The sequence below is a fragment of the Peromyscus maniculatus genome, chromosome 4 (genome assembly GCF_049852395.1).
Source record: "Peromyscus maniculatus bairdii isolate BWxNUB_F1_BW_parent chromosome 4, HU_Pman_BW_mat_3.1, whole genome shotgun sequence".
NCBI classification, from domain to species: domain Eukaryota; kingdom Metazoa; phylum Chordata; class Mammalia; order Rodentia; family Cricetidae; genus Peromyscus; species Peromyscus maniculatus.
This window is the reverse complement of record NC_134855.1, coordinates 51668518-51812696: the sequence shown is the minus strand read 5'-3', so window position 1 is coordinate 51812696 and position 144179 is coordinate 51668518. Positions and strand designations below refer to the sequence as shown.

Here is a 144179-nt window from a genome sequence, read left to right as displayed (position 1 = left end):
TGATGCCCCAACACTGTGGAGAAACCTCAGGTGACTGTCCAGGCAGCTGGCTGTTTCTGTCAACTCACAAAATTTTTGGAAGTTGCTTTTGTGCACTTCCTGTTTTTATTTTTGTTAGCTAATATTATTTCCTTCTTGGGTCTCTGAGGGAGTTGAAGATTAGTTAGTTATAGTTGAAGATTAATTAGGATAGAAAGTGAATTAGATACATTTTGGACTTACTAAAATAGGATAGATAAGGGAATTATTTTCTCTGATTTGTCAAATACAAATGGACTAGACATCGTTTAGGTATTTGTTACTTGTATATATTGTATATAGTTATTGTACTTTTGTATATAGTTTTTCTTTTGTTAGTTATAACCTTTTGCCTTTTTTCTTTTTATTAAAATAGAAAAGGGGAAATGTGGTGATATTTTATTTGTACTGAAATGCAATTTTAATTTTATGTTAATAAATAAAGTTGCCCTGGGGTCAGAGCTATTAGAGCCATAGTAAGAGCGTGGTGGTTAGAAGAGCTAGGTAGATTTCTGTGTGTTCAGGGATACAGCCAGTATTGGAGACATACGCCTTTAAGACCTGGAGGGCGGTACTTACAGGCAGTGATGAGGCAGTCATGTGGTTGGGTTTACAACCAATGAGAAGGCAGAACAGAAAGATTATTTAAACAGGGACACAGGAAGTACCTCCCTCTCTCGGGGAAGCTAGGAGCACTGCAGGAGGTAAGATTTTATCTCTGAGCTCTGACCTCTCGGCTTTTCTCTTTTACCTTGGCTCTGTGTTTCTTATTTTAATAATACAATTGGTTACATCTACAAGTATTATTCATTTTTTATGAAGCCATTTTCTAAAGATTATATATATATATATATATATATATATGGCCAGTCCTGAAAACATACAAACAAGCACCTTCTTTCCAGTAGTCTCTTTCAGTCCTCTCCGCCTCTTTCCCCCAACCTGATCACTCATGTTCCCATCCCCACCCACCCTCAGTCCACTCACAAAATCTCTTCTATTTCCCCTTCCCAGGGAGATCTGGGTGTCTGCTCCCCCCATCCCTTGAAATCTCCTTGTTACCTAGATTGTAGCATAATTATCTTTTATTTTACAGCTAATATTCACTTATAAGTGAGAACATACTATGTCTTTCTGGGTCTGGATCACCTCAATCAGGATGATTTTTTTTTCTAGTTCCATCCATTTGCCTTCAAATTTCATGATGTCCTTGTTTTGAACAGCTGAGTAATACTCCATTGTGTAAATGTACCACATTTTTTTATTCCATTCCTCAGTTGAGACACATCTAGGTTGTTTTCAGGTTCTGACTATTAAAATAGAGCTGCTATGAACATAGTTGAGCAAGTGTCTGTGGTATGGTGATTTTTTTTAATCTTAAATATTAGATAAACATTATATCTCTTGCTAAACAGCAGGTTTTCTTTTAAGTCTCATTTGGAAATCTTCAAGCATTTTTATTTCTTTTTATATATTTATTTTTATAATAAGTACAAAATTGAGATAATTCTCAATTCATAATAAAAATGAATTCTAATTTAATTTGCCTGTCATTCAGTTCACAGTTAACCCTATTTCATCCACTCCATCATTCTATACCTTTCCACATTGTGTCATTTAGAGATTCTGAGACATGATTAATTTCCTATGTACATATTTCAGTATAAATCTCTGAAGATAACTCCTAAAACCAGGACCATAATTCCATTATCAAGTTAATAATATGCTTTGAAAGAAATTAATGCCTGGATAAAATTATCCAGTCATTTTTCAAATTTCCCACTTGTTTTAATGAGTGTTTTTATAGCTTGATTCAAAAATCAAATCAATATTCAATAATAAATATCAATAGCCACAACAACTGGCTGTGTGTCTTCCATATACATTTTAATCTAGGTTTTCTCTAATCTTCCACTGTATTTCCCACCACTTTCGGTTTTGGGAAATGTTTTCATTGTTGTTGATAAACACAAGTTTGTTTGTTTGTTTTTTCTTGTAGCATTCATAAAGCCAGAATTTTACTGGTTGAATCTGTGTTGTGTAGTATTGTATGTTTTTTCTGTCCTCTATGTTTTCTATAAACTAATACTTGAGTTGAAACACTTCAACAGACTCAATATAAAGTATATTGGCAAATTATATTATATTATCAATGGTATAGTCTAATGGCATTAAAGGGTCTCTTTTTATGAATTGCTATACGGTTTTGATGACTGTTTCTTGGCTCCATGTATTTAGTTCTTTGAAGTTACAAAATGGTGAATTTTTAAAAATATTTCCTACATTTCTTAATTATTGTCTCTCTAGACATGCATGCATGTGTATATTTGTATGCCACAGCACACATGTGGAGGTCAAGAGTCCATTCTTCCATCCTACCATGTGGGTCTTAGGGATGGAACTCAGGCCACTAGACCTGGTAGCAAGCACCTTTACCCCCTCCCACTGGGCCAGCTTGCCAGCCCCGCAAAAGTGATAACCTAATGCTAGGAACCCACTTTCATCTGTCAGCTGGAATACTGCTAGGGAAAGCACATTCTAAAAAGGCTCCCTCTAGTGAGCTATTGGTACCCCCAAGGCATTTAAGATAGCAAGATGAACGCTATTTTCCCTTAACAGTTTTCAGAATAATACATTGGTTCCTTACAATACTACAAAGGGGAACCATTGTGGGCTCCAAATAGTATTTTTGATTAGACAAACTAAGGATACTGAATAATGTCTATGTCCTGCTCTGTAACAGGAAATGAATAGGATGAGTCTACGTTGTCATAACTGGAAACAAGGAAACTATAAGTATTGGGAGAATAGCATATGCAGTGTTCAAGAACCAACTTCCAAAATTTGCACAGGCCAGATACAGGGGAATTCAAACATCAAGTAGGAAGAGGATGAGAACAAGGAATTGAGGCTAGAGAGAATGCTCAGGAGTTAAGAACACTTTTTGCTCTTCCAGAGGACCCAAATTCAATTCCCAGTACCCATGTTGGTTGATTCACAACCGCATATAAGTCCAGCTCCAGGGGATCCAGCACCCTCTTCTGGCCTCTGAAGGAACCTGCACTCATATGCACATGCCTACATAGAGACACATACAGATGTAATTACAAAAAGTAAATTAAAATATTTTTAAAAGAAGAATTAAGCTGAAATGCAGCTTATATATTTGAATTTAAGATTCATGTTGACACCAAACAAAAGCTGATTTATAAATCTAAGTCTAATCATCTAGCTGTCTTAGCCTCAATATAATCAGATTCATTAATATTTTCCCTTAAGTTTGTGCTTCATTATGTTTGGTTCAAGAAATCCCTCCTTACCCCTATATCATAAAAATAGTCTCCTAAATTTTTTAATTGCCTTTCATATTCAAATCTGACTTCACACTATTTTTCGATATCATATAAGATATGGTTTGGTGTTTAATTGAAGTCTCAGAAGGAAAGATTAAAGAAAGTCAAAGAAGACATTTTATAAAAACCGTAGCTAGGATTTTTATGGAATTAAAGTATAAATAAAAAGGACTCTATGTTCTGATACATGCAAAACAGCTGACAAGAAGCTTAAAATCAGTAAAAAGAAGAAATGAGGATGTTCTCACAGATGAATAACCAAACGGCATTTTTTTTAAACATTTGTTTATTTGGGAGCAGGGGGCATGCACATGCCATGGTGCATGTGTGGAGATGACAAGACACTTGCAGAAGTTGGCTCTCTCCTTCGACCCTGTGCATTCCAGGGACCAAATCCATGTTGTCTAAGCACCTCTTAGCAGCTTAGTTATTTCACTGGCCCTATGTTTTTCATTATCAATAATGAAAGCCAGACAATTTTACTGCTCCCAAATACACAGAGAGAAAAAAGTCTCAATTAAAAACCTGTACCACTCTCTGCCTGGAACTCTGCTGTACCCTGATGGTCACTCTGGCCAGGGAATCAGATTAGTGTCTTCCTCAGCCATCATCAGAGAAGCTTCCTCCTGCAGTAGATGGGAACAAAAAGAGAGACCCACAACCGGACGATGTGCACAGAGCAAGAGAACTTGAAATACTCAGTCCTAAATGTGATGGCTCCATCAAATCCCTCCCCTCAGGGCTCAGAGAATCCTGCGGAAGAGGAGGCAGCAAGAATGTAAAAACCACGACTGGAGAGATGACTTGGAGGTTAAGAGCACTGGCAGCCCTTCCAGAGGATCCGGGTTCAATTCCCAGTACCCATATGGCAGTTCACAACTGCCTGACTCCTGTCTAATGGAATCTGATGCCTTCTTCTGGACCCTTTGGGCACCAGGCATGAATGTGGTGCACAGACATACATGCAGGCAAGAATGTAAACGCCAGAAGAGATGGAGGACACCAAGGAAACAAGGCATTTCAAAAACAGCCAGACTGAAATACGTATGTACTCATAAGGACTGTGGCAATGTGCAGCAGCACCTGCACAGGTCTGCGGCGGATGGGGTCCCAGCACTGAGAGGGGACATGGACACAAGTCCCCATTCCTAACCTAGAAGCTATCTCTAATCAACAACCACTCACAAATGAAAACTTAGTTTTCTCCAACAGAGTTGTGGTGGTTTGAAAGAAACCACCTTAGGCCTTAGGAAGTGGCACTATTAGGGGGTGTGGCCTTGCTGGAGTAGGTGTGGCCTTGTTGGAGGAAGTATGTCACTGCGGGGGTGACTATGAAGTTTCAAATGCTCAAGCCAGGTCCAGTGTCTTTCTCTTCCTGCTGCCTGCAGATCCAGATGTAGAACTCTCAGCTACGTCTCCAGCACCACATCTGCCTGCATGCTGCCATGCTTCCTGCCATGATGATAATGGACTGAACCTCTTAACTGTAACACACCTCAATTGAATGTTTTCCTTTATAAGAGTTGCTATGGTCATGGTGTCTCTTCACAGCCATAAAACCTAAGACAAGGGTTTCACTGGGTGTACAAACCACTCTTAATGATAGATCTCATGCCCATCAGTAAATAGCCAGCCCAAAACAAATTCAATGGCATTTTTTCATGCCCAGCAGTAAATGGCCAGCCCAAAATGAATTCAATGGCATTTTTGGAGGTTCTTTGTTTCATAATGCTTTGTCTGAGCATTGCTTTTACTTTTATTTTATTTTATTCCTTTACAAGTCTGTTGCATATATATTATGGTTTCCCAGCACTGGATTTTTATGGGACTTCTGTGTGTGTGAACGGTTGTGTCTGCATCCGTGTATGTTTCTTATATCCTCCCCTCCCCCGCTTGGCTCTTTCTCTTCTGCTTGGTTGCTTCACTCTATTCTGGTTTGTTTCTTTTTATTTATTTTATCTTATTATTTCACTATTGTTTTTTAGGTGCCTATTTGCATTCTAATGAGAGAGAGAAATAAGGGTGTGGATTTGGGTGGGTAGGGAGCTGGGGGAGGGGAAATCGTAATCAGCATATATTGTATGAAAAAATCTATTTTCAATTAAAAAAACTGTGTACCCTTCAAGATTATATTTTATGAATGAGAATGCAGGGCTGGGAGTGTGGTTCACTGGCAGGGCACTTGCCTAGCATGCCCAGGGCCCTAGATTTGATTCCCAGCGCTGGAAAACAAATAGTGAGATACCTCACGAACAATAAAAATGATTCCAAAATGACTATCTGAGACTCGGAAGAAATGGTGAGGAAATGAAGTGGAAACGGTGTCTGAAGTTGCCCTCTGCTTGGGCAGTAAGGACAGCAGCGCCAGATGTCCGATGTTAGGAAGAGAAAGGACAAGAACTAAGACATTTGACAACTGCATGTAAGTCAGAGCAGAGAGGTAGGATCCAGCCTGAGGCATTCTTGCTTCATTCAAACAGGGAGTAAAATACTGTCACTTACAGCAATTTTTTTTGCTCAGTTAAATATGTATAATAAAAATCCTTTAATAACCAGTAGGAGCACATGATATAAATTCCAAACCAACAGAAGGGAAAAATGGTGGGCAAAGGGACATACACTGAAATATACGTATATTGATAAAAAACATAATTAAATTGAGGGCCTAGCTATTAGTGATATGGCTATTTGAATTTCTTTGGAGACAGTTTCCCATGTATCCCAGGCTAGCTGAAGATAGGCTTGATTTTCTGACCTTCCTGCCTCCACCTCTCCTGTGAGTACAGGTGTGTACCACCATGTCTTATGTGGTGCTGGGGATCCAACCCAAGGTCTTGGGTGTGGCAGGCAAGCACTCTACTACCTGAGTTATATGCCCAGATCTGGTCACTTAGCTTTTTATAAGAGTGCCAAGATGATTCCATGGGAAGGAGCTGGTTTTTAACAAACAATGCTGAAACAACCAGATAACTGCATGTCAAAAAAATGTTCCATTTCAGCCGGGTGGTGGTGGCACACGCCTTTAATTCCAGCACTCAGGAGGCAGAGCCAGGCAGATCTCTGTGAGTTCAAGGCCAGCCTGGGCTATCAAGTGAGTTCCAGGAAAAGGCGCAAAGCTACACAGAGAAACCCTGTCTCGAAAAACCAAACAAAAAAAAAAATGTCCCATTTCTTCTGATGTGCACAAAAATTAACTTTAAACAAAAGCTGAAGCTACAAATTTCCTAGAAGAAAATATAGAATTAAATCTTTGTGACTTTGGGCTATACACAAGCAAAAGTAACCATGAGAAATGCAGACAAACTAAACATGAGCATATAAAAAAAAAACTAATGCTTGCAGGGCGATCATGAAAAAAGTGAATGTAGGGGCTGGAGAGATAGTCAGCAGCTGGAGCACAGGCTGCTCCTCCAGAGGCCTGGGTTCAATTCCCGGCACCCACATGGCAGCTCACAGCTGTATTTCCAGGGGATCTGACACTCTCACAAGGGCATGAATGCAGACAAAACACCAATGCACATAAAATAAAATTAAATTTTAAAAAGTGAATGTAACCTACAAAATGGGAAGGAAGATTTCTCAATCATATATCATAAGTGACATATCTAGACTCTGTAAAGTATTACTACAACTCAATAAAATAACAGAAAACTCAGTTTCCGATAAACCTAAAACTGTTCATTTATTTGAAAAAGACAAAACTAATTTTAAAAAGAACAAATGTCTGAATGGATACCTTTCTAAACAAGACACACAGATGGCCAGTTAGCACCGAAAAGATGGTTAGTAGCATCACCTGTTAAAGATACACAAACCCAACCACAATGAGGAGCCAGGCAGAAAGTGCCTCCCTCCTATAATCCCAGTTTGGGTGAAGCTGAGGCTAGTACAGGAGGCTAGCCTGGACTATACTGGGAGGCCCTGTCTAAAGACAGGAGAGGGAGAGAGGGAGAGAAACACAGAATAAAATAGCCATACTCACTAGGACAGTTTTGTGGTTTTTTTTTTAAGTCTTTGTTGGAGAAACATAATTGGTGGAAACGTAAAATGGTGTATTCACTTTGGAGAAGTTGGACAGTTCCTCAAATGTAAACATTGGCTTGTTCTACATGATCCAGAAATTCCACTACAAGGTCTCTCCAAGCAATTCAAACATGTCTGTACAAATGTTCACAACAGTACACTCAGAATAGCTCAAACCAATAAAATTGTCCTTCCTGATATAAAATTTTAACTCATAACAAAAATGCAGTACTGATATATGGCACAAGGTAGAAGGATTTTGAAAACATTATGCTAAGCAAAAGAAACCAAGTCACAAAAGACTGGATGTAGCTGGGCATGAGGGAGCAAATGTCTTTAATTCCAGCACTCAGGAAACAGAGGCAAGCAAATTTCTGTGAGTTCAAGGCCAGCCTTATCTATATAGCAAGTTCCAGGCCAGCCATGACTACAATGTGGTGATTTTGTGTCCCCCAATATATTTGTGTACCCTAATAAACTTACCTGAGGTCAGAGAACAGAACAACCACGAGATAGACATAGAGGCCAGAAAATGGTGGCACACACACCTTCAATCCTAGCATTCTGGAGGCAGAGATCCATCCGGATCTCTGTGAGTTCAAAGCCACATTGGAAACAGCCAAGCATGGTGACACATACCTTTAATCCCAAGAAGTGATGGCAGGAAGCAGAAAGGTATATAAGGCATGAGGACCAGGAACTAAAGTCTGGTTTTAGGCTTTTAGGCTTTCAGCAGCAGTTCAGCTGAGATCCATTCTGATGAGGACATAGAGGCTTCCAGTTTGAGGAAACAAGATCAGCTGAGGAATTGGCAAAGTGAGGTTGGCTGTGGCTTGTTCTGTTTCTCTGGTCTTCCAGCGTTTACCCCAGTACCTGGATCCAGGTTTGTTTTTATTAATACAACCTTTTAAGAGTCATCTTACACATAGTTAGACCTGTTTCAAAATAAAATAAGGACTGAATAGTATATGATCTTATTTATATTCAATGCCAGTTCAAAGACAGGCAAATCTATATAGAGACAGAAAATAGATCCCCTAGAACTGCTGAAATTAGGAAGGGATGAGACTACTCATTGATAGGAATTTCCTCTACGGTTGTAAAAATATTTTATTTATGTCGATGGCAACACTGAACTCAGCTCTAGCCTCCCTCCGCTCCTTGGCTGTTGTGATTGCGATTTTATGGCTGGGGGGTTATTAGCTGTGAAGGCAGCCGGTCACCTTGCACCCACAACCAGGAACAAAGAGCAAAGAACACGTGCTGGTATTCATCTGGCTTTCTTCTTTTCCTTTCTGCCTTTCTCATTTTTAAACAGCCCATGACCTAGCCCAGGGAATGGTGCCACCCACAGTGGCCCAGTCTTCCCTCTCCAATGAAGGGGGAATCAAGACAACCTTCCATAACATACCCAGAGGACCACCTCTCAAGTGATTCTAGATTCTGTCAAGGTGACAATTAACACTAACCTTGCTAGTTATGAAGGAGGGTGTCCATCCTCCATGACCTTCAAGCCATGTAATTAGCTACCTAGCATGGTTAACGTATTGGGAAATCCTTACTTGTGCTTGCTTCATAAGTGGATTGCATATCCAGCAAAGCTGCTGGAAATAAAGAAAACAAAAAGGAAGATGTTGTTTCTGCTTGTCTGCCGTGCCCGCTGAGGCTCGTTTTCAGTGAGTGGAGATGCACTGCTAGCTGATTTACAGACTCTAACCAATGTACCCTTACTAGGAACAGGGTCTTGTCTTCCCAGATCTAGTTTGAAACATCCCAGAAGAATGTCTCCAGCTAGCCCTACTGAAGACTTGCCTTGATCCTTCAAGCCAGTCACAGAGGCAAAAAGCATAAAGGATTATGATCTATCAAGTTTTGGGCAGGTGGGGTAGGCCAGGCTGTTACCAGAAGTCAAACAGAGAACAAAGGATTGAAGGAAGAAAAAGAGAAGGGAGAGAAGAAAGAGGAGAAAGAAAGAAAAAGAAACTATCAAGCTGGGATGTACAGTTTACCACAGTCCCACTTCAAATAACTTATTTATAAACCACAGTCAAGAACCTTAATCAGAAGCCAGGTGGTGGTGGTGGCACATTTAATCCCAGCACTCCAGGAGGCAGGCAGCGCTCTGAATTCAAGGCCAGCCTGGTCTACAGAGTGAGTTCCAGGACAGCCAGGGCTGCACAGAGAAACCCTGTCTCAGAAAAATAAAGAACAACAACAAAAAAAGAACCTTAAAAACGTTGTATCTGGTCAATGGAGACATCCAGTTCATGGATCAACCTGCAGGCGGCCATCTTTACTTGGGTCTGGCTAGCTACCTATTGAAGGGGCTCTTAACAGGCCCAAGCATTGCAGACAGGTTTTGTTGTCCTTTCCCTCTCTTCCCCACTTCCCCTCTCCCGAGAGCTAGCCCCAAAGTTTATTCCCTTATTTAGCCACTGACCCATTCCTGAGACAAAACACCAAGGTCCGGCAATCAAAATTCATTATTTGGCTAACATGTGCAATCAGGATTTACCAACTCACCCTAACACAGATGCCCCCTTTTTCTCCTTAAAAACTCACTCTTTGCAAAAAACAAACAAACAAACAAAACAACAACAACAACAAAAAACACCTGCTTGCTGCTGCTGCTGCTGCTGCTGCTAGCTGTCTGCTTCTGCCCCATCAAGAGGTAGCCCCCACCCCAACCCCTGCTTGCCCCTCCAGGGTAGTGGATCTCCTCTGTGCTGAGAATGTGGTGTCTGGGTGTGTCCTGCACTGACTCCAGGGGGCTGCCCCTCCCTACACATATTATGCAAGCCTTTGTCTAAAGATCTATTCTAGTTGGATATTACACAGTACAAAAGGTTACATAATTGAATGATTTTTGTCTAACTTTATGATGACATTTATGTGATTGCTTTTTGGCAATGACCAAGGCCAGAGTCCCTCTGACAAATTAATTTCCTTTAATACCACCCTTAATCATTTCCCTCAGAGGCTCATGTGCTTTAGAATTTACTAGTATTAATTCCCCTCAATAAAAAAATAATTCTTTTTTTTCTTTCTTAGCTTCACATCTATTGTGCTTCCTTAAAGTCAATTTTATCAACAGAACTTCCGAAATTGCCAAAGTACAAGGATGAATGTCAGAATGCCAAGGGTTTTCAGATGAATTCTGACAAGACAGAAAAGGTCAAAGCAGATTTCTTCAACATGTTTAAATGTGGTCCTGATTATAAAGATTTTTACAAGGAGTATTTAGGTTATTTCTTAAAATGACTGTGGTAGTCCACTCTACTTGATGGATTAAATTCTGCTTGGAATGTTCTCTCTAGTGCTCCCGCCTCCTGCCTGGTTTCCGGTTAGCCTCTCCTCATGCTGGCTTAGGTCATCTCTTCAAGTCTTTCCATGCAGGACATTGCCCCTTCAGACATCTCTGGACTTAGAGTTTGCCTCTAGGGTAGTACACAGGGCAGTGTGCTGTACATACCCGCTATCCCATGTACCTCTTCCTCTGAATGATAAAACCAAGTGTCCGGGAGCAAAGTCTGAACGCCAGCTGGACCGCCCCGTCGAACAGTGACTGCTGACAGGAAGTGGTAAGTGTTCGTTACAAACATGGCTTGAGGAACATCATTCAAAACAAATGTTTTACATTCCAAAAAAAGTTCCATAGTCATAGAAAGCCCAAGAAAGTGTACCAATAAATGGTTATAAAGGAGTTTGAGAAGGCATGCCACCCATCCAATGTAGAATCCTGAACCAAAACATGAAAAATAAATGAAAGCTCAATGGGACAATTTACTTGAGTCAACTAGGTCAAATAATAATATTGTACAAATGTTAATTTTTTTGGCTGCATCAGATGTTAACATTTAGGGATCTGGGAGGACAGAAGAGAAATTTTTTTATCTTCATAGTTTTTAATCAACCTAAACTTATTCCAACAGGGAAAGCTATTTTCTTTTAAACAGAATCTGTTGACTTAATATAAAAAGGAGGGAAGTGCTGGGCAGTGGTGGAGCACGCCTTTAATCCCAGCACTTGGGAGGCAGAGACAGGTGGATCTCTGTGAGTTCGAGGCCAACCTGGGCTACCAAGTGAGTTCCAGGAAAGGCGCAAAGCTACACAAGAGAAACCCTGTCTCGAAAAACCAAAAAAAAAAAAAAAAAAAGGAGGGAAGTGATGGAGAGAGACAGAGAAGACGGCAAGAAGGGATGAAAGCTAGAAGCTAGTTGGCTTTGGGAAGTTGAACTAGACTAATAGACTTGAGAACTTTTATAAACATGGTATCTGAAGGGCCATGATATAACCTCATTCTCAGCACCTAATGGGAGAAGTCTGCTCGCCGCCACCACCTCAGGTCACCCTCTGCTGCTTACTCTTGAGTTTTGTTCCATGTGCTTTCAAATTGTTTGATTCTATTTAGCAAGTACTTGCCAAGTGCTTACTGTGTGCCAGGAACTAGGGTGAACACTAGATGGATGCAAAGGTAGAAAGATTTGAACCTTGTCTGGGGTGGGGAGCAGGGCACGGTCCAAAGGGGAGACTGAAGGAAAAGAAATCAAAAAGTGTCCACACAGTGAGAAGCATGAGCTGTAGACTCTAGATCCAAGTAAAGAAACAATGTGGAAAAGTGGGTGCTTTTCTCAGGTGACAGAAGCCTCGCAAAAGGGGTGACGTGCAAGCTGAATTTTGAAGATCAGTAAAGAATTTTTTAGGTAGAGAAGTTGGAAAGAAACTTCCAGGCACAGCGAGTATAAAACCTCAGTCATGGGAAACAGTATAGTTTATTCAGCAGAGCTAAAAAGAGAAGTAGACATAAGAAAAATAACCCTTCTTTTTAGTAGCTTTATTGGGACATAATACACCCATCATAGAGTCGACCTACTTAAAGTCTATCCTCCAGTGGTTTCTTGGATATTCATGGGTTGTGCAAGCATCATTACTACCTATTTCAAAACATGTTCCTGGGGCTGCAGAGATGGCTGAGAGGTCAAGAACACGTGTTGCTCTTCTGTCTAGAGAACCCTGGTTCAGTTCCCAGCACCCACATGGGAGTTAACAATCATCTATAACTCCAGTTCCAGAGCATCTGATGCCCTCTTCTGGCCTCCATGCACACCAAGCATGCAAGTGGTTCACAGACATACATGCAGGCAAAGCACCCACACATATAAAACAAAACAAATAAGCCTTTTTTTAAAAAAAATCATTTTCTGAGGCTGGAGAAATGGCTCAGCAGTTTGGAGCAGGTAGTACTCATCCAGAGGACCTATGTTCAGTTCCCAGCACCCATGTAATCTGCTCATAACCATCTGTAACTCCAGCTCCAGTCATATTAAATTATGGCCCATCTTAATCTAGTATGACCTTATTTTGACTTGATTGTGTCTGCAAAAATCCCTATTTCCAAATAAGGTCATTGTCATGAATACAGAGGACTTCAACATATATACTAGAGAGACACAAATGAACTCATAACAAGAAGTAATTTTCACTTTTCTATAGTAACATTTAGAACATTTTTTTATTTTGATGAAATATAGCATCTAGTTTCTGCTACCTATATTTTGATTGCTGTTTTGTGTTTATAATTTAAATTAATTTTGAGCTGATACATAGTATCCTGGTTTTTATTCTCAACCTGAAGCAACCCAGAATCACCTGCCTCAACTGGCCTTTGGAATTATCCAGAATAGATTGTCTTGATTGATGGCTGATGTGGGAGGTCCCAGCCCACTGTGGGCAGCACCATCCCTAGATAGGTGGGCCCAAGCTGTATAAGAAAGCTAACTGATGGAGATACCACAAGATTGAGGCATAGAACATGGAGAACTCAAGCTGGTACCAGCCTAAGATCTTCATCCCTCTGGCTAACTGCAGTAGTGCTAAACAGGTCTATGCATGCTTCCAGGGGAGAAAAATAATAATCAGTCTTACCCAGCTGTGAACCCTGAGAGCTACAATAGTAACTGCTCTAATAAGACATGCCCACTAGTAGGATAGAGGCACAAATGTTATGGGAGTAACCAACCACCTTCTTCTTGGATTTAAGACCATTCCACAAAACAGAACTCATGCTTGACCCCATTAATAGGGACAAGACCCTTCCTTTCCTGTATGTGTTAAATCATCTGTAGGTGAATTGTAGTACCTAACACAGGATGAGTGCTATGTAAATAATTCTTACACTGTATCGTTTGGGGGAAACAAGGACAAAGGGTCTGTACATGTTCAGCAGAGGTGAATTTGGTTTCTAATGAGTTTTCAACCACGGTGAATCCTCTGTGTAGACTCCACAGATACAGACAGCCAACTAAGATTAACAACTGTTCCAAGGGAACGCTTCTCTAACTTAGAGTGGGATGGAAATAGTCTGTGAACTGCATGCTACCCCAACTGGCAAGTCCACGACAAGAGAACCCGGAGCACAGCACTCTCCAGTCCTTTCCTAAGCATGAAACTCCTGCACGATGGTCCCCGACTTTTCAGTACGTTGTCTTCCAAGTTCTTCGTCCATTTCCAAACCACGTGTTCTGCTTTGGGGTCGTAGTTTATGAAAGAGATTACATAATACTGCTTGAATCCATAGGCTGGTCTCCCAAATCCCGTTTTAGTAGAGCCACAAATCCAAACTTGAGATAAAAAGGAATGAAAAAAATTAAGATACATCATTTTTACTAATAAAAATCTAATTACTTAAGGTTTATTTTTAAATTAACTACAAACCTTGCTCTTCACAAAAAGTATTTATACATAGAGGTTGGGGAGATGGTCAGTGGAGACATCTGTGGAAATTCTAAAGGAAACGTCCAGTCACTTTCAAGGGATTCAGAGGCTAACAAAGACTCTTGGCTGATTCTCTCTATATCCTTTCTAAATCCATTTTTAAATATAATTGTTCTCAAGCAGCCAAGAGAGGGTACTTTTAAAAAATGATTTTAAGTTATAATTTATTTTTTGGCTTTATGCAGGCATTCCAGCAAGGGCACTCTTTCTAGGATCTGGAGTGTATAGTGCGTTAGACCTCCAGTCCTCCTCCTAATCCCACCTAACCCGGTCTAAATCCACCCATTGCTAAGGAAACTGTCTGTCTCCTGGCTTTCCCATTCTCCCGACTCCTGCAGCAATGTTGTTCCAGCACTATCTGTCCACTTTTTAAAAATTATTTCCTTTTCAAATCTTATAATTCAACGCTTTCTTTCTTTTAAACAGTGGGGTGTGTTTATTGTATGCTTTGCTTTTGTTTATTTATTTTAGTATGTGCAAAGGGCCAGGCATGGTTGGAGCACACCTTTAACCTCAGCACTCAGAAGGCAGAAGCAAATGGATCTCTGTGAATCTGAGCCCAGCCTGGTCTACAGAGTGAGTTCCAGGATAGCCTAGGCTACACAGGGAGAGAGTCTCAAGAAAAAAAAATATTAAGATGCACTAAGAATTTTTAAGCCTAAAAACTGAATGTTTTGATGTCAAAATAGACCAAAGATCTCATATGCCAATGTTGATGATGAGATAGATAAAATAATATGTATCCTTTGATTTAGAATCAATGTAATTGATTTATAATAGAACTGGTATTCTGTAGCAGAAATCTGACCCTGTGTCTTAACTGTATTTTAAAAGTAAACTTAGCCGGAGAGTGGTGGTGCAAGCCTTTAATCTCAGCACTTAGGAGGCAGAGCCAGGCGGATCTCTGTGAGTTCGAGGCCAGCCTGGTCTACAGAGCGAGATCCAAGACAGGCACCAAAACTACACAAAGAAACCCTGTCTTGATAAAAAAAAAAAAAGCAAACTCAGACTTCCAGGTTCCAGTCTAGAATTCAAGGGGCTTAAGTGTTGCACATCTGTAGCAATGAATATGATTGTGCTGGGTGATATTGCATTTTTTTGGATAAGCAAATGAGAAGAAATTCCATATCATATGTTCTCAGTAAAATGTAAGTTAAAACAATGAGGTAACCATTACACACCTGACCCAAATCCAGACCACAGCAAATGCCAAGTCCTAGTGAGGTTACAGGCCACACTAGTGAGGTTGTGGGCAACACAACTCTCCCCCATTGCTGGCAGGGTTGTGAAAAGCCACAGCCATTTAGAATGACAGTTTTACAAAACTAAACCACCCAGCAACTGTGTCCCTTGGTATTCACCCAAAGCAGTTAGAAAATCATGTCCACACAAATCCCTTTATAGGCGTGCTGAGCACCTTCATTCATTATTGCTAAGGCTTGGAACAACCAAGTCATTTAAGAGATGAATGAATATATAATCCGTAATGCATTCTGATACAACCAAATAACCAAATGGCAGAATATTATTTATCACTAAAAAGAAATGTCAAACCATGAAAAGATGTGGAAGAGGGTGGGTGGTGGTGGCGGCGGCGGCGGCGGCGGCGGCGGCGGCGGCGGCGGCGGCGGCGGCGGCGGCGGCGGCGGCGGCGGCGGCGCACGCCTTTAATCCCAACACTCAGGAGGCAGAAGCAGGTGGATCTCTTTGAGTTCGAGGCCAGCCTGGTCTACAGAACAAGTTCCAGGGCAGCCAGGGCTACACAGAGAAACTCTGTCTCCGGTGGAGTAGGGGCAGGGAGGGCGGGGAGCAGGGAAGACAGGGAAGAAATGAAATGCGTGCTACCAAATGAAAGCCACCCCAAAATCTACCTGCTACGACCCAATCATACAGCACTGGGGGAAAGGCACAGTCCTGGAGACAGTGGGCTCCTGGTTGCAGGAGATTAGAAAGGAGAACTGACTGGATGAAGCAAGAGAGGACCTGTGAAACTATTCTGCATGAGACAGTCAGGGTGAATATATGTTACTATACATTTGTCTAAACTCATAGGGTCGTGACAGCAGACGTATAGAATGTAAACTGTGGGCTTTGGATGGTAAGGATTTGTCAATGTAGGGCCATCAATTGTGACAAATGTGCCACAGCAGCGGGGAACGCTCACAGCACTCATGGGGGTGAGGGCATGTATGAGAAAACGCTGCACCTTCTCTTGGTACAGAGAACCTAGAGCTGACCTAAACATTTAAATCTATTCAAAACATATAAACCAATTTTGCATAAGAGCACAAACTAGAGAAGGTTTTCAGGTACTGATCATAAACGAGCAGGGGAGAAAAATCTAGAACAGAACCAGAGTCAAAACTTAAGTTTAAAAAAAAAAAAGACAAAACAAAGAGCTAACAGCATCTTCAAAGGAGAAATGCAGCCGCTCAAGCCTCAGCTTTCCAGCATTACATGTGTGCAGGCCTTGAGAGTGCCTTCCAGCTCGCTGAAGAGGGAATGCTTCTCCACAGGCCAAATTATGGCGCTGAGGCAGTTTGGGGGAGAGATATAATCAACCATTTGTTGATTATTTATTCTTTAATCATGTCCTCAAGCACCTACAGATGTAAGGAGGCATGTGGCCTCGGACTGGAGCTGTTTGCAAACAGCAGGATTGCCTGGCCCAGGAACTGGCACTCGCTGTGTGATGGAAGCCGCGCCTTCCAAACCGTGTTTGGTTAGCACCTATGCCCTGCTGAAGCTGGCAGAGCACGTCCTCTGTGGGCATGCTGCCAGCCTAACAGATGGGCCTGAATGCAAGCCTGCCAGAGAATCAGTGTGTGCCATGAGTTCACAACTGCGGTTAGATTCGTTTCCAAGGATGTTGCATCCACTTAGGCTGCCTAGCAAAAATGGGCAACTTCCGTGTCTTCAAATGGCATTAATAAATATGAAAATCATTCTTCATGGTGGTGGTTCTTAGAATGTGGCTCCCTGGAACAGCAGCAGCAGCAGCATCAAGGAAATTGGTAGAAATGTGAATTCTTGGGCTCTACCCTAACTTAATTAACCAGATACTCTGGAAGAGCCCCAGCCATGTGTGGTATATGGAGCCCACCAGGTAACTCTGATGCAGCTGTAATGTGAGCCACTGCTCCAACCACTAAGGTTCCCAGTGCACAAAATACTAATGTGTGGCTGGAAAGATGGCTCAGTAGTTAAGAACACTTGCTGCTCTTGCAGAAGACTAGAGTTTGGTTCCCAGTGCCCACATTATGCAGCTCACAACTGCTTATAACTCCAGTTCCAAGGGAGCTGAAGCCTCCTTCTAGATGCCATGGGCACTTACATACATGCGTACACACACATACATAAAATAAAATACAGTTTTATAAAGAAAAGAAAAGCATTTACTTAATGTTGCCAAATGCCCTGAAATACACAAGATGGCTTTCATCAAAGTGACGGTCCCACCATAGTGAGAGCTGGTATCTCTCTCTAATGATGGAAAGTTGCATCTTTTCAGGTTACTGCTCACTAGTGTGTGTGTGTGTGTGTGTGTGTGTGTGTGTGTGTGTGTGTGTGTGTTGTTGTATGTGCACATGTGTGATCATATGTGTGTGTGCATATGCACATGTGTGCATGTAGAGGCCAGAGGACAGCCTCAAATGTCATTCCTCGGAAGCCATCTACATTATTTTTTGAGACAGAGTCGCTCATTGGCCTGGAGCTCAGCAAGCAGACAGTCTGACTGGCCAGCAAGCCCCTGTCTCCAGTCCCTTGAGTTGGGATTATAAGCACATGCTCCTGGGTCCAGCTTTTTATGTGTGTCCTGGGGAATCAAACTCAGGTTTTGGAATCGAACTGAGCTATCTCTCCAGCCCCCCACCCCCACCCCAGCTATATTTACTTAGTTAGAATGGTCTGAAAAGTGGAATTGGCCAGTGATGCCATGGAACTTCCCCCCAAACCAACAGCTAGACACTGCCTCACTGCCTGTTCCTCCCACCCCATCCACGCAGCTGGTGTCCTATCCAAGCATGGCTATGCTTCAGGTACTGCCTCTCTGTCCTTTGATTAGCCATGTCTGGGACAAACACTGGCTTCTGCCTTAGCAATTTAGCCAGTGCGGCCTTTTGATAACAGTTCCAGCTTATTCAATAGTCCATGCTGGCTGAATGTAAGGATGTTTCCCTCAAACTCTGTTAAGCCATCTAGTCCTGGCCCGGCTATTTTCTCAGAATCTGGACTATGCTGATTCCACCACGTGCTATCTGGGATCCTGCTTTGACCTAAACCAAACTTATCACTCCCTGGGCATCACCAACATAGCCACTGCTCAGAAAAACTAAGAGCAGCATTCTCAGCTCATCCTAATTTGAGTTTTGTGATTTGGTTCAGAGCCTTTGGCCACCGGTTAGGTCAATCCCCTGGACTTTTGTCCCATAAAGCTTCAGTTTGCTGTCATATCTTTTGTCTAAGTTAGGGTTTCTATTGCTGTGATAAAACAGCACGATCAAGTGCACTGTGAGGAGGAAAGGGCTTATTTCACCTCACAGCCAGGGCAGGAACTCGGGGAAGGAACCTGCAGGCAGGAAGGAGAGCAGGAGCCATGGAGGTGTGCTGGAGGTCAGAGGACGGCGTCGTGGAGTCAGTTCTCTATATCCGTCTTTTCATGGATTCTGGAGAGTGAACTCGGGTTGCCAGGTTTGTAGCAAGTGTCTATCCACGGGGTCCATCTCACTGGCCCTGGTGTCGCATCCTCACACATCTGCTACCAAAGGCCCCGGAGAACCTCTGCCAAGTCATAAGTCGTCTGTGACATGTCAAAGGCCGCTATATCACTCTCTTAGCAAATTACTTTGCTCATAAGAAGAAAGGTATTGGCCGGGTGGTGATGGCACACACCTTTAATCTCAGCACTCAGGAGGCAGAGGCAGGTGGATCTCTGAGTTCGAGGCCAGCCTGGTCTACAAAGTGAGTTCCAGGACAGCAAGGACTCAACAGAGAAACCCTGTCTTTAAAAAAAAACACCACCACCACCCCCAAAAAAGAGAAAAGATCTTCACCGTAGTTTCTCCAAGTCATTTCTTTCTAGGACTTGGGGTGAAAACTGGGGTCTCAGGGTAGTCAGAGAGTAGGGTCCAGAGCAAAACCAGAAACGGACCCTGAGGGGTGAGAGCTGGATCTTCTGCAAAGTGCTCATCCGGAACCCAGCTCAGCCTCTTCCACGGCCCCTCTTCACCTGTCCTGTTGGCATCCCCCTAAAACTAGATCCCTCTTTCTCATCTGCTCTCTTCTCACAGCTGTCTTAATTAGCATCTTACTTTCTTCAAAATGTGGCTTCCTCATAACCTGGCTTTGCTCTTGGCGTCTCGCCAATATACAGCCTGTTTATATGTCCTTCCATATTAATCCCTACTACTACTCACCACGTATTCTATTTCCCAAACCATAGTCTCATGAATGAGCAGATCATTGGTCCAACTTGTTCCTCTTTTAATAGTCCTTTGAGTCATGCTACCTCATCAGCTGCACTCTGGTCTATATGTTGGCGGCCCCTGCTCCAGTTAGTCATATGAAAGGCAGATTTACATGGCACCAAAAATGGTTATCATCAGATGCCTCTTCAGTCGGGGCAGTGTGCAACGACATTCATTCTACATACCTTCTCACTTTATGCTCTAGAATAAGAGCCCCTTCCTAGGCATAGTCACAGAAACTACATCTGAGCTGGGAGCATCTTAGGTATCAGTTTATCCCAGCAGAACTTCAACTATTGGTGGCGCTGAACACGGAACGACTGACCAGCAGATGACAGCCGCAGCAATAGCTCCAAGAAGCCTCCCTTGCTCTGGTGCCCAGCAGTCTACAGCCTCAGTGGAGAACCAATAAGGTGAGATTTCAATGCTGAAGCGACTTAAAACACCTAGCTTGGAGGCTGGGCTATAGTAGTCAGGACAGTGCTTTCCCAGCCGAGCTCAATCACTCTCTCTCCATTCTCTTCCTAAGGCCCTCAGTGCCATCCCTGGAACCATATAGACTGTGTGTGGTGATGTAAGCTGTCATCCCAGCACGCACTCATCCGAGATTACATGGCTAGATTGAGGCCAACCTGGGCTACATAAAACCTTATCTCAAAAAAAAAAAAATGTTAGTAACATTATATAACATATATAAGCCATATGATATTATATAATGGCATATATATTTAGCTTGACATTTCTTATTCTTGCTGGTAAATTATTATGTTCTTAATTTTGGCATAACGTAAATTTTAAAAATATTGCACAAATATATCTTTTTATCGGCAAATTATTTTTAGTCTTTGGTCTTAAATCCTAACATTATATATAGCACATTTGGCCTGTAGCAAATGCACTAATTATTAATGTTTTAAGCAGCACATAATAGTTTATGTGTGGGTAACAAAGTATAATACTCCCTGGACTTGAAGAGAAAGGAAGTTGTTCTGAGAGACATCAGATCTGGCTATCTGAGTCTTCTAGAACAGACTGAGCTTGTCAGCTGGCTGCATTCCAGTTCTGCAGGGCTGGATGCTTCTAGGCAAGAGAACAGACAGAAAAGCTGCATTGTGGGTGCCCCCAAGTGGGTACTCTCTGAGGTGCACACTGCAGAATCTCTGGCCAGTTCCACTAGCATAAGCTCATGTGTGTAAAGTGTTTTCTTAGACAAGGGAAAAGCTGAACATGTATGTGTTTTTTAGCATACATCTCTCATTGTTCTATAATAAAAACTGAACCAATATTTAATATAATATTCCAGGTTATCACAGATCATTTATTTCCTATAAAATATCTTAAAGGAAGGTTTACAAATTATGTCTTATAAAAACATGGAATAGAATAATGATAGACTTTAGTACCAGATAAAACATGACTTTGAAAATAACTTACTATGTGAACTTGGGCAACCACTTAACTTCCATAATCTACAGTTGCCTCATTTTTAAAATGAATATTAGGAGTGCCTGAAAATAAATTCACCTCATAAGATTATATGTGATATAAGACAATACATATAATAGGACAGAGCCCAGCACATTATAAGTGCTTAAGAAATACCATTTGTATTTTATTAATACTAATGTTATTAACAATATTGTTATACTTAATATACACGGTAATAAAATATATGAATTGAGATGTATCTATATACTGATGTTATAGGAGCTCCTACATACCTTTTTAATAAACTCCTTTATTATTTTAATCATCCAAAGGCAATTCTATTGTTTACAACAAAGAATTGAACAATTAATATGATGATCGTAGTGAAAAAGGGTGAAGTTGAATTATATTCTTCAAAATGGTAAATAGCATGAGAGATTATAAAAAGGAGAAAAAAAACAGGCAGTGGTAGTACACACCTTTAATCCCAGCACTCGGGAGGCAAGGCAGAGGCAAGTGGATCTCTGTGAGTTCAAGGCCAACCTAATCTACAGAGTGAGTTCCAGGACAGCCAGGTCTACACATGAAATCCTGTCTCAGAAAAAAAAATAAGAAAAGGTGAAGAAATGTTACAATTTACAATAGAATAAAGAGATACCACAGCTAAACATAATTTTGTACTAGACCTTGCATTAGAGGTGGATAATTCCATAAAGGGTTTGGCTAAGATAACTGAAATATGCATTGTAGAGTGGATAAAAGTAATGTAATATTTCTTGAATTTGACACAATACTCTGATTACATGAGAGAATCTTCTGGTTCTTAGGAAACATATGCAGAAATATCAATAGGCCCAATGCTTATTTTCATATGGATTTGGAAGTAAGCATTGATTTGAAAAATAATAAGAGACTCTTCTTACAGTTACAATAAAAAAAAGTCTATACATGCCAGTAAGTAGTCTAGAGGCAGAAACAGAATAATCACCACAAGTTGAGGCCAGCCTGATCTACATGGTGTGTGTGTGTGTGTGTGTGTGTGTGTGTGTGTGTGTGTGTGTGTGTGTGAGAGAGAGAGAGAGAGAGAGAGAGAGAGAGAGAGAGAGATACAGAGAGAGAGAGAGAAAGACAGAGACAGAGACAGACACAGAGACAGAGACATGTTGTGGAATAATTTTTTGTACACTGTGAAGATGTGTCATTCAGATTGGTTTAATAAAAAGGTGAACAGCCAATAGCTAGGCAGGATTTTGGGGCAGAGAGGACACTGGGAAGAAGAAGGGTGGAGTATAAGGAGACATGGAGGAAGCATGACATGTAGAAGATGAGGTAAAAAGCTACAAGCCAAATGGCAGCAAGTAAATTCATAGAAATTAGTTTTTTTTTTTTTAAATTCTAAGAGCTAGTTAGAAACAAGCTTAAGCTATGGGCTGAGCTTTCATAATTAATAAGAAGTATCACCGGGCGGTGGTGGCGCATGCCTTTAATCAGCACTCAGGAGGCAGAGGAAGGCAGATCTCTGTGAGTTTGAGGCCAGCCTGGTCTACAAAGCGAGATCCAGGACAGCTAGGGCTGTTGTACAAAGAAACCCTGTCTCAAAAAACCAAAAGAAAAAAAAAAAAAAAGAAGAAGAAGAAGTCTCCATGTGGTTATTTGGGAGCTGACAGAAGGGACAGAGAAAGACTCACTACATATGGTGTCCAATAGCCAGGCATATATTTCCACATAAGACCTGAGAAAGCTTTAGAAAAAGGTTTCAACCACACAAAACGGAGCAAATGTGTCTCCCTAGGCCCACAGTCTCTCATGCAGGCCACAGTACAGAGACATCTCCCAGCCGCAGCTGAGCTGGAGGCCTGCGCTGCCAGTTCACCATGAGCTAAGCTGAAAGGTGCTTAAGATTTGGTCTTGAAAAAACAACAACAAAAAGATTTTGCTTATGCAGACAGAAAAGGTTACAGATACACAGTAAAGCAGGTTCAGACAGAAAAAAACTCCAAACAGGTTACAAGTGTGTTTAACAATGTACATAGGCTTAAGGGGGGGGGGGGAAGGATAGACAGTCATAAAAAATAAATAAGTAAACAGTTTTAAAATAATAAAGTCTTTAAAGAAAGAGTAGAGCAGTAACTTTAAAAAAAAAAAGAATAAGCCACGCAGAGGTGGAAGTACACAGGGAGTTTGGATCCTGTATGCTACTGTGTCCCCTTTAAATTTTTTGATTGCTGATGAACAAACAATAGCTGCTGAGAGACAGTGGATTATGAAAAATGCTAAATTAAACCAAACTATATATTTTTAAATGCTAATGAAAAGGGAAAAATAGGCTGCTAAGAAACATTTGATTCTAAAAGCTGCTAGACTAAGCCGACCTATATATTTTGAAAATATCTTGACTTCAAAATGGAAGCCAAAAGGTATATTGCTTTAGGGGAGAGGTTATGCTTTTATTTCCAAGGAAATGATAGGCTGTAGATTCATTCCAGGTTGATATGCATCAGGCTTGATTAGGGAAGACCTCCTGAAAATCTTGGCTACAGACTTAAAAAATGAACCTAGAAAAACTACAAAACATGCTCAAACATAAAACAAAAAATCATCTTTGGCTAACTTGTGTACAACACACAGTCTATACTTGTATTAATACAGACATACATGTTACCTATAAAGTTTATGTATTTTCAGAGCAAGGGGATCAGACACCAAGAAAAATGATGGCCCAGGTGATCCAGCATCCAGAACAGCTTCAAGGCTGCTGGCTGAGATGGTCCACCCTCACAAAATACTCCAGCCAAGACATAATTATCCTGATTTTTTTAAGGTTTCCCCTAAAGATGCCAATGCCCCAAGACAACCGGAAGCAGTCTAGAAAAAATAACACCCACATTCCCAAAAGATAGGTTATGGATGTTTGATATCATTTAAGAGACATTGGTTACATTGGTAATGGTCAGAAGAAAAGCTGAACAGAGGAGATTAGATTCAGGGATCTCATTCTGAAAAGAAAAAGGGGGAATATAGAAACGATAGGATAAAAAGGTAGATTATTGAATCTTCTTTTAAACTAAAACAGCAACTACTAGTCTTAAATTTTTTACAGTGGTATGGATTTTTGTATATTGATATAAATTTAAGGTTATTTTTATTATACTGTATATATGTTTCTACTCTTGTTTATGATATTTTTAATATTGATACTAATTTAAGGGGGTTTTGTTATACTGTATATATGTTTCTGCTCCTATTTAAGATATTTTGTATGTTGATACAAATTTAAGGTTATTTTTGTTAGAACATACTGTACCTACATTTCTATTCTTGTTTAAGGTATTGTACATATGCAGCTTATTTAACAATGTAATGTAAATTTCTAGTCCTTGAAAGTTATTATTACAAACTATTTAGGATAATAAAGAAATGCAGGTTAGTAGTTAGTCACCTATTATAACCAAACTTGTAGTCATGTCAGATATGTTTTCAAGGTCAAACAGAAATATATTTTAGATAGACAGGTGGTCTTCAAAAATTTCAGAAATCTACATAATATGGCATTTAAGATGTTTTAATAACATAATGCTTTTCATGATAATGAGACACATCTGCTCTTGGCAGCACCAATCTACTTCAGAGAAGATGATGGGCATCAAAGAACTTCCATATGGAGTTTGTTTCCTTTAAGCAAAAGCCAGGCATTTGGGCAAAGAAACTGCCCTTGCCTCAATTGCTGACAGTATATTGTCCAAACTTGACCAGCAGGATGCAAAAAACTAAAAATAAAAAAAAAAACTGCCCAACTTTGCCAAGACAAGGTAGGACAGTCCTTCAAAATTCAAAATTTCCTGCTTCTCCAAAATGTTTGTCAGCTGTTCTAGGCCTGTAGGCCAAAGTTGGATTCCCCCAGAGTTACAGAAGAACTTTGGATGACTGTCCAGGCAGCCAGCTATTTCTGTCATCTCTTAATTTTGGAAGTCATTTGCTCTACACTTTCTGTTTACTCAGGTAATATTATATCCTTCTCAGGTCTTTGATGAGGTTGAAGACTAGATAGTTACAGTTACAGTTCTCCCTAGTCATGATAGAAAGTAAATTAGGTACAAAACTCTGGACTCTTCAGGAGAGGGCAGCTGATAGAGTATTTTCTCTATTTTGCCAAATATAAATGGACTGGATATTGTAACTGTAATTCTTACGTGATAACTGTTTTTGTTGTATATGGTTTTAGTATGTTAAAGTTAAAACCTTCCTTTTTTGACAAAAAGGAGGAAATTACATGGAATAAACCTTCTGTACACTGTGAAGACATGTTGCTCTCGTTATTAATAAAAAACTAATTGGCCAATGGCTAGGCAGGATTTTTGGGGCAGAGAGAATGCTGGGGAGAAAAAGGGTAGAGATGCCAGGAGGTGCAGAGTGAGCAGGATGGGAAATACGTACATGAAGGAAATGAGTCTCGGGACAGCACATAGATTAACAAAAATGGGCTAATTTAAGTTGTAAGAGTTAGTAACAAGTCTAAGCTATCAATTGAGCATTTATTAATTAATATTAAGTCTCCTTGTGGCTATCTGGGGAGTGGCTGGCAGGACAGAACAGTCTGCCAACAGATCTGATGTCCAATTAGAGAGCTGTTATTACTGCCAAGATATGCCTATCACTACTGCAGCCTTAAGGTTAGTTTGCCATGCTGGTCATTGTTGTGGTTCATAGGTGCCATAGCTGGGTAGGACTGTTGGTTACTTCCCTTCTTTGGAAGCTGGCATGGTGCCTTCTGGTACCATGGAAGTTAGTCCTCAGGAAGGAGGCCTTCAGGTCACTTCCACTTCAGGGGCCTGCTGGGCCCTGTGTCTGAAGTGCATGGTATCTTCAGCAGTAAGGTCTTACCTTCCACCTCTGCAGGCACCTGAAGGCAATGACAAAAGGCTACAATGTTTTGGGAGTCTCTTGGACAACCCTGACCAACAACTCAAAAGAGGCCATCTCAAGACAAATGTCACATGTTCTCTCTATTCTGAGGCTCCTGGCTCAAAATCTTTTTATGCGTATATATCCCAGAGCAATTGCAGAAACCTGGAAAGTAAAAGGAGACCATTGCTGGGGTGGGGGGGGGTGGGGCAACAGAGAAGGGAAGAGCAGGGTACAAGTGATCTGAATGGACAAGCCAAGTTCTAATTAGGAAAGCAGAGAGACAAATACAGAAGAAGAGAGGAGGGTAAAAAATTAACACAGGTAAGTCTTGTGTGAATATATGGATGGACGGACGGACGGACGGATGGATGGACGGACAGACAGACAGAATTTAAATGAATTTTTCCCATTTGGGCTGGCAATGCTACCACCAAGAGCCAAAGACAATCAACAGGAACCTCAACATCAGGCATGAGTTACATATAATTTTTAAAAGATTACTTTACTTTTTTTTTTTTTTTTAAGAAAAAAGAAGTTGGTCAGATATCAAAGCATGTGCCAACGAGGCCGGGAGTCAGTCTTTTGGCAGGCTAAAGATGCAAATTAAATAAAAATGCTGAGGCAAGAGATCTCTAGAAGGAATTAGAAAATCTCAGGGGTAAGGCTGTTTGTCTAGATAACCTGGCAAGAGCAAAGAGAGACGTGAGGGCGTCTGGTCTGATTTGAACCTTTCTCTGCGGTCACCCACACACACACCCGGGTTCTGGTGATTTGGGTTTTTACCCTCTCTCTGCATTTTGGCAGTGTGTGTTCAGATTGTATCCACACGAGGTAACTGAAGACACTGCGTTCTCTGGGAATTTAACCCAAGCAAAGCAGACACAGTTACAAGGTTCCTCTCAAAACCCAAAGTGCCCTGACTAAGCCTGGTCTCACTGTCCCCTTGGAGTTCACGTCATCACTTGTCTACCACTGTGGCTCATAGCTGGGGCACTGTACAAATGTAAGGCCCATAACGAATGGCCCATCTCACATGACGGCGGCTAACTCAACAGCCTGAACTCCAAATCAAGGCCCCACCCCCACCCCTTGATTTGTGCTTTCATAGTAATATTAATGGACCATATATGGGATCAGACAAGAGCATAATATCTTTTTTTGTTTCAAAATGCTGCTGTAACAAATTGTCCCACTTGGTCACTTACAACAGCACACATTTGCTAGCTCCGTTTTGGAGTTCAGAGGTCTGACAGGGATCTCAGCACACTAAACTCCATGTGTTGGGAGCACTATGCTTCTAAAGACTGTACAGGAAAATCTATCCTGAGCCCTTTCTAGATCCTGGAAACTACCCACAATTCTTGGCTAGTGGCCACTTCCTAATTTTCCTTGTAACGATTAGTGGAGTCTTCCTCATGCTGTGTCCCTCTAACTCTGCGTCCATCCCCACATCCCAACTCCCCTCTGCATTGCTTATAAAGATTACACTGTGCTAATCCAGATACAAGAGCATTTCCTCATCTCAGTGTCTGTAACTTATTCTCCTCTGTGAGGACCCTTTAATCGTGTGAGGTAACACAGTCACAGGCTCTGAGGATTGGGACATAAACATATTATGGAGGAGGGAGAACTGAAGGGACATTCTACCTACCAAAAGGACCCTCCATGCCAGCTGTGGTGGCTCTTCCTGTAATCCCAGTGTAGGGGAGATGGAGGCAAGAGATTCGGGAGTTCAAAGTCAACTTTGACTACACAGTGAGTTCTAGGCCAGCATCAACAATATGAGATTATGTCTTTACAAAAGACCTTCCAAAAATTGATCTAAAGAAGTTGTAGAGGGAAAAAAAAAAAGCCAGGGGTGGTTGCACACGCCTTTAATCCCAGCAGTCAGGAGGCAGAGGCAGGTGGGTCTTTGTGAGTTTGTGACCAGCCTGGTCTATAGAGCAAGATCCAAGACAGCCAGTGAGAGGACCAAGCAGATGCCATAACAGACTACTCAGTCTTCTCTCAGAGATCAGGCCTCAATTTCAGTTTCCTGAGACTGAGCAAGCAGTTTCTAAGAGGGCCATGAACAAAAGACAATTAATCACTGATGTCTCTGTCAGCAGGGACAGGAAGATAGGACACATCAAGCCTGGGCCACTGAGCCAGCCCCCACAGTCAGTTCATCATGCTAGACCAACCAGCCTCTACATCAGCTCAAGGACAAAGCCTAGGACTTGTTCAGGCCTGCCCCAAAATTAATTAACTGTAGCCCTGACAAACCCCCAACTAACCCTAGCCAATTACAAGTTACGAACATGATCACCACTTGCATAAACCAATTTTGAGTCTGTTCCTATATACTCTATAGACCCCAAGACCCTCCCCTTGCTTTATCCCCTATAAAACCCTGCCCCATGGCTACTCAGGGTCTCCCCTGCTCTGCTGCTGCATCAGATGGATGGAGAGGCCCAAGATAACTCAAAATAAAAAAGACTCTTTGCTTTTGCATCTGATTTGGTCTCTTGGTAGACTTTGGGGGTCAGGACTCTGGGCACAACAGCCAGGACTATTATATAGATAAACCTTGTCTCAGGGGGAAAAAAGGCAATAAATCCCTTTATCTACCCTAGAGCTACAACCTCATACTGTTGATGTTGGCAATGGTGGTGGAAAAGGTGAAGAAAGGTAAGGAAAGCATGGTATGCCTCTGGGTGAATAAAATGGGAAAGGACTTAAGTAATTTAATTGGTCGTTTAATTTAGGGGTTGGAGAGATGGCTCACCAATTAAGAGCTGCTCTTGTAGAGGACTGATTTCTGCTCCCAGCACCACATAGCAGCTTACAACAATCTGTAACTCCAGGGGATATGGTGCCCTCTTCCGGCCTCCTCAAGCACCAGGCATATATGCAAGGAAAAACACTCATACATGTAAAATAAAAAACAAATAAATCTTAAAAAAAACATTTAAATTAAATTAAAACAAGTCTAAAACAGCAGTTTTCAACCTGTGGGTCTCAACCCCTTTGGGATTCAAATGAACCTTTCATAGGGGTCACCCAAGACCATCCTGCATGTCAGGTATTTACATTATGAGTCATAACAGTAGTAAAATTACAGTTATAAAGTAGCAATGAGAATTTTATGGTTGAGGGTCACCACAACGTGGGGAACTGTATTAAAAGGTGGAAGCATTAGAAAAGTTGAGAACCACCGGTCTAAAATATAAACATTGTCAGATTTTTTTTTTTTTTTTTTTTTTTTTTTGGTTTTTCGAGACAGGGTTTCTCTGTGTAGCTTTGCGCCTTTCCTGGAACTCACTTGGTAGTCCAGGCTGGCCTCGAACTCACAGAGATCCGCCTGGCTCTGCCTCCCGAGTGCTGGGATTAAAGGCGTGCGCCACCACCGCCCGGCAGATTTTTTTTTTTTTTTTTTTTAAATCTTTTTTTTTTTTTTAATTTTTTATTTATTTACTCTATGTATGAGTGCTTTGTCTGCATGTACACCTTTATGCCAGAAGAGAATATCAGATCCCCCTAGAGATGGCTGTGAGCCACCATGTGGTTGCTGGGAATTGAACTCAGGACCTCTGGAAGAGCAATCAGTGCTCTTAACCTCTGAGCCATCTCTCCAGCCCCAGATTTTTTTTTTAATGACTTGAAGAAATTTTGTTATTGGAGTTGTTTAGGGGGCAGGGTAGAGGGAGTTGTTTTGGTTTAGTTTGGTTCTTTTTTTTGGGGAGCGGGGGAGACAGAGTTTCATTGTGTTACCTAGGATGGCTTCAAAATGATGAACTCAACTGATGCTCCCGTCTCCATCTCTCAACAGCCGAGACTATAGATGCACAACACTGCACACTGTTATGAAGTTTCACCGATCCTTTCAGCATACACTCCCACTGGGATATGTCTGTGTTCCTTTGCTGACATGAGTTCTGGTCGATGAAGTTGAAAAGACTCCCTTAAATGGGCAAGAAAGACAGAATCTGGCCAAAGAACAATGGGGAACAACTGATAATATTTGCAATTATGTAACATGTGGTCACCATGAACCCACACACAGACACATGAACACCAGCCATTCTCTTGAAATGACTGATTTGCTATGTAAGCAAAAAGAGGACAAAAAGTGTTTTTCCCAAATTATAATGTCCTCACCCAGACCTTCTCAAATCAAAGTCTTTAGTTATTTAAACACTTGGCTTGCTGTATTTATTGATCGTAAGGGTTCATCTGACAGTTTTCTACTTCAAGCTTTTTTCTTTTTTTTTTTTCAAACATTTAAAATGTGCATGTGAGGTAGAGTCCTCGCCTAGGCTTGATCTCCAGTACTGGTAAAAGTTAAAAATCTTGATCTTGCCTATTTCAAATCAAGGAAGCAATTTAGGCAAAGCTCTAATGTAACATAATAAATGAATCCAATTTATTATGAATAATAATAAATAATAAATGATGATTCCACTTACACATCCTATTTTGCAGAATATATTTTCTTAATGCTTTGTTTCTGAAAAATATACTTTGGAATTATATATGCATAACTACTTTGAGCTCAGTTACCTGACTTGAAGATGTGCCATAAGAAACAAAGGTAATTATCAAAGTGCTCAGATTAGAAAGTCTTAGAGAGATGAGATGGGCAGTGTAAAGTTTGATATTATCTATAGAATGGATAACTTTATTTAAATTAGTAATGGGAAAAGGGGCCAGGAAAAACATGGTTACTTGGACACCTACATTCACATGCTGCGCGCGCGCACGCACACACACACACACACACACACACACACAGTTAAAAAACATTTTAAACTAAAAAAAAAAAGAACGCTCTCAGATGTTTTGATTGTTATAAAAATTTTCATCTCATGGGGCTGGAGAGATGGTCCAGTGGTTAGAGCACTGACTGTTCTTCCAGAGAAACCGGGTTCCATTCCTAACACCACATGGCAGCTCACAACTGTCTGTAACTCCAAGATCCGACACCCTCACACAGACAAACATGCAGGCAAAGCACCAATGCAAATAAAACAAACAAATAAATTATTAAAAAGTTTTTCATCTCTGAAGCATATGTTAAATATTCAAGTCTTCTAAAAAAAATAGATGGTTTTGATTTCTTGAGGGAGAATGGGGACTTACAATAACAGTTGATTTTTCAAAACAAAACAAACCCACTGAAATTCATGTAAAACCTCCCTGTATAGAAAATAATTCTAGCCAACACAGAGATAAGAAGCCATATGTACAGACACATGATATTTTCAAACAAGGATAGCCTATCCTTACATATATTAAGAGTTTGAATGTAAGTTGAAGAATATTAAATAGGGCTACTGCCTAAAGTATATCCAAGTGCATCACCAAGACCTGAACTTTAGGATTCATTTAGTCATGTTAACCTTTTTTTCATTAATGCAAGCACAATAAAGTATTATGTTATTGATCACTGTGAATTATTAAAATATCCCTAATGTACTGGTTTTTACATTTTTAAATAATCCATTTTTACTATAACATATCAAATAACAGATAGATGGAAACAAAAGATTAACAATTTCTGTATTCTTTCTCAACTTTATTGTTCAATACTCTACTGACTGCCCAAATTAATTAACTGATTAGTAAGCCAAGCATTTTCTAAACTGTGGATACAGCAATAAGCACAACAAAATCTCTGTCTTTGGGGACAAATATTCTGTAAGAACCAAAAGAGTAAGCAATAAATAAAAAATGAAGAAAGGGAGGTGCTGGAGAGATGACTCAGGTTTAGAGTACTTCCAGCTCTTCTAGAAGACCAGAATCTGGTTCCCAGCACATGTCAAGTGGCTCATATAACTCCAGCTCCAGGGGATCCAATACCCTCCTATGGCCTCCATGGGCACCCTCACACATATGGCATTACAAGCATACACACAGACACATTAATAAAAATAAAAAAATAGGAAGCTGGAGTGATGGCTCAGTGGTTAAGCAAGTACATTTCTTGTTCTTGCAGAAGACCCAAGTTTGGCTCCAGGTACCTACATGATGGCTCACTACCATCTGTAACTCCAATGCCAGGGGATCTGATATTCTTCTCTGACCTCCTTTGCTACCAGGCATACAACACACACATATATCTAGGCAAAACATTTATACATATAAAAGAAAAGTAAGTATTTTAAAAATAAATAAAAATAACTTTTTTTAAAGATGAAAAGACAGCCAGGTAATAGTGGCACAGACCTTTAATCCCAGCACTCAGGAGGCAGAGGCAGCCAGATCTCTGAATTCAAGGCCAGCCTGGTCTACAGAGTGAGTTCCACGACAGCAGGGCTACATAGAGAGACCCTGTCTCAAGAAAAAAAAAAAAGGCAGATAAGTAAAGGATCCAGGAAGTCCTAAGAGGTAACATTTGAGCAAAGACATGAATAAAGTGGGAAAAAGAGCTAAGCAGAAGAAAGGTATTCTAAACATAAGAAACAACAACAAAAATTCAGAAGCCAGTACATAAGAAGCAAAGTGAACAAGGAGCCATCTTCTTATCCCTTTATTAAAACTCTGCATTTACCCTGTGTAGTTGGAACTACCCACTAGATACAGTTAAATTCATTCATTCTATTTATTTTAGATTTCTAGGGATTTTCAAAGCATTAACTTTTGAAAGTGATTTCCATGGTTCCAAATTCAAGAATGCAGAGCAGGTATTCGAAAAGTCTTTTTTCTGGAGCTGGACATAGTGAGTTTCAAGATAGCCAGAGCTATGCAGAGAAAATCCATCTCAACAACAAAGTTCGGTTTCTGTTCTTGTTTCCTCCAACCTACTATTTCCTTCATAGATAACTATGAATCTCCTAGCAGTTCATTGTAATCCTTGGCTACACAGTAAGTTCAAGGCCAGGATACATGAGACCTTGTCAAGAAGGGAGGGAGGGAGGGAGGAAAAGAAATAAGAGAGAGAATGAGAAGAAGGGGGACAGACAGAGGAAGAAAGGGAAGGAGAGCGGAAAGAAGGAAAGAGGAGAGAAAGTGAGAGTGGGTGTGTAAGAGAGTGTGCACACTGGTAAGAATGTGGAGAGACTGGAAACCTTGTAATTTACTGTAGAAATATAAAATGGTACAGCCACTATGAAAAACAGTGTATCACTTTTAAGTACAATTATTATATGATCCAGCAGTATTTTGTGGTATTTGTCCAAAGGAATTCAAGGTGGAGACTCAAATGGGTAGTCATACACCTGTGATCACAGCAGCATTATTCACAAAGGCCAAGAGGTAGAAGCAACCCAAATGTCCGCCCCCAAGGAATGGTTAAACAAGTGTGATACATACATGCATATATACATGGATATTATCCAGCCCTACAAAAGAAGACCATTCTTACACATGCCCCAACCTGGATGAACTATAAAGACATCTGCTATGGGAAAGAAATCGGTTATTAACCAGGTGCTGTGGTGCACACTTGGGATCACAGCACTCTCAAGGCTGAGGCAGGAGGATACAAAGTTCTATGCCAGTATGAACTATAGGACTAGATCCAGTCTCAAAAGCACAAAACATGAACTTAAAAAAAAAAAAAAAAGGGTATGCTGTGAGATGGCTCAGTGAGACAAGCTGCTTGCTCACCTGTTGGTGTTTTTTTTCTCTTTTATTTGAGGGACCCGCCACCCAGCTTCCAAATAAATTCACACACGGAGGCTTATTATTACTTATGAATGCACAGCCTTAGCTTGGCTTAAGTTTCTAGCCGATTTTTCTTAATTTATCTCATCTACCTTTTGCCTCTTGGCTTTTCCCATTCTCTTACTTCTGTATATCTTACTCACTCTTTTTTCTTTTTCTTTTTCTTTTTTTTTTTTTTTTTTTTTTTTTTTTTTTTTTTTTTTTTTTTTTTTGGTTTTTTTGAGACAGGGTTTCTCTGTGTAGCTTTGAGCCTTACCTGGAACTCACTCTGTAGCCCAGGCTGGCCTCGAACTCACAGAGATCCGCCTGCCTCCCGAGTGCTGGGATTAAAGGCATGCGCCACCACTGCCCAGCTATTACTTTTATTTACTCTTACTTTCATTAAAAGAAACAGCAGCTAGTTACAAAAAGACAAATAGTGTATGACTTGTATGAAGGACCTAAAGTAGTCAAGTTCACAAAAACAGAAAGAATGGTGATTGTCTGGGGCTGGAGAGAGGGCCACGGGAAACACCATGACTTAACCGTTATTCAGACAGAGGAAATTATATTTTTATATTTAGGAATACATCATATACATACATGAATTTGAAAAGGGGAGTATGTAGGAGGGTTTGGAGGAAGGAAATGGGAAAGGAAAACTATGTAATTATAATCTCAAAAAAATTTTTTAAATCTGTAACAGCCATTTATCTGAGACATTCATCTGATTTGTTCAAAGTTACCAAAAATAGGTGCTGAATGGATTTTAAAGAATATTCAGACACTTCTTAGTCCAAAATTATGGTACATTATAATCTCTTAATTCTTCCAATTGTAAAAGTGGAAGAAAGCCAAGCGCAGTGGCAAATGCCTTTAATCCCAGCACTTGGAAGGCAGAGGCAGGAGATCTCAGTGAGTTGGAGGCCAGCCTGGGCTACATAATTGCAAAGCACTGGAATGCTTATTTGGTAATCCCAGTCTTTCCAATCAGGCCTTCTTTCTAAAGAAGGATTAACTGTCTTTAAACATCCTTTTCTGGGTCCTTTTAAAGAAATAATCTCGCTGGATGGACTGGTGGCGCAGACCTGTGATCCCAGCTACTTGGAAGGCTGAAACAGGATCACGGGTTCGAGGCCTGCCTGGGCAACTCACCCTGTCTGTAATAAAAGTGAAAAGAGGGTTGGCTCGTAGCTCTGTGCCCTGTCTGGCGCGTTCAAGGTGCAAGGCTCGGTCCGCAGTGGCGGAAAAAAGATGAAACATTATCTTCACCGCTAGTGACACTAACAACGCCGGGGGGCGGGGAGAGGGTGCGGGTCGTCTTCTGCGAGCCCTCTTTTCATTTCCCTGCCCGCCAGCCGGCGACCCGAGCGCCTGTCACTGTCTTCCGCTACCGGTTACCAATAAAGTTATTACAAAGTGACCTTGAGCGGCTTTCCCCCGCCTTCTCCATCCGGGTGCTGCGGCGGGGATAAGAGCCGTAGCGCGCCTGCGCGCCCAGCCCCACTGCTTCGACCTCTGCCGCCGCTGTTGTCCCCGCCGCCGCCGCCTCGGGAGGTAAGCGGAGGTAAGCGGAGGGCGCAGGGCCGGGGCGGAGCGGGCCGCTGGGCCCCATCCACCGGGCTTGCACCTCCCGGGCACGCGGCCACGCCGACGGCCTTGCGCGGGGGCCCTCGGGGCCCGGGGTGGGAAGGGCAGGCCCCTGGGGGGACGCTTGACCTTAAGCCGCGTTTTTTCACTCCGCAGAGAGGAAGCGGGAGAGGAGCCCACGTCGCCTGTCACCCACATCCGCGCCGCCGCCGGGAGGAAAGATGTTCGCCTGCGCCAAGCTCGCCCGCACCCCCGCTCTGGTGCGTAACCCAGGCCTCGGCCCGGCGGACACGCCGAGGGACCGGCTCTCCTTCACCCTTGCCCCGATGTCCTCCCCTCCCTCCCTCCCTCCCTCCCTCCCAACCCTGGGGCCCCGCAGACCGGCCCCCGCCATGCGTCCCCCGAGGCCCGCCAGGCCCGCCCGGCCTAGGTCACTGCCTCCCTCTTCCTCCTGGAGCGCGCCCCTCCCCCACCTCCGGGGCCCTGGGGAGTTGGGGTCGACGCGAAGGTCGGGGTACTGGGAGTTCCGAGGGTGCCGCCGAGGCCTAGTTGCCTCTGCAGCGCTCGCCATGCGTGTCTGTCTGTAGGTCAAACTTGGCCGCTGCAGAGGGAGGGACTTTGCTTCCCTGTGTGGGCGGAGGAAGGTGGTGGTGGGGAGCCCTGACGCTTTCTTTTGAGAGACTTTTAAGTGAAAGCCAGAATCTGTAAAGGATTTGTCCTAGGGAATCAGGGCCTGGTTCTGAAGGGATTTTTTCCGTGACCTTAGTGTCCGTGGACAGACACTCAAGGGCAGAGAGGCTAGAATGCAAGATGTCCTTATAGTGAGAGCATGTCACCGATTGTTACAGCTGCCATCGAACTGCTTAAACTCTAGTAAATTTCTGATTAATAGGCATTTAGGAATATTTTGGAAATAGTGGGAGCTCTATTAACTGCTGAACTATTTTAAATGACAGCATTCAGAGTGACACTCCTAATATTGTTGGCCCACGTAAACTGACTTGACTTACAGCATTACACTTACTGAAACTTCCACAGCACCGCCAGTCACTTTTTAACTAATTGTTCTTAGGATTTTAATTCACAAATAGATTAGGTAGCAGGTTTTACAATTCATTAGCATGAAGTCGTGTTGGGTTGGCTTTGTGTATTCAAAAGGACCAAACAGCCAAGATAATTGTGCAGATAAATAAAAAGCTCTGCTCGTTTTCCCTTCTGCTTTCTCCTTTAGAATTTATGGTTGCAAGAAGACTCCTCTGTATTCTTTATACTTGAATTTTTTCCTTTCCTTCCACTAATAGATCCGAGCTGGATCCAGAGTTGCATATAGACCAATTTCTGCATCAGTGTTATCTCGGCCCGAGACTAGGACCGGAGAGGTAAGTACTGACAATAGAAATGTACAAGTTTGTTAGAGTGGAGGGTGAATATAATGAATGAACGGCTCCAGGGTAGTCTCTTTCCACCTCTATTAAACAATATGTAGAATGAGAGCCACTGAGAGGAACTCTGGTGGCCAAGACAGCCTCCTGAATTAGCAAATAGATATTTTAGTCGGCATTTATATTTAAGTCTGTAGTTTTGAGTTATCTGTATTTAAGATTAAAATAGTCATGACTATCAAAAAGAGCCTGCTCTGTTGAAAAATATACTCATATATTCTGTTTTATAATTGTTAACAACCTAGAAGGTGTAGATTGTTAATTATCTTATACAAGATAAGCATTATTCCAAGTTCTTGGTTTTCTTTTTCATTGTGCCATGCAATTATTCATTCACACCAAGCTACAATATAAAGAACTTACTGTTTTGGCAGTATAGTAGTTAATAGATGTGATTATTGATTGACCTTTGCCTTATTTCCTGTTCCCAGGGTTCTACGGTATTTAATGGGGCCCAGAATGGTATGTGTCAGCTGATCCGAAGGGAGTTTCAGACCAGTGTAATCAGCAGAGACATTGACACTGCTGCCAAGTTCATTGGTGCGGGTGCTGCAACAGTAGGAGTTGCTGGGTCTGGTGCTGGTATTGGAACAGTCTTTGGCAGCCTTATCATTGGTTATGCCAGGTAATCACTTCTGCCCCAGAGTACGTTAAAGAAACCAAGGCAAGCTGGAATTGGAAATAGGAAAGTAGTGGAATAATAGTAACTCCTTTGAGGTGCCTGTTGTGTGTCTTGCATTATATTTTGTGACGTGTGCAGTAGTCACTTAAAGAGGTGAGAAGGTTGGGGCACAAGCCTGTAACCCCAACCAGCCAGGAGAGGCAAAGGGATCACAAGTTTGAGGCCAGCCTCAAGAATCCAGGACCCCTCACAATGGGTGTAAACTAAGCACTTATATTTGCATGCAAAGATGGCTCCCTAACTTTATGCCACATGATCAGGGGTGGGTTAAAAAAAAAAAAAAGATTTTGAGAGACAGAAGCAAAGTAGTGGAGGGCGATAGCACCTCCATAGAACTTTGTAGTTTTCGAAGATCATACTGGTTATCTGATTCTTTATCATTTACCAAATGCTGATGTTAAGATTTAAAAGTGACAGTCACCTTGTTGTGTTGTGTCTCTTCTAGAAACCCTTCACTGAAGCAGCAGCTCTTCTCATACGCTATCCTGGGATTTGCCTTGTCTGAAGCTATGGGTCTCTTTTGTTTGATGGTTGCTTTCTTGATCTTGTTTGCCATGTAACAGAAATTACTGCCTGAAATGTTGGCATTCATAGTAATTACGGATGTAATTCTGTGTATCTGACTGTGACTCCAAAAACTGTAGTGCTGGTGTCATGGAAATGTACGTTATTTCCAAAGTCATTTCATTAAAGATGAAAACTTTAATTTTTGCTGTGATTTATCTAATTTTGGGTCATCATAAAGATGATACATTGAGGCAGATGGTTGTCCAGGTCAGAAGAAGGTAAAGCAGTTGCCCTGGTTTTGAAAAAGTGCTGCATGTGATTTTTATGGGAATTTTGTTATGTAGTGTTTTGCAGAATGTAATTTATGGGGTTTTTGTTTCTTAATGTAAAAGAGAAATATTTTAGTTCTTTGAGCTTCTTTGAAATATGATTAATACTACATCTATATAGTTTTGTGTTTTTAAAGGTAACCATGAATTAGAAGACTTAGAAACAGAATCACGGGGTTGGGGATTTAGCTCAGTGGTAGAGCACTTGCCTAGCAAGCACAAGGCCCTGGGTTCGGTCCTCAACTCCGGAAAATAAAAAATAAATAAAGAAACAGAATCACCTTCTAAGTGGGTGTGGCCACCCTTCCATTGCTAGATCTAAAAAGAAGTCATGTCAGCTTGGAAGCCGTTAGTTACTGGGAGGGAATGTGACTTTTTTTTCTCAATGCCCCACATTGAGCAGTTCCGTGTCCACAGTAAATAACTACGTGTCTTCTGAGAAGAGACCCAATCATACTGGCAGCTAGTTTCTTATTTAAACAAGCTCTTTTAAAAAGTAGTCCCAAAGTTGCTGAAACATTCCTGCTGCATTGTAGTGGAATTCTTAGGGATGATGGTTGAGCAAGGGTCTGCCCTGGTACTTCGTGTTGCTTCTTGCTCAGCCTTTTCCTAGGGAAAGGAAGAAAGTGGTGTCACCATGGGAAGACTGTTCTTGGCCCAGCAGATAAACTACTGTCGGACTGACATCCAGGTTTCTGGGTTGGGTAGAAGATAGTGGAATATGGGTGAAAGGGACAAACCAGAGTGATACATAGGTAATGAACCCCACTGCTTTGTATGCTAACTAAACAAAAACATTTTAAAAATAAGTTTTAGGATTTTTTTAAGATGTGGAGAATTAGGACAAATGGGCTCTTTCACTTTAGTGCCCTCTGCCTGGGTTGGTTTCAGCTGAGAAAAGGAATCCTGAAGCACAGTGGGAAGCTTTCCCTCAGCATCACAGAGGTGCTCATTTAAATTAACCAGTAATCTCTGGCCCTGAGACCTAGCAGTCTGCACTGGGAAATAGTTTTCTTGGGTAGCTTTGTACATACTGTTGGAGAACCACTATTGAGACATAGCCTTGCTTATAAAAACAACAAACAAATTCCAACGAGCAGGAGTGGGATTGCTTTTAGTTCATTATTCATCCGGCCTATCACATACAACATTTTTGGGAAAACAACTTTTCGATCACTAAAAGGATGAGGGCAGCACTGTAGATAATACCAGCAATCCCTGGCGGGTGGGAGGCTGTGGCAAATTACCACGGGAATTGATAAACATTGAAAAAAATGCTAAGTGAGCCAGATGGTGGTGCTCTTCTTTAATCCCAGCACTCAGGAGGCAGAGGCAGACAGATCTCTGAGTTTGAGGCCAGCCTGGGCTACAGAGCCAGTTACAGGACAGCCAGGGCTACACACAGAAATCCTGTCTTGAAAAGTGCCCCCCAAAAAGAAAAATGCCAAATGAAGCAAGCCAGACACAGAAGACCACAAGTATATGATTCTGTTTTTATAAAATAGGTAAGTTTGTAGAGACTAAGCTAATTTAGAAGTTACTGGGAACTTGGGACAAGGGAAGGTAGGTGACTGCCTAATGGTTGTAGAGTTTTATTTTGGGTAAATGGAAATGTTCTGGCACCAAATGGTTGAACAAGACTATAAATGTACTAAGTCATCAAATTGTACCCTTTTTAATGGTTGACATGGTAAATTTAATGTATTTTACAATTAAGTTCCTTTACAATGTAACAAAGTAGTAAAGTAACAAAATGTTTAAATCATAGGGAAATACTTAGAAGAATTCATCTGTTCCAAGTTCAATTTAAATAAAGTCAGTCTTGGCAAGACTTATCATCCATGGTGGATGGTCAAAGAAGTATGGAAACATTGGTGCTGGAAGAAGAGTTGCCTCTGCTGGGGGAATCCCAAGAATAAAAGGTCCCTGTACATGAGTGCACAGCTTCAGTTGACTGAGCAAAAGGAGTTCTTTACAAATGGACTTGGAACTATAGGCTGTTTTACCTAGATGGGAAAAATATTACATCAAATACTGGAGAAATAGTTATTGTGTACTATTTTGCTGTTTTTTGAGACAAAGTCTCACTAGGTAACCCAAAGCTCCTGCCTCAGCTTCCCAAGTGCTGCGGTTACAGGTGTGTGCCACCACTGCAGTTAGCCCTTCTGTGGTCCTGGAGGTTGAACATTTCATGCCAGGCAAGCATTTGAAAAAGCTACATCCTTAACTGTGCACCACTTTTGTAACAAGTACCGCCTCTCTTAGTTTATGAGTTTTGAAACAAATACTGAAGGGAAATACTTTTTAATAACTTAATTTCAGAATGGAGGCTAATAGAGGTGTTATTTTCATACCAACCAAACATGAAATGAAGCATTTTCTCTATTGAGAATACTAGGTTTACTTTAAAATTCCCAACAGGCAAGAGTACCCCAGAGCACTAGAATACCAGTTCAACTCAGAATGTTGTTCCTTGGTGTATTGCAGATTTTAATCTTGCTTTTTATTTGGTATTGTGTAATGTATATTTCTATAATAGAGATATTTGGGGAGGAGAGTGATTTTCAGAACTGGGAACCAAACCTGGTGTATGTTAGGCAGGCACTCCGCTGAGTTGCACCATTGCCTTGAAATACAGTTTTTTAATGTGTTGCTGATTAACTCAATATTAATTTGAGTATTAAATTAACTGAAATAATAGGAAACTTGTGTAGCAGTAAACTCTAGATATGTATTTGATTAAAATTAAAACAGGTGAATCTCATGTAAGTAGCATCAGAGGTGAGACCTTTAAAAGGAATAGGAATCATTTTCTAATGAAGAGATCACTTGAAAAACACTGCTTGTCTACATCTGATGCTAAACCTTGAATACTATGAGAACAGTCCAGAAGAAGAAAGCATATCTTCTAGTGAACAGCATAAGGGAGGACAAAACAGCCAAACACTGATGAAAGAAAAAAGTTTCCTGGAAACAGTGTAAGCTAGAGCTAAAAGGTAGGCTGGGACCAAATTATGTAAACTGGCAGGCATGTGAGTTTTTATCATGTGATCACAAACAGCCATTCAAAATTTGGAGCTGTGTTTTAGAGTTGTTAAAGAGACCAGTGTGGAATGGCTTGAAGTCAGTACCAATGATTACCAGTAGATTCCCTAGTGATAAATAGGATGTTGTGTGACAAGACTTTTCCAGGAGAGATGTAACAAATCTACACCCCAGATCGGGAGCCCACTACAGACCAAGGTATGGGTACCACCAAAACAGACCAAGGTATGGATACCACCAAAACAGACCAAGGTATGGATACCACCAAAACAGACCAAGGTATGGATACCACCAAAACTCCAATTTGGTAAATGAGTTGTATTGGGACTACTTAGAGGAATATGGGTCACTTACAGTGGCAGAAATGACTCACAGACAGCCGCATCACCAAAGCCCACCCCATCACCTGTGACAGCTCACAGAGCTGGGAACCTGGTGCACACTGCAGAGTTTCCACTTGTTTACCTTCCTGTTTAAGGAGCTCCCCTTCAGGATGGATGTTTCAATCTCCGAGGAAGCTGTTACGCAACAGAGGGCTTACTTAGTCTAGGATGGTGGTCGTGATAATTTTAAAGAATCTTCAAAGGACTCAAGAGATGGCTTAGTGGTTGAAAGCATTTATTACAACAGTGAACTGTTGTAGAGGACCAGGGTTCTACTCCCAGCCCCTATGTGAATCCACGGAGGTTCACAACCATCTATAACTCCAGTTCCAGGGGGATTTGAAGACCTCTTCTGACTTTCGCAGACACAAGGGACACATGCAGTGCACATACACACATAGGCAAAAAAAAAATTCATACATCTAAGGTCTTTTTTTTTTAATTTTTAAGATTCTTAAAAAATTCCAAAATAGCACTGGGACTTGGCCTAGGTCTCTGGAGCCAGTCAGGGAAGGTGAGGATGTCCATTCCCCATCTACTGAGTGCTACTCCTTATGAGAGAGCCTTCATGTGTACACTGCCATCACTCAGAACAAGCTACAAATAAAAATCAACTAATTTCCCAAATTGTATAGCCGTTGTTTAGCAGTAGTACCCGGATCTAAACTCATACCTTCCTTGATTTCAGAGCCCATGCTTTAATTTGCAATGTGACTATTTTAGGGATGCTAAGAAAATTTGATTTGGGGAAATAAAGAATTTTGATTTTTGTATAATTTAAAATGAGATAGAATCTTACAAGTGAACTTGGTCTTGTACAGAGAATGATTGTACTAAAAGCTGTAAATAGAACTTCAGAGCAGAGCACAGGGTCTGAGTAATGGTTCAGTTAAGAATGCATTTCTCTTGCAGAGGACCCAAGTTCAATTCCCAGTACCTGCAAGAGGCTGCACACAACTTCCTCTAACCCCACCTCGGAGGATCCAGTGTCTTCTGGTCCCGATACGAACTGTGCTCACATGTACAAACACACACACACACACACACACACACACACACACACACACACAATTTCTTTCTTTTTAGGACAGGGTCTCGTTATGTAGCTCCTGGCAGGCCTGGAGCTCACTGTGTAGACCAGGCTGGCCACGAACTCACAGAGAACTAGCTGCCTTCACCTCCTAAGTGCTTGGATTAAGACATGCCACCACTATACCTGGTATAGTTTTTTTTTTTTTTTTTTTTTTTTTAATGTGCAGAGCGGCAGAACCTACCCCAGATAGGTAAGAAATTTGTAGCAAACCTAATTACCCTAGTTTTGTGAATTGCAACAGTGTTGGGAGTCGTGTTAATCGATATCAAGAGCAGAGAAGGTGGTCACTGGCAAAAGAAATGACAAAAACTCAAAGAAGTAGACAGAAAATGAGCACACACATTATTTAACAAAAGGACCTGGCCAGGCAATGGTGGTGCACACCTTTAATCCCAGTGCTCAGGAGGCGGAGGCAGGTGGATCTCTGAGTTCAAGGCCAGCCTGGTCTATAAAGTGAGTTCCAGGACAGCCAGGGCTACACAGAGAAACCCTGTCTCAACAAACAAAAGCCAGAATGACCTGTAAACCGAACAAGTGAAAATGAGGGGGACAAATCGCAATAGCTCAAAAGCCCGCGGCCTCAGCAAGACTGAACCATTTTAGCAAGAGCTACAAGCTGGCCGAGGAATTTAAAAGAGTTTCAGATCTTAAGAGTTGACAGATGTGAGGAATGATCAAAAGTTGTGATTACAGGCTATGCAGATAGTTGAGTGGACAGAATGCTTGCTGTGTCAGCGTGAGGACCTGTCCTAGTCCACTGTCCACTGCTGTGATAAAACCCAGGACCAAAAGCAACTCGAGAGGAAAGGGTTTATTTCAGCTTACAAGTGTGGTCCATCATAAATATACTGGGTATTTTAATCACACTTCAGGGTAGACCCAGTGCTCAAGCCAACACAACAATAACTCAGTGGTGTTTTCATACACTATTTGTCTCATACTGCTTTTGGGGGCATTTTTAACTTTATTCATCTTTGACTTAATAGATGTCCACTTTTGTGTTTTTGTGTGGACTTTTTGGTGTGTGTTTGTTTGTTTGTTTGTTAAAGAAAGGGTATGTAGTTGAGTGGATGGGGATGTAGGGAGAATCCAAGACTTCTGGCAGGAATCTGGATACAGGAACTGAAGCAGAGGCAGTGGGAGAATGATGCTTACTGGCTTGCTCTTCACAGCTTGTCCAGCTAGTTTTTTGATACTGCCCAGAGCTGATATAACCACAGTGAGACAGACCCTCCCACATCAATCTATCAACAAGAAAATGCCCTACAGACATGCTCTCAGGCCAATCTGAGGGAGGCAATGCCTTAACTGGCATTCTGTCTTCCTAGATGACTCTAGGATGTGTAAAGTTGACACAAACACATAAACACACCAAAAAACCAAACCAAAGAAATTAAAAAACTAACCAAACAAACAACAAACAAAAAAACCTAACCAGCACAGGACCAGAATTCAGACCTCAAGCATCCACAGAAAAAGCCTGGCATGGTTGACAGGAAGTGGGGGCACAGACACAGGAAGATGCCCAGGGCTTCCTGGTTACCCAGTCTAGCTATAACAGTTAACTCCCAAGTTCACTGAGAGATGCTGTCTCAAAAAAGAATGAGATGGAGAATGATAGAGAAAAACACCTGACACCAACCTCTGAACACACACACACACACATACATACACACACACACACACACACACACACACACACACACACACACACACACTCTAGTGAGTGCACACAGAAGAGGTGCATAGACTAGGCATACATCACACACAGACACACACGAGAAAAGTACCTCCAAAATCTGTAGTCAGGTTGTTGAGTGGCTAAATTAGGTTATAAATACATCTCATTGAAGTTAATTTTAAGGAATGATCATAAACATTTGGAAATATCACTTGAGAAGAAACTCGTGCTTTTGCTTGAGTTTTACATGTTGTTAAATATGATTTGGTTTAGGTCTTAGATTGTTTGATAGAGGAAACAATGTTGTTATGCTATTAGCATTTACAAAGCCTTTAAAAATGTGATTTCTATAACAAATTATGACATTGAATCTCTGACATAATGAGCAGCACATCAGCTTAGTAATATATTATTAATCTACTGATTATATTATGGTCTTAAGACCAACCACATGGCCCTCTGCCTAATCAAACATGGTGGTTGGATTAATCTTTGCCAACAGCAACATTATGCTCTGGCTTTCTTTGATGTAGAAATAGTTATAAAAGCCCTACCTTGCCTGAGCATGGGATTTTAAAAATATATCATTTTCATGAACTTTTAAAGAGCCAACAGCATGAATATATTTGTATTCTTGTCTCACCCAGCTCTCCCCATGTCCCAGGCTTACCATGATAGCCCTTCTGCTGATGTGTTTTTCATAATATACTAGAGTTTGCTAGCTAAGGTGAGATGCAGGAATGAGGAACACCAACGTTCCTATAACCAGAGGCTTTTCTCTGTCCCACTGTGTCCCACAGCCACTTGAAATTGATCATTCAGAGGCTTAATATTACTTATAAATGCTTGGCTGATGGCTCAGGCTTATTACTAGCTAGTTCTTACATTTAAATGAACCCATTTCTATTAATCTAAGTATTACCACGTGGCTGTGGTGTTACCAGTCTACTGGCATGTTGATCCTTGAGTCGCTGGCATCTCCCAGACTCCACCCTTCTTCTCCTGTATCTCTGCTTGGATTTCCTGTCTGGCTCTATCCTGCTTTGCCATAGGACAAAGCAGCTTTATTTATCTACCAATGAGAGCAACACATATTCACAGTGTACAAAAAGACATCCCACAGCACACCCCCCAACTGCTTGCTAGAAATGCCAGTTCTCAAACCTCACTCCAGATCAGCTGAATCAGAATTGCATTTAAACAAGGGACACAGAGGAGTTTTAGACATGTTCAACTTCAGGTAGCACTATACTGCAGTATTGCAGTCCATCCCATGCCAGGACTCAGACCACAGCTTTCAACACTGTTAGCTCATTAGTGGAGATTTTTTCTCCCTGCACTGAAATTATTCCTAACTCAGTTGATGCTCAGGGTGTAGTCTGATCTGATGACATCTGGGGCTCAAGGGCCTTTTAGAAAATCCAATCCATGAGTTACGTCCCTTTTCACCTACCCTGTGAGACCAAGTTTTCATTATATACTTCAAAATACGTCACAACTGACATCATAAAAGCAGATATAAGAACCCCACTGACTCTTATTAAGCATAACATAATAACTTTCAAACATGAAAATGTACCAGGTGTGGTGACCCATGGGCAGACAGAACTCTGAGTTCCAGGCCAATTTGGTCTACTACAGAGTTCTAGGCCAGCCTTGAATATATAATGAAACCATTTCAAACAAACAAGACGGAGAAGTGGGGGTGGGGTGGGGGGAGAGAAAGAAAAAAAATTCCATTTTTGTTTCTGGAAAATATAGGCTTTTTCAGAACTGTTATTTATGTTGTATATTATTAGATGTTCAAAGACCCCAAACCAGAAACCCAGAGAACCACTGATTTAATGTCAGTGAGAAAGAGATTCTGCTATTTCACTTTCAACTTTATAAACACTTCACTCAGAACTCTGTAGAGAGAGCTCCATAAGGCTGGCTGGGTCTCTTACAGGCTGGACAACTCACTTTTGTAAATGTTGTAACTCTATCTTTTCTTGTCACAGTCTTTCAACTATCAATCTGTTTATACTCCCTAAAACTTGGTCCTGCTGCCTGGCAGGAATTTACATCTTTTTTCCAACCAAATGTCATAAATGATGTATCTTCTCTGGGATACTTAGTAACTTAGTTTTTTTTTTTTTTTCTCTCCAGAAGGTTTCAATATTGAAGAGAAGAACTGGCCTAAGATCAAGAGGGACCCATAACCTAAAGGCTCTTGGTTATTCTTCCTGTTAGCATGAGGTAGCATTCTGCTGCTATTGGCAAAGACTCCCTATGGGCCCTTGGCAACAGCTGATTTTCAATGGTAACATTTAGTCAGCACTTTCTAGCCATGGTGATTCCATTTCTTACATTTAAGTCACAAGAATTGCTTCCTCCAACAGCTACACAAGGTTGGCTGGGTCTCTTGGCTTCTGGACAACTCAATATTATTCCCTCAAGTCTTGTATTTAGCAGAGAATTGGCAGATTTCCCCATCTCTCAAGATATACCTAAAGATCTGCTACTCTCAAGCTTTCTGAAATTGTATAAAAATAGCATTTGTAACATTGCATGTTTTCACATCTCTCCTCTATTTGCACCAGAGATGACAGTAACTCCATAACTCCATTTAAGTTACTGGGAAAAAGAATCTTACTTAAAATGGGTCTGGTGGTACATGCCTTTAATCCCAACACTTGGGAGGCAGAGGCAGCAAGATCTCTAAGTTTGTGGCTAGCCTGGTCTACATAGTGAGTTCCAGAACAGCCAGTACTGTTTTTTGACCTTGTCTCAAAAACACACACACACACAAAAACAACAGAACTTATTTAGCATACTCCACACCAGAGTCTTATTAAGGAAGTTTCAGCCAGGAGCAGTGTCTGGAATGTTTGTGCTTGATAAGTACAGATGCATTACAAGTAAAGACCTAGAGCATTTGGTTGACAGTTGACCTAACAGGTTGCGTCCAGGGTAAGAAGGCCCCTGGGACGAACAGTGTATTAGTCAAAGGATCTAGATGGCTCAGATGGGCCTTAGATTAGCAGACAGACTTGTTGGGGAACCAAAAACGAAGGGTAAGTAATGCAATTTCCCTCTAACAGCTACACAAAGCTGGCTGGGTCTCTTAGTTCTTGGACAACTCATTATTCTTTTTCAGTATTTAAACTTCCCAAAGACAAAAGATCTAAGTTACTAAGTATCTCAGATGAGATACATTATGTCATTCAGGAGAACAAAATAAACATACTTGCCAGGAAGCAGGGCCAAATTTTAGAGAGAAACTATGCTGGAAATAGTTCCATATGCTTTTTTTTTTTTTTTTTTTTTTTTTTTTTTTTGATTTTCGAGACAGGGTTTCTCTGTGTAGCTTTGCGCCTTTCCTGGAACTCGCTTTGGAGACCAGGCTGGCCTCAAACTCACAGAGATCCGCCTGCCTCTGCCTCCCGAGTGCTGGGATTAAAGGCGTGCGCCACCAACGCCCAGCTAGTTCCATATGCTTTTATTGATAACTACAATATGATGGCAATCCCTCCATCTAGCAAGTCAGATTGGAGATAAGAGGAAACACTGGTTATCAGGGAGGGAAACGAAGCCTGGAAAATCCATTTTCTCCTGAGCTCATCTCATAAGCCAACTGGTACAATTTGAAGATGAAGCATAACCTTTTAATTTCCTCCACGTTGTCACACAGCACTAGTTACCATTCTTTTAAGAAACCAAGGATTTGGTTTCACTTGGACAACTGTGTTCTTAAAATGTTCTGAATAGAAACTGCCATGTGAGGGCACGTGCCAAGAGGTGATAAAAAAAACATTTCAGCAATGTGCAGGAACCCCCTGGGCTGCCAGAGGATGGGAAAGAGAACCTGCCGTGATATGGAAGAGAGGCATGCTGTCTTTGCATCATTGGACATTGGCCTAGCAGTCATGCTCCACTTTCTCTACACCTTTTACACGTGACCCCACTGGCAAAGTCCATGCTAATCCACTCCACGAGGATGTATGTTGATACCATGAAAATATGGAAACTTTTTCCATGGGCTTGAAGCTAGTCATGTAAGACAGACACAAGAGGCCCTGGAGTACTGTGTTTTGCATTTTGCTAGACACACAAAAGGTGTTTCATCAGTTAAATACCCCCTCCCAAGTATGTACATACACACATCTTTTAACAGACTTTTAATAAGCAATAACAGACTAATGGATTAAAATAGCCCTACCACAAGGCCAAAATACCACATCCCCTGACATCTGGAAAGTTTCTGAGCATTAAAGACAATTCTTGTAGCATTTAGTACGTGAGCACTTTCATGATAGAAGTGCGTTTTTTTCCCAGACAATTTCTTCTTGTACCTAAGGGATTCTTGTTTTGCTCAGCAGCTGATGCCTGTTTTCATTGTTGGTTATGTACTTAGGGACAAGTATAAATTGATATCTGGAATTTTCATTAGAGAACATGCTCCTAAGGAATTTACATAAAAGGATACAAAGACATTTCAAGCAGATAGTGCCTACATATCAAGACACCAAATAAGAAAAAATGTAAAAAACACATGAAATAAAGTGAAATGCAAATGTTCAGACTGACTGCATTCCACATCAAATTCTTAATTTTTAATTTTTTATTTACCTGTCTATCCGTGTGTGTGTGTGTGTGTGTGTGTGTGTGTGTGTGTGTGTGTGTGTGTGTGTGTGTGTGCAGGATCTCTCAAAGACTAGAAAGGAGTGTCAGATCTCCTGAAGCTGAAGTTACTAACTTCAGTTCTTTGTGAGTCACCTGACAAACTGGGAGCTCGTGTTCCTGGTCTTCATGATACAGCAGCAATGGCTCTTAACCATAGAACCATCTCTCCAGCCTTTGTGCCAGGTTCTTAAAGGAGACTCACTCTCCTTAGAGATAAATGAGGCAGAGACATTTATGCAACAATAAAAACATGAAAATAAGGGGCCCAAAGGATATTTTCTGCATTTGTAAGCCAAAGATTGCAGAGAACTGTGTGGTAGCTGGGAATACTCAGGATGAGAATCCAAATGGGAAAATGGGGAAACACAACATCTTATCAGTCTGGAGATCGTGGGAGTTGCAGATGGATGGGATCAGAACTGAAAATAGTACTTACGCTCAGTTAGCTTGTTCCATTTGTAGAAAAGCTAGATAAAAGGGTTGCTAATAGATCAAGAGGTAAAGGGAGCTTTTTTGTTTATTATTAGCCAATATACCCAAGTAAGAACTACATCGTTTGCACTGGATTTGTCTCTTACTTAGATTTGCTTTGTTTTTTTCTCACCTTAGGCATCTTTAAAAAATTAGCTAAAACTGGGCAGTGGTGGCACATGTCTTTAATCCTAGCACTCAGGAGACAGAGGCAGGTGGATCTCTGTAAATCTGAAGCCAGCCTAGTCTACAGGGCAAGTTTCAGGACAGCCAAGGATACACAGAGAAACCCTGTCTTAAAAAAAAAAAGCTAACATTGAAATTTCAAAACAAAACAAAAACCACATTCCTTGCTTATATAAAAGAATCTGAAAAGATTTTCTTTAAAATAACATGCTCCTCTAGTACAGTGTATAGATAATTAACTACTTGAAAGCAGAGAATTTAATACCAAAACTACTGACACTTGAGATGTATCAATCTGGAGACAAGAATTTAAATTTTTTAATATACATGGTGGAAAAGCAATTTAAAAACTCAATTCTAATTGACTTAAGTTCTTTTGAAATGCTTTAACATTTTAGGGTCCCCCCCCCACATTAGATATTTTATCAGATCGAGGAAAGCACCATTTTAGTGAAAGTTTCCTAGATCTAGCTAGCAATTTATGATCTGGCAGTCCTACACTTTTGTCTATCATCATTTCAACCAGTAATCTGAGCAAGTGAGATTTTGCTGATACAATTAGTGTTAAAATATACTAACATTACTGCAGTGTTACTAACATTTCTGGATGGTACTTTCATTTCAACTTAAGAACCAACACTGTTAATAATTTGATTTCTTTCAGGTTTCTTGAGTAATTAAAATAGTTTTAAAGGAAGATTGAGTTGGCTCACATACATGTATACAGGCCAGGAACCTATTAAAAGGTCCAGTGACATTACAATTTCACTTTCATGCTGGGCATCATTATTCGACTGCAGGTTCATTAACCCTCAAACACTATTCCGACAAACTTACAACAATTTTAGTTCTATTTGGTGTTGAGAAACTGAATGTATTTTATGTAAATACTTAAATTGTACTCATAAATCTAGATTAAAATAAGCATTTAATAAATGGAAAAGCGTGACACCAAAAAAAAGCTTGCTTTTAAAATAATTAATGCAAAACTTCTCAGGACTCTTAATCACATTTTTCAATTTATGCATATTTGCTGGACAACCAACATCTCTAAAACTAGCATCGATAACTTCAGTTTATACAGAGAATAATAAAGCAACATTAGGAATAAGTATTTTTGCACCTTATTTTGTTTTTAGGTGTGTACCTGGACAAGCTGTAGAGATGTAAAGGTCTGTCTCTTTCGTCCTCGTTAAACTATTCAAATAATCTTTCTTCGTGCCTTCAGTTTGAAGGACTTATTACTTTATGTGTATGAGTGTTTGCTTGAATGAACCCATATGCACCACATGTTCACCTAGGCCAGCAGAGGTTGTCAGATCCTGGTGTTTGTGAGTAGCCCTGCGGATGCTGGCAAACTGAACCTGGGTCCTCTGCATGAGCAGCAAGAGCTCCTAAACCACCGCACCCCTCTCTCCAGGTTTTCACCCCCGTTTTTTAGAAGCTACCTCCAAACATTAACAGGCATTTCTTTGGCACTACAATTTACAAAGCAAAAGAAAAATATTGTGGGAAGAGTGCCACTTCTATGCTCTGCTCTCACTGGTGTCTTTCAGTCCTCTTTAAAACGTTAGTATCAAATCCATAAGCTTCAAAATATTGAAGCGATCCTATTAATTAATCATTTTTACCTGTAACCAAGTAAAGGAAATGTAATAAAAGAGAATACACCATAACTTCCAAGGGCATGTCTTCAGGAAAAAGATCGTTGCATTGTTTTAAAATATGGTGACATGGTAGTATTTCCTTTTGATTATTCCTTAGAACATATTCATATGTAATAGACAATGTACTTGATGCGGGGTGGGGGTCAAGAATCAGCTCCAGTTCTAGCTTAGTAAAATCTGAACAAAGACCTATCTGAGAAATGGCTTCTCTTTTCTGCGCCGGGCTGACTTATTTTGCTTCTGTCCGCACATGGGGGTCGGGGTAAGGACTGTCAAACCTCGACTCTCCCAGACCTTAGGCGCAGTTCCCCAGCTCCGGCTTCCGGGTAACCGGAGGGTGGTCCAGGAGCCAATCTCCCTTCGTGCTCCTACATCCCTAACGAGGCCGGAAACGGACACGTCGGAGACGTCCAGCGCTCGGGGCTGGGCTCCTTCAACCTCTCCCTAGACCTCACCTTTCTTCTCTCTCACCGCCCACGCCCTCCCCGCTCCCTCCACCAGCACCTGCGCGCGCGCCCCAGGTCCCGGGCCCGCCTCCCGCTGGCTGCCAATCACAGCGTTCCGCAGTTCCCTGGTTACCGAAACAACGGTCCTTGGGCTTTGGTCACGCCCCCTTGGAACCTTCGCTTCCCGCCTTTCGTGCTCCTTGTCCAATCAATAGCGTCCGAGTGTGCTTTGGTTCCCGCCTCCTCGTCCCCGCCCTCCCGAAGACCCGCCCTCTTTCTTAAGCACGACGGCGTCACCTGACCTGCCCCCTGGCTAGAAAGCAGGAAGGGGCGTGTGCGTGAAGGGGCGGGGCGGGGCGCGAGAAGAAAGCGGCGGGGATGCCGGGAGCGGGGCGGGGAATAGGCTTGTCAGTCGGGTCTCGCGAGAGAGGACGGAAGCCTGTGGGAGCCCGTGGCCTTTAAAGTGCGATCCAGCCCTTTCCTCCGGGGCCGGTTTGTAAACACGGCTGGGCTCCGGGCTCCCGGGCGGTTGAAAGGACCATGAATTAGAGACCTGGAAAGGTGAGTCGTGGTGGAAAGGGCCGCAGTCTTGCAGGCTGTTAGGGATGCGGAGGAAGAAGGCGCTAACATGGCGACGTCTCTGCCGCTAGTCCCCACCCCCCGCCTCCCACCCCCCTGGCGCCCCTGCTGTGGACCCCAGCCCTCCGGGCCGCTGTGGCCGCGCCGCCGCCTCCGGCCTGGCGGACCGACCGGACCGTTAGGTAACGCGGCTGCAGCGCCGGCCCCTCCCTCGCGCGCTTTCCCAAGCCGGAGCGAAAAGGCATAACGGCTCCTCTCAGACCCCTCCCTCCGGTCTACCATCCTCTTGTGTGGTCACTTGAGCGGTCCCCGGGGCGCTCTTCGGATCCGCCCAGCCGACGGGGAGACCCCCGCCTCAAGTCCTTGATCGGGCCGCAAGAGGGCCCACGCTGGGCTCCCCACCCAGGACTCAGGCAGTCGAGGACCGCGGCGTTTGGGATGGTGCGGTGGAGAAGGATGGGAACGCGTGGCTAAAAAAATCTAGCGGGGGGGGTCCCGGGCTTCGGTGGAACGTGATGGAGCCAATGGTATGGAGAACCTGGGAGCTGGAGGTCTCAGCCTTTTCTGTCCTTTCTGCCACCCTCACACTCCCGCCACCCCCCACTTTTTCCAGGTGGGGCGGGGCTGAGGTGTGGGTGCATTGATTCTGCTATTTCCCCCCATATTTTTTTTTTTTAAACCTCGATGGGTGTTGTGCAGAGCTTCTGTAGGGAAATAATCTGTTCCTTTTATCAATACCCTAGGGACAAGGGAGAGAAAATAGTGTGTTTGGGGGGTTTTGTGTATGTGTGTCCGTCCGTCTGTCTGCCTGCCTGCCTGTGCCTGTCTTTATTTGTGTTTCTACCCAGTGCTGGTTCATTGAGCCAGACCTAGGAGGAGCTAGGGACTGTTTTTATGCGTCTAGGTAATATACAATTGTCTCTTCTTAGTGGGGAGTCTTAAAACTGAGGAGGTCGAGTCAATATAATGGAGTAAAAGGGATTATTCATAGTAGACCCTTAGGCCTGTTGACTGATACCTAGATTCCTTGTTGAAGTCAGTTTCTTAGGGATTATACATTATGGAGATATTCACACCTCATGCATGTAAAGCTATATTTGAAATCAGACCAAACACTGACTGTTCTCTGAGCCCTCTTTTTCCTATTTGAAGAAATTCTTAGCCCCTGGAATTGCCATTGTCAGTAACAGCCATTTCAGGAATACTTCGGAGCCAAATGGCCTTGGTCTATTGCACCAAAATTGGAAAGTAAGACTTTATAAAAGCCTGAAATAGAGACACAGTAGGAATCTTGTATTTAAATTTGCTAAACCTACTTGAAGAATCCCCTGCAATAAACTTTTCCCAAACGTACAGGAATATTTTGTAGAGTATGGTAGAAATGTATCCTGTATAAGTCAAGAAAACAAATTCATGGATCCCCACCCCCCCAACACACACTTTACTTTTCGAGACAGGGTTTCTCTGTGTGTAGCCTTGGTTGTCCTGGAACTCCCTCTGTAGACCAGGCTGGCCTGTAACTCACAGAGATCCACCTGCCTGCCTCTGGAATGCTGGGATTAAAGGTGTGCGCCTCCACAGCCCGGCCAGTTTGTGGATCTTCAGTTGAGTTATAATTAAGCTTCTATATCTTAAAAATAATTTTTAAAAATCTTTCAAATTCACAGTGTGTATGCTGCTCTCCTAAGCTGTTTCTCAGTCTCACTTTTAACTTACCATTAAGTTTTGAAAAACTGTTTAAAATGTAATATTGTGCTCCTTTAGAACTTAATTCTTTGGTATCTTTGTCGGGGAGAAGAGGGGGGTGCAGTTAGCCCTTGGCTGTTCTGGAACTCACTTTGTAGATCAGAACTCTGAAGTCTTCCTGTCTCTGCCTCCCAAATGCTGAGATTAAATTTATGAGCCACCACACCCGGCAGTTCTTTGGTATCTATAATTTCTAGAGAGACCTTTCAGGGGCCTTGTCTTTTATTTTTGATATAAGGTACTAAAACTTCCTATAGGTTACCTGGAAATCCCTTTAACATTACTAGGCTCTTTATTTTGTAGTTGGAGCACTATATTATCAAATGTGTTACCTAGAAATTTCTACATTTATTTTTTATTTGGAAAAGCACTGTTAAACTAAGGTAGTGGTAGAACTGGTTATCATGTCAGCTCTTTAACAAATAATTGGAGGGGTGCTTTGATGGGTATTTAAAATTTTAAAGCTGTATTGTTTTGAAATTAGATCATCAATTAAATATCTCATGACTAACATTAAATCAAGACATCTAGTTTTTTTTTCCCCCACTTTAAAAATATCTTGAAGACTTGAGTTATTATTATTTATCTGTACTCTCCTAATCAATTATCTGGCTAAATCTGTTAAACAGCTCTACCATACATGCTGTTTCCACTCATTTTTGCCTTTGGGCTCTTTCTTCCTATATGATATGTGTGTCTGGGAACTGGTATTACTTTCTTTTGTTACTCTTGTTGAAATGCCCTTAGAAAGGTAATTAAGTCTTTCATATTTAAAACAATTTTTTTACTGGAACTCTCCTTGATTAGAATTCAATGAAACTAATTGGATAATTCAACTGACCCCTATGAAAATTAGTACAGATAGTACTTGTACTACTCCTTGTATTAACTTGTAGCCTAGAAAAACCACCTACCATTGTTACATAGTCAATAGTTTAACATTTTTGTGTTTATCTTATATTCACAACTATTTCTTCATACTAAAAATTTGCTTGAGATGCTATATGTTCTGTGTATTTTTTAAAGTTTTACTTATTTTTATTCTGTGTTTTGCTTGTATATATGTATGTGCACCATTTGTGTGCAGTGCTCTTAGAGGACATCTGAAGTCCTGCCTCTCTGAAACTAGAGTTACAGATTGTCGTGAGCCATCATGTGGGTGCTGGGAACCTGTCCCAGGTCCTCGGCAATAACAGCAGGTACTCCCAACTGCCCAGCCACCTCTCAGCCCTTGTTTGCTTTTCTCCCCTTGCTAGGAACGCTCTTTGCTGTTGAGCTGTACATCCCCAGTCCCTCTGTATGTAGTGTGTATGTCTGTCTGCCTGTCTGCCTTCTGTCAGTGTGGGTGATGACATGTATGGAGGTCAAAGGACAACTTTGAGGAATAAGTGTTCTCTTTCCACCTCCTGGGTTCTAAGGATGGAGCCCCGTCATCAGACTTGATGGCAAGTACTTGACCCACTGAACCATCTCATTAGCCCTATATGGAACTCTAGTGTTGAAGCAGTAGTGATCATCATCGCTATTTCTGTCTGTGGGGGAAAAATCCTAGAAAACACTTCCTTTGTTCTGTTTCTCAAAGGTAAAATAAGGTATCATTTCATAGAAAATGGAGGAATGTCATGAGACTTTAAGACCATGGTAATTGTAAATTTGTGTTTTGTATTACATAACTGAAATACACAAATTATAAATATTTGTGTGATGTATATGTCTTCTCATTGACTTTTATTGACAAACCTAAAACTGGTATATTTTCAATTTAAGGTAGATTCTACGATGCTTGCTTTGTTCTTTTTGGTAATCATTGTAAAGGGTTTTAAATTCTCATTTTATTTATTATTGGATATATGTATAATGTGTTTATATTGGTGCGTACATGCCATGCCTTGGGTGTGGCAATCAGAACAACTTTATGGAGGCAGTTCTTTCTTTCCACATTAGATGAGTTATAGGTATTGAACTCAGGTTATCAGGTTTGTACAACAAGAGCTTTGCTGGCTGAACCAACTCACTCCTCTAAAATAATTATTATTTCTATTTCTTGTCTTCTTCCTCCTGCTCCTTTTGGGGATGGGGCAAAAGGGTTGTGAATATATTTTGGGGGTGTAGGCGACTTACTGAGATCTGAAGCACAACCCTAATTAGTCTTAACAATAAAAACACATAGTCATATATTGAGGGCAAAAGCAGAGCAGCCAGCCACCAGAGATTTCTTTCCTCTATGAAATCTCAGATCGTATGGGGCAGGATCCTGTCTCTGTGAATCCTCAGTCTGAATGGTAGTGGGGGCCCAGATCTTTTCTCCACCTGCATTATATTTCTGTTTCCACCTCCCAAGTGCTGGGATCAATGGTGTGAGCCACCACAGCCTGGCTCTGTTTCTCTTTTAGACTGGTTCAATCTCATGTAGCATAATGTGGCCTTAAACTCCTGACCTTCCTGCTTCTTCCTTCCAAGTACTGGGATTAAAGGAGTGTGCCACCACTGCCTGGCCTCTATGGTTAACTAGTTGCTAGCTCTACCCTCTGATCTCCAGGCAAGCTTCATTTGTCAGAACACAAACAAAATATCATACAACACAGGTCCATATCTTAACCAGTAATTCTCAACCGTTCCCCCATTCATATCCAAGAAATAAAAAACTGCAATATAGTAGTGAATGACCTGTTACTGTGAGATCCTTGACAAGGTTCTTAGAGAAACAGAATATTTGTAAATGGCAAATGGATATTCAGACTTGACTTATTTTAGTAGTATATAGTTAACTTCACCTGTACCATTTACTTTTTTTTTTTTTTTATTGGAGACAGGTTCTCTGTGTAGCCCTGGTTGTCCTGGAACTCACTCTGTAGACCAGGCTGGCCTCAGACTCAGATCTGCCTGCCTCGGCCTCCTGAGTGCTGGGATTTAAGGTGTGGGCCACCTTCAATGTGTAAGTATGTTCTCTAAAATGTTTTCATTTTTGTAATTGGTTCTAAACTTTTGCATCCCAGTTTTCTACCTTTACCCATTTAGTTTTATCTTTCCTAACACTGTAGTTTTCTATTACATAGATTTTCTGATATTTGATGATTATGTACAGTTAACATGTCACTTAAGCCACTTGTAAATTTCTTGATATTAAATGCCTAAATGGAAAAAAAATGCTTTTTATTTTTTTGATTTATTTGAGATAGGATGTCACTCTGTAGTCCAGGCTGACCTGGAACTCATGATGGCCTCAGACTCATGACAGTCCTTCTGTATCAGCCTCCCAAGTCGTGGGATTACAGGCATCAGCCACCTTGCCCAGCCAATATCTATCTATCTATCTGTCTGTCTGTCTGTCTGTCTATCTATATATCTATCGATTTTTTTTTTTTATGTTTTCTCAGGACAGGGTTTCTCTGTGTAGTCATGGCTGTCCTGTAATCGCTCTGTAGACCAGGCTTACCTTGAACTCAGAGATCTGCCTGCCTCTGCCTCTTGAGTGCTGGGATTAAAGGTGTGCACCACCACTACCTGGAAGTCCATCTAAATTTTAATAAGTTTGTTTATTTAATTTTGAAGACAGAGTCTCACTGTGTAGCACTAACTATCCTGGAACTTGCTGTTTAAACTGGGCTGGATTCTGACTCAGAAATCTGCGTGCCTCTGCCTCATGGGTGTTGCTGAAGGTGGCTATGCTCTGCTGCTTTTTTTTTTCCTTCCCTTATTTTAACATTGAATTAATGAGCATATTTTTCTGTTGTATAGTATAAACTTTGCAGTATTTGATACCTTTTTCTTCCTTTGAGTTGGTTCCATAAGATAATAAACTCAGTGGAATTGCTTATCAGAGGATATAAGTATTTGTGGAGTTGCAAAGACTTTTGCTTTTTCCCAGAAAAGAGTTAAGCAGGCTCACACTGGCATTTTAGTGTGAATGTACTAGCTTTGCCATCATTTTGCTAACTTTGTGGTTATAATTGATAATTATGATGTGGTTACTTGATTGGGAGTTATTAATGGAAATAAGTTGTATTGTTTAGTCGTTTCAAAGTCATATAGTTGACCATAATTTTATAGTTACTGAACAATGCCTTATGTACTGGAACAAGTATCTATATACAAATATCTATTTCATATTTTCTGCCACTTCCTTGTTTGTTTCTCTTAAAGTTTACTGAAACTTATGACAGCCTAATAACATCAGTGCTTAGATTTTGTGCACTTTTCACATTGATTAGCTTTAATTTATGAGCTACTTTCTGAATTATGATTTCAAGGAATTACTTAATTTTCCATATATTCTTCTGCACAGTGAATATAGTTTTAGAGTGGTTATTAGGACCCAAATTGTCATGAATCTATTTGTGAGCCATGATTTGCTTAGGCAGATTATTTATTTTCTGTAAGGAGAACAACCCTTATCCTTGTAAGCATTTGAAGAGTATCAGTACTCTGTCAGGGACTTTCGAGTACTCAATGAATGGTAAAGTGATTACTGTTGAAGTTCATTCAGAAATTCTCATCTCCTACAGTCCTTTCAGGCATGCTTATGATATGACTTGGCAGAAAATACAATAGGCATTTCTTTGGTAGCTTTAGCAACAAATTTGGATTTTTCTTAGGAATTTATAATTTGTGGTAGAAATTACTACCTTAGAATTTCCATAAGCCTATTTCAGAGAACTTCATTTTGTTCCATATGCACCCTTTTCCCTAGGTCAGACTTTCCTTTTCATGTAGTAGTGTAGCATATACATATTTTGAGATTGTAAAAATTGATGCTATAATTTTCACTAATCTCACCATCAACATTCTAATGAGACCTTTTGTATCATTTTCTGATGAAATTAAAATACCACAGTATACCAGGTGGTGGTGGCATGCCTTTAATCCCAGCACTCAGGCAGCAGAGGTAGATGGCTCTCTGAATTCTAGACTAGCCTGGTCTTCCTAGTGAGTTCCTGGACAGCCAGAGCTACACAAAGAAGCTCTGTCTTGAAAAAACAAAAAAACCCAAAACCAACCAACCAACCAAACAAAAGACACAGTTCTAATTATTTGTTCTTTTGAAGTTTTTACCAAGAATTCAGCTAACATAGTTATACCATCAATTCTCAGTTACCATGTTGCAAGTTGCTGGTGTCTTTGTGCCATTTGTCAGGTGTGTTTTAATGGTGAAATACAGATATTGGGCTGGGGATTTTCCTTTCACTTTCTTAAACTTCAACATGCTTTGAGAGGAAGAGAAAGAAGTAAACTTACTGTTATTGTAATAGGAGTTATATGTAACCTGTATTTTTCCTCTTTGTAATGAAAAGTTATTAGTGAGTTCTCACTGCTGATGATGATTGACGAAGTGTAATTTTTAAAAATGTGTGTGTGGTGTACCTGCACATCCATGAGGGTGTGTGCGTGTCTGTATGGTTGTACATTCACATGTGTGCGCATGTGTGGAGGCCTGGCATAATTTCGAGTGTTTGCCTGAATTAGTCTCTACCTTATTTTCTAAAGTTTTTATTTGTTGTTGTTGTTGTTGTTATGTGTATGTGCTTGTGCTTGTGCATGATGTATATTTGTGGGCATACATGGGTGTAGAGATTGGAGGACAATTCTGTGGAATCAGTTCTCTCTCCATCTTTGCATGGGTTCCAAGGTTCACACTAAGGTCGACATGCTTGGACAGCGAATACCTTTATCCATTTAGTTATCTACATTGGTTTTGGAATGGAGTCTCACTATGAATGGAGCTCATGCATTCAGCAAGGCTAGCTGGCGAATGGATTCTAGAGACCCACCTGACTCCTCTGACCCAGCACTGTGGTTACAAATTCACACCTCTCTCCTTGGCCCAGCTTGTATGTGGGAACTAGGGATCAAACTCAGGTTTTCATACTTGTGTGTCAAGTACTATGCTGACAGCCATTTCTCCAGCTCATAAGTAATTTTAATTTTCTTTTTTTGGTGTGTTTACACGTATGTGGTATATGTTTGTGTGCATGGGTACATACCAGTATACTTCCTTCAACCTTTTCTCTACCTTGTTTTTTGATGCAAGGTCTCTTTCTGAACTTAAAGTTCACTCTTTTGACTAGAATGATTATTTAGTGAGCTCCCAGGATCCGCTTGTCTCTGGTGCTAGGGTCATGATGAGTGCTGCCATCTTGGCTTTTTACAGGAGTGCTGGGGATCCGAACTCAGGTCCGCATGCTTGCACAGCGAATACTTTACCACTGAGCCATCTTCCCAGCTCCCAAATCATACTTCTTCAAGTGTGAATTTCTAGTTCTCATACATAAAGGTCAAGGTTTAATCTCTGGCACTGCATAAACCAGACATTGTAGCACAGGTATGTGATCTCAGTAGTGGGAAAACAGAGGCAGGAAGAGCCGAAGTTTAAGCTTATTCTTGGCTATATACCAGCCTAGGTCATGAGATTTTAACTTCAAAACAAAAAGCAGCCTTAGCTGGTCTACAGCTCATTATTAGAGAGAGCCTTTCCTCTGCCTCCCAAGTGCTGAGACAAAAGGTGTATGCCACCACTCCTGGCCCCTAAGCATTTTATGTTAAAAAAGAAAATTTTAGTGAAGAGAAGGCAACAAGTATATTTTATTCATATGTTTTGAGCAAAAGTAATATTGTAAACATTATATCATATAACTTACTCTGTTACCAAATCTAAAACCATGTTTTTAGTAAAACTTAATCTACTTTGTATATTTGTCACTTTTAGTCTATGAGTTCTGAGAAACATCAGCTTGCCTACTTAACCTAGGCATCAGTGGTCTGGGAATAATTGAAAATAAAATTTAACTTTAAAAGTAAATTAATTTGCCAGGTGGTAGTGGTGCAAGCCTTTAATCTCAGCACTTGGGAGGCAGAGGCCAGCCTGGTACAAAGAGCAAGTTCCAGGATAGCCAGAGCTACACAGAGAAACTCTGTTTTGAAAAACAAAACCAAACAAAGCCCAAAAGAGTAAGCTGTTTTGTTTTTGGATTTTTTTTTTTTCTTTTGAGATACATAGCTCTGGCTAACATGGAATTCACTATGTAGGCCAGGCTAGCTTTGCCTTCATAGAGATCTGCCTTTCTCTGCCTCCTGATTGTTGGGATTAAAGGCATTGTGTCCAGTATTACTTTTTTTTTTAATTAAAGAATATTTTTGTGGTATTGAACTGATTTTACTATTTACATATTTATTGTGTGCTTTATGCATCTCATCATCTTTGAGATCAAAGCTTCAGATGCTATTGATAATGATATGCCTGGAAAACGTGTTGTATGCTGTGAGTAGAGAAAAAATTAAAAACTGCTGCTTCCCTCGCTGAGGTTGGGAATACATTTCTCACTTTTGAAGAGTTTCATTTCCCTCCATTGATGAGCTAAGCATTCCATAATCAGTATACACAAGGAAGATATCAAATCCACAGACTAAAGATCAGTTTTAACTCTCAGGAGATTTTGGCATTAAATGTGTAGTGTTCAGTTTCTAGGCACAAACATAAAGTACGATTTAGTATTAAGTATGATTTAGTATTTAATATTAAGTATTTAGTATTGGTATAAAGTATGATTTAGTATTAAGCATTAGGAAAATACATTTAAAGTCAAAGTAAAATGCAGTATAACTTACATAAACTTAATACTGTTTGAGTTCATGCTCTAGTCTGTATTTTACACATTATTTTCTTAATTCTTTTTGGTATCCATCAAGTACATGTGAAAGATTGTAGTGAAATCATAGTATATAAAAGAACTCAGATACTTTATGTTTTCAGACTCATGGATTTAAGTTTGTTATGAACATATTGCTGTTTCCATAGTTCTAAGGTCATCTTGTACTTTGTAGTACTTGTAAAGTTATAAGGATATTGTGCCACAGAAAACTCCCTGCCTCTATATGGTTCTGCTATCCTTGAATGACCTTGTGTTAGAACACAAGTCCATGCTCCTGGTACCCTAACATTTTTGTTCACTATAAAGGTTTTCCATTACTGACTTACAAGTTACCATACACTTAGCGTCTTAAGACAATAAAAATTATTTTTGTACGTCAGGAAGTCTAGGTTGGCTCATCTGGCTCATCTGGGTCCTCTGGGATTCCCCCCACTTTAACTAAATCATAAAAATATGAAAAGTCTATTTAGTAATAAAAGTGATGCTTCAATATATGTATAGATTATGTAGTGTTTTAAAATAGGTTAAAAGTTTCTTCTCAGTCATCTCTCATTTCTGTATGGTGAAACATTCAAAATCTAGCTTTTATAGAGCAATAGTACATATTTGTTCATCTGTAAGAGCATCTTGCTTCTATCCACATGTGGCTTAGAACCCAGCGATCAGCCTTTCTTCACCTTCCTACTGTTTTCAGGCTGGTAATCACCATTGCATTCACTCTCTGTTTTTTCTGTGTGAGAGAGAGAGGGAGAGGGAGGGAGAGAGAGTATTAGTTTTATAAAATGTGTGTTTTGTTGTTTATACGTGGATAAGAGAATGTAGTGCTTGTCTTTCTTTGTTGGCTTATTTCACATAACATAAATGTAAAAATCTATAATTCTATTCATGTTGTTACAAGTGACCAGATAGCATTGTATGCTTGGGGCCCTAAAGCCAAAACCAATGTGTTGACACTGTTATGTGCGTGCAGTTTGGAGACTCTGGGGAAGAATCCACTTGCAAAATCACTCAAGTTGTTGGCTGTACAATTGTAGAACAGCCCTCCCTCTTCCCTTCTCTGCTCTTAGCTTGAAGAGGCTGAAATGCTTCCCTTGTGGCCATCTCTGGCAGTGGCAGATCAGTTCCTCTATTTTTAACCCATCTGACTTTCTTTTCTGGCTAAATCTTTTACTCCAGATGGGGAAAGGTCTCTGTTCTAGAGCTTACCATGATGGATACAGGGTATTCTGGTTTTGGTATCTGTAATCTCTGTATACCTGCAGAGTTCCCTTTTCTTTTACTATAACCTAGTCGTGAGTTCCAGGGATTAGAGCATAGACATTTTTTTAAATACATATATTTTTCATTGTGAAAGCTAGTCTGTTTTATTTTCTTAATTTTATGTTGTGTTTTGTCTGCATGCATGTTGGTGTGAGGATGTTGAATCCCCTGGAGTTGGAGTTAAAGACAGTTGTGAGCTGCCATGTGGTGCTGGAATTGAACTGGGGTCTTGAAGAGCAGCCAGTGCTTTTAACTGATGAGTCATCTTTCCACCTCCTTTGAGCATGGACATTTTTGAGGGACCATTCTATTACAAATTGACTCCTTAAAATTTCTTATCGTAAGTTTAAATCACTGAAAAATATAATTTCTGTGTTTTTTAGATATGGTCAGCACTCTTAAAAGTATCTAATAACATACTTAATACTATTACTGGTTTTAAAATCAAGCTAAGCTTAGTAGTTGGATTTTTCATTGTTCCTTTTCACTAAACTCTTGTTTCTTTTTCATTCCTCCAACATAATTTATTTGGATCCAGTATATCTTAGTGTTTAAGAATACTTTATTGGTCATTTTCTACTTCGTAATAACTATAAACCTAACTTCTCAATTTTCATATTTATTTCTTCTTTTCTTCATTCTCGTGGAACTCCCTCTCAGGACAGTGTGTTTTCAGATAGTATTTCAAAAATGAAAGAAGTAGTCATTAAATGAAAATTGTTTTTATTATCAACTACAGAGCATGTGAAGAATTCAGAACATTATTGAACACAGGACAAGATACAGTTGATGAAACCAAGATACAATTGATAAAACCATGCTTTGAGTTTAGCAGAAATACAGTATAGAAAAAGAGGATTAATTATACCTTTATTAATGGATGCTTTGTGATGGTCTTATTTAAAATTATCCATATTTTAAACTGCAAAGCCAGAGCAGTGTGTCCAAATAAGATTTAGGATAAGTGAGGAGTACAGGGGCATTTCTGTTTTTGAAAGCATGAAAATGAGGACTTGGGGGAAAAAGACAAGTTGAAGACTTAGAAACCAAGTATCATTTGGGAGGCTTTCATGGGACATCATTAATAAACAACCATTAAGGTTGTAACTTTGTAAATTTGCCCCATGCCTGCTTACATACAGTCTTACTACATACCACCCAGGACTTCTCTTGGACATATAAGACTCTTGAGTTTGTGACCAAGAAAAGATTGGTTCCTCTTTAACACGGATGCCTATCCCCCAGGCTCTGTGTTGTTAGTGTTTGGCTCTCTATTAGAGTGTTTACTGTTTGCAGTCCTGGTACCTTTGTGTGGAGACACTGCCTCTTGCCCACAGGTTAATTATGTCCAAATATACAGAAAGTGGGTAGGGTGATAGATACTGGTGAAGGAGAGAGTCCTTACATCTGTGCCTTCGGAGGTTCAACAAGTGTTACTTTTAATGCTTACCAAAGTCTAGATGATTATGGGTAAGTCAAGCTGGTAGGACAGGTATGTATGGCTGGTTAGTTTAACCTTGTTGCCTTTTGATTGAAGGGATGATAATTGCCTTGCTGTGTTTCAAGATGCTAGTTCCAGATCTTTGTGAACAGCTGCTGAAATAAGAATATAAACATCTGTGTGCAGATAGGCACACTTGTAAAAGTGAACATTCTCTGAAAAAAACAAAATAGTTTGCAGGAGCCTATCTCTGCCTGAAATATGTGAGCATTGTTTCATTGTCATCACACAGAGCAATATGCAAGGCCAGTCTGCAGGTGGTGAGGAAGAAGGGACGATCATGAGTACCAGAACGGCAATGTAAGAGCACAGGAAAAAAAAAAAAATTAACTAAACTTGGGGAGAGTAAACTCATACAGGTCATCCACAAAACTGTCCATTGATTTGCAGTCCCATAGCCGAGGTTTGCATTTGTATTGCTAAATAATCTTCTTTAAGTCCTTTCTTCATAAGGAACAGTTTGTATTTAAAACAGATTTTTTTTTTTTTTTTTTTTTTGGCCAGCTTTGAAATAAGACATTTCCTGGTTTCTGATTTTCCACTTTAAGATATTAAACATATTAAGCAACCTTCATGAAACCTAAAGGAAAGTGTTGCCCTTCTTTCTAGTAGTCTGCAATAGGAAAATCTCCCAAATTCTTACATGGGGGGATCATTCCCAATGTACTGGTATAGGAGTATCTGTTTCCTTTGGAACATCATGCTTTGGAAATCAACATAGTTGGTTTCTTTCCCTAACATAGTTGATAGCTGAACCATCCACCAAGTTCTTAGCCCTCTCACCGTGTTCAGTACTTACATAACAGATCTGTGTAATCATTTGTAAGTTTTGTATATTGCCTGTAAGAGCTGACCCTCAGCCCTGCTGTGCTGCTACACACCTTTAATCCCAGTATTTTGAGGCAGAGGTAGGCAGAGCTCTGAATTTGAGGACAGCCTAGTCTACGTAGTGAGTTCCAGGACAGCCAGGGCACACAGAGAAAACCCTGTCTAGAAAAACCAGAGGGAGAGAATGAGTTTACTCTCCTGTATTACAATGATTTAGATTTTTCTTTGCTCTTACATTGCTATTCTGATATTCATGATTGTCCCTCCTCCTCCTTCTCTCCCTCCTCCTCCTCCTATCACCTACAGATTGGCCTTGCATGTTGAGAGAAACGTTTATGAATGTTGGCCGTTCTCTGCCAGGGGCAAGACCTTTTTTTTTTTCTTTTTTTCTTTTTTTTAAGATTTATTATTTATTATGTATACAGCGCTCTGTCTGCATGTATGCCTGCACACCAGAAGAGGATACCAGATGATTGTGAGCTACCATGTGGTTGCTGGGAATTGAACTCAGGACCTCTGGAAGAACAGCCAGTGCTCTTAACTGCTGAGCAATCTCTCCAGCCCAGTGACAAGACCTTTTTATGAGATACCTAACCATCTTACATTTTAGAAAGAAATGAGTAGGATGGCAGCTAATTATCTAACAACATGCATACCCTTTTCCCTCATTGGTAGATATTTCAATTTTTAACCAGGTAGATGATGGCCTGATAATGGGGGCTCATTCCCAAGGTAATGGTACAGGAGCAAGCATCTATTTCCTTATGAACATCATGCTTTGGAAGTTAGTTCCTTTTCCTAACATAGTTCATAGCTACCATCCAACAACTTCTTGCCCATCTCACCGTGTTCAGTATGGACATAACAGATCTGTGTAATCATTTGTAAGTTTTGTGGGTTGTCTATAAAAGTTTACTCTAAGCCAGGCAGCTTCCCTGACATTTTGGCCAATTGTGACTAAGTTCTGCTCCATAGAATGTGAGTAGAAATTTCCTCTGGGGTTTCTGATAAGTTTGCATAACAGAAAGTCATTATTTACTTCTCTTTCCTTTGTGGTCTGCTCTGCAGCTGTGATGGCTAGAGCTTCAGCAGTTGTTAGAAACCTTGAAGGGAAAGGACTTGAGGATATCAGGGCAGTAAATGGTCCTGAGTACTTTATGATCATGGTTCTGGGATGCCCATGTTTATGATAATTAAACTTCTGAACAATGCAAGATTGCACTTACTCGATAAATCTTATTCTAGAATGCATGCCTGAAACACCAAGCTATTTCCATGTAAGATATACATAAACTAGGGTCCATAGATTTTGTTGTGTAGCAACAACGTAAGAAAAATACTAATTTTCACTCTGAACATCATGATGCTTGAATTCAGCTCTGACATTTCATCTATTACTTTACCTTCAGGTATATGCAACTAAAAATCATGTATTTTCTTTCTTTCACTAGGTTTTATTGCCTTATCACCATCCTTAAAATTGTTTTATATCTAGTAGCTAGAACTGTGTTGGCAATTGGAAACCTGTATGGTGAACATCTTCCTGAAACATTTGAGATTTTGGAAGAAACTTTATAATTTTATATAATAAGATAAATAGTAGGCAAAATGTAAATATAAAATGTATGTTAAACAGTGTATTCTCTTCTGCTTCTCTCCTTTTCTCTAGAGATACTAAATGGCAACTTGGGAAGTGCTGCTTGCTTAGCAAGAGCTTAAGGATTCCTGTCAACAGAGTAAAGCTCATGGCCCACCAGCTACAAAGGTAACGGAATTTGAGCTTCTTCCCCATCCTGCATGTGTGTGTACATGTGTACACATGCATATTCATATCATGAGTGCATGCGCATGTCAAGTGTCTTCCCATTTGTTTCCACCCAAGTTTTTGAGACAAGTTCTTTCTCTGAACCTGGAACTCACTGATTGAGCTAGACTGACTGAATTGGCCAGCAAGCCCCAGGGTTTCTCCTATCTCCACCTTTTGAGTGCTAGCCTTTTTTCTTCTTCTTTCTTCCGAGTTCTGGAGATCTCTTCAGGTTTGTGCAGAAAGCACTTCACCAACTGGGCCATCTTCCTGCTCCAAAGGAAAGTTTTGAATGTAAAATTCTTCTTTTCATATTATAACGGTTGGTCTCTAAAACATTAATGAAAATAACAGCTGTTTCTGTTCAGCAGTCCTTAACACTAGTATCCTATATTGATAGTATTCAGTGTAGAGGGTGGGGAGGAGATCTGCAGGGTTAGCAAATTTAGAAATGGCCTTTTGGAAATCGGGTGTGTATTAGCATATGAGAACACACTGAAGACTTTAATTCTTTAATTATTTCTCAATCCAAAAGTTCTTAAACTTAGCTTTTTAGCAGAGTCAAAAACTTAAAGTCTGCCGGACGGTGGTGGCACATGCCTTTAATCCCAGCACTCGGGAGGCAGAGGCAGGCGGATCTTTGTGAGATCAAGACCAGCCTGGTCTACAGAGCGAGATCCAGGAAAGGCGCAAAGCTACACAGAGAAACCCTGTCTCGAAACCCCTTGCCCCCCCCCCAAAAAAAGTCCTAATTCACCTAAAAAACTTTAATTGTAGTAACAGAAGTTAATCTATGAAGTGTTTTGTGGCTTATAGAATCATTTGAGGCAAAAAGCTTACCTATTTTGTGGCTGTGTAAATTTATTTGCTTGTGGAAGTTTATTGCCATGATTGTTGCCAGCCAACCCAGAATCATCAAGTTGAAGTTACATAGTTTGTCCCTCACACCTTTTTGAATATGTACATGCCAACAGGGATGTCAGAGATACGAAGTATGGTGATTTTTGTGTGCAAACTATTTCCTGTTTATGTAGTTCCTAAAAATATTAAGATCAATCCATGTGAGTCTATTAAACAGAATTGATTAAGATACAAATTGAGGAAGTACACTCACGAATACAGAATAGAGTAGACAGTTGAAGTCGTCCTCTGATCTGACCAGGAGCAAATCCACCTCTCAGGCAGGAGCGGGGAGAAGAGGCATGTGACCTTTGTCCCTTCCCTTATAAGAGGTCACATACAATGGCAGGAAGCACCACCTCCTTCGGGCCCTGTAGCCCAAGATCATGGGCAGAGCAAATACCACTACATTTTCTCTTTTTGTCTAAATAAGAAAGTCCTAAACTTAATGCAAACTATATACACTAAGAATGGTTATCAAGTATTGTCCAGAAAAACAAAGGGTAATAACATAAATAAAAATGGAACTACAACCAACAAAAATAACATCAAATAAGAAAGATATACTAAGTGTCCAGAACATAGGTAAATGCCAAATTACTGAGATTACTCCAATAGCTGACCTATCTTGAAGATTATAACTCTAATAATATGTTCTAGCTAAGATAAGAGAAGATTGTAACTGTAACTATCTAATCTTCAACTCCATCAAAGACCTGAGAAGGAACATAATACTTGAGAAAACAGAAAATGCTAGCAAGCAATTTTCTAAGTTCTTGCAAGAATAGACAGAGACAGCTGGCTGACTGTACAGTCACCTAAAGTTTCTCAGCATCCTTGGGGCATCCAATTTGGCTACAGTCCTAGAATATCTGACAGACCATTTTCAGAAGCAGGAATTTTGAAAGACCATCTTACCATGTCTTGGCAGAGTTCATTAGTCGCTTTTCCTTGTGTCCTGCTCCTCTATAAAGGACAGCATTCGTACTGTCCACAGTTGAGGCAAGGGCAGTTCTTTGCCCAGGAGGCCATTTTGTGCCAAGAAGACGACAAACTTCTAAATGGAAATGTCTTAGAAGCTCAATATTCTCTCGGGATCAGATTGGTGTTGCCAGGAGCAATCGTGCCTCATGTCAACAGAATTCTAAGTTATCAAAACATTTAAATGTCATAATCTCTAGGTCTATGAAGTGTTTGAAGATTACCTGTCCATCTTTTTTATGTTTCTGTAAATCTGGACAACCTAACTAACAAAACTATAGAAATGACAAGCATGGGTGACTATAAATCTGTAAGTCTTCTCTACCTAAATAACCTAAGGACTAAGGCCTCACATTAACAAGGTAAACAGTCTGTAAGCAGATGTACCATGTAAGGACAATGACCTGAAATTGTGACAGTACAAAATATCTTAAACAGAGAGGTAGAAATGTATAGTGCAGTATGCAATATAGCAACAATATCCTTACTATGTATCAATAAACAAAGTATCCTAAACAGAGGTAGAACATACATATAGTATGATAAATATAATATTACATTTGTATCAATATACAAAATATTTCACACAGGAGTAGAAATATGTGTATAATACAACAAATATAGTTTTGTATTTGTATCAATATACAAATTATCTTAAATAGGAATATAAGAATAGTTTACATTTGTGTCAAATATATAAGAATCCATATCAGTGCAAATTATCTAAGACTGATAGTTTCCTAAATCAGTTTACTGGTAGATACAGTAATCCACCTTAATATACTATACCTATCCATTCCCCTTTTTCTTTACTAAAGGAAAATATTGAGTCTAAATTTTATTGTTCCACCCCCAACCCTATAGCTATACATCCATAACCCTGAGAAAAATGAAACCTTTGGGAAAGGAGCGTCATTTTCTTAGAACTGCTTCCTGCTGTTTAGGGGACAACCATATCTCTGTGGGGTCATATAAGAAAGCTTAGTTAGGTCTCAGTAGGGCTAGCCATAGAGTCTGCAACCAGTCTCAGAGTAATGGATAAGATTGTCTGAGATTCTGGCCAGAAGTGTAGTATGATAAGTCCATCTGATCTTAGAACTGTCCTGAAGAGTTTTCAGTCCAAAGCTGATCATTGAGTAATGCTCTTAGGTGTAATGTCATCATTCTGGACCGAGTAGAGTCATTGTTCTGGGTCCCCATCTTCCTTTTGGAGACTTCAGAGATTGCTATTGGGAAGACTTATTTTCACTGTGCAAGACTTGAACATTATTAATATCAAAATGGAAAGTTTGGATTTAAAGATGATATAACATGTAAAAAAGGATTCCAAGAAATCAAGAATAAGCATGGAGAGAAATAGAATCTTGATAACAGTGGTCCTTAGATTATTTGTTTTCTTCTATCTCACACCAGTTGGCTCTTCCGATATGAGACAGAATCTCTTAATTTTTTTTTCTTTTAATAACATGCTTGGGTTTAGAGAAGGAGAGAGCCACATTCCAACTGCAAAGCCAGCTTGATTTATAATTGAATCAGGACCACAACTATTCTAGAGTTAAGGAGATAATGATGTTAGGCAGTGAGATTATTACCCTGTAGAGTATATTGGTACCAATAGGCCCTTCCTTTATGTAGTAGATGTCTAGGTGTCCAAGGCCTTATGATTTCTTGAAGATGGGTATTTCTGTTATCTTATAAAGACAAAAAAGAGATCCCTGCCCTGTCCCTTGTTTGTTGAGTTTTCCTTACAACTTGTAGAGTTGTCACATAGGTGGATGAGCTATTACTTCTCATCAAGGGTTTTCTCCTGTTCAAAGTGAATTTTTATTAATTTTGTTGATATCCATAGCTTTTCTTCTGCAGGGGGGGAAAAAAAAACCCTTCCCCAACGTAGGATGCATCCTGATTTCTATTTTGAAGTCAACACATCTTTGAAGTAAACCAGTAGGTTTAGCTCGGGAGTTTTTTCTGTTGTCCAATGTCTCTGCAGCTGTTGTTCCTTTCTCATCAGCACTGAGAAAATTCAAAGTTAATAAAGCATTATGTAATCTATTTCTAGGAGTCATTGTTACCTGTTTCTGTTTATTTAGCATATTCTTTAAAGTTCGATTGGATCTTTCTATGACTGCTTGGCCTGTTGGATTGTGTGGTATACCTATAACATGCATTATATTGTAATAAGCAAAATCTGTCTCATTTTATTTGATTCATATGCTAGAGCATTGTCAGTTTTAATTTGTACAGGTATTCCCATGATGGCCATAGCTTCCAATAGGTGTATGATCACAGAGTCAGCCTTTTCAGAACTCATAGGTGTTGCCCATTGAAATCCTGAATAGGTGTCAATGCTATGGTGTACATATTTTAATCTTCTAAATTCTCCAAAATGAAACACATCCATCTGCCAAATTTTCTTTGTATATCTTTAGAATTACTTCCTTCAGGTAATGGAGTTTGGTTATAGAAGGAATAAGTAGGACTTTTTTTTTTAAATAATTTCCTTGGCTTGTTGCCAAGTGCTGGAAAAGTCCTTTTTCAAACCTTTGCTATTTACATAGTATTTCTTATGAAATTCTGAGGCTTCTAGCACATTACCTATTAATACCTGATCAATCTCCTCATTACCTTGTGCTAGAGGACCTGGCAGACCCATATGGGATCTGATGTGTGTTACATATATAGGATGTTCCCTATTTCTGATGATTTCCTGTAATTGTATAAATACTGAGGTTAATTCTGTGTTGTGTATAAATTCAGCAGTTTCAATATGTAAAACAACTCTTTATGCATATTGAGAGTCAATAACTAGATTGAGAGGTTCTGTGAAGTCCATTATACCATAAGAATAGCATATAGTTCTGCCTTTTGTACAGAATTGTCAGGGCTTTGAACCACTTTACTTAAGTCTCCTGATTTATAACCTGCCTTTCTTGATTTATTTGCAAAAGTATAGAATGTGGAGACTCCAGAGATTGGTTTTTGCCATACAGTGTGAGGAAGGACCCATTCAGTTCTCTTTATGAATTCTATTCTCTTGCTTTTGGCCTAACAGTTGTTAATATCTCCCAAAAAGTTACTGCAGGCTCTTTGCTAAAGAGGAAATTTTCCTCATTAGTTAAAAGTACCACAATTTCTGCTGGGTTCATTCCTGTCAACTGACAAAGTCTTAATTTTCCTTTTAGAATCAATTCAGAAATATTTTCTACGTAAGTCTTTAACTTCTTACTTGGGTGGTAGAAATACCATTCCAATGTAATATCTTCTTCCCTCTGCATCAGAATCCCTGTGGGAGAGTGTCTGGAGGAAAGTATGACCAGAAAACAGTTAAGTTCTGGATTCACACGATCCACACGTGCCTCTTGTATTTTCTTTTCTACTAAGGCCAATTCCTTCTCAGCTTCAGCTGATAATTCTCTTGGACCATTTAAGTCCTTGTCCCCTTTTAGAATATTGGCCAAATTTACTAGTCTATCTTTAGGTATTCCAATGATGGTCTGTAAGTTGGAAATGCTTTTTAACAATGTTTGAAAATCATTAAGAGTATGCAGTCGATCTCTCCTGAGTTGTACCTTTTGGGGTCTAATTTTTTTGTAGATCTATCTTATATCCTAAGTAATTAATAGAATCTCGTCTTTGTATTTTTTTTTTTCAAGAGCAATTTGTAATTCCCAGGCAAGGCAAAACTTTCTTTACTTCTTCAAACATACTTTCTAAGGTACCTAACTTTGGATCAGCTAACAAGATATCATCCATATAATGGTAGATTATAGATTGTGGAAATTTTGCATGAATTATTTCCAGCGGTTTTTGCACAAAATATCGGTACAGGGTAGGGCTAGTTAGCATTCCCTATAGGGGACCTTCTATTGATATCTCTTGACCAGATGGGAATTATTTTAAGTAGTTACTGTGAAGGCAAATTTTTCTCTATCCTTTTCTTGTAGTGGTATGGGGGGGAAAAACAGTTTTAAGTCAATAACTATAATAGGCCATTCTTTGAGTAACAGAGAGGGCAAGGGTATCTCATTCTGTAAGGAGCCCATAGACGGAATTGCTTTATTTATGGCTCTCAAATCTGTCAGCATTCTCCATTTACCAGATTTCTTTTTAATAACAAATACAGGAGAATTCCAAGAGCTGGTAGATGTAGCACAAATCTTAAAAAGTTCTTATTAATAAGATCAAACCTGAGCCAGGTATTGGCGTGTATGCTGGAAGATCAGAGAGACAGAATAGGCCACAGCTTCCTCACCTCGCCAATTCCTCAACTGATCCTGTTTCCTCAGACTGGAAGCCTCTCAGTCCTCATCCCAAATGAATCTCAGCTGAACTGTGCTGCTTCAAAGCCTGAAAGTTTAAGCAGCCAAATGCTTCTAGTTTCTAGTCTTCACGCCTTATATACCTTTCTGCCTTCTACCACCACTCCCTGGGATTAAAGCCTCGCTTTCTGGGATTAAAGGCATGAGTCACCACGCTTGGCTGTATCCTTGAACACATGGATTTCTGCCTCTGGAATGCTAGGATTAAAGGCGTGTGTTACCACTGCCTATCCTCTGTGTTTAATATTGTGGTTATTCTGTCTCTGACCCCAGATAAGTTTATTAGCGTGCATAATATTTTGGGGAACACAATACTACCACAGGTAGATTCTTCAATGTGTTGAGCATTTAATTGTTCCTGAGCCAGCTGTTCTAAAGCTCATAGTTTCTCTTGTGTCATAGGCCATTGTCCAACCCAGACAGGTTTATCCGTTAGCCATTTTAAAGACAGGGTCGTTGGTACTTCTGAGAGTTCAACGGCAGTTATGCTCTGTTTATGTACAGCCTGAATGGTTGGTGATAGTATCTTACCATATTATTCCCAGAAACATGAATTGGTCTATATTCCACTCGAGATTGGAGGAATTTTAATCTGGTGTTCCATTGCTGTAACAGATCTCAGCCTCAAAGATTCGCTGCTACATTTGCCACAAACGGGCTTCAGCCTTCCTCTCTGTCCTTCTGGCCCTTTGCATTCAACCCATCTCGAACTCTGTTTTACCTGAGATACAGTTCCAATCCATAGAAATTGGACACTTACCTCTTGAAGAGGTCAATTTGGATGCCATGATTTTAGTGTAATTATAGTCACATCTGCACCTGTCTACACTAATCTTTCAAGGACAATGTTATTAATTCACACTTTAAGCTTTGGTCTTTGTTCATTTATGGAAGTCTGCCAAAATATTCCTTTTATGGTGTATTTTAGCTTTTTTGATTAATCTATCAAAGTTGTTCTGTCATCCAGTGCAATATTGTTCTTTACATTAGGCACTGGATTATTCAATTGTCCTGGGAAGGAATTTCCTCTACAGTGATTGGAAATGTTTGGACCACATTCACAAAATTTGCCTTCACAGTAACTACTTAAAATAATTCCCACCTGGTCAAGAGATATCAATGGAAGGTCCCCTATAGGCAATGCTAAATAGCCCTACCCTGTGCCAATGTTTTGTGCAAAAACCGCTGGAAATAATTCATGCAAAATTTCCACAATCTATAATCTACCATTATATGGATGATATCTTGTTAGTGGTTCAATTTGGGGGCCTCTGGCCCCCTGAGGCATTTCCCACTGGCAAAGGGTTGCCTTATATATCTCTTGTTGATCTGCATTCATTGGTCCAATGTTGGCCTTTGCCATACCTTCCACATAATCCAGAAGGTTGTGGTCTCCTGTTTGGGTTATTTCTAGAAGAAGCATTGCTGTATACAATTTCTTCTTATATGACCTGGTGTACCACAGTTAAAACATTTGCTACTTGATACCTCCTTCCACTTTTAGAAATCGCCTCTCTTATCCAAGCCTCATTACCATAGTTAAGAGACTCAACACCATTTGTATGTTGAATCCATTCTTCTAAAGGTGCTGACCTGGCCTTTAAAGGTGTGAGTATTCTTTTTCATTCTGTATTAGCATTATCAGTCAAAGATTGAGTTAATACTTGTCTTAATTGTGGGTCTGATATTGTCTTGTTTATAGCCATTGTCAGACTTGGTAAAAAATCAGTAAACGATTCTTTTGACTCTTGAAAATCTTCAAATATAGCTCAGTTGGTTTCCATGGTTCTGGAATTTTTTCCCAAGCATTTAAAGCTGCTCTATGGCATAGGGATAATGTATGCTCATCATGGTAGTTTGTACATTTAAATCAGCGAAATGGCCCTCACCAAGAAATTAATCTTTGGAGATCTTAAAACTTTTGATTTTTACCTTGCTATTCAAGGACCTTCGCCTCTTCTCTAAACCAGCTTTTCCATTGTAACTGCTGGCCATATTCTAACACAGCTGAGATTAATTAATTCCAGTCATCTGGTATAATTCTATTTCTATGAGACCATGTATTTAATGTCTATTTTACATATGTTGAATGTATTCCATAGGTGACTACCACTTCCTTAATATCATTTAAATCTCCCATATGAATAGGTTACCAATATAGTTCATATATTCTTCAGGCTGTGTATAATCTGCTGGCTTCTCACAGATGGTGACAGGATAAGCCATTTTATTTTTATTTATTTTTTTTAAAGATTTATTTATTCATTATGTATAAAGTGAGTATGACTGCAGGCCAGGAGAGGGCACCAGATCTCATTACAGATGGCATGTGGTTGCTGGGAACTGAACTCAGGACCTCTGGAAGAGCAGTCAGTGCTCTTAACCTCTGAGCCATCTCTCCAGCCCAAGATAAGCCATTTTATAAGAGCCACCTGGTGATGTTATTACTTGTATGGCTCTGCCTTTCTGTTTATCAGTTCCTTTATTATCCTTACTGAGAGACTCCTCCAGAGCTTGAAGTCAATTAACTACTGCCTGTTGCAGTGTTCGAACCCCCTCTGTTGTAAAGGATTCTAGAGATTTCATGGAATCATACAGTTTTTTATATTCACCAGAAACATGATTCCACAGACTTTATTCTGTCAATTAGCAATGATGGTCTTTCCTCCTTAGAAATTATCTGAATGGCATTAAGATTGCTCTGAAGAGTTAATGTTTTATCCATTCATATTTATAATCAGTAGAATTGAATCTAGTTGTTCAGTTATTATTAACAGACTGAAGTTCTTGTGGTAAATTAGCAGATTCCAAAGAAAAAATCCTATTTAAGTCCTGTATCAGTACCATTAATGTCTCACTTTTGCTGTTATTATTAAGCCAATTTTTCAATGATATGAGATGAATCACTATGCTTATTGCTAGTATGGTGAACATTATATATGTCCCAGGAAGGCCATATATGTCCTGTAATATTTCATTCATAATACAAACAGAAAGGTTTTTAAATCTCTGAATAGTGAAATTGTCTGCCAGTTTTTGAGAAATATTCAAAATTTGTAAAGAAAATTTTTATTAATTTATTTATTAATCAGTTTAAAGTGTAAAATTATTAAGTAATTTACCTCAGATAAAATCCTTGAAAGATTGTCCTGTAGCCCAAGGTCATGGGTGGAACAAATACCACTACATAAAGATGGAAGGAAAATAGCAATTTAAATAAAGGCAGTCCGGTTTGTAAACTGTGAACTAATGATAGGCATTGTCTGATATATGATGATGCATAAATTGATATATGTGTTTTTTCTTGAGTCTTGAGGTTCAGTTCAAATCAGAGAAATTGCATGAATGGACAGTTTCTATAATTTTGACCCTCTAAATTCGAGAGAAACTAAAATGTACATTTATTTTAAAAGTAAACCAGCTAGGTGGTGGTGGTGCACACCTTTAATCCCAGCACTCAGGAGGTAAAGGCAAACGGATCTCTGTGAGGTCCAGGACAGCCAGGACTACACAGATAAACCCTGTCTGTAAAAACAAAACAAAAAAACTGTAACCATTTTAAAGCATGTATGAAGAAGAAAGAGATAACAGTAATTTTTTTTTTACACACTTGCATTTTGAGCTACTTGATGTGCAAATTAATGATCTGATTAAAAGTATTCTCCATTAAATTTATTCCCTGAGGACAAGGGCCTATGTCTGAATCATTGTCCTCTAGAGTTTAGCATAGTTAACACTTGTAGCCTATGAAATAGTGTTTACTGACTACATACTGAAGCAAATAAGATCTGAATTTCAGGATAGAGGGAGAGTAGATGAGGGAGATCATAGTGATTAGTGTCAACTGAGAAGGGGATGAATGGGAGTGAGCCATAAGGTTGTTCTAGGATAAGGAAGGGAGCTATTAAAACCCCACATAACTAGGGACAGACTAAGAGATAGTGTAGACTGGGGTGGAAGGCAGGCATCAGGCTGTAGGGCTCTGAAAACAATGTTAAAGATTTAAAGCTGTATGTGCTCTAAGAGAATTTTCTTCATAACTGGTCCTCTTTCCTTTCATTTTGGCTAGTACTACTGAGTCCAGGTTATCATTCATTCTTGAATTTAGCAGAATCCTGTTCTCTTTCTTTCTTCGTTTAGTGTTACCTTCTTTTAGATACATTCTACATTTTTATTAGTGATTTCGCCAAATTAAAAAATTTGAATTTAGTGTTAAAGAGAAGGCTTAGTGCTTAAGAACACTTACTGTTCTTCTAGAGCATTAGAGTTGGATCCCTAGCACCTCCTATCAGCTGGCTCACAACCACTTGTAACTCCAGCTTTAAGAGGATCCACTGCCTCTGATTTCTGGGGACACTTGCCCTCCCATGCCACACATAGATACATGCACTTCATTCAAAATCATAAAAATTACTAGGTTTTTTAATTTAAACAAGGTGTTGTGGTACACTCCTATAGTCCCAGCACTTGGAAAGCAGGAGGATCAAGCATTCCAAGATAGCTACATGGGACCCTGTCTTCAAAGAAAAAGAAAAAGAAGTGAATCAGTCCTTATGGTGTGTGTCTTTAATCTCAGTACTCAGGAGGCACAGGCAAGCAGGTCTCTGGAGTTCACGCCCAACCTGTTATATGTAGTAAGTTCCAGACCAGCCAGGGCTGCATAAATGAGACTCTACCTCAAAAAAATGAAAGAGAGAGGGGGGGGGAGAGAGAGAGAGAGAGAGAGAGAGAGAGAGAGAGAGAGATCAGTTTTATAGCAAGGTTGAATAAATTTTCTTTTTAATTTTTTTTTTTTTTTTTCTTTTCAGATAGAATTTCTCTGTGGCTGTCCTGGAACTGTCTGGAGACCAGGCTGGCCTCGAACTCAGAGATCAGCTTGCTTCTGCCTCATGAGTGCTGGAATTAAAAGTGTGTGCCACCATTGCCCAACTCTAAATTTAAACACTTTACATGCGTTCTGTAGACTCAAACTCCAGTCGTGTTTGCACAGCAAATGGTTTGCCTTCTCAGGAATCTGTTTTATTGTGGCTCAATCCGTTATCTCCTGTGTGTGAAAATCATAGCCAACTAGCTTGTCTTGTCCTTTGAGAGGGCTCAATTCAGGCGTCATTTCTTTTGGTAATCTGCCCAGGCCCCCTCCAGAGTTTATTACTTTAGGAACAGAAACACCATCAGATAAATTAAGTTTAAAATAAATTTTAAAAGACTACTAAATCAAAAACACATGGTCAGAAATCCAAGTAATAAGTAAAAACCTATGGCTGTGAGTATAACTCAGTTCTAGAGCATGTGCCTAACATGTATACATCCCTTGTTTTATTCCTTATCAACTCATAGGCACATACACACATACACACACCTTAATCATCTTTATTCAAGAGAGAGAATTTGAACTCACATTTTAAATAAATAGGTCATATCCATATGGTTTGATACAGTATAGCTGTTGAAAATGGTATCTCAGCTAGGCCTGTAATTCATTCCAGGATGTGGAAGGCAAAAGTGGGAGAATTGTTCAAAGTTTGAGGCTAGCATGGTCTACAAAGCAAGTTTCAGGCCAGCCAGAGGTATATAGTGAGATACTGTCTCAAAAATAATCAGTTAATATTTAGTGGCATTACTATTGAGTACTATAACAAAATTTAGATAACTGTCTTTTAAAGCTATAAAACTTCATGTGATTTTTGAAGTTATATATGTCCATATATTGACAAGATAGAAATATGTAACAGCAGTTGTCTCTGAATGGTGATACTCTAGGTGTCTTCTGAACCCCCCCTCCCCCGGGCCCTTTTTTGTATGCACTAGTGAGAATAAATTTAATTTTTCTCACTAAGTTCAACAGGTGTGATTTAGTATGTATTTTTAGAAGGAACATGTAATCTTCCGAATCCCAAGTAAGACATGAACTTTAAGTGTTTGTTTGTTTTGCTCTTTTTGAATGATATAATATTAGCATATGAAGGATACCTAATTCTGAATTTTTTTTTTAAATTCTCAAAGGAGTTTATGTTATTTAGGTTTTCACAGTCTGGTAAGGTACTTTAATTCTAGCTTAGATTTATGGGTATTTAGCTTTAATCAAGTCTTAGACTGTTGTCCAGGTTGACCTAGAACTCACTGTATAGCCCAAGTTGACTTCACACTCAAGACATTCTTCCTGCATAATACACAGTAGCCAGCTCTATAACCAATTTCTACATCACTCAAATACAAATAAAGTGATTTTGGTTATGTTTTACATATAGACTAACTTAGAAATTTATCAGTGGAAAAATTAATGAGTGCTTAATATGGAGTTATTACCCAGTATTTTTAAAAATCTTTTCACTTGAAATTATATTGCTATATATTTTCAGTAGCTATGAATTTATGTAAAATACTCTTAACTTATTGCCGGTCTGGAGCATTAGAGCCTCTGTAACAAAAATTAGGGATCAGAAGCCTGGGCCAAATCACTTTATCATCAGAGCCTTCTCTACTACTTCTTGCTCTTGTTTTAAAGAAAAAAAACACAGTGACTTCCATTTGAGTGCTTATGGTAAACAAATTATTTTGCTTTTTTTTTTATTTTGCTCTCAAAAGTATATTATAGATAGCTCTTTTAAAAGCACACAGTGATTGAGTTAAAGCTTATGCTCTGAAAATAGTGTATTCCTTCTTGGATGTAGGATCTGTAGGACTAATGTCTTCCCACCTCACATAACAGCACTTGCTTAACATTAAAGGTCCTTCAACTTGGTTCTCTGATACTTGCTGTGGTTAATCCCTGACCTACACCACATTTTTACTGGGCATTTGTGTCTTCATTGGTACTGAAGCACTGAAATGCAACTACTTAGAGTTTTTAGGAATGGGAAGGCCATAGTTCTTCATGATTTTTGAACTTCAAGTCATGCATTTCACAAGCCATTTATAAGCTCCCTTGGCAGCTTCTGTTATATAAAGATATTTTCAAACTTGCTGTGAAAACATGATGAACCCTGATTGAAAGGTTTGAGATTTAGTTAGATTATCAAGAGATAACACTTAGAATCTCTTAGAGGAATTGTTAGCATTTGTGTCTGTAGATGCTTGAACTGTTAGTATTTATAGCTATCTCCATTGGGTATTACATAATTGTGGTAAGAGAATGGGTATCTGTGTCAGTTGGCTAGGAAAGTGGCTGTGTAGGTAAGGTACTTGTTTTGGAGGAAAACAGTGACACTGGAGATACCAAGGGTCAACTCCTTAAGAAGGTTCTTTTAACTATCAATTTGTATGTATGTATGTGTGTGTATATATATATATATATACATGTGTGTGTGTATATATATATATATATATACATATATTTAATATTTACATGTTTTTGTTTCTGAGTATGTTGTTGCCTTAGGTAGCTAACTCACAGATAGCTACCTTGCCCTGTCTGAGCTTACATTTTGTTGGTAGTTACAGAAACATGATGAGATGTTCTTTGGATTATCCTAGTGTTCTCTTCATAGGCAGCATTGTACAATTGGATGTGAGTAGAGAAATGATCTATTTGACCTGGGGTACAGAAGACAGTGCCTTCTTCCCACCTCCTAAACTAGGACAGCCTTTGCTCCAGGACTCAATGCTGTAGTAGCCAGTTGTACATTTCTGTGTGGGAATTATCTACTTTTTCTGAGCAAGACATTGAGCACACATAAACAAGCAAAATTATGAAAAGTATAATTTCCCCCCAAACACCACTAATTTTATTTGGGATAAGAATATTGTTTACTGTCTTTAACACATGATGGGGGGGAGGAAGAGTTGGGATAGGGAGATGGCCCAATCAGGTACAAGCAAGAGCACACTTCTCTAACCCTGGCATAGGGGGTGGAATGGGAACAGAGGGGTGGATCCCTGAAGTTCATGGCCAGCCAGTCTAGCCCAGTGAATGAGTTTCACACTCAGTTCCAAGTTCAGCAACAGAACCTATTTTTAAAAAATAAGGTGAAAAGACAAGCAAAGTGTACCTCTGTCGACATTCGTGTGTATCTGCATGTACATGTTACATACACATAAACAAGTACACAGTACACATACCATATACACAAGCACCAAAATGCTTACAAAGAATTGGCAGATGTTTTTAAAGTGGTCCATTTACCTTGTTAGTTTCAATATGATTTCCATATATACATATCTATTTAATTTGCTTATATGTAAGCTAACATTAAGTAAGTTTACAAAGTTATGGAAGAGGAAACTTTATATAGATCATTTATATTCAGGAACAAATAAATTTTGATAATTTTCTAAGTAGAAATTTTGAAGAATTCTGCGCGCGCGCGCGTGTGTGTGTGTGTGTGTGTGTGTGTGTGTGTGTGTGTGTGTAAGTTTTGTTTTGTAACAAGGTATCCCTGTGTAACCCAGGCTGGCTATGATCCTCCTGCCTAGCCTCCCAGTGGGGATTTTAGGCATGAACCACCAAGCCTGGTTTAGGTCTGGTTTTTCTTTACAGACTTCAAATGTAAGAAAAAAAAAATGCTGTTTTAATGGCTGCTGGCCAACCATGCCCTAAGGACTAAATTAAATACTTCTTTCTTTCTTTACCCTTTCATGGAGCTTGATGGATTAATACCTCTAATTAATGCATTTATGTAAATTTGCATATTTCAGAAGTAATGTATTGTTATAAATATTCTTGATTTTTGCTGAAATAGTGTTGAGAGTGATCGAGTACTTTCATTTTCAAAATCAATGTATTGCAAGAAGTGCTTCAGTACTATTTGTAACAGTGTGAAACCATTTTGTTTTCAGTATCTTTGCCATGAAACAGAGGACATGATAAACTGTTTAACTTAATGAAATTCAAGTTACATGTGAATTCTGCCAGGTAAGTGCATAATACAGTAGTTAATATTTTGAGCCATGTTTCATATTATAAGTTATAAAACTTATTTTTCATAAGTTATATCTACTAGGTGCATATTTCAATGCTTTTTCACTAAATCTGAAGTATCTTATTAGTATGTTTTTCAGTTGGTACTCATTTCTGAATTATTGAGTTAAGAGCATTAAGATAATAACTGTTGTAGTAGCACAGGTCTATAATCTCATTACAGAGACAGGACCCACCCCAAGATTAAGGGTCAAAGCCTGTGCTATGGTAGTGACACCCTATCTCAAACAAAACAAACCAATGAAAAAGATTATCCAAATGTGTGTTTTATGGTTTTAATGTCCTCTAAAATGAGTTCTTGCTGATCTGTTAGGAAAGTGTTGAAATATCAAATAACAGTTACAAAATGTCATATACTCAAGTCCTCTTGGTTCAGTTTACCAGGTACTAGGATCATGTGGTCACACCAGTGTCCTGCTTTTAAAAAGCAAGCTATAAGTTGTTAAAAGGGTTAATTTGAGTCTTTAAGTGGAAATTCTGCAGAAGGAAAGTAATCTTGACCCAGAAATGTCTTTTTATAGTTATATTTGAATCAGGATCAAGATTGTTGGTTAGTATATCTATTAGATGTTCATTTAAGCTTAAACAGTTCCTCTCTCTGCTCTTCCTCTTTCCCCATGAATTTTACTTGTTGAAGACTGGATTAGTGTCTTAATAAATGTTAACATGTATTGGCTTAGGCTGATTGATTGCTTACTAGATAGAGATTGTTTCATATGTTCTGTGGGGTTTTTTTGTTTGTTTTGTTGGTTTTTTTTTTTGTACTTGGGATAAAGAAGTTTTACTAGATTCAGCTCTGACACCACTTCTTTATCCTCTGCAATTATTTTATTTCAATTCTGGTGTTCAACTGATATGTGTTGTCACCTTGATCTAAACACTGTAAAGGTGACATCAATTTTCTCCTAATATTGTGGTTGTGTTATTGTTTGGGGCAGGGTCTCACTATGTAGTTCTGGCTAGTTTTCTTTGAATTCTCTGTCTCTCTTCAGTGATTTTTAAATAAATGATTCTTTGATGGTTAGGAACCATCTCAGATTTAGAAGGTTTTTCTGGAACACATGTGTATGGATGAAGGTACTTGTATATTTTTGTCTTAATTTCTTAGGTGTACTATTTTGGTTTTGCTTGATATGGAAGTATAAATAGACCAAAATACACTTTGTAGAGTTTTGTTTTGTCAATCTTTTTCTTTCTGAACATTGCTTTTTGGGTTCTTTTAAGGAAACTTTTAGGGTTACAAAGCTGGATCCGCACTGAAAAGTACTTGTTCTTCTGAAGAATTCAGGTTGTGTTCCCAACACCTAGATGGCTGCTCACAGCTGTCTGTAACTCCAGGGATCTGGTGCTCTCTTTCAGTGTCTACGGGCACCACACACACATTGCACATACATGTAGGCAAGACACTCACAAATGTCAAGTAAAAAAAGAGAGAAACTTGCCTATATCAAAATCATGACGATTGTTACCATAGTCTAACTCATCTCTCTTTGACTTGACTTGTGTAATGTGAGATGGCAAAAGGTTGAATCCATGGGTTTTGTTTTTTTCTTGATTTAACATAGCATTAAAGACTCTCAAAGGACTTAGAAAAATGAAACCCATATACAACATTTCCTAAATTTATTTGGATGTAGATATTTTCTAGTAACTACTAATATCCTTGTAGAGTATGCTTTTGGAAACATTTATCTAAAAGATTAATTAACCAGAGTTGTAAAGGGTATATCCTAAGCTACTAGTTAAATAAAATACTATTGATAGAAAATTTGTAGAACCAAATTTGGATAAAGTCATTTCTTCTCCCACTGAAATTAGTCAAGATTGAAACCTTTGTACAAATCAGGTGATATTATGTTTGGGTCTATTTGTGGGCTCAATTCTTTCCTATTGCTTTGTATTTTACAATTTGACTGATAACCACCCTGTCTTAATTATTGCTGTATTACAGTGGATCTTGATATAATATCTGATGTTTCTAAATTCAATAGCTTGATTATATGTCTTCAGGATTACCTTTGCCCTTTATAAATCTTAAAATCAGAGTTTTTCCTCTCTCCCTCTTTCCCTCCCTTTCTTCCTTTCTCCCTCCCTCCTTCCCTCCCTCCCTCCCTCCCTCCATCCCTTCCTCTGTCTCCCCCCACCCCCACCCCCAAACCTGCTGAGATTTTGGTTGAGACTAACCTTGATCTGAAAGAGATTACTTGGAGCAGAACTACCATCTCATAGGCTCCTACAGTGTATGAACATGATATCGCTTCCATTTATCTAGACCATCTTAAGTACTTGTGAAAATATAGTTTGTTCTGGGGTTTGAGGTTTTTGTGTTCAGATGTGCAGTTTACTTTTTATTTTTATATATTCAACTTAGTATAAAATGGAATTGGGTAAATAGACAACAGAGATATAATGGAGTAAATGGATATAGCCAAAAATTTAAAGTAAGGAAGTAATTAACCTCTTAGGGAAATGTATTAAAGAAAACAAAAAAGCTAGCAATATTATTAATTTAAAAGGATATCACCATGCATCTAATGGACATGGAAAAAGGTGAGAGAATGTTATTAATAGTTAGGTGAATGTATTTGAAAGCATAGATGGGAAATTCCTCGAAAATATACCTAATATAAGTGTTTTAGATAGTATCTATTTAAAGATACTGAATTTATGAATTAAAACCTCCCCACTAGAAAGCTATCCCCAGGCCCAGATAGCTTCACTGGTGAATTATTTCAAATATACACTTTTTTTCTAAAGATTTATTATTTTATGTGTATGAGTGTTTTATCTGCATGTATGTATGTATATGCATCACATGCATGCCTGATGTGCCTACAGAAGCCAGACAAGGGCATCAGATTCCCCTGGACAGGAGTTATAGATGGTTTGAGTTGCCATGTGGGTGCTGGGAATCGAACCTGGGTCCTCTGGGAGAACAGCAAGTGCTAACTCTCCAGCTCTAATACAAGCTTTTATATAGATTATTTTAGAAAGTTAAAAAGAATTAACATGTCCCAACTCTAATTATAAAACCATCACAAAACAACACATAATAAGATTATTTCTGATGAACATAAATATAAAACAGAATATTAGCAAATAAAATCAGGAGATGTATATCTCCAAAATAGGATTTCTCCAAACATTCTAGTTGGCTTATCAACTGAGAATCATTCAGTGTGATTGACTACATTAAAAAAATAAAAAAATTGAAGGAGTGAATAGGAGGAATTGGAGGGGAAGTAGGGAGGGGGTGATGTAAATATAGTATTTGGTTTGAATTCTCAAAAAAAATCAAATTAAAAATAAACATAATGGTCAGGCTTGGTGTCACACACCTTTAATCTCAGTACTTGGGAGGCAGGCAGATTTCTTGAGTTCTAGGCCATCCTGGTCTACATAGTGTCTCCCCCCCACCCCCCAAAAAAAGGAAAGAAAAAATCATATACTTAAATAAAATAATCTGTTAGCATCAAGTACTTAACTAGCTGTCCTAGTCTACATGAAACTTTGTTTCAAAAACAAAACAAATAAAACTCCTAGAATAGTAGATACTGAGGGAAACTTTATTCTAACAATGTGTATCTTAAAATTCTGCCGCAATCTGCTTCTTTTTGAGAGTGATTTTTTTTTTTTAATAGATTGTATTGTCAATTCCTATAAAGTTGTTCAAGGACCTGTATGGGTCCTAAATGTTCTTTCTAGAGTCTGCAGTAAAAGTCATTGACATATTAATACTAATTTGTTAATGGTCTTTTTTTTTTTGCTTTTATTCTTCAAAAATATACAAGTAGGAGTTTCTCCATAAGCTGCCTGAGTATGAATCACAACAAGCTGAACATGAGAAGTAAATAGGAGAATCCAGCCATCTTATTCTGTTGAGCCAGACATTAGATTTGTAAAAAACAAAATAAAAATCACCTTTTTGCCTTACTGTATCTCTCTAGTCCTGCTTTGTAAAAATTTTAAGAAGCTGTAAAAGGATGTGTTTTTGAGATAAATTATAAATCTACAGAAATGTTCTAAACCTAGTTGTAAAAAAACCAGTACTCACAGATTGACTAGGCCAAGCAGTTGACATGGTGCAGTAAGATGACTTGCCTCTGTTTCTTGATGGCTAAATCTCCAGATGGGAGGTTTGAATGGTTTCTTCTATCATGATGTTAGGATGCTGACCTAGAGTGAGCTTGAGCAATAGCGTTTGAAGAACAAGCAAGTTCTAGATGACTAAGGCAGAGAGTGTAGGACTTGTGACCTAGCCTTTTGTCATTTCTGTGACACTGTTAGATGAAGTAGTTATAAACCCACCTAAATTCAAGGGAAGAAACATAAACTCTTGATATGAGGAGAGCTGCAAAGAATTTGCAGTCATATTTTATCAACTGTTGCAAGAAGATGTTTGATGAACTAAAATCCTGTTGTATAATTGAATTATTCACTCTGTAAACCATAATTATGAAAATAGTATTTGTTTGGTCTGTCAGCATTTTGTTCTGTAACCTTTTTATTACTAAGGAGAAAGTCTTTTCAGGACTAGGGGGAAATCATTTAATGACGGTTGCTTTATGACCCTCATTTCATGCTCCCTTTGGGATTTATATATCATAAACAGGTTACGTATATGCTTTAGGATTTGTTTTGTGGGGCACTGTAGTAAAAGGTACAGATTGGGAAAAAATAATATTTATTTTTTGTTAAGACCCTTTTATGTACCAAATCCTTGTAAGAAAATATATTTATCTTACTGTAAAGACATACACACACACGCGCGCGCTGTGCACACACACATGTGTGTCTTTGGAAAGGGTAAAACATACAAAATAATCTGTAGATCATTAATATTTGCTCTCAATTTTTGATCTGCCTTCTAAGTATTTTTTTCTTTCTTTACTCCCCCCTTCCCCCAAAGACAGGATTTCTCTGTGTAGCTCTGGCTGGCCTGGAACTAGCTCTGTAGACCAGGCTGGCCTCAAGCTCAGAGATACACCTATCTCTGCTTCTTGCATGCTGGGATTAAATGCCAGCACCAACACACCTGGCAAGATATTTTTTTTCTTAGCTTAATTTTCTTGCATTTTGAATATAATATGGTCTTAATTTTTGCTGCTGCTGCTTCTCTGAGCTTCGAGAGTCTGTGATAGTGTATCCTGATAAAAAAAATCCAGCTGTTATTAACTAAAACATATCTTATTTGTTTGTTTGTTTGTTTAATGAAACAAGTTCTCCAAGTTCTCACTCATAGTCTGCGCAGACCTAAACTCAGTAGGTAACCCAGGCAAACCTTGACGATATGGCAAGGAGAACCCTGCCCTAGCCTCCCAGGTGCTAAGATTGCAGATGGGAGCCACCGTGCCTGGCCTTTGCTACTTATTCCCCACAGTCCTTGCATGTCCTATGCTTGGTTGGGAATTTTCTTTAGATTTCAGTTCTGAATGCTGTATTGGCCTGTCTTCAGTCAAGCTCACTGGTTCCTTCCTTAGTCTCTAGATGCGCCTACTAAGGGCATTCATTCTTCATTTGTTTTAAAATTTTACCTCAGTTTGTAGCCCTTTTCTCAGTAATAACCATGTCTTCTTGCATGTTGTCTATTTTTCCACTGGAGTTTTTCTAATATTATCCATTGTTCTTAGGTTTGTTTTTCAGACCAAGCCTTACTATGTAGCCCAGGCTGGCATTGAATCTCTGAATGATCCTCCTACCTTCTGCCCATCCCTCTGCCTAGCACTGAGGTTATGGTTATATGCCAACATACCAGGTTGTTTTGTACGATGAACACTAGTCAGTAGGGGTGAAGCACACCCCTTTCTTGTTAGACACCAGCTTGACTTCTCCATGTTTGATGACATGTGTAAATGTTGTCTGCAGCAATAGGATCTTACCATCAGGGTATAGAGAGCAGCCAATAGCTGTGGAAATAGCCTGTGATGTTGAGGGGTTTCCATGGGGCTCCTTTGGGCAATGACTAAACAAGACGTAACCCTTTCCTGGCATTGGAAATTTTACTTAGTGGCATACCATGTCTAGATGGGTTACTGTCTCCCCTATTATTTGGTGACTCCATTTAGATTCCTTTCATGTATGTATTTTAGGACACTTCCGCATTAATAAGTTTCCATATAGTTTTTCAAATGGCCTTTAGTATTAGCTGTACCTCCCCATATTTCCTACCGTTCTCTCCCACCCTCCCTACTTAATCTTCTTATTTTAGTTTCCCCTTTGTCTTTTCATAACAATGTATTTCTATTTCCCCTTCCTTGGAAAGACCACCTCCCTTTACTAGGTACCCACCCTCTGTGGTTATTTAGATTATAGCACACATTTTGAAAGCTTAAGTGCTAATATCAGTATAGAATAGAAAACATACATGCAGTATTTATCTTTTGGGCTTACCTCACTTAGGATGGTTTTTTTCCTAGCTCCATTCATTTACTTGAAATTTTCATAATTTCTCTTTTCTTAACAGCTGATTAATATTCTACTATGTATTGTGTTACATTTTCATTATGTATTCATCAGTTGATAGATATCTAGGCTGTTTCTAATTTCTGGCCATTATGAATAGAACAGTAAAGAACATGGATGAGCAAGTCCTCTGTAGTAGGGTATATGTCCTAGAGTAGTATAGCTGGATTTTGAGGTAGATTGATTCCTAGCTTCTTCCTGAGGAACTACCACACTGATTTTCATAGTGGCTGTCCAAGTTTGCATTTCCACCAGCAATATAGGAGTGTTCCCCCTTACCCCACATCTTCATCAGCATGAGCTGTCATTTGTTTTATTGGTGTAGCCATTCTGGCTAGGGTAAGATGAAATCTGAAAGAGTGTTGAACATTTCTTTAAGTGTTTTTCAGTCATTTGTGTTTCATCGTCTGAGACCTCTCTGCTTAGTTCTGTACCCCAGTTTTTACTTGGATTGTTTTCTTGGTGTTCAGTTTTTTTTAGTTCTTTATATATTTTAGATACTTATCCATACATATTAGCCCTGTATCAGATATATAATTGATAAAGATCTTTTCCCATTCTGTAGGCTGTTGCTTTGTTCAAATGAGGTGTCTTTCATCTTCATGAGGTTCTGTTTATTAATTGTTGGTCTTAGTGCCTGTGTCCTATTCAGAAAGTCCTTTCCAGTGCCAGTAAGTTCAAGCCTATTCTCCACTTTTCTATCAGATTCAGGATACCTGGTCTTGTGTGGAGGTCCTTGATCCATTTGGAGTCGAGTTTTATGCAGATAGCTATGGATCTATTTTCAGTCTTCTACATGCAGCCATCCAGTTTGACCAGCACCATTTATTGGAGATACTATCTTTGCTTCAATGTGTATTTTTGGCTTTTTTTTTTCTTTTGTCAAAAATCAGGTGTGTTCATAGGTGTGTGGATTTATGTCTGGGTCTTCAGTTCCATTAGTCAACCTGTCTGTTTTATGTCAGTACCATGCTGTTTGTTTGTTTGTTTGTTTAATAGCTCTTTAATACAACTTGAAATCTGACATTGTGATACTTCTAGCACTTTTATTATTCAGGATTTATTTAGCTATCCTGGGTCTTTTATGTTTCCATAGGATTTGAAGATTTGTTTTTTTCAGCTTCTGTGAAGAATTGTGTTGGAATTTTTATGGGGATTGTACTGAATCTGTAGATTGCTTTTGGTAGGAAGCCATTATTACAATATTAATCCCACCAGTCTGTGACATGAGAGATCTTTCCATCATTTAGTATCTTCAGTTTCTTTTAAGTTTTTATTATACAGGTCTTTACTTACTTGGTTAGAGTTATCCCAAGATACTTCATTTTATTTTTTGAGGCTGTTTTTCAAGGTACTGTTTACCTGATTTCTTTCTCAGTCTGTCATTTGTATATAAGAAAGCTACTAATTTTTGTTTTAATTTTGTTTCTTGCTATTTTGCTGAAAGTATTTTTCGGCTATAAGTTTTCCTCGTGGGAGTTTTAGATATACAATTACATAATCTGCAAATAAAGATAATTTGACTTCTTTTCCTATTTGTATTCCCCTTGATCTCTCATTGCTCTAGCTTCGAATTAAGTACCATATTGAATAGGTATGGAGAGAGTGGGCATCCTTGTCTTGTTCCTGAGTTTATTGGATATGCTTTATGTTTTCATCTGTTTAGGTTTATATTGACTATGGGCTTTCTCTAAATTGCCTTTATTATGTTGAGGCATGTCCCTTGTATCTCTAGTCTCTCCAGGACTTTCATTATGAAGTGGTATTGGAGTTTGTCAAAGGCCTTTTCTGCATTTAATGAGATGATCATGTGGTTTTTATCTTTCAGTGTGTCTATATAGTCCATTATGTTTATCAGTGTAATATGTTGAAACATCCCTGCATCTCTGGGATGGAACCAACTTGATCATGGTAGATAATATTTTTGATGTGTTCTTGGATTTGGTTTGCAAGTACTTTTATTGAAAAATTTTGCATCTACATTCCTAATGGATATGGGTGTGTAGTTTTCTTTTTTTTGTGCTATATTTGTGTGGTTTTGGTATTAGTGTAACAGTTGCCTTACAAAAAGAATTAGGAAATGTTCTTTTAGTTTCTGTTTTGTGGAATAATTTGAGGAATGTTGACATTACTTCTTTGAAGATCTGGCAAAATTCTTTGTGAATCCATATGGCCCTGGACTTTTTTTGTTTTAGTTTTTTGCTTGTTGGTTTGTTTTGGTTATTAGACTCCAATTGTTGCTTCTATTTCACTAGGGGTAATGGGTTTGTTTAAATTGCTATTTTAATCATGGTTTAACTTCGGCAGGTCATATACATCAAGAAATTCATCCATTTCTTTTAGGTTTTCCAGATTGGTGGACTACAGATTTTTTAAGTATGTACTTAGGATGCTCTGAATTTCCTGGGTGTCTGTTGTGATGTCCCCTTTTCATCTGTAATTTTATTAATTTATATATTCCCTCTGTATCTTTTAGTTAATTTGACTACAGATGGACTTTCACTGTATGCAAATGTTATACCATTATATATTAAGGACTTGAACATTTTCAGTTTTCTGTCTGCAAGAGGTCTTGGAAAATACCCTCACACCATGTTATCTTAGCTCTTCTGCTGGGAGAAGAGGTGCCTAGAGGTCAAAATGTAGTTTTCTTTTATATCATATTTCCCTTTGAGAGTTTGACCTAGTACTTTGCACACATGAAAAAGTAACATTAGGAAGGGAATTAAGAGTTTGTTTATACTTTTTTGATGTTTTAGAAGGACATCCAGTCCAAAACACATTTCAGCCAATAAAAAAATACTTGACAAGAATTTCAGTATGGAGATAGATATCTTGCTTCATGACTTCTGCAGTCTGACCCTTGGAAGGCTGCCTAGTGTGTGGAATTTGTTCTTTTTGAATGACTTTTACACTGTTGTGCAGAAAAGAACCTAATGGCAATGTTCTAACCCCTTTCTGTAGCATAGGTTTTGCATGTTGCATGTTTCCACTCTCACAGTAAAGGTAGAAGATTGTCAAGCTGTTCTGTGGCCAGTGCAGCTAAGACTCTGAAGATTGAAGGGTACTCCAAAACCTGGGTGGCAAACCAGGGGGACCCCTGCATTTGCAAACAAAGCACCTCTCCTTTTTATTATTAAAGCCAGCAAAGCATGAGGTGATGTTTACAGTTGCTTAAGCAAAAACAAGTACAGCGAGAGAATACACTTGGTGATATGACCTGTCTTTGGTCATGCCAGGGCATTTCCTTCACTTCCATGCTTTCAGGTCCATTCACTTACCATAGTTTATGCAATTCTTTCTAGAAAGACACCCTGTGGGAAGAATAATCTGCACTCTGCCCCATACAAGTTCACAGTAAGTTAACAGCTTTCTTACCTGGGCTCCCACAGAAGACAGGGTTAAAAATGTTGCATTTAAATAGAAAAGTTAGCAAGTTTGGTGGAAATCAGATCTTGAGATTTATATTTGAAATTCTTCTGTATTCACAAACATCCCCCAAACACCTGACTCTCTGTGCTTTGTTACAGGTAATACAAGGACCTGTGGAATATGAGTGATGACAAACCCTTTCTATGCACTGCCCCTGGGTGTGGCCAGGTAATACATCCAGCACTTACATTGATCTTGTATGCTTCTTTTCATTAAATCATTTCTAGAATATATTGTTATTAAGGCTTTACTATAGTGATTTTATAAGGTTAGAATTAGGCTAAAAAGAAAACAAAAACATTTAAAAATTCTTTCTTTAATAATCAATCCTAGTTCTGGAAGAGGCAGTGTGGTCCAGTAGAAGTAGTTCATCTTACAGTAAAGGTCAGAACCATAGACAGAAACCCCAGACTTAAAAGAATACTATTTGATTTATAGTCATTGAAAATCATTGCTAAATGACCTCATTGGAAATGAAAAATATATTGCTGTATTTAGAAATTGTTTCACTTATTTGAACTTTTATAAAACTAGCTGATACCTACCTCAGACAGTATCACTAATCTATTAATGTTCTGAAGTCTAACATCTTTAATTCAAAGCATGTTTGGAAGCATTTTGAGATAATATTTTAATTTTTAATAGGACATTAAATTATTAATTACTTTACCATTATCCTAATCTTTTAACTACAAATACTAAAGAAGAATCGATATTTAATATGTAGTAAACTTAGAGTATTTACATACAGAGTTAAATCATAGACATTAAAGTACTTTATTGGTTTTTATTTATTTTTAGTTGATACTTTAAGTTGAAATGTAATAGACAATAAACTTCATGATAGTTCACGGTTTGATGCTTTGTCTTTTTTTCATACAATTATTGATTTTGTTGATGTGTGCATGTTGTGTATGTTTGTGGACATTTGCTGTGGGCACAAACATGCCACATATGGCATGTGGAAGTCAGAGAACAGCTTGTAGGTGCCATTTCCCTCCTTTCCTACCTGATGGGTTTGTGGGGTCAAACTCGGGTCCTTGGGTTGGAAGTAAACCCTTTTACCTGCAAAGGGGTACCACCTTACGAGTGTTATGATTTGTCATATGGAAATATGTTCAGAGAACTGTTAACCACAGTCATGATAGTGACCAGACTCATCATCCCCAAATTTCCTTGTACCCATTTCTGTCAACTACTGATCTGCCTTCTATTGTTGCAAACTTGATTGTCCTCTCCAGACTGTGTACAAGCAGATTCATGGAGTATGTACACTCTTCTGGATTCTTTCATAACAAAATATGAGTTTTCAATTGTCTGTCTACTTTCTATAACTATTAACTAATACTCCAGATTAGATGCTTGGCAATTTATGAAGAAAATAGTTGGTCACATAACAGGGACGCTAAGATTTGATTGTACCCCCAGAAATTCATGTATTGGAAACTTAACCTCTGAAGTTGTATGTTAATGTACTTGGAGGTGGGACCTTTGTGAAGTGTTGAAGATCATACTACTTTAGACCTCCCAACCTCTAGAGCAGTTAGCTAAATAAGCCTCTTTTCTTTATTTGGATAATTTGTATTCCAAAGTTTATCTAGCAGCTGTCTTATTTCCAAATTTAGTTCCCAAAGATAAAATGAGTAAAATTTGTATGCAAGTCTTATGTGTACAAATGCTGTGGTTTCTGTTGGATTACCAACCAGAAGTGTAATGATGGAATCATGTGATAGAACCTTGCTTATCATTTTAGGAAATTACAGATTGCTTTCTAAAACATATGGGCCACTTTATGTTCCCATCAGTAATTTATTAGATGTCTAATTATGCCATATTCTTGTTAACATTTGGTATTTTCACTCTTTTAAATTTGACTCATCTTGTGTATCGATTAGTATCTTATTGTGCTGTCTCATTTCTTTGATGACAGTTGAAAAGATAGCCACATTTCTAATATGTATTTATCAGCCATTTGTATATCTTTATTGTTCTGTGAAGTTGTTTTACAAACTCTTTTTTTTTAATCTGTTTTTAAAAATTGAGTTGTCTGAGGGTTGGCAATATAGCTCAGTGGTGGACCATTTACCTAGCGTGAAGTTCATTTAGTCCCTAGTAAGAAAGGGGGGTGTAGAGCTGGATTTTATTTTTATAATTATATAATTTTTATGTCTATGGATGCTTAGTCTGCATGTAAGTCTGCACCACATTTATACCTGGTACTTACAAAGGCAAGAAGAGGATGTCAGATCACCCAGCAACTGGAGTTAGAGATTGTTAGTCACCATGTGGATGCTAGGAGCAGAACCTGGATTGTCTGGAAGAGCAGCAAGTGTTATTAATTTCTGAGATATTTCTCTAGCCCCTTATTTTCCTTTTTATTTATCATTATTATGGGAGGTACATGTGTCATATGCATGTGTGGAAGTTGGACAAGTTAAGACTTGGTTGTCTCTACCTGTATGTGCTTTCTGGGGATGGAATTCAGGTCACCAGGCTTGCACAGCAAATGTAATTACACACTAAGCTATCTATCTCCCCTGCTCAGATGCTATTTAAGTAGATTGGTGTAGAGATGTGTTAATGGTAAGGTGACGATTGGATCAGATTGGACAAGCGGTCAAATGAAGAAATATGGAAGAAACTGCGTGTTTCTATTGTGGCTGAAGTGTATGATGACCAATGAGGGGCTTGGCAAGAGATCAGAGATGGGAAAATCTTACCTGTAGAGCTCTGTGGACATGAGATATGTGGGTTTATTATATGTGTGAAGCAAGGAAATTAGAAGATGATATGGTCAAGGTGAAAGATAGACTAGGTTGGTAGAAACAGTGGACACGAGGAGAAGGAGACTTTTAATATCCAATTTAGAGCTATCATTGACCTGCATTTTTATAAATAAGTAAGAGTAAAAAGTATAATCTTAAAAATTCTTGGAAACTTAAGAGTTTGATTTTAGTTTCCACTGACTAGATTTACACCCTGATAGCTCAGACTGACTTTTTTTTTTTGGATTTGGTACCAAGTTAAAGAAGAGAGCTGGGTAGTTAATTATTTTATGTATGTGTCCGTGTGTAAGCACCTGTGTGTTCATAGTACACATGTGGAGGTCAGAGGACAACTTGGAGGAGTCAATCTCTCCTTCTGCCAAATGGGTCCACAGTATAGAACTCAAGTTGTCAGGCTTCCCAACAAAGACTTGTTCCTGGTAACTCAGAATGTTCAAGGTTTTATTCCATGGTCAGCTAACCAAGTTGATTGGGGCCTGTAACAAGGCAATATATCAGGGGAAGGCAGAAGCAAAACTAACTACTCCCATCACAAGCCAAAGACTGAAGAAGCACCCAGGCCCCTTCAAGGTCACAGCTGAAATGGCTACAGGACCTCTCTAAGGCCCACATGTGATGGAGGTTCCACCACTTCCCAATGCTCCCACTCTGGGAAGAAGAAGCCTTTGGATCTTTGAGGGACATTGGAGCTCTAAACCATAACAGCCAATACATTGCTTCTAAAAGCAGTTTTTGGAAAGTAACCAATTTTGCCATGTTGTTCTAGAAATCATTCTTGGAAACTTGGTCTCAAATAAGCCCTAACTTTTTCTGCTTAAAATAGAATGTTTGCTATTATTTTGTGTGTGATCCCTTATAAATATACACTTTTTTTAAAAAATGAAATGTATTACTTTTAATTATGTGTGTGTGTTGCGGGGAGGGGGGGGTGTTGTTAGTGCAGTGCCTATGAAAGCCAAAAGAGTGCACTGGATTCCCTGGAGCTGGAGTTACAGGCAGTCTAATCCATCCAGCATGCTAGGAACTGAACTCAGGCCCTTCCCAAGAGCATTGAGCACTTTTAGACACTAAGCCATCTCCACCCTCTACCTAGACCTTAGACAGGATCTTACTATATATAGCCTTGCCTGATCTGGGACGCACTAATATAGACTAGATTGGCCTCAAACCTTTGCCTCCCAAGTGCTGGGATTAAAGGTATAGGCCGACACACCTAGCACTCATACATGCTATTTTTAAAGAGTCTTTTTGAAAAGAATTTATGTATTTCTATGTATATGTGTTTGCTTGAGATTATATGCAACATGTGCATGCTGCAGTCTGTAGAGAACAAAAGAAAGCATCAGATCTCCTGGAACTGGAGTTGTTGGTGGTCTGTTAGTTGCTATGTAAATGTGGACGCCAGTCTAACTCTTGAAAGAGCAATAAGTAACTCTGTATCGCTGAGCCAACATCCCAGCTCTACATGTGCTGGGTTTTTTTTTCTTGTTTGTTTGGTTTTTGTTTTGTTTTGTTTTGTTTTAATTAAAAAAAAAACATATTTGAGCTGGGCGGTGGTGGCACACACCTTTAATCCCAGCACTCAGATGAGGCAGGTGGATTTCTGTGAGTTCGAGGCCAGCTTTGTCTACAGAGTGAGTTCCAGGACAGGCTCTAAAGCTACACAGAGAAATTCTGTCTTGAAAAACAAATAAAATAAAAAATAAAAACCAACCAACCAAAAAAAAACTGTCATATTTAAATTTGTTTAAATAGAAGAAAAAGAATCAATAGTTGAACATTAGAATATATGTTTGTATGGTTATCATAAGAAATTGTTTTGCTGGCCATGGTGGCACACACGGATCTCTGTAAATTTGAGACTAGCCTGGTCTACAAAACAAGTTCCAGGACAGCCAGGGCTGTTGCACAGAGAAACCCTGTCTGGAAAACAAAACAAAACAAAACAAAAAAGAAATTGTTGAAGAGAATTCCCTAGCATTAAATGTATAGTATTTGAAAACTGTTAGGGAGTTGCCCATGTGAGCCACCATGCCCGACTAAACATGGTTTTTAGTTGTTGGCTGTGTTCTCTTGCAGAGCTTGTCCTGTCGTCTACTTAGTTTTCTACTATGAATTTTGAAATTAATTTTAGTATTATAACAAGTAGCATTGTGATAAGTATCATTTTACATATTGGCTGAAGCTCTCGAACTAGAATTACCAGCTCATTGTATATAAAAACAGTCATAGTGGCTGAAGCATGAAGACCAAAAGTTCAAGACCACCATAAGACATTGTCTTTAAAAAACAAAGGCTGAAATGAAGCTAGTGGTAAAATACTTGCCTAGAATGCACACGTCCCTGGGTCAGATTCCATTCCAAATAAATAAATAAAATGTAAACATAGTTAAATATTGGGCCAAAAAGATAGGTAAAGACATTTGCTTGAAGGCTGATGACCTGAGTTCAGTCCCTAGAATCCACATGGTAGAAGGAGAACCAGTCCCTGCAAGTTGTCTTCTGACTTCCACACATTCACACAATACAAAAAAAGAAAAAAAGAAAGAAAGAAAGAAAAAGAAAGAAAGAAAAGCTCTTTTGCTTTCATTAATAGTTTAGTCTCATTAATAATGAACTATTTTCATCATAAACACTCCAATCTTGAGTATTACATATTTTTAGACAATGATTCTGTGAGACATTTAACGTTATATACTATCACTGACCAAAACATAGCCCAGTGAATATCAGTTTCATGTGTTAATCTTGCTGAAAGCAGCAGTGACATTTTTATTAAGTAGTTTTTTATTTTTTATTTTTAAAAAATAGTAGTAGTACTTTTTATTAAGTAGTATTTCTTAGGATGTTAAAGGTACTACTAATTATTTTTATTTTTTGAGATAGAGTCTTACTATGTAGCCCTGGCTGTCCTGGAACTCACTATTCAGACTTCAAACTCAGAGATCTCCTACCTCTAAACCTTAAGTGTTGAGCTTAAAGGTATACACCATACCCTGCAATAATTGATGTTAAAAACACCAATTTGGTGACGATAGTGCAAATTGTTTTTTTCTCATCACTAAACATGGCATGATCCAAATTTTGTTCTAGGATACTTAATTTAAATTTAGAATTTCCAGTAGATTTTTCACATTTTAAAATGTACTTTATTGATAGTATCACCTTAAGAATAGCCTATAAAAATTAGCACAAAGAGTTTATCTGAAAATTCTTAACCACAGTCTTTTTGTAAATGCCTAGGTAATTTTTAGATATTGCACAGACTCCTATTAATTACATTTGTATTTAGGGGATGTGTTGTTAAATTGAATAAAGGATAGAAAGTTAGATACTTAGTAAAATATTAATTTACATACTCTTGTTGGTGATATCTTTGCCTTTGGTGTCACTTGCATTGAAAATATTTTGTGGTAAATTATTGTATACCATAAGCTGATTCAGAGGAAGATTAGATACAATATATACTTAGCCCAGGTGTCAGTGTATAAACAGACATTTTCTGTCCTGACTGCCCGGTCCCAAATAACCAACTCAGAGGCTGAATATGAATTATAAATGCTTGACCAATAGCTCAGGCTTGTTACTAGCTAATTCTTACATTTAAATTAACCAATTCCTATTAATCTGTGTATTGCCATGTGGCTCATGGCTTTACCTGTCCTCTAGCATTTCTTACTTCCTGGGCAGCTTGCTGGAGTCTCCCCTGACTCTGCCCTTCTTCATCCCATCATTATCAGTTTGGCTTTCCTGCCTAACTTACCCTGTTTAGCTATTGGCTGAGCAGTGTGTTTATTAAACCATCCACAGCCACATATATTCTCACAGTGTAAAGAAATATTCCACAGCATTTCCCCCTTTTTGTCTAAATAAAAAAGGAAGGTTTTAACTTGAACATAGTAAGATTATATACAATAAAAACAGTTATCAAGAATTACAGTTATAATATCAAGTTTATATGTATTTGGCAAAATTAGAGAAAATATTCTATTATCTATTTTCTTTGTGACTCTAAAGTATTACATCTAATTTACCTTTTTATCATAATTAGGAAAAGTATAGTTATAACTCTTTAGTCTTCAATTCCGTCAAAGACCTCAGAAGGGTAAAAAATATTACCTAATGACAGGAACATCAGGCTGTCTGGACAGTCACCCAAAATTTTTCTATAACGTTGGGGCATCCAACCTTGGCCTACAGGCCTAGCATATCTGACAGACTTTCCTATGAAGCAGGGAATTTTGAAGGCCTGTCCTACCTTGTCTTGGTAAAGCTTGGCAGTCACCATTTTTGCATCCTGCTGGTACAGTTTGGACAGTATCTATCAACAATTGAGGCAAGGGCAGTTTTTTTGCCCACATGGCTAGCTTTTGCCATAAAGAAAACAAATTCCATAAAGAGTTTCTTCGATGCCCATCATCCTCTTTGGCATAATTGGTGCTGCCAGGGGCAGATGTGTCTCACTGACAAGAAAAGTCTTAAGTTACTAAAACATTTTAAATGCCATATTCTGTAGGTCTTTGAAGTGTTTTAAGATTGTCTATTTATCTGAAATATATCTCTATTTGAAATCCTAACTAGCATGACTATAAGTTTGCTATTATAGATGACTATTAATCTGTATTTCTTAATTATATATTACATTTTTAAATGAGCTGCATAAACATAATACCCTAAACAAGAGTAGAAATATACATACAGTATAACAAAATTAACTTTAAATTTGTATCAATAAACCAAAATCCTTACTAATGTTAAATATGTAAAATTAATAGTTGTTTTTTGGACTAAAGTAGATTCAGTAATCTACTCTCTTATCTCATCATTTCTAGGTTATCTCCCCCTTTTTTCCTTTAAAAAGAGATCTTTGAATTTAACTTCTTTGTTTAGCTTTTTTTTTTCTGACCATGACCAATCACAACTTGTAACTAACCTCTAAACAAGGACAAGCATTAATAATTTATTTTTGGAAATGTGGGCATAATTCTCTAGACTTCCTGTTGCATTGAAAATATTTTGTGGGGACACTGGTAATCTTTGGGGGACCCTAAAAAAATTCAGGGTTATGGTCAGGTCCTGACTGGAGTATTTTGTGAGGCTGGATCATCTCAGCTTGCAGCCTTGAAGCTGTTTTGGATGCAGAACTCAGAGGAAACTGCAACAGAGGCACTCTGAAATGTTGGATCATCTGGGCCATCTGTTCCCATTGGAGATTTTTCGGGGAGGGAGGTCTTCCTTGATAAAACCTGACTTTTCTTAAGCCTGTCATTTCCTGTAGAAATAAAAGCAAAACCTCCTTCCCAAAGTAACATATCTTTTGACTTAAATTTTGAAGTCAGGATATTTTTAAAATACAAAGGTTGGTTTAATCTAGCAGCTTTCATAATCAAATGTCTTTTAGCAGTTATCATTTGTTCATCCATAGTCAAAAAGTTTAAAGACAACACAGTAACACAGTATCCTATTTTTCATCTTTACATGGCTTATATTTTTTATTACTCTTTCTTTTTTAAGGACTTTATTATTTTAAAACTATATGTTTTTTCATCTAAGACTGTATATATTCTTTTTCTTCTCTCTCCCAAGCGTATGCACATTTTTTAAACACACTTTGACCTGTTTAGAGGCTTTTTGTCTGAATCTGTCCTTACTGTGCATCTGTAACCTTTTCTGTCTGAATGAGAAAAAAAAAACTGTTGTGTAACTTAGATCATGGTGTGCTGGTGCTGGCTTCTCCCCCTCGGTTCTCTGAGAGCCTAGTCTCATGGCAGAAGAGGTAAGTTTACCGCCAGCTCTGGGAGCCATGTTTACCCCTTAAAAAGCCAGCACTGGGTAGCATGCCGCCAGCTGCACATAAACACCATATAACTGTTTGGTAACAGGGCCTCTTAAAAGAGCCTCCCGTTTTTTGCTATTAGCACCGAGCCACAAAGCCATCTCTTAAAGGATCCATGCCTCTGCTCACTGCAAGCAAACAGGCCACCAGAGAAAAGGTAGCTACCAAGAAGCCGGCTTGACTCCGTTCATGTTCATGTATGTCTAGAATCCTTTTTTAAGCTTTGTGGGTTAGGTTTTATGTGGAAATTTCGGCCACACATTAGAACACCATATGTAAATAGATGTTTCCTGTCCCAACCACCAACTCAGAGGCTGAATATGATTTATAAATGCTTGGCTGATAGCTCAGGCTTGTTACTAGCTAACTCTTACATTCAATGTATTAACCCATTTCTATTAATCTTTGCATTGCCATGTGGCTCGTGGCTTTACCTGTCCTCTAGCATGTCTTCCTGGGCAGCTCACTGGCATCCCCTCTGACTCCATCCTCCTTCCCATCATTCTCAGTTTGGCTTTCCCACCTAACTTCCTCTCCAGCTACTGGCCTGTCAGCTCTTTATTAACCAATGAGAGTGATACATATTCATAGTGTAGAAAAGGATTGTTTCACAGCATCAGTGGAGGTATATGTGTGGTAATCAGTAGCTTCTTGCTATTGAATAGAGTTGCTCTTTTGGTTTTATTGAGACAGGGTTTCTCTGTGTAGTTTTGGTGCCTGTCCTGTATCTTGCTCTATAGACCAGGCTGGCCTTGAATTCATGGAGATCCGCTTGGCTCTGCCTCCTGAGTGCTGGGACTAAAGGCATGCACCACCACTCCCTGGCTGAGTTCCTCTTCAACTAAGGAAAGAGTTAGCAAAAAGAGCTGTTACCCTGATGACATCAAAACTTATTTCTACCTATTTAACAAAGTTAAATAGTAGTAATAATAATATAGCATGAAAATAACTATAAAACCACACAGTGGCTGATTCTTAGGAAGTTAATTCTGGTAAGAGATGATTTAGCATATAAAAACATATGTCATGGAAGCCTGGCAACCTGATTCCCCAAGGTCAGATTCACCTGTATTAGATACCAATTTGAGTGTATTTTGTCCTTCACATTAAAAAATGTTGCTGTGTATGTATATAAATAATACCAACAATCCCTTTGTAACTAATAGTTAATTTGATCTTTGGATCTTGTAGGAGGGTTTATGAATATATAACACTTACGTTTTCATCTAGTCACTCCTTTTTACTTGAGACAGTTTGCTTTCATTTTATCATTATACAGCCAACAGTGTTATTCTGTAGTATTTTGGTTAGTTGGTTAGGTTTTTTTGTTGTTTTGGGTTATTGTTGCTGCTGCTGAGCAACAGACCTAAGGCCTTGTACATAGCACTTTACCATTAGACTACACCTTCAGCTCCAATTGCTCCTTGATATTTGTGGCCAAACTAATTTAAGCAGAGGACACTAGTGAATAAAAATTCTAGGTTAAAATTCCTGAGTTTTTAACCTCTTAATTTTGATAACTTCATTTATCAAAAATTTTTTAAATGTGCCACTTATACCAAGATGAGTTTACAAGTAAATGCTTTAATGATTCCCTTCTATAGAAAAGTCACATGGGGAGGTTCTGTGGAACCTACGATGAATCTTACATGCAGATACTTTTAATGTGGAATGTAAAGCATAGCACTGAGAATTTTAATACAAGGATAAAAAGCAACAGACAGTGTCAATAAGCTCTGCAATGTGTTCATTGTCTTAAGAGCTTTGTTTCTGGTGTGCTTGTCAAAAGAACCACTACTAATTTCTCAGGATCTGGGGAGGGCTCTTAAAAGGATAAAGTAATAAGAAGATAGCCTGAGTGGGAAAGAGTTGGATTGCCCAGTGTCCACAGGTGAATGGATAGTTAATGAATGAGTAAAGCAAAGGACAGAAGCAATGGACAATTCTTTCAATATGGAGATAAGACAGGTTCTGAAAAAGTAAAAATGATTTCATACAATAGTGGTTAATTTTCTGTTGGTGTTTATAAGTACAGTGATTTTCTTTAATGTAGCTTAGTAGGTTTTTTTCCTGATTTTAAGAATCAACTGTTATTTTAAGGAGTTCCTTTTTTTCAGTTAGCATTTATGTAATGTTTATGGCAGATTGGAGATCATAGGAGGTGCTCAGCTTACTTAGAAGGGTAGATGTGAAGATATGTCTATATAATGATAGGCCAAATAATGAAATAATAATAATAATGAAATAATTTTATTATATAATAAATAATAGTAATAAAAATAATGAAATAATAAAAAATAATGAAATTTCAGAGCACAATGGGCACTGATGAAGGGCTTCTAACTTGAAGCTGGAGGGCGGGAGAGAGAACTCAGCAGTTGAGTGCTAGTTATTCTTTCAGAGGCCCTGGAGTTTGATTCCCAGCACCCATATCAGGAGACTCATAACTTTGTGGACTCCAGGATCTTCTTGCTTTTACAGACATCTATAGACACATACATACGTGAACATGAATAAAAATAAAATAAGCCTTTTTAAAAAATTGAAGTTAGGGGTTTATGTGCAGGACTTAGGATGTTAATAGGTACTAACTAGGTGTCAGATTTCTTAAGTTAGACTAAAATTTCAACATTCCCATTTGTAAAGTGATAGAAAAGAGTGGGGCTTGGTTTAACTTCTGAACCAGGAAATGGGCAAACTAAACGACTGGTTCTTATTTTGGGGAACAGTAGTGCTTGATAAGGAGCTCTTCAAAAGGTTGATTTCCAGACACAGTAGGTGTTTAAACATGAAGGTGCTGTGTCACTGTTGGCATGTGGTACTGACCTGGTAGAAGGTGAGGACAGATGGGATAAATAGCTTTAAAATGCATACATTTTAATATGAGCTATGATGTTAAAAATTACTTTTGTAGATTAAAACAATTTGAAGTAAATTGATGTATCGTATTGTGGTTGCTGTTTCTTTGCTAAAGAACACAGGAATTCTTTAGAATATAAAGCCAAATCTTTAACTTTTTCCTTTTTGTTTTTAAATTTTCTTTGTTTCTTTTTCTCTTCTTTTAATTGAGACAGGGTCTCACTATGTAACCCTGGCTGACCTGCAACTCGCTGTGTAGACCAGGCTAGCCTAAACTGACAAAGATCTTCTTCCCTAGTGCTGGGATTAAAGGTGTACACCACCACCTGGCCTCAGATTTATTTTTTAATTTGCACAAGAGTCATATTTAGCATATTCTCAGTTAAAAAGTGGTAAGTAACCTTATATCTAAGTAAAAACAGTATTTTTGTCAAGTCTTTGAACTATGGATTTTGTATTTCTCTGACATAATAAAAGATGAATAATGGTCCATTTTATTAATTTTTTGCCTCACGTTTTATTTTCAATCTTTTAAATGAGTCATATACTATCATTTCTTATTTTTCAGTAGTGGGTTTTTCTGATTATTTGAATCTAGTATGTCTTTGTGTGCTAACAATAGATCAATTATCTTATAATTTATAAGCTGGTATTTCACTGTTAGTGGTGGTTTTACATGTTGTGGAAATTGATATCCTTATCAGTTTTCTTTGATCAAATTGAAAATCTTAACTGTATTTTAAAACTTTTTGCCACAGCGTTTTACCAACGAGGATCATTTGGCTGTCCATAAACATAAACATGAGATGACACTGAAATTTGGTCCAGCACGTAATGACAGTGTCATTGTGGCTGGTTAGTATATGCTTTTATTAATGGCTTATATACTATTTCACCCAGAATGTGCACAATTTTGTGTATTCTCTGTAAATATTATAGCTGATACTCCAATACTAAATGTTGGCAACATGTATTTACCCATTACGTTTCTATATGTTCTTTTGATCATTCATTTCACTTTTATGTGTGCTTTTCAAATAACCACTTGAAGTCAGTTTTATGGAAGTTAGTTAGAACCCTCGGAATATTCGTGCCTTCTACAGAGTGGACATTTACCTGATAATTAATTCATAGATATTTAGTGTTTCTTTTAGCTGTCACACATCTGGTTTTTCAAAACTTTCTGAAGATAGTAAATTTTCAAGCACTTCCTGTGGAGCAGAAATATTTAGCAAACTTGGCCATTAATATTTTGTTAAAAATGTTTTAAATGAAATGTTTTATTAATAACACTCTGAAGCTGAGATGTAGATCAGTAGTATAGTGCTCATGCACAAGGCACTGGTTTTAATCCCCAGCACTGCAAAATTAGATAAAATACTCTTCATACAAGAGACCTAAGTTCAGTTAGTGTTTGTATGTGTGTATGTGTGTCAACCCTGTAACCATATGGGATCACCCTGAGCAGATCATTATTTTTCATATGTGAAAAGAGAAACCCAATTCATGCATTAGCTTATCATCACTCTGTCCCATATTAGCTGTTTTTTGATGTTTCATATGTGTCCACATTTCTATGTATTTGTATAATACATAATTTCAGTATATTTGTTTCTTTTCTAAATAAATATTAGGATAAGTTCTGTGTCATTTTACATATAATTTAGCTCTTCTTTCTATCTTAACTACAGATATGTATATCATAACTATAACTAGAATCCTTTGTTTTGTGAAGCTCAGCTTATTCTATCTGTAGTTCTAGCATTAACTTGAATACTGAATAGTATTACTATTTTAAATTATTACTTGGTCTAGAGATCAAACACCATATGCAGTACTTTGGAAAGATAAGATATTGAGCCAATATCAGATGGCTCCTCCTGTGTGTACCTTAATATTTGTAATGAATAAATGAGAGGAAGCAAAAGTTAAGTGATTTGTTAAAAAACAGCTTATTGAGGGGAACTTTCGACATATCCTCAAGTAAGAGGACACAGAACAGTGAAGTGCGCACTTCTTTGGAATATGTAAATAATAAGTAGGACCACAACAAAAATCAAAGGACAATCAGTAAACAAAATTACCAATACCTAGAAAGTGTTTTCTTGGATATGAAAGTCTTTGTTTCCTTGAGATTTACTGTGTTAGACATTCTCTCTGTAAACTTTTATCTCAAGAATGTTTTCAATTTGATTTCTAGAAATTACTTTTCTGATTACATTTAGTACAGTATAAAAATAGAACATATACAGTCATAGCATTTTTACTAACGTTGAGATAAAGAGTTTAACATAAAGTATATGTAGAATGCATGATGATCAAGAGCCCTAAGCAATCTGCATGTTAACCAATTGTGCCTGTGATTACGTTTCTCAAGTCTGATGGTACCAGTAATACCAATAAAAGTGATTTCGGCTTGTGCATTTTCCAGACTCTTTCCTCTCTTTACTGGAAGTTGTCTTCATCCCAATTAGCTTAGACAAATTCTTTCAGTTTGAACAATAGTCATATTTATATTTGACTAATTTGGAGGTCTTTGGGGCAAAAAAAAAAATAGGATATAGGTTAAAAATTAAATAGTGGGTAAGATTATGATATGAGGACCCCTATAGTAATTCTGATATTGTTTACACTAAGGCAAACCTGCCTTATGTCTAACATGTATGATAAGTGAATTATTTTTGTTAAAGATTTATACACAGTGCATGTAAGGGGTGAAGATAAAATTGTAATACTCCCTATAGAAATTCAGTAATTAACAAATATCTGACCTTCAGCTAAACAGATTTTTATCTCAAAACAATGCTGTAATAGTTAGACTAGATTCTGTGTATGACCTCTAAAATTGCTGCCCTAAAATGCATAAAATGTGAATCAATTTTTAATGTACTACCAACTCTTATGTAGACAAATATCCCTCAAAATTATGACTAAATTGGAAGACTTGTAAATTTTGTTTTTCATTTGTTCTACAGACAGTACATTAATAATCAGTTTGTATGTTAACATACACATGAGTGCATATTCAAGTGTAGTTGAAATAGCACAGGCTGTAAGAAAGTTGAGTTAATGTTCTTATTAAATTACACTAGAACATTTCTTTTGGCATGTGACTTTTATATATACTCTCTCACCAGTTTTTTTATAATATGCTTTGCTGCATAGTAGTAATAAGGGTTTGGGTTTTGGGGGGAACTTTTAACTTTTTTTTCCTTTCAGTATTGTGATGTAAAATTGTGTATCAAAGTTCGTAATACATTATGAACAGCTAGTTCAACCTGCCGAGATAAAACATGCATGTGCTCTCATTAATTTTCTCTAAATTGTATGCATTTAACAATCATAATTTTTGATGATGTAACTAAAAAATTCCTATCACTGTGTTAGATAATAGTAATTTCTCCAGACTATGCTTTATGTCACTCTACTCAAAGTAGTACATTAAGCATAAAAGAACTTTTATGGTTCATGAAGTTGGGGAAATATCTTCATATAAAATAAAGCTAAACCAGATTTTGTTTGTTTTAAAGGAAGACATCTCTTCAAAGAGAGAAATAACATGTGACTGAGTCAGTGCAACTAATTTGTTAATTTGCTAGCAACATTTTAGAATCTTAACATGATCTTTTCTATTTGTGTGCTCACTTTTGACATTTATTTCAGATCAGACACCAACACCAACAAGATTCCTAAAAAACTGTGAAGAAGTGGGTCTGTTTAATGAGTTGGCAAGTCCATTTGAGAATGAATTCAAGAAGGCTTCAGAGGATGACATTAAAAAAGTATGTTGTTTAAAAAAAAAGTATGTTGTTAACCATTAGTTTAAAGAAGAATACTTCTAATGGAAAGGAAATGATGGTTTTCACTTCCTGGTTTCTCAGTTGAAACATTTTGATTGGCCACTTTTTAACTTTTTTACAAAATTTTCTTTATTGTTTTTATTAGATGCCTCTAGATTTGTCCCCTCTTGCAACTCCCATCATAAGAAGCAAAATTGAGGAACCTTCTGTTGTAGAAACAACTCACCAGGATAGCCCTTTACCTCACCCCGAGTCTACTACCAGTGATGAAAAGGTTAGAGCTGTGGGAAGACCACCTTTCATACAATGTAATTGTTGTGCGTGCCTTCATTGTTGATATTCGTGGGTGTGCATGGCATGCGGAGGTCAGAGGACAGCTTGTAGGAAGCCCCAGGGCTCGAGCTCAGTCTTTCAGGCTTGGTGGTAAGCACCTTATCCACCAATTATCTTTACTCTTTATAAAACTTTCAACATTCATTTACATCATTCATGTTGGATTGTATGAGTTATAGATATATAAACCTGTGTGAATACTTAGGGAAAATTCCACCTTCATAATAATTACCTTTATTAAACAATGTAAATTAAAAGAACTGCAACCCATTTAGAAAATCAGGTGCTATTTTAAGATGGAAAATCTGTACACCAGAAACTACTTGAAAAGGATATTCAAGAATGAGTAATTATTACTTCACAGTATATATTTGATATCAACAGTGAATCATATTTCCTTAAGTAGATTAGTAACTTGGGCTTTCTGGGCTGTAGTTATGTGTTGAGCTGCATTCTGATGTGTACTTTATCTTTGTTTTTTGTGGAAACACACAGAGTAAGCACACTTATTTAGGAGCACTGTGCCTGCACATAAAGAGACAGTGGCCGTGTTCCTCTTTAAATTATTACTATAAAATCATCACAGGAATAGATTTGTACTATGAGAATATAGTGGTGTATTGCTGACAGGGATATATCCTAAGAAATGTCTCAGTAAGCAATATCATCCTTCTATCCAAAGCATAATGTATTTACACAAATGTAGACTATAGCCTTCTGTGTAATTAGTATGTTACAGCCTGTTATTCCCAGATTATAAGCTGTACTACTTGATACTACTATATTGGCTATGTAGGTAATTATACCATTACTAGTATTTGTATTTAAACAGAAAAGGCACATTTAAAAATGCAGACTAGGGAGATGGCTCAGTGAGCCAAACTTGTTCCCTAAGCCTGACAGCCTGAAGTTTGAGCCCCAGAACCCACATAAGAACCAGATGTAGTAGCTCAAGTACCTGTAATTCCTTTGTGCCCTTAAAGGGAGATGAGAGGCAGAGATGGGAAAATGTCCAGAGACACATAGGCCTGCTGCCCAGCTTACACACTGGCAAGGAAACTGTCTCAAACAAGACAGAAAGGTGAAGACTCATACCCAAAGGTTGTCCTTTGGCCTCTATGTGTGCATGCCTGCATCCCCACACACAACTAAGTATACATACACACATATTCATATATTACAGACATACACACACACCAAAAAAAGAAACCAGCCAAACCACCAGTTTAAAAATTATAAATGGTATACTATATATAGGGCCCTTACCGCGAGTAGAGCTTACAGATTGGAATTTACACTGCAAGACTTGAGGGAGGGAGTCTCAAGTGAATATGAAGGCCTCGGACATTACTTGATACCACAGTAAACTTGACAAACACTGTATGTAGACTATGCTAAGTGTATCTTCTTAATCCTCTAAAAAGAAATGCACCTGGCTTACTGTAACTTAAGTTCCTCGTTTTTTTTTTAAAACTTTTTGACTAATAACATTTATCTTGAATCACAAACAGATGGTATAAGCACATTATAATACTTTATTTAAATCCTTATTTTATACTACTACTCCCCCAATACTGAATTGAACTCATACTGGGCAGGTACCCTGCCACTGAGCTACAAACCCAGCCCCAACCTCAGAAATCTTGAAGCTAAGTACATACTCCCTTTCATTAGAGATTTCCCAAAATCATAACTTTTAATGAGTATGCTTTATCATTACCTTGATATTTTAATTATCCTCTTCTTTCTAAACATATGGTCATTTCCACATTTATTACAGTTATTATAGATCTTGAGAACAGTTTTTCCCCCCACAGAGCATTCCTTCCCCTTTACATTTACCAGTTTTCATTCCTTGTGGCTACTTTATCATCTTCTAGGGGTGCTCCTTCTGCATTCTGTTCCTTTAGGTAGACATAGTCTGGCTAAGTTGTGTAAAATCAGTGTTGGACCTCCTTCTCTGTTTTAATTTTCTTTTAGGTAATCCCAAATTCATACCAAGCCAGGTATCCCTCCTGATTGTCAAACTTACATTTAGCTCTGTGTTGGATCTCCTTTGCTATGTCTAGGGAACATGCTTTCATGTCTGAAACAAAGCCCTAATTCTTTCTTCAATTTTCTCTTCTGAGAACATTTTCTCCGGCCAGGCGTGGTGGCATATTCTTGTAATTCCTGCACTAGGAAAGTAGTGTCAGTGTTGCAAGTTCAAGGCTAACCTGTGCTACTAAACAAATTTCAACCATTCTGGGCTATGTAGCAAGATCCTGCCTCTCTCTCCTACTCCCCTCCCTGTGCAAGATCACTCCTCCCACCCCACCCCACCCCCAAAAAGAAAGAAAAGTCTGTGTCTATCTACTTATTTAAGCCAAACATTTAGGTGTCACTGTCAGTTCTTTGCTTTCTAACGTGACTTTGAAAGCAAGAACAAATCTTAGGAGATTGATTACAGAATCCGCTTTGACTCCTCCCCTGTTCTGGGTTCAGTGTCGTTGTCTTAGCTCTCTTCCCTCAGCTGTGTCCCTGACACCTGCTTCTCTCTCTCCCTTCCTCCACTGCTGGCATGGAATCCAGGCCTCAGGCCTTGTGCTCTAGACTTCTGAACAGTACTGGTCCCTTTCTTTGTCTTGCAAAACACAGAGTCTCTTTAGGTTACCCAAGCTGCTCTCATATTAATAGTCCTGCTTCAGCTTCCCAAGTTGCTGGGACTGTGTGTGTAGATAGATGCATGGTACCATGCCAGGCTAAAAGTTGTTTCTAACCTGCTGCTGTATTCATTCTGTTTTCCTTAGTTCTGGGGGAGGGAACTTAAAAGTTCATTGAGTTGTTCTTTGTCTACCTTGAAGTCCTTTAAAGATTGATTTGCTATTTAAGAAAATTTATATTCCTCTGATTTTGATTGAAAAGCCTCTGATTTTGACTCATCTCTCCATCCATCCTCACTTCCTGCTATTCTCATCAAATAGCCCAAGGATTTTCCACCTAACATTGCTTCCTTCACTATAGCATGTTCTCCTCTTGATTCTTTTCAATATCAGATCAGATTTTTTTTTTTTGCAAGTTTCTCTTCCCACACTATTACATTACCCAACTCTACCTTATCCTCTGCTAAATCCTTCCACTTATCACATTATTGTTGAACATTTGACTTCTACTGTGTTGGGGAGTTTATTTGACTGGTTTACTCATTTATTATCACTCTGTTTACAAGTTCTTAAGTTTTAAGTTTCAAATGTACTGAAAAGCTGTAGTTAAGAATGTTACCAATTTCTCCTTCCACATATCTTAATAAGACTTTAGGTAGCAGCATAAAGACCGGTTCAAAAGAATATACTAGTTAAGTTCTGGGTAAGGCCCTCATCTCTCTTTTGTAATCTGTAAATCTGTGGGGAAATAATTTAAGAATCATCCTGGCTGATTCATAAATTCTATTTTCCTTTAGTTTGGGAAGCTCTCAGCAATAGTTACTAATTTTGTATAATCCACAATACCAACATTACTTGGTCTTTTGATACTATCTGAAACTATAGAAAACATTTTTAGTAATTTAAAATGTCTTAAAAACTTTATGTTGTTGTTGTTTTTCAAGACAGGTTTTTCTGTGTAGCTCTGGATGTCCTGGAACTCACTATGTAGATCAGGCTGATCTCGAACTCAGAGATAGGACTGCCTCTACCTCCCGAGTGCTGGGATTAAAGGTGTGCACTACCACTACCTGGCATCTTAAAACATTTCTAAACACCAAATTTGTTTAAGTCATAATCCCACCTTGCTGGATCAGTTTCTTGTTTATGCATTATAATAAGCAAATAGGATAGGGCAACCCCTCTCTGGGTTTTGTTTTCTGATTTTTGATAGTGGATTGTGTTTGTATTTCTCACAGAATCATTGCTAAGTAGCCCAGCCTAATTTATTTTAAGATGATAGGAAGACACTTTGAACCAAAAAATGCACGCTTGTTTTTTAAATTTTGAGAATTGCATTTGAACTTTACAACTGCATCTGAGATATTTTAATTAACTGTAGATATTAATTTCTTTGGAGAGTCATTAAATATTATCTAGTGGTTGCTTTCAGAAATGTGTTACATTCTGTTCACTGAGGTACATGAATTAACTTGCATTTTTAAATACCACCCTTTATTTATCTTAAAATTAAATAGGAAGTACCATTGGCACAAACTGCACAGCCCACATCAGCTATCGTTCGTCCAGCATCATTACAGGTTCCCAATGTGCTGCTCACAAGTTCTGACTCAAGTGTAATTATTCAACAAGCAGTACCTTCACCAACCTCAAGTACTGTAATCACCCAGGCACCATCCTCTAACAGGCCAATTGTGTAAGTGCTTCCAGTCAGTCGCTGACTGTGTGGGAGTTGTTAGGGTCTTCTTACTATGGTTTTTCCTAGGATATTTAATTACTTGAGTTACAGTGTGTGTGTGTGTGTGTGTGTGCACGTGCGCGTGTGTGCGTGAGAATGAGTAAGTGATCTGTCTTGGTTTTTGGAAACTTTTAATATTCTTTTTAAAAATAATATCTAACATTGGAAAATAAATATCTAAATTTTAGCTAAAAATAGACTAAGTTTAAGATGGTCTCATTTTTATGCTATTTGACACAAAACAAAAGTTATTCCAAGATGACATTTGTCTCAGTTCTTAAAGTAACTCCCAAGACTTTTTTGATGAGAATTTTTCTCATTTTGCAAATTGGAAATTGATAATTTTCCCCAGAATTTTTTTTTTTTACATTCCTACATGGATTATGCATTCAAGATGCAATTAAAAATAACTAAGTTTTGAAATTTGCCTTTTGGATGTTAGAAAACTTACTTTTAAGTAATAAGAGGAAAAAGACTGTTATTTTCCAGAGGTGGTTGGTATAGATCTTTACATCTTTCCCTTGTTTTGTTTTTCTTAGTCCTGTACCAGGCCCATTTCCTCTTCTATTACATCTTCCTAATGGACAAACCATGCCCGTTGCTATTCCTGCATCAATTACAAGTTCTAATGTGCATGTTCCAGCTGCAGTTCCAGTAAGTTGGAAAGTTAGACCATTTAAGTCTGTGTCTCAAAACTGGTCTTGGTAAAATAACCAGAAAATATAGTTGAACTGCTTGATTGGCTTACTATATGGAATTTATCAAAATGCTTATTAATGGGTAATATTTATTCATTGATACTTATAATCAATTATACTATCCTAGACAAACATAATTGAATTGAAAGCATTTTTCTGTACCCTATACACACGTTTTCTATATTTTTGGGGTACTATTTCTTGATTCAGCTTTTTTCAGTTAGACAAGATTTATGGAATTAAAATACTTCCAATTTCTTATTTTAAGATATTCATGTTGGAATGCTGTCAAATATCTGTGGTGTTTATAGTTCTTCAAAAAACCACACTTGTCCTTTATGATTACATGAAGTTTACAGAATTCCTTTGATGGCCCGTGTATGTAAAGGTCTAAACATTCTTATCTAGGCCTGGTGGCACATTACTAATCCCAACACTCAATAGGCAGAGATAGGAGGGCCAGAACTTCAGAGCTAGCCTCAGCTAAATAATAAATATGAGGCCATTCTGGGGTACTTTTTTATGAAAAAAATCCAAAAGCAGTTTTATGAGGGACACATTAAATGTACAAATTTTAGAAAAGGTAATTAACTATTGAGTTGTCTAGTGAACATTTAAAAACATGGGTGGAGATGGTGTGGTTAAGAGCTTGTACTGTTCTTGCAAAGGACCTAAGTTCAGCTCCCAGTATACACTTTGGGTGGCTCACAACTGACTATAGCTCCAGCTCTAGAGGATCCAACAACTTGGACCTCCATGGGCACCTGCACACAGTGCACATACCCACATACAGATAGATACACATACACAGAAACGAAAAAAATTAAGTCTTTATAACGCACAGTATTTGGAATGATGAAAAATTAGAAATAGTATTTTTCTTATCCTCATATTTCACAAAATAGTTTTATTCATACTTTTCAAATTAGTCTTCAACATTTCACTTTTCATCCTGAAGAGCACTATTAGACATCTAGCAAAGTTGTCCAGAACATACTATTTTCATTTTCCCTAAATTATTTATGATACAGCATGTTTTGAATCTCTCATAATAATTTCCTTTAAAGAATACTTCATGTCTTACTCACTCATATAATGTTATGTTTTTCTGGGGCCAGTGAGATGGCTCAGTGGATAGACATTTGCTACTGAGTTTGACAACCTGTGTTCCAATCCCCGGGTCCCACCTGGTGGAAGGAGAGAACCAACTCCAGCAAACTGTCCTCTGACCTCCATATGTGTGCCATGGCATGCATGTGGGAACATATATACAAAATAAATAAATGTAAAAACATTTTAAGTTTTATTCTGTTATTTACATGGATACATAGTGTTGATTCATGTGGTATAATCCTTAACTATGTAGCTTTTTGAGATTATTTTTAAAAAGCCTACTTGTGGCAGCATTCTAAAATTTATGGTTTAGATATGCTCCTTACCAATATTAGTGGCATACTAAGTATTAACTTTATTTTAAAAGTCTTTCTTCCTTCCTTTCTTTCTTATTTTGAAGCAGAATTCCACTATGTAGCACTGGCTGGTCTGGAACTCTGTAGACCAAACTGGCCTTGAACTCACAGAAATCACCTGCCTCTGCCAACTGAGTGCTGGGATTTTCTTTTAAGTGATCTATATCTAATTTGATATCCAAATTATCATTGATTGAGATAATTCCAAAATATTTTGTCTTCTTTAAATTAAGTAAATGCATTATTTAAAAGACTGAGTGAAGACTCAGATATAAGGTTTGCTTTCTCTTTTTTAAAGATATTTTGAAGCAAGAAATATTCTTGCATTGCATTTGAGATAAAATGGTTATCCTTTTAAATGTGCGTATATTGAAAGCAATCTGCAATGAAAGAAGAGATCAACCCTGTCCATGTAACAACTGCTGAAGTGAAAAGCAGAAATGGCAAAACCTGTGAAGTTGTCAGGGGCCACTAGCCTCTTTGCTATTACACAGTATATTAATTAATGTGTCAAAGTGCATAAATTTTAGAATAGTTATATTTAGTAAATCAAAGTTCATTTTGAAATGAATTTTAATTCTTATTGTCACCCTTTTGATACTCCTTTTAAATACAAAATTAGAATGTAAGAGATAATGTACAAAATTTTGCACCAGTCACTTTGAATATTATAAGTTTGTAAAAGGAACTGTTCAAACCAGGCCCACTGACAGGCCTGTGTCATTTAGGAGGCTGAGACAAAAAATATGCAAGTTCAAAGCTAACCTGAATTACAAAGTGAGTTCAAAATCATCCAAAATAACCTTAAGAAATCCTGTCTCAAGAAACAAAAGTCAAACGATGGCTGGTGATAGAGCTTTGTAATAGAGTGCTGAGCTCACGTGCACAAGGCCTTGGGCTCAATCCTTGCAGGGTGGGGTAGGAAACCCTGGAAATTAGTGTTTCAGAGAAACTGACAACTTGTGAAAGATAAATCAGTTACATATAGTTCATCAGAGTTCAGTGCAAACATATAATCAGCTGCAGCTAAAGTTTTGAATTTTCTAAATTCAAAGGCACAAATTATTATTGTGTTGCAGTAAAACAATGTACATCTTATTTTGAAAATACTGAGTCAAAGTTATTTTCATTATTTGTTAAACAGCTTGTTCGGCCAGTCTCCATGGTGCCTAGTGTTCCAGGAATTCCAGGCCCTTCCTCCCCTCAGCCAGTGCAGTCAGAAGCAAAAATGGTAAGCAAGGGGTTTTTGTTTGTTTTTTGTTTTTGTCTTGAACATTTATTAAGTGTCTCAGCCTCTCCCTCTTCTTCTCGTCTCTCTTTCTCCATTAAGGCCAGCATTTTACAAAGTTGTGGGCTGTATTATATTATGGAAGAACCAGGAATTTTGGAAAAGGAAAGCTTCCATTAGTGTAGTGATTGACTAATGATGCTTTAAATATAAAGGGTGAGCTGGGAACAAAATTCTAGTGTTTGTTACTTTTCCTCTGGTTTGGACTATGGCCTTAAACTCCCCCTGGTGGAAGGTCTGAGTATTACAGCTAAAATTAAGTAGAAACTCTGAAAGCAGTGCTGAAAAGTTCAACATAACTTCTCCAAATAGTATGCAGTTAGGAAACATTTCATGTGATTAAAAGGAAGACATTTTCTTTTGTGTTTTCAACATTAAAAATTCACATTATTTAAAAAGAGCTATAGATTAGGAATCCGGAGATAAGTTTTTATTTAGTCCTAACTCTGTATTCTCCATCTTTTGGGTCTTTTCCCTCATATAGGCAAGGCAAGCACTCTGCTACTGAGCTACATTTTAACACCCTATTTTTTGTTTTATTTTGCAACAGGGTCTCACTAAGTTGCCCAGACTGGCTTTGACCTCACTTTGTTTCTCTACAGGTTTAGAACTTGGGATCCTCTTGCCTCAGCTTCCTTAGTGCTAGGGTTAGGTTCTGTAATACTAGGCCCAGCTTGACTTTCATTATCTGAAATTCAATTTTCTTATCTGTAAAGTAAAAGCATTAAGCTTTCATTCCTGGAGTTTTTCTTAACTCTATTCCCATAAACTGTCTTAACTTTCTTGGCAGAGGCATTGAAGTTTCTCATATTTACCAAAATCAGTATATTAGACTCTCTGTGGTCTATTAATGATACAGTGATAATTTTTCTTAATGTCAAATAATATATCTTAGTAAATGATAGATAAGCACTGCTAGATTCTTACTTTATTTGCTTCCATTCTTTATTGGGCAGTATGGTAATACAAATTTGCACATCTAAGAATACAACTTGTTATAAGGTTTAGATTTTTTTTTTACTGTTTGTATTCATTCAAATAATCAATCTGAAATTTGCACATGATAACTGTATAGAACTTGTATATCACTTGGATAAAGGATGATTGAGGTTCATAACTGATCCGGTTCCTGATTGTGGGGAGAGAAAGATGCAGATGCCAAGAGAGGCAAACTTCCACATTGTTAGTATAGTCAGGTTAACCCTTCTTCTTTATTTAATGACAGAAATCTTCACTGGGGTGTTAGACATTTTCTATTTAAATATGGTGTGTAAATGGGAAAATGGGTTTAATCTGCCATGTGTGCAGAACATAAAGGCTGAGCAGAGTAGGACCGAGAGGAAGGGCCTGTTGAGGTCCATGTGCCTGGATGTACTTTCACCTAATCAGTGTAGCTTTTATCCTACAAAGTGGCTCAAGAGGAACAGACACTAAGGAAATTCATTTAACTGTAAGAAGCATAATTTTAGCATCTGTTTGAAGTTAACAGTAAATCTTTGATTAAAAACCTAAAAATATAAGGGGGAGTCAGAATGATCCACTTAAATTTAACAATCCAATTAAATTTCTTACTAGAATTTGGCTAATGTAGCCATATTTTCATGATTGCTTTTTTTAGTTGGAGTAAATATGCTTTTTCTCAATTTTGATTTAAGTAAAAAATAAAATTACTTTTTAGATTTTGTGTTTGCTCACATGTAAGTGGATATGTACACCCATGCATGCATATGTGGAGGCCAGAGAGGATGTCCTATGGCCCTTCACCTCCCTTTTTTAGACAGGACCTCTCACTGAATCTAGAGCTCAGTGTTTGAGTTGGAGTGGCCAACCAGCAAGCTGCTGGGATCTACCTGTCTCCGCAACCCCCAGCACTGGAGTTCCAGGCACATGCAAGCACTTCGCCCACTCAGCCGTCTCCCTAGAGTCTTCCCCAACTAGCCCTACTTTAATATTTATCTTGTTTGAGATTGTGGGTGTGTATTTGTGGATATGTGCTCATAAATGCAGGTGCCCATGGAGGTCAGAGGCGCCAGATGCCCTGGAGCTGGAGTTACAGATGATTGTGAGCCTCTTGATATGGGTGCTGGGAATCAAATTTGGGTCTTTTGTGAATGCAGTACATGCTCTTAAACTGCTGAGCCACATCTCCAGGCCATTTTTATTTTTCAGTGGCGGAAATTTTTTATGTATGCAAGATACATAAAAGTGAATAGGATAATATAATAGACTACCGTGTACTGATCACCCAGCTTCATTTGTTAGTAATTAATACACTGACATTTAGGTTTTATTTATATCTAACCTCCATTTAGTAGTTTCATAGATTTTAATGTAAATTTTATATATATTGAAATGAGTCACTTTTAATAGCAAAGTTCTGGAACATGTGTACATTTTATGTAATATATGCTGTTATTATCATATAGACCATTAACATATACCCAGAAAGTTTTTCTAATTGGTCATCTCTTGTGGTGATCTATTGTGTGTCAAATAAAGTTTGCCTGAGGATCAGAGGACAAAGCTAGCCACTAAATTAAACATAGAGTCCAGGCAGTGGTGCCACATACCTCTAACTGTAGCACTCAGGAGGAGATTGATCTAGTCTAGGAGAGAAACAGAGCCAGGCAGTGGTGGCACACACCTTTAATCCCAGCTACCAGTATTTGGGAAGCACACATGCCATTAATCCCAGCACTAGGAAGGAAGGAATATGGCTGGGCAGAGAAAGCTATATAAGGCCTGAGAAGACAGGAACAAGAGCCCTTTTGGCTGAGGACTCAGAGGCTTTCAGTGAGAGCATTTGTGGAAATAGGATCTTGCCTTCCATTTGGCCTCAGGATTCAGTAGTGGTGAGAAGTTTCTCTAGTGGTTTGTTCCTTTGTCTCTCTGATTTTTCAGCATTTACCCCAATATCTGGCTCCAGGTCTTTTATTATAAGATCTATTAGGTATCATGCAACAATCTCTGGTTTGTAGTTTGGCACCACAACTTCTAGTTAAGTATATATAGACTCATACACTATTTTGTGTGCAGCTCAGCATGTGTCTCTGAGATTTATTCATGTTGTTAAATATATCGTAACCTACTTCATTTTATTGCAGAGTGGCATTTCATTATGTGATTGTACCACAATTTTTTTGTCCATTTTCTCACTGATGGAGCCCTAGTTTCCAGAGTGAGCTATTGTGAGTAAAGCCACCATGTACATTTTGTTGTTTTCTTGTCCTGTAATGTCTCTGCAGTTAGTTATAGAGACTGAATCCAGGGCCTCACAAATGCTCAGGGTGGTCACTGCCACTAATCTGCACTCAGTGCCAGCTACTGCACACATTCTTACGTGTCTCTGGGGATATGGTTATTTGTGTTTTCTTGAACAAATACCCTAGTCAGACACACCGTTAACCTTTTGTTTTTTCATGTAACCCAGGCTGACCTCAAACTTACTATGTAGTTAAGGATGACCTTGAATTCCTAACGTTCTGCTTCTACCACCTAAGTGCTAGAATTACAGGTATGTGCTTTATATGAGGCCAGGAATCAAACCCAGAACTCTGTGCATGTAAGGCAAGCACTCTCCCAACTGAGCTACAGCCCATCCATTTTTTAAAAGTTTGTCTCTTAATCTACAGCTTGATTTCTTGAGACAAGTTCTCACCCTGTAACCTCACCTGGCCTAAAACTCAAGTTCACTCAAACTTGAAGCAGTCTCTCTACCTCAGCCTTCCAAGTGCTGGGATTACCTATGTACCTACCTTCCTTCCTTCCTTGCTTCCTTCTTTCCTTCCTCCCTTCCTCCCTCTCCTCCCCCCCCCCCCCCCCACTTTTCTTTCTTCATTTTTGTTGTTTTTGAGACAGGGTTTCTCTGTGTAACAGTCCTGGCTGTCCCGGAACTTGCTTTGTAGACCAGGCTGGCTGCAAACTCACAGAGATCCACCTGCCTCTGCCTCCCAAGTGCTGGGATTAAAGGTATGCACCACTACCACCCAGCTCACTTTTACTTTTCTTAAAGCTATATTTGTAGTCTTAATTTTTAAAATTTTCTTTTTCCTAATCTTTTAGCTTCTTACAGTAGAAGCCTATGTCATTTATTGAAAAACTTTTAACTTTCTATTACAGGCATTTTATAGCTATAAATTTTCTTGTATTTACCAGTTTTGATATGCTACATTTTCATCATGATGAATCTTTTAATTTCCTGTATGATTTCTTTGGCAGGTGGGTAATTTAGAAATGCATTACATAAATTTTCACATATTTGGGGACCTTTCCACTTACTTGTTTCTTACTGATTTCTGTTTTAATCATGTGAGAACTTGCCATCTCTGATGATCTTCAAGCATTTGATTTACAGCTATTACAGTCCCTTACTATTTATTTAACAAACATTTCATGGGTACTAAGACATTCTCCAAGCAAGATGCACAATAGAGAATTTTCTTGGATACATTTCTAGTGATCATGAGACAGTCTAGAGTTTTACCATCTGGAATGGAATTATTGATTTGTTTTCACAACTAGAACATTAGGGTTATATCCTACAAATGAGATATTTGGGTTTTGTTGTCTTGTTACATTGATGCCATTCATGATAGCTTTTGTGCACAGAAATTGTAATTCAGGGACAACTTTTAAAAACAATTTACACTGAAACACAGTTTACATATATTAAAATTACAGATTTGAAAACAGCGTCCTATTTAGTAAACTTCTGAGAGTTGAAAAGACTTAACAAATAGTTTTATCATTCCATCTGAAGAAGGTTGCCATTGAGTTCCTGTCCCAGCATACAGGACTATCTTAATTATCAATTAAATGATTTCCTGCATCAGAGGTAGAACACTACATCTGTGCTTTCCAAATGTATGAGTTCCCATTCACATGCCTAGATCTATGTACTGCTTAATCAGTTGTGACTCTACCGGTCTGAAGCTCCCACTTCAATTTCCCTTTCACTACGCTTAGTTGGATTTTGCTTTATTGTTTTGGTAGTGGTGCTGGTTTTCAATGATCTGAATATCTTTTTTAAAGATTTGTTTATTTATATTTTATGGGTAGAAGTGTTTTTTGCCTGTGTGTATGTTTATGTACCACATGTGTGCAGTGCCCAAAGAGGCCAGAAGACGACATGGATCCTCTGTAACTGGAGTTACAGACCATTGTGAGCCTCGATGTGGGTTCTGGGAACTGAATTCTGTTCCTCAGGAAGACCAGCCAGTGCTCTTAGCTGCTGAGCCATCTCTCCAGCCCCATGTCTGAACATTTTAAAGCATTCTGTTTTAGTTATAGATCTCTCAAAAACTTACTTTACTGCATTGGTTTTATTCTGTCCGTATCTGATAACAGGTGCTCTAACTCCCTAATTTCAGATACCCACTGCCTACACTTACATAGTATATGTTTGTGTCTACTACAGATACACAATTTTGATATTTTGTTTTTCTGCTGAAATGTGCAGCTCATGCTTTAAAAACATTTTAAAGAACTTTCAGGTCTTTGGAAAACCAAGAATGTGATACCGAAATAAATAGAAACTCATAAATATCCAATTTTATCTGGGACTTTTTAACACTATAGAACAGCTTTGTGAATTTCTACAAAATTACACTAGATCTCATGAAATTTAGGCTTAAGGGATTTGTCATTAACCACATAAACCATAGACTATTTACTTACTTTGGTTCCTTTGAGACAGGGTTTCTCTGTGTAGTCCTAGCTGTCCTAGAACTCACTCTGTAGACCAGGCTGGCCTTGAACTCATAGAGCTCTGCCTGCCTCTGCCTCCCGAGTGCTGGGATTGAAGGCGTTCACCACTACCACCCAGCTAGATAATTTATTTTTTATATTACTCCTTTAATAATATAACTTTTTTTGAATGTTTATAAAATGTGAATCACCTTGGAGGTCTGTTTCAGGTTTAATAAAGTGAGTTCCTCCAGTGTGACTTCTTTAAGATCTGTGTGACAAACCAAGAAATAACTTTGCACACAGTGGGTAGCCAGTAGTTTTTCTGCAGGGGGTTTCTACTAAAAGCTGACAGAGGGCATCTTGGCAACTGTTCAGAAACCTACATTAACTTAGCTGGGCCCTGCATGGAACCTCATGTTCAGCAGAATTCTTCTGACCTGTCTCTGCATGCTGAGTTAATCAGCAAACACCTAATGAGCCCACACCAAAGAAACAGACCCTCTCCCAACCGACTTCATTTTCATATGTTCTCTAGGGGTGGAAAGACAAGACTTCATGAGGACTGATGATACTGCAAAGACCACAATAATGATAATTAACTTGCTGAATTTAGAAGATTATGCTGTTAATTAGTTGCAAAATAAAGATAAGTACTAGAGCAGCAGATGGTAGGATAACACCCAGGAGAAGGAGGGTTATCACTCTGATGAGCTGCTGTGGCACGTGTGAAATATGGATCTGACTTGTTCATAAATTGCTCCTAGAGCACATTAGCTTTTTCTTTGAACTATGATGGAGTAGTTTATTCCTACCTAGTTTTGACAGCTGTGATAAACATTTATTTTCAGGTGTTGCATAAATATAGAACATAAATAACAATTTTTTTAAGCAAACACCTCTGAAGAATGAGAGTATCAGGTGGGTCAGCACAACAAACTATTCATCCTTTAACTGGCATAATCTGTCTCTAAGAAAAATTCAGTATAGCAGTTGAAATTTATACCATTAAAAATTAACTTTAAATGCAAACATGTTTGTCTGCTTCTTAGAAAATATGTTTTATTCTTTCAAACAGTGGATGGATACCTTTACCTTAAAATTAAAACTATGCCCTGGCTTTATTGCATATGTTGGAGATCATAGACCTTTATTTAAAGTATTCAACCTTTATTTCTCTAGATACTCAGTTTTTATTTACTTAATATTAAACTTCTCTTTTGAGAGCAATAATGATCTTAATATGGACTTAACAAATATATGACACTTAATTGATTGCAAATGTACTTAGAATACTTAACTACTATGCTAAAACTCTTATTTTTGCAAAGCTCTTGTTTAAAATCCTGAGTTGCCAGTCAACAGTCTCCCTTTTTCTCTATTGTAATTCAGTCTGTGATTTTGAGAAGAAATTTCAAGGTCCAGGGAGTTTCTTCACTTGTACCATGGTGATTGAGTTCTGTATCTCTGACAGTTCCAAAGGTCAATTTGTTTTTTGTTTTTGTTTTTGGGGTTTTTTTTTTGTGTGTGTGTGTGTTTGTTTGTTTTGGGGGGTTTTTTTTTGGTTTTTGGTTTTTCAGGACAGGGTTTCTCTGTGTAGCCTTCACTGTCCTGGAACTCGATCTGTATACCAGGTTGGCCTCGAACTCAAAGAGCTCTACCTGGCTCTGCCTCCCGAGTGCTGGGATTAAAGGCGTGTGCCACAGCTGCCCGGCCTAAAGGTCAATTTGTAAAACAAATGTCAATTTATATTTAGATTTGCATTAATTCTTTTATCAAAGGTATTTTAAAATATCATAAAAAAGAATATGAGTAAATTGTAGATATCTTTGTATCACTTGTTTATAAGTTTACTGACTACTTTTATCACCTTGCTTAATCTATTTTTTTTTTTTAGCTTACATATACTTTTGTTGTAATTTTAAAAATTGGCGGGCCGGGTGGTGGTGGCGCACGCCTATAATCCCAGCACTCGGGAGGCAGAGCCAGGCGGATCTCTGTGAGTTCGAGGCCAGCCTGGGCTACCAAGTGAGCTCCAGGAAGGGCGCAAAGCTACACAGAGAAACCCTGTCTCGAAAAACCAAAAAAAAAAAAAAATAAAAAAAAATTGGCAATTCAGAGCAATGTCAATTAACCCTTAAAATCTCTTTCTTCTAGTTTATACCCAGTGGCACACTTTGTAAGTCAGACCCATTGTAATCAATGTAACAGCATGGAGCAAACATTAGTGCTCCTCGCTGGATGGGTCCTGAGTACCCTAGGGCAGTCAAGGGAGGGTAATGAGTGAACACTGGCAGTGCTGCAAGTGCTTGGTATGGTAGTAACTTGCCCTACTAAAGATTATTCAGGAGACTGATGTTTATGTACTTCAGGCTCCCCTATGTGTACTTACTGTATTTCATTAATTCTGAGCTAAGCTCTTGACTATAAAACTTTAAATGCTTTTTAATTCTACGATGTTTTCTACCTAAGGACTTAAACATGTTTTGCCTTCACAAAATTTACTAAGCTCAACCTCTAAATACGTTATACATTTTTTATCCAGAAATGAAGTCCCAGCACAGATTAGGCATTATTCTTTGTATTTTGATGTCTAACATTCTGATGATGAAAGGCATCAATCTGAGGGTTGGCCACCTCCCCAGACTCTCCTCCTCTGTTCTGTTTAGGTGACCTACAATGCTGTTTTCCAGCTTGTATCTTTCTGCCTTCAGTTCTTGAAGAGTTTCCTAAATTTTCCTGATTCTAGTCAGTTACTGATTTGATTAGTCATCTCATTTGTTATAATCCATCCATTCAACATTATCTGTTAGTAGTCTTGTTTTTGTGTATTTGTTACTAACATTATTATTTCTAATTGCTTTAAAAAAAAAAAAAAAGAGGAAAGAAAGAAAAGGAGCCAGTGAATACATCTGGATTTTGTGGTCTTGCACATCACTTATGTATAGAATGTTGGGCCACAGCAATACTTCAGATGATCCCCAAGGACATTTGGAAAGTAAAAATTGTTTAAATTAAACCCTCCCAATTTTTGCCCCTATGCTGAGAACCTACAGGCTTCTGTAGCTCTTGTGAAGAAATAAGGAAGCCTGCTGATAAGATAGTTCAGTGGATAAAGGCACCTGATACTAACTAAGCCTGACCACCTGAGTTTGATTCCAAGAACCCACCCACTGGAGGGAGAGAACCAATGCCCACAAGTTGTCCTCTGGCCTCCGCCTGTGCTCCATGTGTGTGCACGTGCATAAACACAGAACATATCTATTTGTTTAATGGAAAAGAAATAAGGAAACAATATTTGAGAAATCCCTTTATGGGTCAGATAGTTTTGCGTGTTATGTTTAATTTTCACTTCAATTCCTACAAGCAAATTATCATTAATTTGCTAAATGAAGACACTGAGACTTGAAGATTGATGATTTGTTCAGTTGTAGTTTCAGAAAGTTAAGTCTAAATTTGTGTCTTAGTTGTATAAGGCTTAACGATAAGTGTGCTGACCAATGAAGATGCTAGAACCTTGCAAACACTATGCCTTTGCCGTTGATAAAATCAGCCAGAAAAGAGAAAGAAACACGCCCATCTGGCTGACGTGGTTTAGCAGTTGGCTTGTCATTCTCATTTAGTTCCAGTGGTTTTTATTTGAATAATTAAATCATGTAGTCTCTGATGATCTTTTGTTCTGTGTTTTTAGTAATACTAAGGACAATATATACAACAGGGTATCCTGGAAGATTATGTACTTTAAAATTAGGTCTGTTCAGATGTAGTATTTGAACTAGTTTATTTGCTGTATGACCTTGAGTAAAATGATGGTTGTTTATCTAATTTATAAAGTGGGACTAGTCTCCAATTAAAAACACATTGGGAACTACTGGTCATAAAATAGCACCGATGAACCCCAGGTGTGCTTCACAGAGGCAATAAGCAGATTTAAGTGGTTATGCACTGGGTGCAGCTTTTTGCAGTGATAGTTTGGATAACAGCCCAGCATCAAAAAGCAGAGGAGCGTTTCCTAGGGGCAGGGATGGAGATGCTGTGGCAAGAGGCAGCAGGGTATTGTGTTGGCAGAACGAACTGCTGCAGAATACATGCAACTTGAAACTCTGAAAACTGTAGAATACAATGAGTAAATCACTGCACATAACATACACCTCAGTGAAACTTTTAACTACTGACTTCATTTTAAAATCATATCTCTAATCTAAAAAGATTGACAAAAAGAGGAACTGCCCACTAATCCACAGCTATAATCATGATCATAGGTGAATTCTGGAGACATTTTTATGTTTCGGTTTTTATGGAATATGGGTCCTCTATATTGAAGAAATTGCTAAAGTTTGGATATTTGTAGAATTTTGTAAATTGTTTTAGTTGGAATAAATGAAAGCAATTCTAGAATTACTTAGGAACCTTTTGCAGAAGCTCTTCTTGAACATCTGTGCTTGGACACTCAGAGAAAACAGGGAGTAATGATTACCAGTTGTTACTACCATTCAACATCCCATATTTACATCTAGCAAGTCTGGAAAGCACTCAGTCAACTACAGCATCTCTCTCTCTCTCTCTCTCCCTCTCCCCCTCTCTCCCTCTCTCCCTCCCTCCCTCCCTCCCTCTCTCTCTCTCTCTCTCTCTCTCTCTCTCTCTCTCTCACACACACACACACACACACAGATGTACACATCCATAGATAACTCTTCCCTCCAGATACATACCTAAGTCTCTTAAGAAAATGCAGAGGCTCAATGGCAGAATAGTTGCCGAGTATCCACAAGGCCCTGAATTCAGTTTTTTCATTACTGGGAGGGAGGGTGAGATAAAAATGTCTCTGACTCAGCTATTTGGGACTTAAGGGCTACATCTCAGTTACTAAGAACAGTGTCAGCAATAATGGCTCCAGGTCTCTTAGGTCACTGAAGTCCCTTCATTAATCATGTTTCTACTAATCAGTGAACTATTTGCTAAAACAGGATACAGAAAAGTATACCAGATAATCTCTGCTCTAGAAGAGCTTATTATCCGGTTGGTAGATAAAATAATTAAATGTACCTAATTATAGAATAAGCTTCATTCGAGTTTCATTCATTCAGTCTCTGTGTGTGTATGTATGTGTGTGTGTGTTTTCTCAAGCGCGTGGGTGTTTGTGAAATGGTCTCACTATGTAGGTCTGGCTGACCTGGAACTTGATGCATAAAACAGGCTGGCTTGAACTCGGAGATTTAACTGTCTCTGCCTCTCCCCAGTGCTAGGATTAAAGGCATGTACCAAGCCCAGCTGAAGTTGTATCTTTATAAAGAAATGCATCAGTGATGTCTAAGGCAGCATTCTAACACTGGATCTGTCATACTATCCAAGTTCATAAGGTCTGATTGAGATCCTGGCAAAATATAAAGTAAAACAAGTAGATCTTCAGGCCTAGGGAGATGGCTCAGTGGTTAAAAAGCACCTGCTTCTCTTGCAGAGGACCTGGATTGTTTCCATCATCCACATGGTGGCTCCCTGCCACCTGTAACTCTGTTCCAGGGTATCCAGGCTCACAACACAGTGCACCTACATACCTGCAGGCACTCACACATACACATAAGTAAATCTTAAAGGGGGGGGGAGGAGCAGTCTTTATACTAGGAAGGGGGTGGGACCATAGATTTAAATCTTAAATTCTTCAGTACAGCAGATCCTCATAGTGGCCAGAAAATGCAACATCAGATTACTGAGATGGCCCATCAGGTAAAAGTGCTTTCAACTCTGGAATTCATGGTAGAAGGAGAGAATCTGCTCCCAAAAGGTTGTCCTCTGTGTGTGACATGTATCCACACACACAAGTAAGTAAAATACGTTTAAAATGCAACATCCGGCCACCATCTTAGTAAATACTAAAAACCTGAAAGCAGAGATCAAACAGACCTGTCGAGAAAAGAAGAGAATTCAATCTTAGAATCTGGGCAAAGGTACATAAGGGATGTGGGCATAGGGTGGGAGAGGGTAGGTAAAAACATACAAATAATCAATTAACCTTTTTTTTTTTTAAGTTGAACAAGGCTGGATACAATATTTTCATGTTTTAGGTCTTCTCAGAGTGAAGAACAAAGTATAAGGTCCTGTAGTTGTGCTAGACAAAGAGAGTTTTCCAAAGCCCTAGTTTGTCATACTGATGTTTAATACAACCCAGTGAAGTGAAATAAATGAACACAGTTTTTTTAAAAAGCCAAATTTTTTATGTGTTCCTTGATGAACACAATCTTTTTACTTTTTAGTCAAAGTGTATGTTGAGAGTTATATTTGCATGTAACACAGGTGTTGGTGGGTGGTCTTCGGTCTTTTGGGGGGTCCTGCCACCCAGATCCTATATAAATCACACACAGAGGCTTATTCGTAATTAAAAATGCCCGGCCTTAGCTGGGCTTAGTTTCTAGCCAGCTTTCCATAACCCATCTACCTTTTACCTCTGGGCTTTTCCCGTTCTCTTATTTCCGTATCTTACTCCGTGGCTTGCTGTGTGTGTAGCTGGGTGGCTGGCCCCTCATGCCCTCCTCCTCCTGCTTGATCTTACCTCTCCAATCCCTCTTCCCAGATTTCTCCTTATGTGTCTTCTCTGCCTGCCAGCCCCGCCTATCCTTTCTCCTACCTTACTATTGGCAACCAGTTCTTTATTAGACCAACAGGTGTTTTAGACAGGCACAGTAACACAGCTTCACAGAGTTAAACAAATGCAACATAAGCAAAAGTAACACACCGTAAAATAATATTCTACTATACACAGGAACCATTTTTTAAAATAGTGTTTGCATTTCAGAGATTAAAAGCTGCTTTAACCCAGCAACACCCTCCAGTTACCAACGGTGATACTGTAAAAGGTCATGGCAGTGGATTGGGTAGGACTCAGTCAGAAGAATCTCGTCAGCAGTCCTTACAGCAGCCGGCCACATCCACGACAGAGACGCCGGTATGTGTGGGGGTGTCATTATTCACCACTCTGGTCATCCTTAAAAAGAAAAACACAGTACAGCTTATGTGACTTCTTTATATATTTATAGTCTCTCAGCATATGAATATAATATAAATATAACCATCTTAATTTGATGTTTGTTTTGTGCTGATAGAGATTGAACCCAGCATTTCAAACATACTAGATAAGCTCCCTTCTAAGCCATATCACCAACTCTAACGCTGTATAAATTTTTAGTATTAGTTATTTGAACAAAAGATTAAGTGGTTATTTTATATCTTAAGGTGTGTAGAGTATGAAATAGTTTGGTGACTTGCCTGCCAAGTCCATATGTTCATAAATAACATATTTTATTTGATCATGCTATTTTGAAATATGCTTAATAATAGGTAAAGTAATTTTTCCAGTTTCTCCTTTGGATCACATGCTGGTAGTCCGAAGTTCTCTTTCCTTAGCATCATTTTCAAGAGTTTGTTTCCTGTCTCCCCCACTGCTGTGGCGCAGTTTGAGATTGTAAGACTATGAGGGTCCCTAACATTGGATGGTCCCTGTGTACGACATAGTGTGAATAATGACTGAAGATTTATGTCCTGGGCTAATCAAAGATAACCAAACTGACCATTAATGAAAATCAAGGCCCTGTGTCTTATCCTTACCTGGAAAATAAGTATTATTATAAAAATTATTTTAGAAAAACTGGCATATTTAATAAACTTTATTTTAAAATAGAATTGAAAAATGTTGTAAACTTAAAATGAGTAGCTTTCAAAGGGTTGAATGGATACAAAATGAGTTAAAAAGAACATTTATAAAAATAGTTTGTCAAAATACAAATGAATTTTTTCTTTTATTGAAAATAAATTTTTTTATATATGTTGATTATGGTTTCCCCTCTCCCCTACTCCTCCCAATTCCTTCCCACCTCCCCTCACATTTGGATCCACACCCTTTCTTTCTCTCTTTAGAAAACAAACAGGCAGCCTGGCCATGGTGGCACACGCCTTTAATCCCAGCAATCAGGAGGCAGAGGCAGGCGGATCTCTGTGAGTTCGAGGCCAGCCTGGTCTACAGAGCGAGATCCAGAACAGGCACCAAAACTACAGAGAAACCCTGTCTCAAAAAAACTAAAAAAAAAGAGAGAGAGAAAGAAAGAAAGAGAGAAAACAAATAGGTGGTTTTGAGACCAACCTGGTCTACAGAGCAAGTTCCAGGATAGAGCTACACAGAGAAACCTTGTCTTGAAGAAACAAAACAAAAGAGGAAGGAAGAAAACAGGCATCTAAGGAATAATAAGATAAATCAAAAACAAATCAGAATAGGACCAAGAAACACATGTAAACACAGAGACACATACAGGAATCCCATAAAAAACCAAAACCGGAAGCCACAATATACACAAAGGAACATAAGGTAAAAATAAAATGAGTTCCCTGACTTAACATTATGAGATAATGATCCTCCAAAGATGCCATTGAGTTAGATTAGTTGGCCATTGACTGCTGGGCACGCAGTCTAGTCTTAAGAGTGGTTTGTTTCCCCAGTGAGACTGCCATGGAGAACGTTAATTTTTCATTTGCAAGTGACTATCAATTGAAGATAGCTTCTGGTTAGGGATGGGGGTGTATGTCTACTTCTCCTTTCATTTCTAAGACCCCATCTGGTGCAACCCAAGCAAGCCCTGTGCATGCCTATTATCAGGCTGTGAGTCTCTGTGTTTGTTCCCATCTACTGCAGGAGGAAGCTTCTCTGATGATGGCTGAACAAGGCACTGATCTGTGGATATAGCAGAATGTCATTAGTCATTTTACTGCTGTGTTTCTTTAGCAAGACAGTCACAAACACACATACTTGAACATCACATTGAGTATTTTGCTATCATATAGCTTAGTTATGTAAAAGGAATTCAGCCCCAGGGTGATTTTCATGTTGTTCCAAAGTGCTGATGTCATCAAGTTTTAGAGCATAAAGTTAAGCAGCACTCTCTCTTTAATGCTGTGTCTTGTCCGTTTTAATTTACTCACTACACAATAATACAAGTTTCTCTCCATGTTGTCACAGGCTTCTCCAGCTCACACAACTCCGCAGACCCAAAATACAAGTGGCCGTCGAAGAAGAGCAGCTAATGAAGATCCTGATGAAAAAAGGAGAAAGTTTCTAGAACGAAATAGAGCAGCAGCTTCAAGATGCCGACAGAAAAGGAAAGTCTGGGTTCAGTCCTTAGAGAAGAAAGCAGAAGACTTGAGTTCACTAAATGGCCAGCTGCAGGTATGGGGCACAAAGGCACAGTTTACTTGTGTTTATTAGTTGGGAACATAGTTTTTCCATTTCTCGCTAGATGATCCTCCAAAACTTTATTGAGGACATGATGTATACTACATATATATGGACTCTATAGTAAACCATGGTTTCTGAACCTTTGTGAAAATGACATGAAGTAATACTAAACTTTCAACACTAGCATAGTGAAGAAATTTTATGTGTAACTGTTTATTTGTGTGGTTCACAAATACCCTAATTACTTTGCTTGAACTTTATAAAGTTCTCAAAAACTTTAAAAATGTTACTGGGTTTTTTTGTTTGTTTGTTTTGTTTGTTTGTTTGTTTGTTTTTGGTTTATATTAACCATAAAGTAGTTTCAGTGGCAGGTTTTACATTCTTTTAATTACAATTACAATTTTATTTTGTTCCTTTTTTTTTTTAAGTGAATATAGTGATCATGAAAGGTGCCAGATTGAAAACAGCTTTGGAAACTGAAGGATTCTAATTATCCACAGAACGGGTACAATTTGGCCAGTGGCAGAACAAATGAGTTCCTACTGCCCTGCCGATGTGCCTCATACATTTCTTAGGACCTCATGTACTATACAGATTGTAAGGCTTCGTCCCCATTCAAGTCTTTGGTAAGATTTCCAATACAAGTATCAGGTAGCACCAACTGGTCGATCCTCCCTTCTCCCTCCTTCCCTTCTTTGTCCTTCCTCCTTTCTCTCTGTTTTCATCATTTTGCTTTTGACTTGTGGTTATTCTCCAGTAGTAGCTTTTGAACTACCAATTAACTGGAAAGTAATGGTAATCAGTTGTAGCTTGTTAATATAGGTCAGCAGTACTAGAAGTTGAAATCAGAGCCTCACCATTCTGTACCAGTGCCTCCTTTATTACTTAGGAATCTCAGCTTAGACAACTAAATTGCCCAAACTTGCTCCAAACTCAAGACCTTCCTGCCTCAGCTACCAAGTAGCTGGTATTGTGAGCATGTGACTAGATCAATCTTTTGAATTATCCATTTCCAATTTTCAGTGAATCTTCCTAAATAAACACAACTAATAGGAACAGGGACACTTCCTTCTTCCTTAAATCTGTCTGCAAAGTACTATAAATATAATTGTTTAAATGCTTAGAAAACTGTTTTTACCACCCTGAATAGCACTTACCCAAACTTTTTTTTGTTTTTGTTTTTTCAAGACAGGGTTTCTCTGTGTAGTTTTGGTGACTGTCCTGGATCTCATCCCTGTAGACCAGGCTGGCCTCGAACTCACAGAGATCCGCCTGCCTCTGCCTCCTGAGTGCTGGGATTAAAGGCATGTGCCACTGCCACCTGGCCCAAACTAAATTTTATAACAAGATTTCGTTACGTGTGTGTGAGACAGACATCCTTAAAAGCCTTTGTTGCATTTTGCATATTGATTTGGTTATTTTAGAATAAATAATCATTTACAAAACTTATTTTTAACCATCTAATTTTAATAATTTGAAAAACAGATTAATCACAACTTACTAAACAACATAAACTCCAAACATATACTAGGATTTAGTAAATATTATCATCATTATCATGGTAAGTGAATTTTACTCAGAAACTTCCAGTTTTTTAAAATAAAATTAATTTTTTTCTTTTAAATAAAATGAAACATTATATTTCTGATTTATACATAGACCACAAAAATTATTCTTTGCCAAACCTGTTAGAATATTAATTACTGTTACTTACATTTTCAGATATTCATGTTAATAAAGTGATTTAAGTGTATCTTTTTTTGTTCTTAATAAAACCTTTTAATTTTATTTTTTTTTACATTTCTCTCTCACCTTTACTCCCTGCAAAACCAAAATACACCCCTCCCCACTGTCCTTCAAATTCATGGCCTCTTTTTTGCAACTAATTATTACTACATATATATGTGTATATATATATATATACACACACTATATATATATATTATATATATATACACACACACATATATATACACATACACTATATATCTATATTTATATATAATATATATATAGTGTGTGTGTGTGTGTGTGTGTGTGTGTGTGTGTGTGTGTCCTGTTGAGTCTATCTAATGCTACCTGTATGTGTGTTTTGAGGAGAAGTCATACTAGACAAACAATTGGTATGTTCTCCTTAAGAGCACCAACTCTTCTCAGTTGCCTAGAGTTCTTTGTGTAGAGTTGAGACCTTGGGGCTTTTCTCCATTCAGTTTGGCATGTTCGTTGGTGGTGTTCCTTGTTCAGCTAACATTTAGTCAGTTGTGTTGGTGAGACTTTGTGGGTGAGAGGGGATTAGGAAGGCAAAAGAGATCTGCTCAGGGAAAAGGGAGGGGCTCCTTAGGGAGAGGCAGGAAGGTAAATCCAGAAGAGGTAGGGGTGGGCAAGGAGGATAAAGGGAACTAGCAGTGTACAAGTAGTCTGATACAGGAGATGGGAAAGGGGGGCTCATCAATACAAGAGGAGACAGGTGGTAAAATAACAATAGGACATCTGGAAAAGCCACAAGGAACTAAACTGTTTACTATTTCCAGAACATAACCCAAAAAACTATAATACTCTGTGCATGAATATATATACATAGTTTTAATGAGCCTTTCTCATCTGGGTGGATAAAACTTCCTCCAAGAGCCAAAGACCATGTAGCAAAATCGCCAGTACCAGACGTGATCTACCCTCTTTTTAGTTGTTAGCCAGGGCTGTCCAGGAGACTCAGAAAACATACAGTCTATTGCTGTTGCCCTTGGTTACCCTCTCCCTACCACCCCCACCTCCACCCACACCCTGGAGGTGGAAGGTAAGTCCCTATTGGTAAGACATCATACACTTAGGAAACAAGGCCCAGAGGCCCCTGAGCTGGAACTAACCTAAATGCTGCTTCCCTGACTATCTTTCATGACACCAGAAGGTGCCATACATGCTTCCAAAAGGAGGGAGGTTGTCAACAATCTTAACCCAGCTATGACACCTATAAACCGTATCAATGATCAGCATAACACAACAACCCTATTGGTGCAGTGGCATGCACCCTCAGTGGTAACCAACGCCTCCTGATTAGACTTGAGACCCATTTCACAAGAGGGAGACCATGGCTGGTACTGGGAACCTCGCTTACTCCTCAGTGCTGGTGCAGTCATGTGTAGATGTAACCAATCATCTTATTAAAATGAGAAACACAGAGCCAATGTAAAAGAGAAAGCCGAGAGGTCAGAGCTCAGAGATAAAATCTTACCTCCTGCAGTGCTCCTAACTTCCCCGAGAGAGAGCTACTTCCTGTTTGTCTGTGTTTAAATAGTCTTTCTGTTCTGCCTTCTCATTGGTTGTAAACCCAACCACATGACTGCCTCATCACTGCCTGTAAGTACCGCCCTCCAGGTCTTAAAGGCGTATGTCTCCAATACTGGCTGTATCCCTGAACACACAGAAATCTACCTAGCTCTTCTAAGCATCACACTCTTGCTATGGCTCTAATAGCTCTGACCCCAGGGCAACTTTATTTATTAACATAAAATTAAAATCACATTTCAGTACAAATAAAATATCACCATAGTCATGTTTGTTGGAGAGGAATCTACAACCACCTATTTTTCTTTTATAGCATATATGTCTGTGTGAGGATGCTGGATCCCCTGGAACTAGAGTACAGACAGTTGTCAGCTGCCATGCAGGTGCTGGGAATTGTCTGGAAAAGCAGCCAGTGCTCTTGACACTGAGCCATCTCTCAGCCCCCACTGTCTATTCTTAAATACAGTATTCTAAATATATTTTCACCTCTTACTAATTCGGGTTATACTAGCACAGAGTTTGTTCTGCGCTTTAGTACATTGTTGCAGTGTTGTAGGGGTGTGGAAAACTTTGCACACACTCACTTTTCAGATTGCTTGACTGGTTCTCATGTCATCAGTCACTGAAGAAGGCCTAATAAGACTAATCTGCTAAAGTATTTCGCATCCAGCTTTCTGGTTTAAAAGGTGAAGTGGAGGCTGGAGTAATCCAGCACTTAGGCCTAGGGCAGGAGAATTGCTGTGGTTTAGAGGCCAGCTTGGGATGCAGTGATATCCTGTCTAAAAAAGGTGTTTTGGTGGATTATGTGCCTGCAATTTCATGTCTTCCAGTGTGCTAAATATTCTCATTTGTTAATAGTTTGGGGTTCATGGGTGAAACCCAGATGGTTAGAGTTAATGGAAATCCAGATGAGAAGAAATATTTATAATGACTTTTTTAATGCTACTAATTTATTAAGTCCATAGTATTTCTAACTCATAAGTGTTGGTAAATGATCACCAATTTCTGCTTTTAATATATGGTGCTGAACCAAAGGAATTAGAATGACTTGTTCAGTTGGAAACTTTGATGTAGAACTTGGAAAATGAATGCATCCTAAACAAAGGCTAAAGTCCTCTGTTGTAAGGAATGAAACAGATCACCATGCACATAATATTTAAATTTAGATGTGTATGTCACAGGCAGCAAATACATTTAACAGTACATCCACTTTCATTGGTTCTGGTGCCCAGACGGTGCTCAACAATTAAGTTTAAAGATCCATGATTCTTAGCCGGGCGGTGGTGGCGCACGCCTTTAATCCCAGCACTCGGGAGGCAGAGCCAGGCGGATCTCTGTGAGTTCGAGGCCAGCCTGGGCTACCAAGTGAGCTCCAGGAAAGGCGCAAAGCTACACAGAGAAACCCTGTCTCGAAAAACCAAAAAAAAAAAAAAAAAAAAAAAAAAAAAGATCCATGATTCTTGAATAAATGTAATTTCTTTGTTTATAAACTTTGAATTTGCTTAATTGCATTTCCAGGATGAACTTTTCATTTTTAAAAAGTGAATGGAATCATTGAAAATCCACCCTAATTATTGACATTTTCAAGTTTTCAAATAATCAAAAGAGCATATAACGTATGTAAAATAAAGAAGACCTATAGTGCATAAGGGTTCCCATGGCAATGGTGAGCTAGGATGCAGTTATGGTGTTGATATGATTTCAGTTTTTTAAACTAAAAACTTTTGTATAAATGCTAAAATACAAAACTGATGTATATTGATTATGCCAAAAAGATCCAGTTTTCGTACCTTAAGCCTCGCCTTCTTTAAATAGTCAAATATGTTTTATCTCACACTGGTAAGGCACATGAGTTGTTTCTCCTCCAGAGCGAAGTCACCCTGCTGAGAAATGAAGTGGCACAGCTGAAACAGCTTCTCCTGGCTCATAAAGATTGCCCTGTAACCGCCATGCAGAAGAAGTCTGGCTACCACGGTGAGTAATGGTCCATCACCTACCGCTGTAGGCTACGGCAGTGACAGGCAGACTGCCAGGGTGAGCAGAGCTGCCAGGAAAAAGTGCAGGCCGTCGTCGTTCTGGTACTTACGAGTAAATATCAGGATTTCTGCAAGGTTATGATAGTCTGGGGTGGGAAGCCCAGTTTCCCTAGGCATCAGTATGGATCAGAAGTTGGCTAGCTAAACAGTCTGAAGTACAGTGTTTCCTGTCACCGGTCCTTTGTTGTCACAGCTAACACTTACTCTCGAATTGACAGAACCCCATTTAGTAATGATGAGAATTTTTTAATCCACTGTCTTCATTCAACCACACACTCTCCATTTATAGTATTATATCTTATTATTCTTTTTTAGAGAGTGTCACCATTGGAGAGTGTTTGTGTGGTTGTGAGCTTTTATGTGGCACCATCACATTAGTCATAAAAATGCTAAAACAGAACAGTATTGAAATTATTTTCTTAAAAATTTCCTTCATGCCCCCACCAATGAGATTCTTCTGTTTCCAGCTTTGTCGAGGTTAATTGTGCTTTTTTCCTTTCTCTAATGTCCTTCTTGACAAGATGCACAGTGTTGGAACCAGCTGTTACTCCTGAGTAAATAGCCAATTTTGTCCGTCACATATAAATTCGTAACAAATAACAGAGCTGGGGATGCATTAGGCAACATTTATAATACATAACCCACGGCCTTTCGTTTTTATGATTTAGTAATATTTCAGGATATTTGTAAATGTGAAGATTGTTTCAACCATATGTATCCACTTCATTTTAATTTGCCAATGTCAGTAATTCAAAAGAAGGAAACATTTTGTATTGGATGCAAACAGTTCCTCAGGTACTTACAATAAAACTTAATGGCTACCATCTTTACTTGTAGTCAATTGTAAGCAGTTTCATCAAAATGAGCAATATTTTTTAATTTAAAAGATTCAGTAGATGTAGCTACTCTCAATTGCCATATATATTTAGAATACTGATTTTTGTCTGTTTTGAGCATATAAATCTCTGTTATTTGATATCTAGTCATTTTGACAGGCCAGTGAAACACATTGTTGAGTAAATTGGAACCATATAGAACTATGTTTGGGATTTGTATTAACAGTGATTGCTGTAGGGATGAGGCCATTACGGTTCCCATCTGATTTAACAACATAATTTCCCATAGATGCTACTGAGTTCAACATTATGCATACATGATTTTCTTCAACAAGAAAGCCTCCTTGGATTTTGATGGTTTAAAAGGAAATCTATGAATGATTTTGTAAAATTAGGAAATTAACTCTTACATTGTATTTAATTGAAAATAATCTACAGTTTTAAAATCTTTTATTACTGATTGGATAGTTTCAACTATTTAATTATTATTGCTCAATAAATGCAAACCAACGTTTTTGGGGGTTCTTTTGTTTTGTTTTTTGTGGGGAGAGGGTTTCAAGATAGTTTCTCTTGTAACCCTGGCTGTCCTGGAACTCATGCTATAGACCAGGCTGGCCCTGAACTCACAGAGATCCACCTCCCTCTGCCTCCTGAGTGCTGAGATTAAAGGCGTGTGCCACCACTGCCCAGTGCAAACTAATGATTTTTTTTTTTTTAAGATTTATTTATTTATTATGTATACATTGTTCCGGCACATGCCAGAAGAGGGCACAAAACCTCATTACGGATGGTTGTGAGCCAGCATGTGGTTGCTGGGAATTGAACTCAGGATCTCTGGAAGAGCAGCCATGCTTTTAACCTCTGAGCCATCTCTCCAGTCCACAAACCAATGATTTAATGATTGTTTGACATCATTTTAAGCATACAGAAGTGTTAATGTCTCTATTGTTAAGTAAAATGACTGAAAACCTTCATTCATAAACTCTTAATAATTCATAAACTCTTAGATAATCAGGTTAGTTGAAATTTTAAATTTTTATTTATTTATTTATTTATTTATTTATTTATTTATTTATTTATTTATTTGGGGTGGGGGTTGAGACGGGGTGTCTCTGTGTAGCACTGGCTGTCCTAGAACTCGTTCTGTAGACCAGGCTGGTCTCGAACTCAGAGATCCGTCTGCCTCTGCCTCCCGAGTGCTAGAACTAAAGACATATTCCACCCTGCCTGACTTAAAATTCTATTTTAAATTTGTATATAAATCTGATTTCGGTCAGTAGTCAAAGTAACAAAGATTAGGCAAATAGATGTTGAAGAAATAAATTCCACACTCTGAATATAGCCCATCCAGTCAGTGGTGATGAGCCGCAGTGCCAGCTGAATCTTCTCAAATATCTGTGAAAGAAAGCTAGGTGTAATGAAGCTCAAAGTTATTACAGATCTTTTAGGTCAGAGTGGCAGTACTAGCACTCATAAGGTCTCAGTTGAAACATTGTCTAATGAAATTCAGTACTGAAAGTTCTGTACCACATCCTAAGAAACCCTTCAGTATGGGTAAACTGAGTGATAAGCACCCTAGTTGTTAAATAATAGGAAACCTGATTGAAAAAAACATCACAATGCACTTTTAATACTTACTTTCATGATCTTATTGGTATGAATTTCTATTCTCTAGATATGAGCATATATAATGTAAATTGTATTATTGTCTGTATAATTATAAATGGAAGCTTCTTGAGCCTAATTGAATATCAATACATTTTATTATTGAATATATGTATGGACATAGGTAGGGAACCTAGGTAAAGAATTGGATTGCTGGGCTTATGTCTGAGGCAAAGCATGTGCTGTACAAATCTAACAACCTGAGTTCTATCCCTGGAACCATATAAAAAAGCCAGATGCTGGTTAAGCATCTGTAGAGAAAGAGACAGGAGAACTATGTGGACGGTCACAAGCCAGCAGGTCTGTAGTACACATAACAAGCGCAAAAGGATGCCCTGTCTTCACAAGTTAGAAGGAGAGAGCCAACTCCCACAAAATGTCCTCTGGCTTCCACACACTGAAACACATCACAGAGCAAGAGGAGTTGAATTTTCAAACATCTGATTTAAGCTAGAAGTGGTCCTCTGAGGGCAGCATATGTGTCTTTCTAGTATCTTTGATTATTCTGGTCATTTTCTCCCCTCAGCTACTAAAGCTAGACATAAGTACATATGTAATACATTGCAAAGGTATTTTATAACACATTATAATTACCTAATAATTTATAACTGGTAATTCTTTGTACTGCCTAAAGATGTGCTTTAGCCAATTCTGTGAGTCTCTGGGTAAGCACTCCTCTAACTGTTTCATTTTGAGTCATTCTTTCCCTATATTTTTATTTTTTTCTCATATTACCAGTCAGCTTCCCTGTCTTTGAGAGCTGATGTTTTTCTGGAACCTAACATTCAGACGAAGGGTTAGCTTGTTGTTTTGATGAAGAATAATAGTAAAATAACAGCTTTTTAATATTCTCCATTTGAATTGTTATTGCCAGTGTTTTCTTTAAACACGTGATTGTTACATTGGTGGAAGAATAGAATTAGAAGTATGTTACAGCATTCATTGTCGCCTAAAGTATTTTTTTCTGATTCATATATTAAGATTTCTGATTGAGATTTTTTAAAATTGTAGTTTGAGGTCAGATTTGATTCAGGGAAATATTTTTGCACTTACAGCACATTATGGAAAAGATAGGATCTCATTTCACTAATATATCTTAAAAATCTGCTTTTCAAAAAGACTTGGATTTGATGCTGATGTATAAATTCTATAAGAACTACTATATTTCAGAAAATTCTCAAAATGAGGACTTTTATTTGTGCCCATTATACTTGTCAATTATTTCTCCCTCTACAAGGTACCCACTGTCCACTCTTTACATAACAAATCATGGGGTAATTGTTCCATAAGGTCCATTGTCAATAGGCATCTGGCCCATCAGTAAGTAGGCTGGTCTACATTCTCAATTGCTAGACAGCCTTAATACTTTCTAAACACTTAACTAAAACTTATTTTTAATGCCAGGTGAAACAAGTCACATGGAAAAGAAAACATCCAAGTTGGGCATGTCAGCACATACCTGTAATCCCAGCACCTAGAAGGCTGAGGCAAGAGGATTGGCCATGAGGTTAAGGCCATCCTCGGCCACACAGTAAGACCCTGTTTCAAAACCCTAAGAGAGGGAAGGAAAAATGAGAATGTGTTTAGTAGGATGGTATTGTCTGTTGTAGAGCAGGAAACAAAACTAAGCTGTATCGTTAGGAATAATATGCCACTGTGATAAGTCAAGAAACACAAGGAGCAGATTAAATAAATCCAAAGAGGGACTGCATGTGAAAAAGGAAAGAACAGCGTCAATGATTAAAGGATGGGACCAACTGTGTATGTCATCATTGTATCTAGAACTTGCAAATTAGAAAATAGCTATCTGTGGAATATCAAAATATTCTACTAGTCTAATAAAATAAAGATGTAAGAGATTGGTTGCTCAGGTCTAAATATTGTAAATTTGTTTCCACAAATACTTAGATGCTCTTTCCTGAATGTTTCTTCAGTTTCAATATCTTAGGTTATATATGGATATGTATTTGAATCTCAATTCATCTGTATAGCACTAACAGCTGGTGACATTTAGTCTTTGAATATTACTTATTCTCATGTGTATGCATCATTAGATGTAGGTGTTGTAATCATCCATGACTGCAGTGGATGGAAATTCAGGCACAAAAAGTACAGTTCTGTTAAATGCAGAGGGAATAGTTGAAAATACAATTTTGTATGTAAGATTCATTTTGTTTATTCATGAGGTTATAAATAGTTTTTTTAACCTATTAATAAGGGTAACAGGTAAGCAGATAGACTAGTTTTGTTAAATGTGTTGCTCAGTACATGCTGATTATATCTATGAGCAGCTATATTTCAGCCACTTGCCTTACTTTGTTGTTGTATTAAAGACCAGGTATTGCTGTGTAGCTAGATGCTGGCCTAGAACTCTGTAGCCCAGGTTGTCCTCAAACTAGCAATCCTTCTGTCTCTGTCTCTGGAGAGTCCTGGGATTACAGATGTATGGAAAAAAGATGCCTCTTTTTGTTATTTTGTTTGTTTATTTCATGATAGGGTCTCATTATATAGCCCAGATTGGCCTTGATCTCAGAGATTGTCTGCTTCTACCTCCTGTGTGCTGGGATTAAATACATGCACCACCTACCTGGCCCTACCTTGTTTTCTTTGACCCTATTTAGCAAGTCTGATGACCCTGTGATACACAGGCGTACCTTCATTTGGCCTGTTGCAGACACAGTTGCCTACTTTCTGATTGGAGCCCCTCCAGTTTATTTCAGTTGTGCAGCTTTGTGTGGGGACTCGACTCATTAATGCTCTCTTGTTATACTTCTGAGAAAATGAATGATTTTTCTTTTTACTCAGCTGCTGATAAAGATGACAGTTCAGAAGACCTTTCCGTGCCAAGCAGCCCACATACAGAAGCAATTCAGCACAGCTCTGTCAGCACATCCAATGGAGTCAGCTCAACGTCAAAGGCAGAAGCTGTGGCTACTTCAGTCCTCACCCAGATGGCGGACCAGAGCACGGAGCCTGCGCTCTCCCAGATGGTCATGGCTCCTTCCTCCCAGCCACAGCCCTCAGGAAGTTGATTAAAGACCCTCAGTGCGGCAGCTTTAGATACTGACTAGTGACTTCAAAGGGAAATCAAGGAAAGACCAGTTTGCATTTATGCGAAATCTGTGGTTGTAAATTTTTTTTATTTTTATTTTATTTTTTTTTTTTGTCTTTTTTACTTGAAGTTATATTTGGCTCTAGAGTTGGTGTAGTAACATGATCAGACTGAACAAGTTTTTAGTCTCTGGAAGACTGATTTTGCTTTTTTTATAAGTATTGTTCGATTTATTAATTTTTTTGTGCTCAATGTGTAAATTGTACCATAATTCATTGTGGGTTGTTTGACTTCTGTTTAGTGGTGTTTTAATAAATGGGGGTGTTGACTGAATCACTCTTCCCACCCCCATTTCTTTGCCCACCCCTTCACCCTGAGCTGTGATGGTAGTCTTGTTATCATTTATACCAAAGTTCTGCAGAGTCCCTATTGACTTTGTAATATGAACATAAGGCACTAGGGAAGAAAAGACAGAAAGTTCCTTTTAATCTGTTTGCCTTTTATTTTGCACATTATGCAAAAGGAAGAATATTAGAAACACTTTTTTTTAAGTGAGTAAAAGTAGTAAAACATTAGTGCTTTATGCACATTCATAGACTAATCAAAGTCGTTCACCACCCTGCAATGTTTTTAAGATTAAGTAGACAAAAATTTTGGAATCTTGAGCATTTCAAAAAAATGACTTGATTTTTTAAGTCTTAAATTCAGTATTTTAAACCTGTGTTCTTGAGGCTGAAAACTATGAAATTATATAATGTATGATACAGGGTTGTCAGATGTCTAGTAATTTTTAAAATTTGCTCTTGTCATTTTGGGGTTTGTTTTGTTTTGGTTTCTATTGTTGAGTGTGGTTTTGTTTTGTTTTGTTTTGTTTTGCAGATTTCAGGTGACAAAGTGAGAAGTTTATGCATAATGAAGTATGGTGTGGTTGCCAGAAAAGCCTAAAATTACGACTTAGAAATTTAAGACTGTTCCCCTCATTGTTGTTCCTGTACTTGCGAGCTAACTTGTACTTACTCTTGTGAAAGCACTGTCATCTTTTAGTAGCCAATTTTGATAATGTTTCTCGTGGAAAAAAAATCAGTATCTATCTTTAGAACAATGTAATTATAATGTGGGAATGTGAGTGAGTGAGAGAATGAGTGTGTGTGTCTGTGTGTGTGTGTGTATGTGTGTGTGTGTGTGTGTGTGTGTGTGTGTGTGCATCTTCCAATAGTTTATGCCAGCGATCTTTGCTTGAATGTTTAACGATGCCTTCAGTGTGATGCTGGCAGTAGATGACTGCAGTTTCAGATGCCATTACTGTGCAGGCTTGGAGAACTAACATTCCATGAAGTAGCTTGTTCTGATGAGATGATTGTAGTTCAACTTTGCTCATTACCCAGTCATCTGTGGAATACTGAGTTTTCTAATGTGCCATTATCTATTTTTATTCTGCAGTTATGTTCAAAATACAGTACAATATTTTAAATAGACTAAATTGTTAAACATTAAAAATAAAAAAGTAGTAGATGTGTGTAAGAAAACTTTGTAAAATAGTTGAGTCCTACCCAGTAGCAACTTCTGGCGTTCAAGCAGGATTCCATTCTGTAAATACCTGTAATGTGTTTATAAATTGTGTAGTCTGTTCTGCATTCATACTACACTATCATGTGGTCTCGGTGCCATCTCTTAATGAGACTGACATTTCCAAAGCCTGTATGTATGGAGTACCCTTGAGAGTTCAGGGGAATCCTCATCCCACCTGCCTAAGTTCCAGACTGGGAAACATGCAAATTATATAAATGACATTTCAGGACTTTTAAGTAAGAGGATAATAGGAATTTTATTACTTGGTTTACTAAAAATGAGAGCATTTTGGTTGCTGATTCTATTTGTGTCTGTTACTTTCAACCTGATCTCATATTAAAAGTAATCAGTTTTAATCATGGTTTTGTCATAGTTACGCTAAGGAGTTGATCTCAAAGGCACAAAACATGAATTCTCCAGGCAAGCTCTTTTCATTGTAGATGAATAAGGTTGGTCAGAGCCTTCATGTCTCACTCTGCAACTTCAACATTTTTCTTTCATCTTCAGATTTGTGAAAGCTTCAGTTCTTTGGTAACAGATTCTTGCAACTGTAAAGTAGAAGTACATAGATGTGAGAAGTCATGTAACGGTTAACGAACTTAACACAGTTGACAAAGCTCTCATTGTAAATCAGTCTGTACTCGCAAATAAAAATCATTATTAGTTGTATAAACACAAAAAATTTCCATTTTGACTTCCCGGATGTCACACTACTTCTGTACCTAGCATTTTGAGTCCTTATATTTGCAATGTTACACAAACTGTACTATTTTCTTTTATGTACAGTTTGCATGACTAAACCATCAGAGAATAAATTCTATCTTTAAATTATGTTTATAATTTGCTTGTTTTTATCTGTGTTTCATAAAGTTTTGCCTGCTCTCCCCACCCCACCCCGTTTTTCAGGGCATTTAAATTTCCTGAGAGGAGCCTGCAAGTCTTTCCGTATCTGAAATACGGAATAAAAGCCTCTGGAAGGCTCTTAACCACGGCAGGCATAGCTTCTCTTCTCTGTGCTTACTAATGGCTTCCATGCACGTACACCGAGTGACCTTTCCAACTGATGGGCCTCATCTGGAACACCACCCAAACTTCAGACCTGAGAAGACATCTTCAGCCCTGTTCAACCTGATCTCACCTTCCCTCAGCTGCCCTTTTTCAGTCTCTCATCAGCTGGTGACTACATAATTCTTCCAGCTGCCTAAGCCAGAACAACTTGTCATCCATCCTT

General features: G+C 38.6%; 3 protein-coding genes and 2 long non-coding RNA genes across 8 annotated transcripts; 2 read left to right on the top strand and 3 right to left on the bottom strand.

Moving 5' to 3' along the window:
* Positions 1-22086: 22086 nt before the first annotated feature.
* On the bottom strand, positions 22087-35383 carry LOC143272891 (uncharacterized). The gene is made up of 4 exons (XM_076569696.1): positions 34751-35383; positions 29723-29912; positions 28737-28874; positions 22087-26131 (listed from the first exon to the last, which is right to left on the bottom strand). Exon 1 carries the CDS (start codon positions 35381-35383, stop codon positions 34973-34975), a length of 411 nt encoding a protein of 136 aa, XP_076425811.1. The 3' UTR covers positions 22087-26131; positions 28737-28874; positions 29723-29912; positions 34751-34972.
* Positions 35342-38015, top strand: Atp5mc3 (ATP synthase membrane subunit c locus 3). Its single transcript, XM_006972447.3, has 4 exons — positions 35342-35445; positions 36487-36564; positions 37059-37252; positions 37755-38015. Exons 1-4 carry the CDS (start codon positions 35407-35409, stop codon positions 37867-37869), a joined length of 426 nt encoding a protein of 141 aa, XP_006972509.1. The 5' UTR covers positions 35342-35406; the 3' UTR covers positions 37870-38015.
* Positions 38016-38599: 584 nt separating this feature from the next.
* Positions 38600-52078, bottom strand: LOC143272892 (uncharacterized). Its single transcript, XR_013050523.1, has 3 exons — positions 51916-52078; positions 41656-41708; positions 38600-38754 (listed from the first exon to the last, which is right to left on the bottom strand). It is a non-coding gene; the product is annotated as an uncharacterized LOC143272892 (long non-coding RNA).
* Positions 52079-61600: 9522 nt separating this feature from the next.
* Positions 61601-69166, bottom strand: LOC121828690 (uncharacterized). 4 transcript variants are annotated; one of them, XR_013050522.1, is made up of 5 exons: positions 68965-69166; positions 67987-68183; positions 67321-67476; positions 64464-64609; positions 61601-62483 (listed from the first exon to the last, which is right to left on the bottom strand). It is a non-coding gene; the product is annotated as an uncharacterized LOC121828690 (long non-coding RNA). The 4 variants fall into 4 exon arrangements; XR_013050521.1 differs by having other exon boundaries at positions 64464-64606; XR_006071197.2 differs by having other exon boundaries at positions 67321-67416.
* Positions 68701-143779, top strand: Atf2 (activating transcription factor 2). Its single transcript, XM_076569695.1, is given in 14 exon segments — positions 68701-69389; positions 82122-82197; positions 92256-92325; positions 104397-104493; positions 107302-107420; positions 107584-107712; positions 111931-112109; positions 112691-112805; positions 115463-115549; positions 128082-128231; positions 130293-130499; positions 135659-135764; positions 141133-141338; positions 141340-143779. Coding segments are annotated over 12 exon segments (1467 nt in total). The 5' UTR covers positions 68701-69389; positions 82122-82197; positions 92256-92277; the 3' UTR covers positions 141364-143779.
* The last annotated feature ends 400 nt before the right edge of the window (positions 143780-144179 follow it).

What these genes read in the sequence shown, in the direction of transcription:
- LOC143272891 (XM_076569696.1), bottom strand. Translation starts at nt 35,383, where the DNA reads ATGTGGGTGACAGGCGACGTGGGCTCCTCTCCCGCTTCCTCTCTGCGG.
- Atp5mc3 (XM_006972447.3), top strand. Translation starts at nt 35,407, where the DNA reads ATGTTCGCCTGCGCCAAGCTCGCCCGCACCCCCGCTCTG. An exon ending in CCGAGACTAGGACCGGAGAG is followed by an intron (nt 36,565 to 37,058) that starts GTAAGTACTGAC and finishes TCCTGTTCCCAG; the next exon opens with GGTTCTACGGTATTTAATGG. An exon ending in CTTATCATTGGTTATGCCAG is followed by an intron (nt 37,253 to 37,754) that starts GTAATCACTTCT and finishes TGTCTCTTCTAG; the next exon opens with AAACCCTTCACTGAAGCAGC.